General features: G+C 42.2%; 3 protein-coding genes and 2 non-coding genes across 6 annotated transcripts; 1 reads left to right on the top strand and 4 right to left on the bottom strand.

Annotated features, from left to right (window-relative positions):
* Positions 1–55,890: 55,890 nt before the first annotated feature.
* RASL11A (RAS like family 11 member A) lies at positions 55,891–58,091 on the bottom strand. Its single transcript, XM_065852249.2, has 4 exons — positions 57,901–58,091; positions 57,689–57,745; positions 57,539–57,618; positions 55,891–57,338 (listed from the first exon to the last, which is right to left on the bottom strand). Exons 1-4 carry the CDS (start codon positions 58,019–58,021, stop codon positions 56,886–56,888), a joined length of 711 nt encoding a protein of 236 aa, XP_065708321.2. The 5' UTR covers positions 58,022–58,091; the 3' UTR covers positions 55,891–56,885.
* Positions 58,092–65,226: 7,135 nt separating this feature from the next.
* Positions 65,227–70,394, bottom strand: RPL21 (ribosomal protein L21). Of its 2 annotated transcripts, none has more exons than XM_065830420.2 (6): positions 70,303–70,394; positions 69,112–69,190; positions 68,442–68,503; positions 67,256–67,368; positions 66,476–66,626; positions 65,227–65,364 (listed from the first exon to the last, which is right to left on the bottom strand). In XM_065830420.2, the coding sequence occupies exons 2-6, from the start codon at positions 69,176–69,178 to the stop codon at positions 65,275–65,277; spliced, it is 483 nt and encodes a 160-aa protein (XP_065686492.1). In that variant the 5' UTR covers positions 69,179–69,190; positions 70,303–70,394; the 3' UTR covers positions 65,227–65,274. The 2 variants fall into 2 exon arrangements, with proteins under 2 accessions (XP_065686492.1, XP_065686482.1); XM_065830410.2 differs by having other exon boundaries at positions 70,270–70,381.
* LOC136097414 (small nucleolar RNA SNORA27) lies at positions 67,066–67,198 on the bottom strand. The gene has a single exon (XR_010650803.1). It is a non-coding gene; the product is annotated as a small nucleolar RNA SNORA27 (small nucleolar RNA).
* LOC136097398 (small nucleolar RNA SNORD102) lies at positions 67,571–67,645 on the bottom strand. The gene has a single exon (XR_010650787.1). It is a non-coding gene; the product is annotated as a small nucleolar RNA SNORD102 (small nucleolar RNA).
* A 15,413-nt stretch (positions 70,395–85,807) lies between the features above and the next one.
* USP12 (ubiquitin specific peptidase 12) lies at positions 85,808–124,773 on the top strand. Its single transcript, XM_065830433.2, has 9 exons — positions 85,808–86,121; positions 98,556–98,636; positions 104,488–104,701; positions 108,005–108,231; positions 113,736–113,812; positions 114,030–114,113; positions 116,590–116,787; positions 119,888–119,966; positions 121,983–124,773. The coding sequence occupies exons 1-9, from the start codon at positions 86,074–86,076 to the stop codon at positions 122,082–122,084; spliced, it is 1,110 nt and encodes a 369-aa protein (XP_065686505.1). The 5' UTR covers positions 85,808–86,073; the 3' UTR covers positions 122,085–124,773.
* Positions 124,774–144,179: the final 19,406 nt, after the last annotated feature.

Genomic DNA, 144,179 nt, shown 5'->3' with positions numbered 1-144,179 from the left:
TTGCTGCCAGTGTCACCCTGGTTCAGAGCAAGCAGAGACAGACATCCATACCAGGCTGTGCTGGGAGGGGAAAGGACTTGAACTCCAGTTTTATGGAGAAGTTTCCTCTGCAAAGTTTGGTTTCACTCAGAATGGAAACAAACCAAACACTGCACTAGAAAACACTCCAAAACAAAACAATCTGTTTAGGGTCAGCTCTTTTGAAAATAAAGGCCAAAGTTTTCCTTTGATTGTTCCCACAGAAAGGTTCTGTTTCTATCAGATGACATAGTTCTTTGGACATTTTCTACTAATGATTTGTTCATATCGGCAGTCCTAGCCAGGAACTCAGCACTAGCATCCTGGTTGTTTTGCATATCCCTAATTAAGCCAAGGTAAAATGAGTGGATGTGATGTAACTGCCAGAGTGAAGGGCATGGAAGGAGAACAAGGACAATACAGTCATCAAAAGAACCAAATGCTTTTGTGTAGGTTTATAATTTAAAAGAAGATTTCCCTGCAACTGTTACCTGATTATGGTCGATCTCTACCACACTTAGCTGCGTTCATTTTGTTATGCATTTCGCGTTCCAGATCCTCTGACCTCCTTTTGGCCATTTGTGGGTGAAAAAATCACCCCCATTTTGTGCCTATTCATAAAACTGCATACTAAAACCTGGAGCAAGAGGCTGTGCTACATGCTTGTCCAGCGCTTGGCACAGTAGGTTTCCAGCCTTTTACTGGGCTGTTATAGATACAGTGCAAGTGCCTTAATGGCGCACGACCCTCCCTTACCCTTTCATCTGAAGGTGTTACTCTGGTCACAGTTAATCGAGTATGAATCTGGAAGCGACAAGTTACTCAAGTCGCTTTCATCCCTTAGAATCGGGCCCAAAGCCTGTAGCTGGCTCACAGTGCTGGCTGTGATACGTGGCCAGGGTTAACCCTTAGTTTAGAGGCCTAATTCTGAATGCATTTAAACAGAAAGCTCTCTGTGAAGAAATAGTCCACCAGACCCTCCAAGTGCTGGAAGCTGGACAGATATACACTGTGCTTTCTGCACAGGATTCCAAGTAAAACAGCTTTCTGTTTAATTTGAAAACTTTCCATCTCTCCAGCATAGTAAAGAGAAAAAAGTGAAGCCCTTCCTCAACTCTGCATCAAGCAGACAAAACCAAATGTTTTTCACAATTCTATCTCATATCTATTAATAAGTCCATGACTACAACCAACTTGGATGATAAATCATCAACCAGATGTAGTCATTGCACTCTCTGTCTCTCTCCTCTCTGCTCCATCTTCCCTGCCCCCTGAAAGCTGTTGCTCTGTCTCACAGGGAGCAGCTGCCACCCCTCTGATGGGTGTTATGCGAGCTTTCTTAAATACACCGTCTGCCTCAGACAATGCTGCTTTTCTCTGCTGTAACAGATTTGGGAGAGTGTAGGGCTGAGTCATTCAACTCAGACTCTTAGGAGAGGTCTTCTTTCCTCATCTAGAGAACTAACTCTCTTTATAGCTCAATTACAATTAGCACATCTGGACCACATACATCCTTTCTCTCTTGCATCTCTCCTTTTGACCATGCTGTCCCTCAATCCTGCCTACTGTCTTTGCGTGTACCATCCAAAAACACACATCTCTGTGCCACTTGGGTGCCCATCAGAATGGAACAATGCTCTCCACAGCTCCTACATCGGGTGTCAAATACCATTCAAACTGTACTCTGCCCAGGAGTGGCAGGGAGGGATGGAATCTGCACAGGGATGTGAGCGTGGGGAGCTGCAATCAGCCTGGGGATGGTTTACAGGCAGAAGGAAAGATTGCATCAATTAGCTAATAATATTCAGGGAGGTCAGTTGAATCATTAAGCATTCATTTAGAGGCACATTTACATATTTGCCGTATGCTGAAAGCACCATGTTGCTGTTCGTGTGCAGAGATGCGTTGTGACTGTTTGCAATTGTCCTTGTAAAATTGCCTGTCAGCTGAGTTCATTTATTTGTTTTCTGTATTTTGGTACGTTGGCTGGCCAGCAGCTTGCAGCTCTACCTCACACTTCAAACAGTCCCGCTGAATAGATGCCCGGTCCCAAATTAGAGACGAAAGAGCAAGGTTTGGAGCCCAGTGCAAACTCCTTTATTCAAAAAAATCTCTTAGCAGTCTCATCTGTTTTCAAGGAAGAAAATTAGGATTAATTGACACCTAGGGTCTGACTTGCTGACCGTCCCACCGTGCCCAGCAAAGCCGTACCAGTACGAGCAATTTAAGCAGAAGAGGCTCTAAAAGCTCTAACAATGGACTCTCAATGTATACCCCTTCCCCCCTGCAACTTCTGAAGCTTGTAGGTGGTTTCACTGAAGTTTTATGACAACAACTAGGGAAAACAACTTTGGGAACTAACATTGCCCAGCAAGACACAGCCTGCAGCATGTTTTTTATGGCCAAGAACTCACAGCGTTCCTGGCTTCATTTCCTCACTGCTCGCAGCAGTCCCTCTTTATGGCAGGGCTGTGCCCCCCGGCATGCAGGACAGCATCGTGGGCTCAGACGTGGTGAAACAAATGGCTTGGACAGTGGAGAGATTAAATTTGAAAACCTACATGTATTAAAACAGGATAAGCTGGGCTAGGTAACAACTGCTAGCTTGCTCTTACAGCCACCATTGTTGAGCCACATATCCATTGCCTGTGCAGGCCACCAGTGACTTTGAGTGGGTGGTGGGAAGGGCTCCACCAGTGTGGGGCTGGGACTGTGGACAAACACAAAGAAGCACCATGGTCTTATGGTGTCCAGTGCTTGAGCTAACATGCTCTGGACCGGCTTGGTTTTCTCTGCTCAGTGCATCCCTGTATGCTCCTCTCCTTGGGACCACTGCAAAAGTTACAATCTGCAGATGCGTGAGAAGCTGCTGCCACTGTTGTCACTAATGTCAGGTCTCCTGGGCTGGTAGCAAGGGGTTTTTCCATATCAGTAGGTACTTTATAATCTAACATCAAAAGGAAATAAATATATAAGTACATTCTCAAAGAAAGGGATCTGTTCTTAAAAAGTCAGTGAGATTGGTACTAGACTTAATGGCAGAATCTGACCTGCAAAGCATGCAATGAGAGTGGTTGGTAACGAAAATACAGCATTTTGGAGGGTAAGACAAGGCCCTAAGGTCCTGGAAATAATGCAAGAACCTCGGAAACCAGAAACATGCATCAGAGCTAATTTTCTCCCGTGGTGATTGAACATTAACAAAGTGTACATTAGCAACAGCGCTGAGTCGCTGGCAGGAGGGGTCTGACCCTCGCTGCAATGGGCCTTCTCCTCCTTCCAGGCTTCACCGGTGTCTCATTTCAGCTTGGCATTGTAGGTGGCCTGCAAACCTCTGCTCTCACCCACACTGCTGGGGATGGTTAGGTAGATCCTAGGCCAGCAGGGTTGCCTGCTGTCCATGTCAGAAGAAATCTGGATGAAGCACCCCTGAGCTCTCCTGAGAGAGGAGGTTGCTGTGGCTGAGCCTGACTTACCCTGAGCAGGGATTTCTGTGAGTTGTAACATTTTTTTGACTCCAGCCTTTACTAAACTTGTCTTTTCCCCTGTCATCTTAGCCCAGGTTTTTCTAGCAAGTGAGGTTTGGCTTTCTTAGGCATGCTGTCTATCCCATGAGATTTTTCCCTTGCTCATTCACAGGCAAAGAAAATACCATTTGTTGTATGAGCAGCAGCTTGTAGTTCCATTATTAATTATTTACCAGAGAAGGAAAACTTCCCCATCTGGGAACATTTTATTTTCTTTGTGGACAGGAGATGATCGGGCAATGAATGGCCACTCATAACACAAGAATGCCCAAGTGATACTGGTATCCCTGATAGCTGGACAAAGATACGACCATCGATACAAAATCATTAGAAATCTCTTGGCTGCACATGGAACCCCATCACAACCCTTTTTGTGCTGTTTCCATGCAGAATTGCACCCTGCAGGAAGATAGCCCAGCAGATACAGCCACCCTGATGGCACTGCCCAAGTGATGGCAGTTCAGATCTTCATTATAACAAACTTGGCTCAGTCTGGACATTTGAAAATTATCCATCCACCCCCAACTTGAGCCTGCCCTTCCTGGGTTTTAGGTTCATAGATCACTTGGTAAAAGAAACTCTCCTTAGCTCTGTTGTACTGCAAAACCACAGGCCAGCTGGAAGTATTTGTGTCTGAGCACAAAGGAAGGTACACAAGGTCCTTGATGACCTCGTGTTGCCCATCTTTCACATTTCTTCTGTGTGTGTCAAGACAGCAGGACTTTGTCCTCTGCCCATGTTAGTTTTGGTCCCTTGGATGACAGTGGGAGGATGATGGGTGCAGCTGGGATGAGCTGCATTTCTCTGCAGGCATCTTGGTGCATAGCCGCTTTTTGCAGAACATTTTTGGCATAAGAACTCTTGTGAAGTGGCTTTGCTTCTGTCACAGGAGCATGGAGAGACCACAGTCGGTGCCTTCAGCCGGATCTTCCAGTGCTGTAACTAGTCACAAGCTCATTTCACCACCTGAGATACGTTTCCTCCTGTATACTCACCTTAAACATCTTGTCACACTACTGGAGTTCACATCAGAGAGTGAAACTAGCCAGCCCCAGGCAGAAGCATCGTGTAGCCAAGTATCCTCTGTCTGCTGTTAGGATAACACAGCAACACGCTGTCTTCCTTCTCTTTTCTCGCCTGTAATTATGCTTTCGTCACTGGTCATCTGTTCTCTTCAGACCTATAATCCAGCAACCTTTCCGGTCCTGTCACCCACAAGTACTTATTTGTTTGCACAATTAGGAAGACACAAACGTCTTTTTCTGCTCTTTTGTGGAGATGCAAACTGCAGGCAATTTAGCTCTCAACGTAACACTGATAATGTGCTTTGCTTGGAAAAAAATCCATAGGTGCTTTAAATGTTAACCATATGGGCATGACAGTAAACATGCTCTGAAAGTCTCAGGAAATGTTAAATGAAGGCAGAGCTGCAGTGGGGCTGGCAGAGAGGCAGCCATGACTGAATGCAGGCAGAGATATCCCTTCATGCTGTACATACAGCAAAGTCCATCCCTGACGTATTTAACAAGATATAAAGTTGTAGCATCCCGTATGGTCACTAAATTGTCTTCTGTAAGCAACTATGCGTATTTGACTTCGGCACCTTTCTAGCAGTGTGGAAAGCATTTGTAAGGAACCATAAAAAGTCATTACATATGCAGAACAATTGAACCTCCTCAGCATCTGTGGTAGGAAACACATCTGTCTTCTGTCCCTTTCTTTCCTAAATGTCTCCCTGAATCAGCTTTTATGGGAGGGTCATAAATATCCCTTTCTATTTGAATCCAGGAGTTAACAATACCCCCTGTGACCATAAACACAAGATGTTTCATTGAGGAAAGAGGTGCACTCAAGTAAGCAGAGATCTTTGTGACAGTTGCTGCCAGTATGGTCCCCATGCACCGCTAATCACATTAGTGGGAGAGCACGGAGGTGGCCGGCAGACAGCAAAAGAAAGAGGGAGAGAAAAGCAAGACTAATCTTGTTAAAAGGGAAGCAAAGATAGACGCTACTTTTACACAGAAGCTTATAACGTCCCCATTTTCCCAGGGCTGGAGTCACCTGGATGCTCTCTGAGCAGCGCAGCCACTGCTGTCGTGGAAGCAAACATGCCCACATCTCACTTGTGTTTACTGAGGGCTGGTTTTTCTTATGGCTCTTTGCCATTCATGTTCTCCTGGTTTCTGGCAACCTCAACTCCTTCCTGAAGCAGAGGTTTAGTTGCCCCCAGATGACTTTAAAAGCAGGACTGTTTTCAATCCCCTGTATGTGATACATTTCCAACAGAGAAAGACTCACAAGTTTTAACAGATGAAACAAGTGCCTGTTCTAAAATACCCCCGCGTTTTATCATTCTCGCCTGGCGAGGCAATGTGAGATGTCTGAAGGAGCCTTCTCCCTCTCTTTTGCTCTCCGGCTGCACAAGGATGATGTGCAGATCCCAGCCACATGGCTGCAGCATGCAGGAGACTCAAAGCACCCCCCAGGCTGGGAGCTAAGGATTAGGCAAGCAGTCACTACATGACCTCTGACAGTCCCTGTGGTAGGGTTTCATGCTCTAGTCAGGGCCCACAACCTTCCCACACTGCAAGCCATGATGCAGAGGCATTGCCCCAGGGCTGAGGTCCCCTCTGCCCACTCCTCCCACATTTGGTGGAAATGGGGTAAGGGAAGGGAGTGCAAGAGGAGAGGTGCTCCTGACCAGACACTCGCTGAAGTGTGGCACCAACACATGCACTAACCCACTCCTGCAGTTCCGTGTGCAGGATGCTGCAACATGGTACTGAGGCTCTCCAGGCAACTGAGAGCCTGTGGCCCATGGTACCCAAACCCATGAGCTTCCAATTCAACTAGGCAAGACGTGTTTTGGGAAAAGCTTTCCCCTTTTGGGGAACCAGAGCCTGGAGAGGCAGCACCACATGCCCAGGGTGACCCCCCAAGGCCGTGCTGGAGAACTGATGGACACAGCCTTTCTGAGTACTTCTCAGCACATTGAGAGCAAGACAGTCTCTCTTCCCAACCCCCATCACTGTGAACCTCCCAGAGCTGTTTAGTGCCCCTTCCCCCGCACCCTGGGTTTAATGTTGGCAGGGAAAACAACATCTTGTTATCTGAAAGGAGCCTTAACCTGGTTTTATACGCATGACTGTTTGATCAGTGTTATACCATAGTGCTGAGGACAGAAAAACAAAGTGCTTGCATCAGTAGATGGGGTGTCTGCCTTTGCGTGTGTTGGTGCCAATTAATCAAACAGGGCAGGAGAGAGAGGACCTGATGAGTGGGCAGGTAAAATCCCTGATGGAAAATCTCATTTTTATCGTAAGAGGTGGCGGGGCCAGGCAGGGCAGAAGCTGAAGAAGCAGATGGAAATCTGGGAGCAAGGACAGTAGTGATGGCTTCAGAGGTGAGAGTCCATGTCCAACCAGATGGGGAGGGGATTGGCCACTTGTTGACTTGTTGTTTCATCAGGCTTTTAAATACGAAAGGCAAATCCCAAATCCTCTCCATTAAACCAATGATTTCAGCATGGACTGATAGTGGCTAAATGAGCTGGGAAGTGGCCATTGTCAGTGTCTCCAGGCACTTGTCCTCCCCTTCCCATCAGGGCTGGGGCTTTCCAGAAGGGGTGGCAGCGCTGGGCAGGAGGGGAGTCCCTGTGGAGCAGGGAGGCTGGCTGCAGGAAGAGCAGAAGCTGTGAAGGAAAACCTCTAGGAAAGCTTGCAGTGACATTTGGGAAAGGCCATTGAGCTGAGAACACCACCTTGGAGAGCAGACCCTGTGCAAGGCGGAGGCCCCTGTGATGAAGAGTAGACTGGGCAGACCAAACGTGTCTGAGCACGGGAGAGCAGAGCTGCTTGAGAGTAGGCTAACCAAGAGGGGAATCTGAAACTCATGTCTTGCTCTCCCACGCAATGGATGTTTTGTTTGATTGATGAGACCAGGAACTTCCAGCCCTGCTGCTCTGCTTCTCTTTCTGATCCCTTTTCTCCCTGCAGCAACAACCCTGCACCTGAAACTGGGTGGCATCAGGGGTAACTTCCCTGGCCCCTGCAGGCTCTCCCACCTCAAATGATGCTGGTGTTGACCATTTAGTCACAGTGGCTGAGCCTGGGACCCACCTGTGACAGGGATCTGGGAGCTGGGAGAGGAAGGAAAGGCATCAAAGGGCATAAAGGGAAGGGAGCTACAGACTCCAGGGAACAGGGCAAAGCAGGGTCTGGAAGGAGGAGGATGAAAATGCAGAAGCAGCTGAAAGGAGACCCTGTTTTCTCACTGATGATACCTCTTATGAGAAAAAAGCAGATGAGGGAATGAGGAATTTGTGTACTGCAGAAAGTCAGCGTCGATATCCGTGCAAGCCCATTGCAGACTGCAGGGGACATTCCAGGTGCGCATGTCCCCACACGCATGCTTCATTTCAACTTCAAAGGCAGCAGGCAGCCTGAGTGTAGCCTCGCTTACCTCTTCTGTAGGTGCACAGTCTGCATTACTATTATTATTATTAACATTATTACTAGTTGTAGTAGTAGTAGTGCTATTAATATTACTACTATTATTATTATTTCATAATTTTCCCAGGATTCTGGGCCTTTGTCTTGTACAGGCAAAAAATTCATCTGTGGTTTCTCTTAGAGACAGAAAACACTTGGCTTTTTCTCTTGAGCGTGTCTATGTGGCCCTCAGTTACAATTCGTTCATCTCCTTGGCTAAGCCAACATATTGATCCTTCCCCTGTGCTCTGACCCCTCCATGCCTTTTCTGTTTACAGAGTTATCTTTAACATTCCTACCTCCTCACCGCTGCCCAGGGGCAGCAAACAGTTCAGATAAAATTGATCCGGCGGATACAAGGAGAGACATCATGAAGAAACCTGAGGCACAAGGCCCTTTGCTGTCTCTCTGCCGTCACGTAGCCCAGCTGAAGGTTGGTTTGACATTAACTGGCTCCTGAGGTGGGTTTGCATAAGGAGTGGTGCTGAGCAGCTCTGAGCATCACTCACTAACTGCAAACTGAGGTGTTTTTACAATTATTGTCATTGCTGCTTTTGTGCAATGAATTGAACAATCCCTAATTCCACCTTTCTCCTTAGACACACTGACAGAGTTTGCAGGCCAGACAAATGATGGAGACCACCCAACCTGACCTGTGTGGTACAGCCCAAAGCCTCCCAGTTTCATCTTCAGTCTCATGGATTTGCACAAGTGCATGAGTGTCTAAGAGCAGACAAGGAGTCTTCTCAGTGTTTGTCAAGACCCCTGTCAGGGCTGCCTCAAGCTTTGCAAGGACTATTCAGAATAAATGACCTCTTCTTTGGGACATGCTTTATTCTCTCAATTTTTTAATCGTAGATAGGATACACAAATATTATATTAAAGTAACTACTTGCCAGCCCAGTCTCTGTTCCTTGTTCCCCAGTTCTCAGACCATGTTCAGAGGATTAGGGAACCACACAAATCATACTAGAAACCCTTCACTTCTCTCAGGGAAATGACTTCACCCTTGGGCTACAATGTCAGACTCATACACAGGTGCCCTGAGTGGCCTCCTGAAATGTCATTTTTTCTTATGCAGAGTGGCCTAAACTCAACCAAAAGGGTGGAATGGTGGTGCCTGGCTCCCCTCTGCAAAGGGAGGGGAACATTTAACCTTCAGACATCATTGTGCTGAACATGGTGATGCCCAATTTCTGGCACGACTCCTTAATCTACCCTTCCCCAAGGTCTGTGGGATCATAACTCCAGCTGTGCTGTGCTCAGAGGAGTCAGTGGGGAGCATGGGAGGGGGAAGGACACACAGTGCACACCACAGATCATGGACAACAGGCTCAGTCCAGTTACAAACAGCTGAACCTGCCAGAACAGTATAAACTGATTGGCAAACACTAAGTACCAGAAAACAAAAGTGAACCAACAACGAAATGTCATGTTTCAGCGACTCTAGGTGACAGTAGCTTCGAGCGTCATTAAGCGAGGGCTCTATTCCCAGCAGCTGTGAACAGCTATGATATTTACTCTCCAGGTCTGACTCGGCACAGACACTCAACACGCAGCTGCCACAGGTTGGCTGGCAGGGCTGGGGGTGAAGCTGCTGGCCATAGCAAGTCTGCTGGGGTGACTCAGGGGTGTTTGCTTGCTGGTTGCTCCATGCAAGCTCACCTGACTGACCTTCTCTTCTGAAAAGAATTAAATTCATCTAAAGAGGTTGGATGTATAGGAGTCTTTAATTCACCCTGGTGCTATGTGGTTTATATATGTCTATATATATCTCTTTTTATGTACAATAACGACTATATTTTCTGTAGTGGTCTGTATCAGCAGAAACAAGTTTTCTAAGGTGTTGCCCTGGGTGGTAAAGTCTGAGAAAGGCGGTTGTGCCTTCTCTCTAGGAAAGGCCAGATCAGCTTAAAAACTGGCTTGGTGCAGCCAAGTTGACTTGATGTACCCCACAGCAACCTCCATTTTTTGAGTATTTCTGGAGCCCTGATAATGAAATGTACAGGAGTGCTGTTACTGGGGGGAGTGTGGAGCAGTCAGGGCGATGGTTTGGCTGATATGGGGTCCCATCCAGATCAGTATGAGTGGGTATACATGTAGTTGGGTATTATTTGATCAACATACCAAACTAAAGTGCATCAGCTCCAAAGCTTTATGGTGTCTAATAAAGTGATGCCCCTGAGCGTACATCACTTTGAGGATTTTGCTTGTCTATAACTTCTCAGGTGAGCATGTCAAATGCAGCCTGAAACAGGCTGCCACTTCTGGCCCGAGCAGCTGATGCTCATGCAGTCACAAGGACAGGGAAGAATCAGGAAATTCTGCAATACAATTCTGTTGACTAATTAAAAAAAAAAAAAAAAAGAGAGAGAAAACAAATGACCAACACAGGCATTGGGTTGCCTGAGGGAACAGGACCTGTATTGGTGTTCCCTATGTCAGCCACTTTCTCCAGCTTGCAATCAACACTTTTCTCCCCAGTTCATGCTTTTCTAGCACTTCTGGGATTTCTGCTTATATGGTGTTTCTGGTTGTATCTGTACAGACACCTCCATCAAAATAGCAATTTCTTCCTTGTATTTGCAATCAGAGCAAATAAAAATCCTCTCTTTACACAGCTTGGTTCCTGAGAAACTTCTTAGTTTCTGTGTTTTCAGACTTTGCTCCTATTTTTCAGGTCTCTTACTTTTAAACAGAAGCTTAACTGCATCTACCATTTATTGTGAGGAGAAAGCAGCTGCCACATTGGCCAGCTTCAACAAGACTCCATTTTATCCTGCCTTACTAGAGAGATCAATATACTTCAAGTGTCCCATTCCTTTCTGAAACACTGCTGACCTTTTTGACTCGAATGGCTCTGCAACGTTTGGGACTAAAAGGAAAACAAATTGAGGAGGGCTGAGTGCATCTTTGAGGTAACTGTATTTACCCCTCTGCTGCTGTAACCTCTCCTGGGGTAATGATGTGTGTCTGCCTGGTCTGCTCTATGGCTAGAGAAGGTGACCTGCAGTGTACTGGATTCAGTAAGACTTCTCCTGGGCTCTGCTCCAGTCTCCAGAAGTCTGATGTTGTAGGCATCTGCTGAACTTACTGCTAAGTCATTTCAGTTGCTGAATTGCAACAAAAGAACTTTGTGTTTAGAGCTCTTATGGCCAAGACGGGTGAGAGCTCGGGCAGTTTGGCTGGGCCAAAGGGGCTGATGGGCTGAACACCCCGAGAGAGTAGTGATGCTGTGCTGTATCCCAACACAGAGAAATCAGTGGGAGAGGACAGGGTACAGCGAAGGTCTTTAACCTCCAGGCCCATGAGATCAATTGCCTTGCAATACAAAGGCTTCACTCTATTGCTGCAATCCAGGAAACTTTGGGGAACCAACTTCCAGGGCTGTGGGATGGAACCAGGATTCCTCCAGCGCCAGAACCTTAGCTTGCAGCCAGGCAATGCACGCACAGGAGGAACGGGACAAAGCACAGACCTGTTGGCTATGTTCTGTTCAGCTGGGAGCCTCAGCAAGCATGAGAGAGCAGAGCTCACATAACTCACCCCTGCAGTCTTCAAATGCAGTGGATCTGTATTATCCCTGTGAGTTCAATTCACTTGCTGCAGTACCCCAGAGTGATGCTGGTGTTATTCAGCGAAAGCAATACTGCAGTGAAATGAGCAGGCTGTGGTTATTTTCTTCTTTGCATGATGCATGAAGAGCTGCTTTTGGAGTTGCTACAAAAATGTATTTGAGAGGAAGAAAAAGGAGAGATCAATACATTTCAAGAGACTGCTCCACACTAAATCATATGGCACTTCCCTAATTGTCCGTGGCATATTAGCTGGTGAATGGTTTAGACTGTGATCTTCCTACAGTCTTACAGTATTAGAAAATTTAAAGTTTAATTGACGATGTTTGGTTCATTGCTCTCTTTGAGCTGATACTTACCAATATTTATTAGTTGTCTGAAAGCAAATTGTATAAAAGACACGTTAGCTTTCATACCCTCATGTGTCTTGGCCAAGTGACATTTCTTTTATGATCCCTCAATGGAACAAGCATCTGACACAGTGACCAGGGACAAAGTCATCACATTTCAGAGGCAAAGCTCATCATGGACCCAGCTCCTTGGGCTGCCATGTGCCTTCACTTCCCAGAGGAGCTGTTTGATGCTCTGTGAAAGACACTTAAACTGTGTCAGAAGGTCCCATTTCTGAAGTATCTAGAAGTAAGAACCTAATTTCAAACATAGGACATCCAGGCAGGGAGGGAAGTAATGACATGTGTCAGTGGCTGACCCCTGCAATGTGACCTCCTCAGCCCTGCTTGCAGCTCATGGCCTGGTTGAAGCAGCTCTGCTTGTGTCACCAGATGTGACACTCCTGTGCTATGCAGGGGATCCGGGGCTGGAGGACAGACAGATTGCCATGTGCCTGGGAACAGGTACACAGACACTGCTAAACATCTAGTGTATCATCTGAGCTGAATTTTTAGATGGTACAGGAAGGCACTGTGTTTTATTCCAAGGTGTCTAATGGATCTCCCTGGAGGTAAATCAATGACATCAATATGGGAGCACTGGTTTGTTTTCCCAGTGCCTCTCAGCACTGATTATTCACTGTCCAGATGGCAATACCCAGTGCCTACATTTCTTAAGCTCTCGTATACAAGAGAGAAAGCAGGCTCTTCCCAGCTGTAAACAGCACATCTAGATCTGCTTGATAGCAACCGTACACAAATGGCCTGGAGTTCCATCTCCTAGATCCTGCTCTTATGAAGTGTCTTCCTAGACTGTCTTCAGAGGATCGCCCAAGCACAAAATCTAGAACAAATCTAGGCACAGCAACTACAGTTCTTCACCTACTAAAGGAAAGCTTTTCCCACTTTCAGAAGGAACAAGCCACACTTGTTCACTGCTACAGATCAATGGATGAGTTTACGTGTTGCTCTTGTGATGTTTCTGAAACATCCTTTGATAGCCATTATCTTTAAATGACTTTACTCGTACAAAAGCAAGGAAACAATAAAAAAATAGTAATATTTCTGGTATTTCCTGTCTTTACACTTATGTGATAAAAGTTATCTGGCATTTCTGTAGTCATCAAAGTTCTTTACTGGGCTGAAATTTTTCTGTGTTAACATTCACAGTCCAGAACTGCTGAATTTTCCTTTATTAGAAAAGAATAAATCTTTCTTTTTCAAAATTCTTTGTTTTTAAAAAATGAGTGAGAAAGATTCCTTTATAAAGCTGGGTCCTATTCCTTTTTCAATTGAAAGCTTGTGGTACACATTTTAAATTTTTTTCAGTTATGTTGTAAGTTAACATCAATTTTGTACAGTTTCCATATATTTTGAACACTGTCTGCATCCTCGTGGAAAACAAGCTTAAAACTTGGCCAGTTGCTATTGTAAAGGATTTCTTGTGTGAAGGCTTCATCTTCCTTTGCTTTTATGCTTGTGGTTATTAATATCAAATTATCATCAATGATATTTAGGTGTCATTTAGCCAGCTGCTGTTCAGACACATAATAAGAGATGTGCCCCGCTCATGTGTGTTAGATAACCAATATTACTCAGGAACTATAATTATCCTAAAGACTATGCAAACAGTTCATGTTACACATTACACTTTCCTGGTTCTTCATTCTCCTTCTCTGGTTTCATTGGCTCATTTTAACACATTTCTAAGCTAATGCGACTGTCTACATGTTCCCCCAGCTTTCTTTGCTATTGACTATTGTTGTGAGCTGTGTTGTTGCATCAAAGCAAATCCCAGTCTGATAAGAAGCGATAACATGGTAAGCAGGTTTTGTGCCTCTTTCACAGATTGCTTGATCCAGCTGATATAGCCTTAAATTATGTTGGCTGTGTTTCCCTGGCATGGTCATATGGTTATAGTATCTCTCTGGTGCTCTGTCATCTTCACAGACCTGCATAGTCAGAAGGCAGTGATAATAAAGACAGATAGTGATCTCTCTTAATGTCAAACTCAAATTTCCTTGAAAGGCACCAACATGTGTCAAATATAAGAAAATAGTGGACAGTTGTGTCTATTACACAGAAGTATATCAACTGGAAATTCACCAAGTCAGAGCTTTCCAGCTGAGATAACCTTTCAGTGGAGCAAGAGATGCCACATGACCTTCATGCAATCTCACTGTGCTGCTTTTAAAACATCCTTTCTTGACAGATTTAGATATGTGAACCAGAGTAAGTCCTTGCTAAAATGTTCCAGCCCTGAAGGGGTCCCAGGTAAGTTTGAGCTAAAAGCTGCAAGCCTCTACATGTAATCAACCAGTGTTGAGAGCCAGCTGGGTCACCTGCAGATGTTAGCTGTGGTGGTAGGCACTTGCCCAAAGGGAACGGAATTAAAGTTACTCAGCTTTCATCAGACAGCAAAAATTATCCCTCTCTATTGAGACCAGTTACTTTGAACTGCGAGTGTCCAGTGAGAAATGGCTCTGAATTCCAGCTCCAGCTCCATCCGACCTACATAACTCAGCCACTCCATTTAATAGAGACAAAGTCAACATGGTTTCTTCCCAGCGTGGGATGATCAGTGCAGAAAAAAAGCCTTTATCATTCTGCCCTCAGCACTCATACTCTTGAGCTCAGCCAGACTCGACACAGCATCACAGACCACAGCCCTAACCTTAGAACTGCCAGCATCCAGGTTTATAATAAACAATACATCCTCATCTCTCAATGGGTCATGATCAGAGGAGGCCTCTGAGATAACCTTGGCCAGTTAAAAACAATCATCTGGATTAATGCTCTTGGACCTGGACATGACTGTGGAGTTATCTGAGGGCACGAAACACTAATGTAACAGCTTTGTGCCTGACTACTATCAAGGAGATGGCAATGTGTCCCCTGACTAGGCTAAGCCACTGGAGATGAAGTAAAATAGCATTACTACTCTGTCTTTTAGTGTGTGGTTGATGTACTACATTCATTACTCACACAAAGTCTGCTTAAGTGACTGCAGATAGTATCAAGGCAGCTCACAGGGTGGGGTTGCTGCAGGCACTTTCCAGTAAGAGAACCATGTCTTGCCTTCATTCCTTCTGAAGTTTAAAGGCAGCTACAGCCAGGCCTCTCCAGCTAAAAGGCGGTGGAGATCTCCTGTGACAGGAAACTCAGAGCAAGAAAAATAACATGTTCTGGGAAGATTCACTGGATATTGACTCTACAAGATGACAGACCTCCCACATCTGCCTGAAAGCTGGACCTGCCCTTGAAGATCTCCCCTGAGGACTCATGTGCTAGGGCATCTGCTTTTGCTCTCTGAGGAACATGGGCTCAGCTGAACTAGTTGCAACAGGCATGACACCATGGATGATGTAATAAACTGCATTCTTGTTTTAGGCAACGACCTCATTTTGATGAAGATTTAAGTTTTAAAATACATTTCAAAGAAACATTGTGAGCCAGCCTGAGCATCTGGGAGCTCTGGCTGGAATCAGAAGAGCACAGATATGTATGTTTGTAGGTTTACCCACCCCTGAGAGAAGAAGCAGCAGTAAGTGTGGACATCCTCAGGACTAGGAAGATAAGAGCCAGATCCCCAGCTGTGGCCAGCTGGGCTCAGCTGGATACAGCCAGTAGCTTCACTTGATCTCACTGCATAAGGAATGCATCTCACCTCAGTACTGTCAAACCAGGGTCCTTCATGAGCAGCAAACTGTGATAGGGCCTTCAATTAAATCATGTGTTGTACTGTTCAGTAGGCCAGTCCCAACACGCACACCTCAGCCCCTAGTGAAACTGTGCAATGGGACTGTGTTAGTCTTGTGTCAGTCAGCGTCTCACCTCCTCTCTCAGGCGGTTTCATTCACCTCACTCAGTCATCAGACACAACTATTTGTGAGGAATGACGGTCTTCAGATTAAGGCATGGAGTGGGGACTTCAGAGATGAAAGTGTGGTCACTGACTCTACACCAGATTCTCTCTGACACTTTGGGTAGGTCCTTTACATTTGCCACTTATGATTGTGTGTGAATACACGAGAATGGTGGGTGAGCCAGATCACCTACTCCAGAGCTGCAAGACTCCCTACAATTAGTGTAGGGACAAAGATGTAATGGCATCTTTAATAAGTGTGAATAAACCTTAATTTCTTGCCCTGGATGGTGATCAGTGCTCTGATTAACACCTCTGAGAGATACCTGTTTTACCAGCTTGTAAGAAAGAGGTTCCAACAGATGCTCTGAGTTTCAGTTTAACATGATGCCCACATTAGATGACATGAAGCCCTGCTTGGTATCCCATCTTTGTCTACCTCAAAACTGAAATATTCTGTGGCAGAATAGAGAGATGGATTGAGAAATGGATAAAACCAGTGGTCGGACACTTTGCTTACTGGCAAACTCCGTGTAGCTCTTCGTATAGGTGACCAGAATAGCAGCTCTTGAACTTGGGATTGAAGGGAGGAGAAGACCTTCTTTAGGGGCCCAGTGTGTATCTCAGATGGTGAAAGATGGAGGTGAGAAGCTCCTGGTAGTTGTCTTTGCCCTCTTCACTTTATCTTCTTCCACACACACATACATTCATGACATTCTTTTCTCTTCGGGAGCTGTATGAAGAAGGCAATGCTTGTCCAGAGCCAGTGACACCCTTTGGTGACTCATTCCTTCTCTTGCCATTGGATCCAAGTGATCTATAAGTTCCTCAAAGGCTGAATCTCAGGCTGAAGTCCTGGCAAATACAAGTGAGACTGGAAAGACAGTTTTGGAGCCAGGAGCATAGGGTCCTGTATACACAGCAAGAAGTGTGGGAGCAATGAGGATCCCAGCACCCACCAATGTCAGCATTTCCATACCTCCCATGGTGACACCAACAGCTCCATTTGAAGGATCCATGCTCAAGGTGCTTTCTCCTGGAGACCAGAGCTCTGACTCCCCCAGAGCCTAGGCTCTGTCTTACAGCCCTGCAACAGATGTCCACAAGCCCTGGAAGCCACCAAGTCCCCAGCATGTTGTGGAGAACCTTGACTCAGCAGAGGCCAGTAGACTAGGCTACCTCACTGCAGGCAGGACAAGCTGACAGCATCTCCCAGTCACATCTGATGAACATCTGCCCAGTCATTGAATTGAGTGTATTTTGCAGAATGTTTTGACTCCTGCAGATTGGTGTTCAAGCCTGGAAACCTCTGTCATTGCAGGGCTTGCAGCCAGCCCTTGCTCTGCCCTCAGACCTGCTTGCTGGGAATCAGAGCATCCCCATGCACGGCTGCCTCTGCCTCCACTGTCACAGCAGGCACTGCTGCTTTGGTGTTTTCCACAGACCGTGATCCCACCTGAGTCAGTGAATGCTGTCATCTACGCGCGGAGGCACGAAGGAGATGTTTTCTGTTGAATACCAACTTGGAAGCTGGCAACCTTCGTGTTTGTGCTGGTGGGGATTTGTAGTGAGTGTCAGTACCAAGTGATCAACGAGCTCTCACCGAAGGAAGAATTAATAACCTCTGCTTCTTTCTTTCACACTTCTGCAAGACTCAGTCAACCCTAGAGTCATGATTGATGACATGAGCGAAGCCTTGTTGGCGCCGTCTTGAAGGCAGTTGCCTATTAATGAAACGAAAAGACAAGGATGAAGGTGTCTTGTGGGGCTCACAACTCCCCTATTGGTGCTAGGAAGTCGAAATGAATGGCTTGTTCTGGGGGGTGTATTTGCTGACAAGGGTCTGTGCAAACAAGGACCTTGCGAGAACACACATGGAACAGCTGCTTTGTATTTGGGAAAGGTAAATGCAGTTTGCAGAGCAAACTCACTCTAATTCAGGCAAATACTGTTACAAGCAGTGTAGCTGAAAAGAAAACACGTTTACTGGGATGTTAACAACATTTGTATCAAGTGCAGAGAAATTGGGAAAATGCCCATGTCTGTGAGACTGCTGCCTGAAACAAATAATTCCTGCTAAGAAAACCCTGTCGCGGGAAGCATCTTGCCTTGACCGAACATCCTCAGTACCCAGGGTGGAAAGGTGCTTAGTACATGGCAGGATTTGGCCTCCACAGGCCTGATCCAAGCACCAGCTCAGTACTTTAATTTGCAAAAAGCAGTTTGTACTTTGGGTGCTGATCAGAGCTGCGCTGCAGCAGCAGAGGGTGCTGAGCACTTGCAGGGAGTCAGCACCTTGCAAGAGGCTGACGCTGGGCATCCCAATGCTGAACATCTGAAATCACTGGCCCGTCAAAATTGCATCATGTATTTCTGCCATCTCCTCTCCAGGACCACTGCCACCTCCCTCAGCACCCCAAAGGGAAAAGCTGGAGATGCCTTCAGAAGAGCAGAAAGAGCTGCAAATTTTGGAGACAGAGCCCCACCTCGTGGAAGTGACCTCAGGCCCGAATCACCAGAAGCCTTCGTGGGGTACCCTGTGAGCTCCAGCATGACTTTGTGTGCCACATCATACCTGTGGCAACACTAATTGGTCTAATAAAAGGTTTATCTCAGTGCCAGTCACGGCACAACGCTGTCCCCGCAGGCACACAGCGCAGGTGTGGGGTGGTGCCTGGGCCTTCCGCTCCTGTAGCACAAGATAATCTGTGCAGCACATGTGAATTGTAGTAATATTTGTGTTACCCTTGAAAAGAAAAAAGATTTTATTTATTACATCAGGTTTCTGATTTACAGACAGAGAGCTGGTTGAAGGCCAGGCCAAGCAACGTTCATTGAAGCAAAGAGCGATTAAATGGCCTTTTATGCGGTCAGACCAGGCAGCGATAGGAATGCATCAAGCAGAGCAGATCTGAGGACTGAGATTACCCACAGCTAGGTCAACATCACAGCAACACTGCCTGGGGTTGCTGCTCAGCAAGCAAGGATATGACTCAGGAGAGGCTGCAAGTCAGCAGCTCTGACTGGATATTTGCTGGGTTTCCACATATAGAAATGACCCTCTCTTCTTTTTCCCACCTGTGCTAAGGTAAGATGGTGTCTACCCACTTCATTCATACGTAAAGCAGAATGGTAACAGCAGATCATTCTCCTCCTCTTCCTGGAAAGTCCCCAGAAAAGTCCCCAGGAAAGTCCCATGACACCAAACTGAGCTGGGCAAAGCCAGAGCAGAAGGATAATCTGCTTTGAAATCATTGTCCAGTGGTGCCCAAGAAAGTCCCACCAGTCAGGATGTCCTGTGCCCATGTGAGGAGATGCAGGACTGAATTTGCTCCATCGGATTAATTTGATTGCTGTTGACCGTTTCTTGTTCCAGTCAGGAAAACAACGTGAACTTGTCCCCTTCCAAAGCTTCTGATTTGGGAAATGAGATCTAGGTCTGCTGTACAGGTTAGAAAAGTAATACTTCATTTTTTTCTGAACCCTGTTGTTCTATCTAGAAATAAAATATATTTAGCAACCTGTTGAAGCCAAAATGTAACTGTGGCTGCTACCCTCAACATGTGTGATCAGGCATCCTAATGGGGTTATTTAGCTAAAGTCAGCATTGTAGAAAATCTTCTTTCCATTTTGTTGACAGGCAAAAAACCTTAGAAACACCAGTGATGTTCTTTAATCCATTCGATATAATCAGGGATGACCACATCTCACACTGCTTAGCTGATTTTCTTGCTTAAATTCAGATTTTTCTGTCCTATATTTCAACGCCTAAATTCCTGCAAACCACAGAGATGGCTCAAAAACCCCACGATTTTGCATGCCAGAGCACAGAGCTCCACAGAGCCTGTGGAGAGCTCCAGCTCCCCAAGCACCTGTTCAGCATATGAAACCCAAAGCGACAGGCAAAGCTACTGGTATATCCAACTGATGTTGTTTCCATTTCTTTAGATTGGAAGTTCCCAATGCTTTGCTTGGAAATCACTATGAGGTGGTAAAAGGTGAGGGTTGGTTAGACAGCCAAGTTCCACCCCAGTGCCAGATGCTGATGTGAGATAGGAGGTGTTCAGCCAAAGCAGTTGCCTTCTGCCAGACCAGATCAGCAGCAAAACCGTGGGCTGAGCCCAAATGACCTCATGATAAGCAGAGCAAGGTGTAAACTTGACTATTTCTAAACCTCTTGAAGTAGAAACACAGGGGCTGAGCAGTGCATTTATATCTGGGATTGAGACTCTTAGGAGCAGGATTTGGGGGGGGCATTGCAGGGTTTTGTTTTAAAATGTTTTTTGGAAAGCCTGAACAAACACCATTAACCAGCTCAGCACTTATAAATAATTAAGCTGGATAGCTCGAAGATGCTTTCAGTTGATTTCTTTAGAGGGGAAAAAACAAGCTGGAAGTTTCACTTCCATGAGACACAAGTATAAAGAGGAGCAACAGGTGCCAGTAGACTTGAGTTGTCATGCTGAGGAGCATGAGTCCTTCAGCACAGAGGACTGCAGAGGGTGACACTCTGCTGGGGACACCCCCAGTCATGGTGAAGACCAGCCTCCCCAGGGTGCCAGCACCCTGTTTGGTGCTGATCTCCTGTGCTCAGCGCAGCTGACACAGCACCACCTCCCTCTTGGGCTCACACCTCACACAGGTGCCAGCAGTGGAGGCAGAATTTGGGTGCTCTCCCCATGTCCAACACGGGTCACAGGAGGTTTCCCCACTCAGGACACCTTCAGCTTACCCAGGCACCCAGGCAGAGGACGCACAGGGGCTACCAGGGCCACCACAACTGGCCACCCTGAACGTCCCCACAGCCTCTATGGGCTGGTTTTGCAGTGAGCCTTCCTCTCCAGCCTCCCGCCAGGCCTGGCCTTCTGTCTGCAGCCAAAGAGCGTGTTTGGGGCAGTTACGAGCCGAGGTTCTCACGCTTCGTGCCTGGTGCAGGGGTGACATCTACCGACCGTGTCTTCAGTGTCATTTTATGCATTTACGACTCTGAATAAAACCCTGCCAATAAAGTGATACTTGAGTGGTGTGCTGTTGTAACTGCTCGTTTACCTGTCCTAGGGTAAAAGCCAATATATTATTTTTATAGCTGCATGAAGTGCCCCACGTCAGGGCCCTTGTCTAGGTCTCGACAAAAGGCCGAGACCTGGTTTTCAAGTGGAGCTGCGCAAAGCTATGGGAAATTATTGAACATGAATGGAGGTTATTCCCCTGTAATTTATTCCACTACAGTTTATTCCCTTGAGATTTATTTCCCTGTAATTAAGATTGGATTTAGTATCTGTTTCTTTCACTGAAAATTCACTACCAGTTCAAAGCAAAACTAAACCCGATGAAGTTTCCTTTACAGAAAAATGCTGCCGCTGGTCCCAGGATTTATTTTAAAATGGCAAACTAATGGGCATTTTTCTAATGCTTTTTACCTTTTGTACAGCAGAAGGTAATATTAACAGAAAGCTAATGCCTAACTGCATACAAAAAACCAGAACAATACTTAATCCAACAAATATTTGCAAAAAGCAAATGCCCAGGTCTTTTTAAAAAAAGTAGTTTCAAGCTGATGGCTTTTGATGTGATGCAATATTATAGTTAGGTTTCAGGTATTAACACTTGGATCTGTCCTCAACAAATTGCTCTGGCTGGATACAACTCACCAAGTACCTGGCCATAGGCACCAGAAGGCACCAGAAGGCTGTAGCTGGAGCAATATTGCTTCGTGTCTTGGTTATTGCATCAGACTGAAGCTTGCTTTGCTTACTTGAAAGTTTTTACCTCTTGCAGCTGCAAAGAGAAAAAGTTGTAAATAAGTATTTAAAGGTTTAAATTCAAAGATGAATAGAAGGTAAAGAACAGCTGTTCTTTCAAATATTGTGATTTTTAAGCCTTTTATTATTTTAGCACCTGGCATATAATTTGTGAGTGTTTAGGCAAGGTGAGGGTGCTGTAGAGACTGCAGAAGCAGTACTTTGGCTTTCACACAGCATAGTAGCACTCACTGTCACTGCAATATCTGCAATGCCATAAATGTTAATCCAGCTCATCCTCTTTTTCTATGTTATCTCTCCACACCCACAGCCAGCTCCTAAAGCACAAGACTAGGACAGGAGGAGTCCTACTGGAGGATCAACAAGAATAATGTGGCCAGCTGTGATACGGACTAAAGAGTGATCTGAGGGTGAGAGAGCTGGTTTGGGCTGGGGGAAGGCAGCTTCAAGGTCAGCCTCAACATGGGTGTAGACAGACTCTACAATACCACCTCTTTTTGACTGTTGACCATTCCAAAAATATGAACGCTCATCAATTACTCTAAATTTCTTAGCAACCCTTCTCAAGAGTGTGACTTTGTATTCAATACAGTTGAGCCCCAGCTCGCTGCTGCTGTTCCAGTCTCCAAGGCCACCAGGTCTTCCTCTACAACACCCCAATCCTCCTATGTACTGATGGAACATCTCCAGATACCATCCTAGGGTTCTGCCCAAGACCAGACCTTGAAGAATGCTGCAGGTTATGTACTGCTGCCCCAAGGCCTGGCCTTACATATGTGCCATGCTGGATCCCATTTTCTACAAGCTGCCTAATAATTTCTCTTAGGGCATTGGGTGAGACATTTTTTGCATACCCACAGAGATCAAATATCTCTTTTCCCCTACCAAAAAAGATGGCAGGTTAATCTGGTGCAACCTGTCTTTTGTAGTCCCATGTTCTTTTTTTAATTCTTGTTTAACATTCACATCCTTGGCTTTCATTATTCACCACTTCATAATTTCTTCTGAGGTTTTGCATGCTGATGAGATCAACCAACTAGCCCCATAGTTTCTCCATACTACTACTGAGTATCCTTAGCTCAGTACTTCTCAATTATATATTCTGCAGGCTTACAGGTCTCAGCTGCCACTGCTAAGCCCAGTTAAACTGCCTTTATTACTCCTTTTACACTTTTTTTCTAATCTAAATCTCTCCAGATAGATTACTTCCATCTGATCTCCAAGAAAGCTTCCCTATGCTCCAAAATAGAGTGCTAGTTCATCTATCAATCACAGCTCCCTCATAGTTAACAGTTGGTGCTAAAAATCAGAACACTATAAGGAAGCACAGTATATTTTACATGTGATATGTTATGCTTCATCTTTGGATTCTAAAATAAACTCCTTCTGGAGATATAAGAATGGAAATCATGTGGGAAATTATTTGTTCAGATTGTCAACCATGTGGAAGAAGAGTTTTTAGTGACTTTAATGTCTATCTCAAATGCTAGACTGGATGAAATTTAATGCAGTTTATTTTGTGGTGTTCTTTTGGATAAGATCCTATAAGGAAGGCTCCTGCATTTTAAGGTCCTGTACATTTTGTTGTTTTTTTTTTTTTCTTTTTTCCTCCCAGCATGCTTTAGCTCAGATATCCTTTGGCAAAATTGTCACTTTTCCCATTATATGCTCCCCTATCCCCAGCTGGCATCTTCCAGCCCAGAGATAATTTAATGGTGCCTCATAATTATTGCTTTTAAAATCCTTTGGACTTTACAGCTGTCTAAATGTCAGTGGTATTTTGTAAAATACCAGTTATGTGAAAATCTTGGAAATCTGCCCAGCTGTGATATTGCCAGGAACATGAATGTAAGTGTAATGTGACTGTTTTGGATAAGAAAGAGATTAGAGCAAGTTGCTTTGATTGATGGTTCCTAATAATCATTCGCTGAGCTCTGGAAATAGAAATGTGTGGTTTTGATTTCTCCATTCCCTTGAAGCATTTTCCAGTACTGCAAAGGAAGAAATGGTTTGGGTGCTGGTGGGACTGGCAGCCCCTGCTCGGCCAAGCCGACTGCCAGCCCCGCTGTTTCTCAGTAAGTAATATTATTTTGGATGCCGCAAGGTGGTGCCAGCAGCCAGGGGAAAGGAGTGCGGGACGGAGCCAGGGAAATCGGCCTGATTTCAGGTTAGGAGGGTTAGTTAAACGTGGCTCCCGAGACTGACCTCTGCTTCTCGTAGAGGACTTCAGTTCCAATCTCTTCCAACTTTTCTTAAAATATTTTTCGTGTTTCTGCACCGCACTTCAATGGCCTATTTTAGGATTCAGCTCAGGGTGCTGTGGGGCACCTGTGGGGCAGCTGGCATTCCCTCCAAAATTTCGTTTTTGTTTTTGTTTTTGTTTCTTTTTAAAGACGGATACTTCTGTTGTTTTCCCTAGTTCCTACAACTGTTTAAAATCAACTGATGTGGAAAATCTAGTGATCTCTATGTCTTAATGATTCATGCCTCATTTCTTTTGGATTAATGTTTGGCTGTGACTATTTTTGTTACTTCATCATTGCAAAATCAAACTAAATTCCAGTGTTTCTGTTACGAAATCAGTTATTCTAATTTCTGCATTATTGCGATGGGCTTCTTGAGGGAAAACCACTTTGTATAAGCTGGGCAAAAGGATGAGGCACATGGACCATTCCTCAGCCTTTCCTCATACGGACCGAAATAACAGGAGCGTTGCAATGGGTCAAGGGGATACTAATACTAATACTACATCTGGTTTTGGGTTCCCCAGCACAGGAAAGACATCAACCAGCCAGTGTGAGCTCAGCAGAGGCCACCAAGATATATTAATAGAATCAGAGAATAGTTTGGGTAGGAAGGAACATTCAAAGCTCATCCAGTCCAACACCCCTGCAATAAGCAAGGACATCTTCAACTAGATCAGGTTGCTCAGAGCCCCATCCAGCCTGGCCTTGAATGTCTCCAGGGATGGGTCATCTACCACCTCTCTGGGCAACCTGTTTCAGAGCTGAATCAGGTGAATTATAACTGAAGTACCTTTCTCCCTCCATTGATTACAGAGGGAACGTAAATACCTAAAGTTTGGTGATACGAATTCCGTACAAGGTGGATTGCTAAAGGTCAGAGAGGGGTCTGGACAAGCAGGACTGAAAGCCTAAGTTTCTTGAGTGTTTAGCTACTACTCTAGCAACTTACTTGGTCTTGATTTTAAGCTTGCCCCTGTGAGTAACCAGTTGGCCAGGGCTTTTGCATTGGTTTCCACACATGCAAAAGTTAACCTATACCCAAGCTTTCATAATATGTTACTCACCCAATTCATGTCACACCTCCATACCTACCACCTTCTTTCAGGTGATCCAGTCATCATTTCAACAGTAACTAACTAGAAGAATAAGTCAGTTAATGTCCACAGTTGGGTCAGCTTTTACAGGAAACAGCCTCCATAGGCCAGTAGCATCCTATAAACATGTGTAGCATTGAAAAATAAAAAGGTGTGATCAGCAGTTCCTGCTGTGTAATTTGCAGGATGGTGTCTGGCCAACTGTGACGCCGAGGTAGACATGAAGTCAATATTTCCTCCTTCCAGTGTTCAGCCTCCTAATTCATGCTTGTTTTCAAAGCTGAAGATGCTTGGCAGTGCAGGAAATTAGACCTCTTGTGCGAGTCTATAAATACAGCTATAGATGCCAAGCTGAAGTAGAGAAGAAAACAGATACTGCTGTCTCTAACATAGCTGGTGTCTTATAGACTCCTGAAAGTACCATTACACACAGGCCTTATTGGCCACAATTAAAATGGTAACAATTGCAGAAGAAAAACCAACACCCTAGCATCTTCCACCCTGCATCTGCAAGCCATGGAAAGGGAGAATAAAGATTTAAAATATTGTTTTTGTCTCAAAGACACAAAATAGGCAGGGAGGTAAGGAAGCTTTCCTTAAATAAGCCAGTATTCTTGGAAATTCAAATGGTTAGAAAGCTATGTGCATTATGTAATCACCTCAAGATTATTTCAAAATTTTAAAATTATATAAAGAAATTATACTTTTTTCTTTTATTCTGTTTAGTTTGCTGTCCCTGCAGTAACTCTGTACCAATAGAGCATGCAGTCTTGGTGCATGTAGTCTCCTCCCAGAACAGTGACATTTAGGCACAGCTATTTAAGAACTCAGTGTAAGAGGCTCTGTTACAGGTTATATTTGCTAATAGAAGAGGTGCCTGGAAGTCTGTGACCTTTAGTGCAATAAAACAGTGGGATAACAAGGATTAGAATTTAAGTCCTGAGGATCCACAACCAACATGATTGGTGCTGGGCTTTTGGAGGAAAAGCATCACTGGAGCTGTCTGTCATAGCTTGCTTGATATGCCACATTAGCATCTTTTCCACGCTGACCCCACTGAAATGTCACAGCCTGTTTCTTTCAGTGCAAACATCCAGTGCCAATGCTAGCGGCACAAGGTTGTATTGGCTCTGAAAGATTTCCCATGCATTGGCCTGAGAGCAGAAGACAGATAGGGGTGCTCTCTGCTCCAGCACAGGCAGTCAGATTGCCCTTTCAGGGCAGCCTCACATGGATTTAGTCTAGGTTTTCAACACCATATAATAAGGGAGGGTTTGTGCTTATGTTGCAGAGAAGCAGCCATGTGCATGTGAAGCAACCCCAGCTCATCACTGCAGGAGAAGGAGCTCCTTTCCATAAGGACGATGAGAACAGGGATGCTCGTAGCTGTGGAGGGAGCTCTGGGAAATACTGTCACCTTCTTCACATAGTGTAGGACTTGATTCTTAGATCTTGCCTCTAGCATAAACACTTGTGTGTGTACTTGCATGTGCCAGTGTTTATCTGAAACAGAGCTTCCCAACACACTGCCAGAGGAGATGAGAGTAGAGACTTGCTCCAGAAGACAGATGATACATGGCTGAACACACTTCTCACTGGTGGTCAACACTACTGCATAAGCATGGACAAAGAGCCTACACAGAATATAGTAAAACTTTTCCAAGTCTTACATTAACCTAATTTTTCTGGAGGAAAAAAGAATAATAATTTTACAAAGGATGCTTTAAAGGCAGTTCAGATGTCCATAAACCAAAGGCCAGATTATCTCTGTAAACCTTGGTCTACAGTATTCAATACAGGGCAATAAAACCTCCTGGGAAACAGGAGCTTAGTGTCCTTCAGCAAAAACCAAACAAAACCTCCCCGAGTTATTTTAGAAACCTGAATAGCACTGCATAAATATATTTTCCTCCTCCAAAAGGCAGGTCACAGCAGCCTTAATTATCAGAGGCCAGAATGGAAACAACATAAAAATAAATCCTTTCAAAGTTTACCCTCATTACCACATTTGGCATATTTAAACATAAACACCATCTGTGTTTATCATGAAACACAGTGATAACTGCCGTCCGATCTCGCAGGGACACCAGTGTTTATGGAGTGTTACGGTGAGGGGCACATGCAATGCTTCCTCAGAAACTGAGCTCCCCTGAAATTATTTGTACAGCCACCAGCTGCTTATATAGACGGGAGGCACTTCTGCCAGGAGAAGGATTACCATGGAAGAAAAACAAAGCCTCAAACCTGCCTCTCATGGCAGCTTCTACCAAACCCAAGGAGGCAAATAGCAGAGAAAGTTACTCGCAGCAATGAATCAAGCTGTAAAACACACTTTGTGTTTTTAACTTTTCAAGTCCCATTGAGGCAGGAGGAGCCTCTGCAGAGTTCTGGGGTAACCTGGCTGCTCTGCACCCACTGCCCCTCTGCCCTTGTGGCAGGCTGGGGGTGCTGGGAGGGACCACACACAGGAACTGCGCTGGGCTATCTCCTCACCCTCGCACAGCAGCTCACCGGTGGGGACAGCATGGTCTGTGCCTTGAATGGGCACTGTGTCTTTGCGGCAGCCCCTCTCACCCATCTGTGGTGCAACATCTCCAGGAGGTCCATGGAGGGTTTGTGGGCAAACAGGAGCTGATGGTGCCAGTGGGACCATTCCTCTGCAGCCACTACAGAACTTGCTCTACCGACCCTGTGTGCCCATGGGTCTGAGCCCTGGATGGTGTTTATGTGGGGTCACAGGCTTCTTCTGTGCAGAAGCAAAAGCAGAATTAAAAGACAAGGATGGGAGCAGAAGCAGAATATGCTCTGCCTAAAGCTGGGATGCAACAATACAAAGGGTTGCTGACTTCATCACACCCGTCTAGACGCTGTCGTCTAGCTCAACACAAGCATTTGGAGTCCTCCCACTAGAACCAAATTGTCCCATGGACCTGGATCCAGAGGCTGATCAAACCAGCAACATGTCCTCTGTGAAAGAAAAGCCCTTAGCTACCTGAAACACAAAGCCACAGGTAATGGCAGGCCCACCTTCACTGCAGACTCTGGCATCAGGACCAGCCTTTACTTTTCCTTTGATGATACACAAGATTTAGGCAGACTGCTCATATTAAAATTTCAGTGTATAGTTTGCTTCACCATGCAAAAGAGCTATGTGAATAATTTTGTAAATGTCAACTATTTTTAGATGACAGGAATAATCATGTGAAGGTATTACAAGCTCTTTGACACTGGAAGATTAAAAAGAAAAAAGGAAAAAAAAAAAATAGTAGACATCCAAAATGTGTTACATCACCTAAGCCTGAACAGCCTGGAACAGTATCTGGTCTCCATTGCTCCAACACCACTTGCCCAAAATCAGTGAAAGTGAAGAAGATTGATACTGGTATAATCCAGAGCATAATTTGGCTCATTATCTCCCTTCTTGTAGAAGTGGGATTGAGTGGTCTGATGTGTAACAGGAGTACATTGAACCATGCAAGGACATTTCAATTAAAACTAAAACCTAATGAAAAATCTGCAGCATTAAAATTAATTTGTTCATTGCCAACCTGATGACTTTATGAGAAGCAGAGCTGCAGAAATTAGCAAAACTTTAGACAGCAGTTTCACAGTATAAACTCTCATCAATATTATGTTCCTAGTGTTTAATTTGGATTTTCCTTTTCTTAATTTCCTCTCATTTGCCCTAATTATGCTGCTACTGTGTTTGCCTAAGCAAATTTTCTCTATCAACAGGGTTTACTCTCTTCAGATATTTACAGGCTATTTTCATGCCTACCCACACACTGTTATATTTTAGACAAACCCTATTTAGCTTTATGATTTCCCCTTATAAATTGATTGCTCTGGTCTTCTGACATTGTGGCTTTACTCTGGACTCTGTCATCCCACCAAGACAGTGGTCTGTGGGCCCAGTGTACACTCCCAGAAGCTGTGAAGGCAGCAAGGATGACCTGCATGGTGAGCACCCTGGCCCACAGCCAGAGACACGATTTTCAACATGTGCTTAACTTTAAGCACATGAGTAATCCTACTTGCTTTACTGGGATTACACATGCCCTTAAAATAAAATCTTGCTCAGCTGCTGTGCTGGAGTGGGACCAGGGGTCTCTGTCTACCCTGCATCAAGCCCATTTGAAAAAAAAAAAAAAGGACTTTTCACCCATTTTTCTGTGACATAATGCACGTGTGTGAATGGAGATCAGAGTGTGTTTTCTTGAAAATATTAGTGTGATTTGCTGCACCCCCATCACTTCAGTGTCTTCAGACGTCCTCTTGTGTCTGTGCTTCTCCTCCCTACAAACATTTGGGCCTCAGGTAACTTTCCAGAATGAGCTTGTGTTCCTCCAAGCCAAGTCATATTCTTATTATCTGCTATCCATCTTAAAAAGAGCACTTGGGGATGAAGATAACTCTGGTGATGAGTTTACTTTCAGAAAATCTGACCTATGGTGGGAACATAGGTGAAGTGGCCAGCAAGCAGTGTAGGACTGGTTTCCTGGGGGGGGCTTCTGCTGGGTCACTGGGTTATTTTGTGTCAACTCCAAGACTTTTTCCAGTGGCTGAGGTAGCCCTAACATACCTCTCCCATAGAGCTTTCCTGGTATCTGCCAAGACATGGGTCTTTCACTCCTGCTTTACCCATATTCACAGTCTCTTTTTCTCCTATACTTAGCCATTTATTTTTGTGAACCTCATAAAAACTGAGATCTGAGACACATTGGCTCATGTCAGTTGCAGTTTCATAGTGTAATAATAAATAGGAACTCCTGCACACATGCTCTTCTGCCTAAATTATGGTGTCACAAGAGCTTCATTTCTGTAGCAAGCTAGGCTAAAAGGAGACTTGCTTAAGGAAACAAGGAGTTACCCCAGATAACTGATGAGTTATGAAGAGTTGTACTGCAGTAGTCACGTTCTCATTCCTTGTAAGTGAACAACTCACAAAATCAGGGAGATCTGCGTCGCTGAGTGCCTTTAAAGACTGATCTGCTTCATTTAGATGTCCAAGTATGGACTGAGGACTGTACTGTTAGTTCTACAGATCTGTAGCTTGGGTGATGTTTTCTGATGAAACATGGCCTACAACAAAGATCTTGAGGCTTTTCACATCTGGTTGTGCAGCACTGGTAAGGCAGACAGATGTAGGCAAGTGCTTCAAATAGCTCAAGCTTGCTGATGTGACAACTGTGGTGTGATGGAAAAACAATATCAGTATGTTTGAACTCCAGGAGACCACGCAAGCAGTTGCAACAGTCACCACAGGCATCATCTGCACTAGTCAGATAGTGAAGTGACCACAAGCACGGATCAGAGAACAGGAAGATGTGTGGGGAAAGAGTAAAGGACACCCAGCAGTCCTATGGCAAAAAATGGTGTGTGCCAGTGGAGCTGCCATCCCATCCTGGCTGCTGGTGGCACATGGACTCACCAAACCAGAGCACCCATAGCTCTACTCATAGTGAGGAGAGCCAGGCTTGCACTGGCAGCACTAGTGTAGGAATTTACTGGGAATCCTTGAAACATCCATACGCAGCACAAGGGCAGCCTCACTTCCAATGTGATGGTAGATCTGGGCTCTTCCGTCTGTCAGTCTAATTTTATTGTGAGTTGAGATCTCACAAGTCTTGCGTTATTGAGCCCAAGAGGCCAAAGTTTTCTTCTGGGATACCTGATGGCTCCTTTTGACTCTTCTGTACCAGAACAGACCATCTCTGTCTTAAGAGCAACCAAGTCTGAGGGCAGCGCAGAAGCATGGACTCCATCAACTGCAACTGTACCTGTGAAGTGAACATGTCTATGACATCTTCTCTAGCCTTTGAGGGAAAGTGGCACAGCACAGCTTGCATACTGGTAAAGGCTAACCTGCCTTTACCTACAGCTGAGGTGAGGATCCATACAGTCTATTGGGTCTATATGTAGATTTGGTCTATTGGGAGCTGAACTATGCCCAGGCATTTGCTGCACAGAAGGATAGCTGCGAGGGCCTGAAACCATGCCAGGCAGTGTACTGCCAAGTATCTCACCAGGACATCTGCAAGCCAGTGGTCAAAGCCTTTGTCTCATCTCTTTCTACTTACTTGCGTAGGTGTAGCCAAAGACCAAAAGGAGGCCCAGGAGGAGAGAGGCTGTACTGGAAATTGGCTGATGAAGAACAGGGCAAGGACAGTCGCTGGTAGAGGTGACAGCATTAGATCTAAGCCACAGCTGGAGTGACAAACCAAGCCACTATGCCATGCATTTCAATTGAGTTGCTGAGAGAGGTGAGCCCTGATCCTTGCAGAGTGAGTAGGAGGTGTCAGGCTGGGAGAAGCAGACAGGGAAGAGGGGGTACAACCATGCACACCAGGCTGGATGGACCCACCATGCACACGGGGTTGGATGGACCATTTCTTTAAGAAAAATCATCTTCGGGCTAGGAGCCCAGACTCTCAAATCTCCTGTGAAGCAAGACACCCTGTTTTAGCACTGCACATAGCTTTCATATTTCTTTCTCCCAAAGAAGTGTTTTGTGATGATTAATGGATTATGAAGGTCACCTTTTGGGTCTTCAGCTCTTGCTGAACTCCAAAGAAAACAAAATCCGGAAGAGTTCCAGATAAAAGTGTCACTGCAAATGCATCCAGTTTACTTTATTTATGATTATGCTCACAATGGACTTATTAAGTACATTTTTAAAATAAACAGAACTTGAACTGTTTGTGAAATGCTGGAGTTTTCTGTCTTAAAACATCTGCTGCCTATTTATTGAGGACCATTTAGTTAACACTAGAGCATGTCCAGATATGCATCTATTTCCTGGAAATTGCTTAAACATTCTTCAGTAGTGTAGAAATCTGTGCCTTTACCACCCGAGGAAAACTGAAGACTAAAACAAATGAGGCTGGGTAGCTGCTAGCTGAGAGAAATTAAATAAATCTACCCTGTACATGAACTATGTTGGTATGTGAGACTGGAAAGCTTGCTGATGGGAGGCAGAGAAGTTGACTGTAAGTCTGTGTAACTCAAACTAAGAGTGGATGATGCCTCATGAATCAATGCAGATATTTCCGCAGTGTGCTTTTTCTAATAATGTGCCTATTGAATAAAAAAACTGGACTCACATCTTCTTCCACAACTGAAGATACTCTGGATGAGAAATTGCTTTTGAGTGTCTCTCTCATTAGATGGTTAATATTTGATATATTTGTGGAAGCTGCTTCTATATGCTAAGTATGAAGAGGCACTAGGAACTTCAGTGGGATAACTTTTCCATGAGATGTGGTCTATGTCAAATGTCTCCATGATGCTTGGTATCTCATCCCCTCTCCGGCAATAAGAGCCCAACTGCACTCTGACATCCAGTGGTCCTGTGGACACTGTTAGACCTCTTCCAGTCTGGCTTCTTTTTGGCTTTCATTTTCGTAGCCGTCTTCTCCCCACTTGAGAGGAAATCAGGGAATAAAGTCAGATTCAGTCTTCAAGGTTCAGCTACTGAAGAGGGTTCCTGAAGAATGTTCCATAGCATTTATTGCTGCCTCCTTCCTTCCGTGTTCCTCAGACCATCACAGCGTTGATGTCCCTCTGAATAATGGCATACCTCTCCCATTTTGCTGGAGTCACACTGAACTGAATAGAAGGATGCAGTTGATGTCATAAGAAGCCCCTTTGAACCTTTGCTAAGCTGCTGTCTTGTGGAATGTAGATAGCCCATTCCATTCATTTATAGTTCCTATTACTGTTCTTTTCTAGAAGGATAGATCGGATAGATTTCACAAACCTTTAGATTGCATGATAAAACTCAATGCCTGTGTCTGTTTCGCTGATTATTGGTCTTTCCAATACATGAACAGAGCCCATAGAAACTTGTGAGTTTGGGATTAAAGCTGCCCAAGGCTATTTCCCTCTCACAGAACTACTGTACCTTGTTGGAGACTAATCTCATTCTAGACCTGGGCAAAAGAGAAGAAACTAGCACCAAAGCTATAATGTAATGCAGTGCATCAAGCCTGGCTTGCAAGGGCGGCTTGAGAAACACGCATAAGGACTTCGATAAGACCATGATGGACAAAGCCTTCCCAACCACCCTTTCTGGTCTTAAATGATAACCAGGTGATCGCAGCAACAAAAAATGAGCTAGACAGTGACTCTTTAGGACTTTAAAGTATCTTCAGAACCCACAGATCATTTTCATAGCAGAAAGGTGAGTTGGTGTCCAGCTGCTCACAGCTGTGCCTACCACTCAGCTCATGAGTTGTCCCAGAGGAGTTACTCACTTTCTGGCCTTTGTGTAGGACCCTTCCAGATGTGTTCTTGAAAGTTTTGCAGAGCATGATGTGTGTGCAAAGGCTAAGCTGAGAATCAGATTGTTTTGTATTTAACAGGTGAAAAAAAAATTATATATATATATGACCTCTGGGCATCACTCCAAACACTTCACATCCTGGGAACAGCTGCAGTAACTTGCACACTCGTCTTGGAAGAGCATCAGTCTGGATGCTGTGTTGTCTGGGTTTGTTATCAATAAAAATGTGCCGATCCTACTGAAGTTTCTTTTCCCTAGCTCTTACATGGCAATACTAAATCTGGACGTGGCAATGTGCTTGATCGTTAGTATTAAATATGATGCCTTCAGGCCCTAGAGCTTCTTGTGCTATTGTTGTGGTTTAACCCAGCAGGCAGCTAAACACCACACAGCCATTTGCTCACTCTCCACCCCACTGAAATGGGGGAGAGAATCAAGCAAAATGGTAAAACTCATAGATTGAGATAGGAAGGGATAGAAAAGGATGGGATAATAATAATAATAATAGTAATAACAATAGTAACAATAATAATAATAATGATAAAAGAATATACAAAGCAACTGATGCACAATGCAATTTCTCACCACTCATCAACTGATGCTGAACCTGCCCCCCAGAAGCAGCCTCCCAGTCAGTTTTCCCTCTAGCTTATATACTGAGCGTGACATCATATGGTGTGGAATATCCCTTTGGTCAGTCAGGATCAGCTGTCCCAGCTGTGTCCCCTCCCAACTTGTTGTGCACCCCCAGTCTACTTGCTGGTCATGTGGTGTGAGGAGCACAAAAGGCCTTGACACTGTGTAAGCACCACTCAGCAGTAACTGAAACATGAGTGTGTTATCAGCATTATTCTCATCCTAAATTCAAAACACAGCACTATACCAGCTACTAAGACAAAAATTAACTCTATCCCAGCCAAAACCAAGAGAGCTATTGAGGAAGGTTGTTAAATTCTCCACCAAAACATCTGAGGAGTATTATTACCTATTGGAAAATAAGAAGGTGTGCCTTGTGCAGGCACAAATTAGCCATTCTTATTCCCTCACTACAGAGGGCATGGCAGAAGGAAGGGGTAAATCTGTCAGGAGCATTGCCTTCCTTGGCTTGCTGAGAGCAAAAAGATGGTGTGATCCAGAATATGTCACATGGAGAAAGTGCTCCTGGTCAGAGCCTCAGAAAGGGAAGCAAGGGTCCTTCCACAGATTAATCCCATTTTAGCACACATTATAGGGGCCCCTAAAGAAATTTTCATGTGAAGCACAGGCTAGCAGGTAAGAGGGGTTGCTGTGTCCTCGAGGGCTCATTAGAAGAAAGAAAACTTCCCTGTTTGAGGGACATAGCAGCCTCCCAGCTAGAAGACTTGTGTTTTCCTGGCAGCAAAAACTGCCTGCTGATATGACTTCTGTCTCATCTGTGAACAGAAAACATTAGCCCTCTCTTGGGCATGTGTTTGTGGTGGAAGCTGAAGTTAAGAACAGAACCAAAGCTGGGATGCCAGAATCTTGGCATCTCTCAGATGCAGAATAATGGGTGTTCTGCTGTTACATGGACCAGCATGGGCTAGGCAATGTTCCCCTTCTCAGGCAGGGTTTAGCCCGTGGCCTCACTCTCTGGGCTGACATTGCCAAATTGGCACCTCTGTGGCACATACCCATGACAAAGTACACATGGTGTTGGGCGTAGCTAGGCAGGTGAGAAAGCAGGTTCAACATAACAGCTGAATGCCAAAAGGACCCTCAAACAAATCCTCAAATGAAGAGTAAATATCTCTTGATAGCAGTGGATGTTGTCTATCTTGACTTCAGCAAGGTTTTTGACACTGACTCTCACAAAATCCTCATAGGCAAGCTCAGGAAGTGTGGGCTGGATGAATTCAAAGTGAGATGGATTGAGAACCGTCTGGATGGCAGAGCTCAGAGGGTTGTGATCAGCGATGCAGAGTCTGGTTGGAGGCCTGTGGTTAGTGGCATTCCCCAGGGGTCAGTACTGGGTCCAGTCCTGTTCAACTTGTTCATCAATGACCTGGATGAAGGAACAGTGTGCCCTCAGCAAGTTTGCTGATGATACAAAAATGGGCATAGTTGCTAATACACCAGAAGGCTGTGCTGCCATCCAGCAAGACCTGGATAGGCTGGAGAGTTGGGTGGAGAGGAATCTAATGAAGTTCAACAAAGGCGAGTGTAGGGTCTTGCACCTGGGGAGGAATAACCTCAGGCACCAGTACAAGTTGTGGGTTGACCTGATGGAAAGCAGCATTGCAGAGAAGGACTTGGGAACCCTGGTAGACAACAGTTTGGTTGTGAGCCAGCAATTTGCCCTTGTGGCCAATAAGGCCAACGGTATCTTGGGGTGCATTAGGAAGAGTGTGGCCAGCAGGTCAAGGGAGTTTCTCCTCCCAATCTACTCTGCCCTGGTGAGGCTGCATCTGGAGTACTGCATCCAGTTCTGGGCTCCCCGTTCAAGAAAGACAAGGAACTACTGGAGGGAGTCCGGTGGAGAGCTACAAAGATGATCAGGGGTCTGGAACATCTTTCTTATGAGGAGAGACTGAGGGAACCGGGTCTGTTCAGCCTGGTGAAAAGAAGCCTGAGAGGGGATCTTATCAATGCTTATAAATATCTGAAGGGTGGGTGTCGAGAGGATAGGGACAAACTCTTTTCAGTGGTGCCCATCAACAGGATGAGGGGCAATGGATACAAACTGAAACACAGGAAGTTCCATCTGAATATGATGAGAAACTGATTTACTTCGAGTGTGACAGAGCACTGGACCAGGCTGCCCAGAGAGGTTGTGGAGTCTCCTTCTCTGAAGATATTCAAAATCTGACTGGATGCATTCCTGTGTGATCTGCTCTAGGTGAACCTGTTTTAGCAGGTGGGTTGGACTAGGTGATCTGCAGACGTCCCTTCCAACCCCAGCCATTCTATGATTCTGCAATTCTGTGTTACTAAAATCTCCCAGGAATTAATCAGGTTTATCTGGATTTATGGGGTAGGAAGTATTTGCTCTGCTCTGATTCAGTTAAATAATGATCTGTACCAGCTGCCGTAAACTGAGTGAGTTCACATCTTTGATTCAGTTATGCCTACGCAGTTTGGAGTCAGCATCCTTCTCCTGCACAGAGCTATCTTCAGGAAGTTTTTCACTCGCATGAGGCTGGAGGAGATCACCACTGGCAGCCGTGTGGCTGCACTGCCTCACAGCCCACCATTCACATGTGGTCTGCCTTTCACCATGTCCAGCATGCATGGATAAAACACAAATACTCAGAGGCAACAGACATAGCCTGCAATGAAGTTCCCCTTAAAATCTTGTCTTTGCTCTGATGGCTTCAAGACCCTGGCTGATATTTCAGGTGCAGATGTGTTGCAACACCACCTTGCGTGTATTCGAGGTTGTCCCAGTGTCTCCCTTAGTTCCACACCTTACCGAGAGATCTGCCATCTCCCACTGTGTCCTGGGGCACTGATCAACTTGCAGGAAGGGACTGTGTCTCTGCACCACCAGTGAAATGAGGGTCATGGTGAAAGATCACAGCTGATAACTTGTATAGGGTGAGCTCATTCTTATATCACCACTGCGTTAACCCATTGGTTAGTAATCAATCACTGTCTGAACTGTCAGGCTGGGAGAGGGTTTGGTTGTTGTAGGGTCTATCACAAAAGGATCCCTTTTCAAGATTTCATCCTGTTCTGCTTTTTCTAGTAACTTAGCTGTAGTCTCAGTCCTCCTCCAGTCTGTGGGGCTGATGGATAGTCATTTCTTTCAAGGGTGACATGTACTTTCCTAAGGCATCTTTCACCCATGAAGATGTTCCCTTTACACGCAGACAACTCTCCTTCCTGCTACTAGAGCAGGAACACCTTGGAGGAAAGTCTGTATTAATAAATATTGCACACCCCGGACGCAGACAGAGGTCGTTTCAATTTGCCAAGTAGGTTCAACCATCCAGGCAGGACAATGAAGTTATTGCTGTCTAGACCTGTCTATTTTGGGTCTTTATGCCTAGGTCCCTGTGACATGTACCACAAGTAGATGTTGCACTTCACAGACATTTCTGCCAAATTTACTGACATCGCAGCAGTTGGAATGGGGCATTGATGATTTTTGTTGTGCTTTCCATTCAGGAGGTAGGACACCTTTCATAAACCTTCAAGGAGGAGAAATGTAGCAGTAAATATCTTCAGGTTCTGGCCTTCTTTTGTTCTTGATTTTAACAGCTCCTGTCCTAATTATAATCATTTGCCATGTGATATTAAAGCAATTATGAGTTGACTGTAATGCATGCAGATTACTTATTTCTTTGTCATGCACAAAATTTATTCACTGTGCTAGCAAATTCAGACACTGAACTTCAGCTTGTGACTCACAGCTTTGCGTAAATGATTCTACAGTAAAATCTGTGAAATAGTAAACCTTTGATAAACATTTTTGTTTAACAGATTCTTCATTGTTATTACTCCTTATAAGGACTCCTTACTAGCGGAAAAGAAAACACTCCCACACAAACATGGGCAATTTAGCTGGAGACATTTTATGAGGTAGGTGATTGTTTTATACTTGAGCAGATATTTATTGTGAATTACACTTAGTTACAGCAAAAATATCACGTGGGCAGAAATGCACTAGGGAAACTGAGAGCTAAACCTTGCCAGATTCCTTGTCCAAGAGTCACTGGGTCATTTCCTTAGATGCTGTGTGCAAATTGCTGCAGATCTAGTAACAGTGTCTGGAGGACGCAGCCCAGGATAAGAAGCTATCAAACACAGACCATTCATTAAAAATTAGAAGCCTCTCCAAAACCACATACTGGTCATGAACCAGATGAAATCGGTTAAACCATAGACAGGCTTGCTTTGCAATCTGTAAAGTAAATTTATGTCTGATGAAGTAATTGAAAACTTCATAGAAATCTTCTCCAAACTTGGTCAGCTTTACTAGATTATTCAAACCAATTTCAAACAAGATGCCAGAGTCTCCTGTCAGACTACTTAATATACCAACACTGGCACAATTGCTCTCCAGTGTCAGGAAAGCAGCAGATCCAGTATATATCCACAAAGGCATCTATGGACATTCAGGAGCCTGGGAAGTGAGCCTGGAAACTCAGAACATCACTGCCCAAAGCAGTGGCCAGCCATCCAAAACAACAGGGATTTATAGCTTGGCATAGAAACATTACAGCTGGTGACACTTATAAAGGGAAGGAAACGAACCTCAAAACCGTTGGTTACAGTTATGCCATGCATTTAGGGTTGCAAAATTAGACCAGGCAATTCCTTTAGCTTTATAATTGCCTGCCCAATATTCCTTCCAGCTGAATTACAAAAACAAAGTAACTACAGTTTCGTAAAACAGGTACAATTGCTTGCTCGTGAATCACATTGTGGCTCTTCTACAGCAAAGACTGGTTTCCAGCAGGCAAAACATGCTAATTAACAGCATCATGTCTGGGAGGGCAGCCCATGGCTGTGGACATCAAGATCAGCCCCACTGACCAGAGTGCCCAATACTCAGCTCTGAAGCAACTGTGCTTCTCTCTGTCCTATACAGCACTTCTGAAAGCTGGGCTTGTTCTTTTTGTACTTATTGATATCAGCTTCAGCATCTGAGGTTTAATTCATATCAAAACAAAGTCCTACTGGCTCCAGAGAGGGCCAAGTCAGGCCCATAATGATGGGAATTCTGTATTTTATTTAAGTGTGCAGCTGCCTCGCAAATGGTGGAGTTGTTAGTAAACATTGAATTAGTTCTATTTTAGCTCCCCATAATAAAGATCTTGCAGTAGTGCAATAAGGGAGAGGAAGCATAAGAGCCACTTGGAAAGGAACAACAGCTCTACAGAGTGAATGAAGCCTTTATTGCACAGCGGTCCAACAAAAACAGGATTCCATGACTGTAGCAGAGGAGCAGCAGCTCAGCAGTGTGCAGCCCTACAGCTATATCTTCAGGCAATTACATAAACTAAAATGTCACGGGATCCAATGGGGTTAATTGAAGGGGACTGCTATGGAGACAGAGCGTAGGACAACTCTTTGTTGCATGGATTCGCAAATACTTCACCTCAGCAAACAGGTCAAAAGATCCTGGCCTCTTCTTGTTTTTGTGTCCTGAGTGGGCACATTCACTGCCATGGAGCAGCAAGAGCAAGGGCTCAGCAGGGAACACAGCCAGACACAGGTGTGCCTGCAGCAGAGCTCAGGCAGGGACCATGGGCAAGGGCCTGAACTTGAATACTGTCCTTGGGCAATGGTGAGGTGACATGCAGGGTCCTGACACTCACCCTGCAAACGTCCCTAGAATGAAGCAAATACCATTTTAGCAAAGGTGCTGTTCTTCCACCTTGCTTATGGAGAGAGGGTGTCTGGAGAAGACTGGGAAGCAACTGTGCAATGCAAGGGTATTACAGGGAAATACCCATGGAAGTACTGGTAGTAAAACAGTGGATGTATGAGATACTGCCGTGGACAGCAATTATTGATTTTATTGAATCAAATAGAACTTGGTGGGACTTGCCTAGAAGACAGAAAGTCCTGGAGATTAAATCCAGGCATTATTGTATTCATACGATGTATTTGATAGTATCTCTTTCAACCTCAAAGAAAATTGTGATCCATGTGTCCATGATTTGGCATTGTCATATGCCTCCCCGTTTTCTGACACGTTGCTGGCAGCTCTATCTCATTTCTGCTGCTCCCTTCTAAAGACTTGCTAGTAAGGACACAAGGCAAGACAGGAAACAGTAGAGGTCAGGCAACTAACACATCAAACAGATTGTCTGTCTGTCTGTCTGTCTGTCTGTCTGTCTGTTCAGCCAGCCCTTCCTTCTCAGAGTCTACAGAGAGGAGGTCAGTCAGGAGATAGGACAAGTGGTCACCTGGGACTTTCACCCCTTTCCTTTGCATGCCAGGCAGAAGCTGAGCCCCACCGGTACTTTCACTCAAACACAAGTCACTCTACAAGGCTACACTTGGCACAGGCTGTTCACATCCATTCTTTTCCTATCAGGAATGAAAAATGACATGTGAATCTGTTGGTGGCAACTCTTCCTCTAAAATCACTGGATGGATCTTAAGTAGTCCTCATGTAACATTTCCCTCTTTCAGAATACATTTTCAGCAGCTGGCTGGTTTGGTCATGCTCCACTGCCCAAAATGTGAGGCTGGAAATGACAAATCCCAATTTGAACCTTGACTTCTTCTTTGGTGCTTTAGGCAGTACCTTGAGTGTGTTCCCCAGGAATTGCAAGTTGGAGGATTTTGGAAAGTTCAGCTGCCAGCAGCCAGTAAGACCCCAAGGAGCAACTCTTCTGCATGGAAAAGCCTTCATCCTTCTTCTTTATATGTGATTAGGGTTTTTTTTTTCTCTCCATCCTTTTCGTATCTCCCCTATGAAAAGGAACATAATGATACTTTGCCCACCTCTCTGGCATCCTTTGGATGACTAAGAAATGCTGTGTGTAATTTTATGACTTAAAGAAGGAAGGGCGGAGCTCTACCACTTGCTACTGTACTTAAAGCTGTAATTGTGTGCAAGTACTTGTAAATATCAAGGCCACCTTTGGAAACAACTGTGTGTAATGGCTCTTCTTGCTATATGCCATTTGTCCATAATGGCTAAATCAATGTAAAGTGACATGCATTTCTTTTTTCTGCTGTCCCTTAGGTTATTCTTTCCAGTTATGTATGTTCAGCTTTGACCTCCAGAAAAATCAATGAAGATTTAGTTGTTCTCAGAAAAAGCCAAGCTAAACATTTAAAGCATTTTCTGTCATCTTGGTGTGGCAGATGTAATCCCTCTCCCCCTCAGGTTGCCACAAAGGCCACCCAACTCAGAAAGCATTTTCTTGGATCTCATTCTTAACCATAATCAGTGAAATTGTTTTCACTTGTGTTCTCCTAAAAGAACCACTACCACTTCGCTGTTCCTGAAAAGTAAAGGCAGTTTTCACAAAGAAAAAAAAAAATAGCCAACCTATGTATCCATCGTCTGACACTCTGACATTCTCTTTGTGTCAAACCTTGACTTTTCAGTTCACTTTTACACACGGCTGTGATCACAACACCAGTGCTCGTGATGCAATCTGCCAGCGACCACAAGAAGACACGGCATAGCTATTGAACTGTATGTGGGAGTAACTGAAAATAATAAAAAATGAGAAAGAACATTAATTCCAAACTGAAATTTGTCTGTGTCTATGCAAAGGTAAATCTTTACAGAAGATTTAGGAATACATTTGTAATAAAACCTTCACTTTGGCACTTAGGTCTTCACTGTGGTTATTGCCTCCAGTACGACCTTCTGTGCTTTTCTAAAGGTCAGAAATCACAGCCAGTAAAATAATGCCTTACTTCTCAAGCAGCCTTGAGAAATGGTAAGATTTCATGTTTGAAGATACAGTTGTGCTCTTATTACAGAGAACAATTTTCAGGAATGATGCAACATCATCAGAACAGCTCTCTGCAAAGCGTAGCAGGGGATTAAAGGCATTGCACCCAGGTAGGTTTGGCACCACAGCTCATGCAATGGCTGTTCAGCAAAGCAGGTGGGGAACCTGAGCAATCTGGGGTGACCAAAGCAATTCGCTAGCATTCTGGAAAGTGCTTGGCTCTGATTTTAGCAGCTCAAATACTGAAGTTACCTGGATGTTGAGTAAGCAAATCATTGACTTAAGAGCATCGAAGTTCCAACAAGTAGAAGGTAAAAGCTATGAAAAGTACCTTCCTGGGGCCCTTTGACCCATTCCTCTCACCTAATTATCCTTCCTGTGGGTCGTGTGGAGCTTTGGAAGGCTGTACTTTGCAAACAGAAGCAGACTAAAGCAGGTTTGCCTGTCCAGTTTGACCAGTTGTTTGCACTTCTTACAAGGAGGAAGGAAAGAAGCCAATGTCTCCTGCAGCCCGTGGGTGTATCGGCATACATACCAGCTGTGCTGTTACCAACATTGCCAACCAGGCAGGATGCACGGCAGAACCATTTCAGCACTGATCACACCCTCTGTGCCTCAAGCACTCTTGGCTTTCCTGGCCCTGAGCATGGTGTAGGCGTGGGGTACGCTTGGATCTGGTAGGAGGAAAACAATGTGTAGCGTCAGTTTTGAAAACAAAACAAAACCAACACTCTGTTTATCTACAGCTGCTTGGTAAATGATGTCATCAAGACTCCGTTTCATTGCTTTGAGTGGAAAATGTTTCTGTCAAGCATCTTCCCCAGTGGTTGTGTAAGGACATAGTGTGCGGGGTGGAGAGTGCCGGGAACTGACACACACAGTCTCTGCTACATCTGCGGTCGCTGGTGCTATCATCACCACTTGCTCCTGGCAGCAGCTTAGTCAGCGGACGACAGCAAAGGGGAGCTCAGGAACTAGAAAGGTTTCTCCCAATGCCACTCATTGAACGTGATGTCCTTGCAGGGCATTTGTGGTGTGCAGATGAGCTTGGAAACTAGGTTGGAGGATATGTGGTGTTTGCAGGGAAGCGATGGTGAAATAGCCCACAGCTGCATTTCCCAGTGTATCTCACTCTCCCAGCTTTTCTGGCTCAGCCAAGCATCAGCAGCCATGATGCAGAAATCTTCTAGAACTTTTCTTAAAAGCCACAAGCCAGCTGCAACTTGACTGGTGTCTTCAAAGTAATCTGTGGGGGATTTCTGGAGGACAAACTGAAGCAGCCAGGGCATGTGGGTCACCATGTCTTACTGACAGAAAGAGGCAAGTCTGGGCCCCACAGCCCAGCTCTGGCAAAAACAGGCAGGAGCTGCATATCAGAGGTGGCTCTGGAGGACAGGTCAGGCACACAGGATTTGGAAACGTGGTATTTGAGATTGCCTAGTGTAACTGGGGCTTCTGAAGAAAAAGCCCAGGAGATGTGTCAGCAGGGTATGACCTGCCTCCTCCTTCCTGCCTGGCTAGACCATCCGTCACCCATTTAGACCACTGCAACAGATACAAACCTGATTACCTGCTGAACCATCAGCTGCTTCATTCACCGCCTTCTCCAGGAAAAAAAAAACCACACCAACCTACACAGAAAACACCGCCGCCCCAATAGCTCACACTGAGGAATGACAAAAGGACAGGGCACCTAGCCATGCCCAGACTGAAGGGGTGCCGCTTGATCTCGTGGCACAAACAGGACAGGGAAGGGAGCCAGCACTGCAGTGAAGGGAGTAGGGAGGGAGACAAGGAGAACAGTGAATGCACCATCCTGCACCACACCACAGAGGACCAGGAGGGTGTCCTCAGCAGGCTTGGAGCCAGGCTCTCAGCTTGATGAGGAGTTCAGCAGAAAATGTTGTGCACATGTAGAACTCAACAGATATTTAACACAACGATATTACGCACACAAAAACACTATAGCTATGCATTACTGAGATAATGCTAGCAAGATGAGAATATTTATTTAATATATGCTGTGAAACAGGAAAAAAAAAAACATCCTTTACTTTTCAAAAGACCCTGTAACTCTCTCCTGTGCTCCCTCTTTTGTGCTCAGCCTCAGCTGCCACATGCTGGTCTCTGTGAGGATGGGGACAGCCAGCAGAATCTTCACATTGGGCCACCACGCAGCCAGGGATACTCCATCCTGCCGTGATATATCCGGCTCAGGTGCCTTGTGATTCCTGGGCTCAGTGTTTGCCTATGCACAGAGGCAAAAAACACTCAGAAATACTTCTCTGAGCATTATAGATTTGTGGTGGGGATGGACCCTACTAGCCCTGGGGTAAGAGCCTCCTATGGTTGTTCCCATGTCATTGATCCCTGTGATGCTTAGTGGGTGCATTTTAGGAGACAGGACTAATGCCCACATCCCACCCTCTTATTTCTCTGATCCAGTGCTAAGGTGGTGTCAGTAGCTCCTGTCCTTGTCTATGCAGCCTCACCCAGACAGTAATCCCCTGCTCAGGCTGGTGCCCACAAGGTTTCTGTTCCCCACAGGTTTCCTTCCTCAGCCGGCTGCTCTGGCTCTCACAGCTGAGAGTGACACTCTTCCCAGAGTTGATCAATAGCAACAAGGACCTGGCTCAAATTAGAGCTGTTGCTGGTAACAACTTGCTCAAGACTCCGAGCACGGCCCCAGGAAGATCAAACAAAGCTGTCCGAGTCCCCCACGAGCAACATTTTCTCCAAGCATAAGGAATGAATCAAGGAGCTCAGTAATCCTGGAAGAAGAAAAGGGCAACATGAAAATGAGCAGATGATGTACAGTAACCAGCAATTCCTTTCCCAAAGCACAGCCAGCTCTTGTTTGGAGGTGCCAGGAGAATCCTCTCAAGAGCCTCAGCTCCCAGGTTTCTATGAGCTGATGACTTCTGCTGGCACCCCTTTCCCCAGCTCACTCCCATGGATTGCATGGTCATTTCCTTAAAGTACAGAAAAGCCGGAGAAGGGAGAAAATCACCAGAAGCCATCCTTTCTCCTTCCTTCTTCTGTCTCCACTTAAAAATGATACAATTCGAAAAATAATCTTTGGAGCTCAGGATATCTTCCAATTTTCTGACCCTTTGGGTCACGTTAGATCATAGCCTATCACTTTTCACATGCAGAGGCTAGAAATTTGCCTTGAATGGCAGCAGAGATTCAGCTCCAGAAGCTAAGGATTTTTAAGTAAAAGAAGTCCAAGAAGAATAGAATAGAGTAGAATAGAATAGAATAGAATAGAATAGAATAGAATAGAATAGAATAGAATAGAATAGAATAGAATAGAATAGAATAGAATAGAATGAATAGAATATTTCAGTTGGAAGGGACCTACAAGTATCATCTAGTCAAAGTCACACCACAGGACTTGTACTCTGAATGCAAAAATACATAACACTAGAAATAATTTAGAAAAATGAACGAGAAAATAAGTTTCCCTTGCCTTTGTGAAGGTTTTCTGCTGAGGAAAGCTGCATTTTCTTGAGAAAAGCAGCAGCAATGACTACACAAATCTATCTTTATTATTCAGAAAGAAACTTTGACGCTGTTTGTCAGTAATAAAATCTTCTGTCAGTTCATCTGCTTGTAGATAGATTATACAGAGATTATGGTCAGGAACAGAAAATAAATATAAGAAATAAAAGAAGCATAAGAAATAAAAGAAATTTAAACCTTCCAAGTTTGCATTCCCTTTGAGAAATCTTTCATTAAGGAGTTTGCTGATCTGAAATGTCCTTAGGACAAAAAATGGTGTTGACAAACTGCAGGAAACCTGCTGAGGTTTCCCATTTTAAATGGGAATGGTTAAATGGTTAAATGCTGTAAACTATTACAGCAGCTGTGTTGTAGGGTCCATAATTTCCTTGCTTGAGTGGATGCTGTTATATGTGCGATACCCCACAAAAGAAACATCATCTTCTTTTCCCTCACCTTTTGCAGCGTGCAAAATACCATCCCAAAACTAGATCAAATGGTTTTGCAGCAAACCCTAGTGTTCACTGGGAACTGAGACAAAACAGTGAACATCTATGGGTTAATATTTTTATAAACCACTTTGAAACTGCAGATTGCACAAGCTCACCAAGGAACAGGCTGATTTCGTTTAGGAAATGTGAAGGTCTGGCTTTGGTTTTGCTCTTGTCACATCTGGCTTTATATAACTGGGGCAAACACTGAGTTGTGACTTGGGATGGCAGCGAGCATCTACATGGCTCCTGTGGAGTAAATCTGACCTGCAGGAGGGCTTAAGAAGAGTGAATGGGATTAGAATCCACTGTTTTTCCAGGAGATGCATGGGTTGAAGTGAAGCACTTCAGCCCAGCCTCTGCTGAAGCTTTTGGGGAAGAGGGGGGTGGGGGCAGCTCCTGCCCTCGCAGGGGTGGCAGCCCTAGGACCCTCCCCTGGGGAGTGGAGCTGCAACCTAAGCCCCAGAGCTTTTCCCTCCAGTGAGTACAGAGCCCCACATCCCACATTTGATAGTGATTGGTGAGGTGGTTCAACGTTTCCATTATACACTGCTGAGCTGGAGATGGAGAAAGTGCCCTGACCACAGGACTACAGACCACAGTTCTGTGGCGTTTTAACATGGAGATACCAAAAAGGAGTTGCTGTGGAGAGTGGAAATTATGACAATTATACCAGATTTCTGCTGCTATTTGCTAAGTGATTCTCTAAGTCAAATAATCTAAAAATGCCTCTTAGCAGTGTCCAAGCCACAGCTGGTGGTCATGCCTGAGGGCATGGGTTCCCCCCTAGATGGGAGCTGCTCCAGCAGCCAGAGAGAGGGTCCCAGATACATCCCCTCCTGCAGTAATCCCAGAACTGCTAAGGGGCAGCCGTGCTGGCAAGAGACTTGTTCTGTCCTATTTTTCCAGATCCCTTTCACACCCAGCAGCATGAGATTCACTGGGGGATTTGGAATGGCTGAGGGGTCAGTGGGCAGCCTTCAAGCCGCAGGGAAGGATAACAGGCTATTTTTCCAAGGAGCTCGTGTTCTTACAGACACCTACTCATGCGGCTCCATCGTATTTCAAGTCATGAAGAGATGGACCTCCTGATACTAAAGGAATGAAATCAATTTCCCTAGCCTGGAAAATATGAGGATCAGGGTAGACCCTTGAGGACCTGGTTGTGTGGAGAAAGGAGCTGAAATAGGCAGAGACTCACAGCTAAACAAAGCAGGTGGTACACTGAAGAGATTACAGAAGGCTGGGGCTGAGCAGGACTCAGGAATTTTTCCACATTTTCTAGCCCCAAAGTAGGAACACCTAACCCTACTGCCCCTTCATTCTTCTTTTTTACACACATCTCTAGACTGTTCTTAAACATTCATAAGCGTGAGGTTTTCTGGGATTGCTGTGCTCCTTTTCCAGAGATAACTGTCCAGATTCTTAGAAATTATTTCCGAATTTCTGGCCTAAATCCCCATGCTGCAGCTTAAATCCATTACTTCTAGTCTTCTCCACAGCTGATGTGGAGGAGAGAAGGGAAGCCCTGCTGAGAGAGAGCTGAGCTGTGGAAATGCCTGAGGGCAGGATGTCACCTCAGCACTAAGTTTGTGGTTCTCAGAAATAAGGTGAGATCTGAGCTGGTGCCGTGGACCCCAAGTGCTAATAGATGGGAAATTGCAGCTGGAGGTGGGATCCCAAGGAGGATTTGATTGTGACCTGCTCTCCAAAGCCCAGCTGAAGACATAGGAGGTCAGAGAAGAGTAGCTGTGGCCCAGGGGTATGAAAACAACAGCTCAGGAGCAACCCATCCCCTTGTGCAGAAAGACCAGAAGTTTGTCTAAGCAAGTATCTTCTCAATTAACTGACATGCAAAATAAGAGATAACAACAATTGGAAACATGGGCAAGCAACACAAAGAAGCACGCAAGCATTGTTCATTTGCTCTGGGATGAAATCAGAAAGAAGAAAGCCCAGCTGGATCTTAGACTGGCAAGGGACAAAGACAAACATGCAAGAATGTTACATATACATTAACAGCAAAAGGAAATTTGGAGAAATTGTGAGTCCACTAATAAATGGTGGAGACAACCTACTGACAGATGACAGGCAAAAGACAAAAGTGTTCAATGCTTTTTTTGCATAGGTTTTCATTGGCAGAGCCTATTCTCTCACCTTACAGGTCCAACGTGGTTTGGAAGGAGGGAACAATCAATGGCAGGAGCAATAAACGAAGCCCTACCAAGAGAAGTTGTAAGTATTCAGATCCATGTGAGCAAATGGGATTCACCTGAGGGTACTGATGTGACTTCATGGCTGCTGTCTGTCATCAGAAATTCATGATGATCAGGGATAGCTCTGATAACTGGAAAGTCTCCTTCCGCATTCTCCTGCAAAACCTGAGCAAACATGAGTTGGATGAACAAACTAGTAGATGGACTGAAAATTAGCTGGACCATTAGGTCAAAGAATAGTAATCAATGTCCTGATGGTCCATCTGGCAGCCAGTAATGAACAGAGGACCCCAGGGAATGACACGAAAGCTGATGTAATTCAATATTTTCATCAGTCACCAGGCTGATGACACAGAGGGCACTTTCAGCACATTTATAGATGGTAATACACTAGAAGCAATGACATTCATTTCCATTTGGCAGAGCTGGTAGAGCTCCAGTCCAGAGGGAGCTTGAGAAACTTGGGACCTGGGTCAATATAAACCCCTCTGGGTTCAACAGAAGCAGTGCAAACCCATCCTATCATCTACATAACAACCATGCAAGAAAGGACCTGGGCTTTACTATGAGACTACAGTGAGAATTTAATGTGAATCTGGCAAATCATATACTAGAGATGCGTTAGGAGCGATGTGACTGGCAATCAGAGGGTTGTTATTGTTCCCTTTCTATAAAGTGTTGATGAGGGTGCCCCAGAAATGTTGTCCCATGTTGGGACATCCTTCTCAAGAGGTCATTGAGAAACTAGATGAAGTCCACTGGAGTGCTGCCAAGACAGTCAGTGGCTTAGAGTGCATGATCTACAGGAGGTGCTGAGGGACATGGTTTGGGTAGTCTGACAAAGACGTGGCTTAGAAGAAGTCTCAAACCAGCCTGCACCTACGTGAAGGGGAGTGACAAAGGCAGTGGAGCCAAACTCTGCACATTAGTAATGAGTTATACATAAATATTCTGTTCACTGGAGTAAACAGGTTTGTCTCTTCAGGAGCCTGAAGGAGGATCATGGAGTGGACCTCTATGGCAGAGCTCTGACCACAGACTCCAGCCTTGCTCCTCTTCGGGTGGCCCCAGCCATCTCCCTGTGAGCTGGTGCCCAGGCACTGTTCTGGGAACAGCTCATGCCCACAATCTGTCCCCAAAAGACAGCAGGGACAGGGTGGTGCTATGTTCCTCCCACACAGTTTTTAACAGGGCTCTGTCAGGCATTGCACCCTAGAACACCTCCACAAGCCTGGTGCCACACCTCACGGCACGCAATGCAAAACCGGTTTTGCCTTTTAAAAATGCCACTCTCATGGGCTCAAACACAGCTGTCATGTCACTTTGGATATTTAGAACTGCAAGAGAGAAAAAAAAATAGGAAAAATTGTCATATAGGGACCTGAGGATCACAGAGGGCCCAGACAAGACCCAGGACTGAATGCTATTTCATGTAGACCTGGCTAATCTAGCAGCAATTGCTTTTAAGCAGAGTAGGTACAGACCAGTCCACAGGGCCTTGGGACTGGGAATTAGTCACCAGCCCTTTTCCAGCCAGCAGCAGAGGCACAACTGGGGAAACTGAAGGTCGATTTCCAGGAGAAACCTCCCTCACAGTCACAAGTCATCCACCAGTTCGGCTCCCTACTAGCAGGACACTGAAGACCAGGGAGGGCAGAAGCAGTGAAAGGTGGAGGCTACCATGTCACCTCCATGTAACTAACTTTTGTAATTACCAGTTTCATTTGTACAACTTGGAGGCATGTGTCTGTGCAGCACGGTGGGGAGCACAGGTGACCTCTCCTTGCCTGTCCTTACCTCTCCTTCTCTACTGTGTCCACATGGAGAGATATGGACCCGTGAAAGTGCCGGTTTCCTCCTGTGGTTTCCCCTTACTGTGCAAGAGGACAGTGCAGGCAGCAAGGCAGCTCATTCCCCAGGTTAAAAGAACTCAGTTCTGCTTCAGATCTTGGTTATACTTTATCAGATTCATATCTGAACATCTCATTAACAAAGGCAAATGAACTATAATGTCTTCTAAGCAAGGTTGCTCAGAAATCCCCGGATCAATCGAAAGCCCAGGAAAACAATTCGTTGCATGTGATCCACGTGTTCTTGGAACTTTAGCTATATTTGGCAATACATCTTTGTTCACTCAATTAGCCTAATTACATGCATATTTATTGTCCGCTGCTCTTTAGTATCTAGGCAAAATCAAAATAGGCTGTTTCACTACTGAGGTGGCAATTTTGCATAAGAAATATGGACAGTTTTACATCAGACTAATAATGTTAATCCATTATTCAAAACCAGCGCTAAAATTAGCAGACACCTTAACAATCAGATGCATATTTTATCTTCAAGGTATGACACAGACCTCTGCCTCCTATCAATAGCCCTTGATACGCTTCTTGATACACTCTTCTATGCCAAGATCACTGGCATGAGATAGGCACGTGAGACTCAGATTACCTCTTATGTTTGTATCTTCCTGTTTAAATACTAAAAGGACTTCAGAAGTCATGCTCCATTTGCATTCATTTGCTACGTGCCAGAAACCTCATAAACATCCAGATCTGGCATTTTGTATACCTTTTTAATACCAAATCACTTCTGCACTTGCTGATACATGTTTGTAGGAAAATGGAGTGAAACTCACTTTCAGAAATGCACCTGCTTGTGCCCACTCCAGATGCACTAGTGCATCCTTGAGGTCCTCCTTAAAATGACACAGCATCTTTCCCCGCTTGGGTGCTCAAGGGATGGGGAGCCCCTAACACAGAGCAGGTGCTGTAGCTCATCCACATGTTTTAAATAACAGCAGAAGTCTTGTTGTGCAACAGCCACAAAATGGTCCATTAGGATGTCTTTTAACAGGACATATGTGAGCAGCACTTGGACAGATGGAAAAATCCACTCTTTACCAACCCTTAATCTGCAGGGACATCACCACTTGAATGGGATCCTGGGCACCTTGAAGAATGCAATAAACCCAAACAGAGCTCTCTTTTTTGTTTTTTAGCCTCCATATGTTGTCTGAGACATGAAGAGGTGAGAGAAAGGGTAAAAAAAAATCTTAGTTCTGGCATCAAATCCTCAGTTGTCGCTCCTGCCTGTGCTGATGGAGTGGTTACTTCATGCCTAAAGCCCCAACTTAGTTCAGAGAGAGGTGGAGGAAATATGACTGCTCCAAAGATCATGGAATCATAGAATTATTTTGGTTGGAAGAGACCCTCAGGATCACTGAATCTAACCATTGACCTAACTCTGGCAGTAAATCATGTCCCTAAAAACTTCATCTATATGTCTTTCAAACAACTCCAGGGGTGGTGACTCAATCACTTCCCTGAGCAGCCTGCTCCAGTGCTTGACAACCCTTTCCCTGAAGAAATTTTTCCCAATATCAATGGCGAAGAATGTCGAAATACTGTAAATCTGGACTGTGGACTTGTGTCCGCATTGCTGGGTTGCACAGACCAGAGGGTGGCTGCCCAAAATGTGGGTTTCACCCGGGGTGGCTGCTCCCTGTGGAGGAGCAAAATATTCTCATGTACCTCCTTCTCTTCATGGGCTGTAGAAGATGCTTTGCTCAGAAGCTGCTAAGATGTCTCATTTCAGGTGAGGGGAGTCCTCCCGAGCTACTGGACAGGACTCAGGGCTGACTTGTGCGGGCCAGAGAGGTATCTGCCCCCATTGCTGGTGCTGGGCATGGTGGGTTGACAACCAAACCTTTCCCTTCCCAGCAGCTGAGTACAACCCACCTATTTTCACCCAAATCAGCCTAGTTGCATCCACATTTATTGCCTGCTGTTGTGTTTCAGGTAGGTGACACCTCCTTAGCTGCTTCAGATCCTAAGGGGCTGCCAATGCCATGCTGCTGTCACTGTGGTTTCTCTATGACCTCTGCATCCCCCCAGGCTTCTGACAGTTCTGTCTCCTGGGGTTAAAGAGACTTTAAGACTTCTTATTATCCAAAGAACAGTGGAGAGTCTGCTTGCTGAGCGTGGTTCAGATCAAACAATGTTCTTACAGGCTCCTGGCTGAGAGCCCCAGATGACAGGCGCATCGTTTTGCCTGAACTGGGGTTTATTTGCAGGAGGGGAAAGAACCATCAGCTGCAGGGCCGAAGTCTGTAATTCACCCAGCTGACTCAGTCAGGGGAGAGTTTAGTCCCCTCTTCTCAGAGCTGTGCCCAAAACCAACATTTGCTGATATTGGCTTCCTATCCCAATGGGGAGAAATTACTGTGAAATGTTTACAAGGACCGTTTGAAACCTGAGGAGAGGATGTTTTAAGTAATGAGGAAAGAGCATAATACCTTAGAAGAGACATTTTCCAGCTTTAAGAATTAATTACCACTTCCCAGTAATGCAGGTTGACTATTAAATAACATTGCACAATTTCCTGGACAGATACACTTTAATGGCAATATTGTGCACAGACCAAGAGTAAAATACAGTTCCCTGAACCGTGGCCCTGCCAGCCCAAGGAACATGGGCAGATGCCTTTGCCCAAGCATTTATCCAGCAAAACCCAGAGGACCAGGCATGGGGCTAAAGCAGTCACCTGTACACAGCAGCTCACACCATGAGGGCCTCTGGCTGAGGATTCCTCCTATATTCAATCAAGAAAGGAAAACATGGATACCAAGTAACCAAGAGCATTTTTTTTAATGGCAGCTGTAACATCTATGAAGCTCTATAATCATTACGTAAACTTTGCTACATAGTTTTTCAGTTGTAAATCAAGTATCATAAGCCAGCTCTCAACTTCTATATCCTAATTTTAATTTTGGTACTGTGGGAAGATAGTTTATAACCGGATATACTCTGCAGTATACACTGATGTAACAAGTCACAATATGTACTTATACTTCTTTCAGTCAAGAGCATCGAACAACAAATGTAATAACAAAACTTCATAAGCCAGTTATCTCAAAATCATTTTCAATAAAAAGGCATTGCTTTCTCCTTCTTTTTAGATATGTGGAAACAGGAGAGCAGTGGAAGAACAACTCTGAGAATGAATGGGGTTTTCTGCAAGTCTGAATTGTCACTAATTACCCAAAATCCAAGCTGAATTGCTGTTTTGTGAGCCATAATAAGGTTTTCAGGGAAGTCACTCCGAAGATACCTTGGGATGGCAGCTCTTTGGAGTATTGCATGGTACCTCGATGCAGTGGTGCTACAACAGCATCACCCCTGGAGGTATTGCTCTCAGGAAGGACAAATGGTTTCAGATCCCAGGTTTAGGAGCAACTGAAGAGATTGTGCTGTCTTAATGGTGTGAACTGCCAACAGTCATGTGCCAAGTGCAACAATTGCTGCACAATGTCAGCTTTCCCCAAAGGACTTCATTCTGAACCTATTCAGTCCTTCCTACATAAACAGCAGCTTCACAAAAAGCCATTGAAGTCCCCCAGGACTAAAATTGTTTTATAGGAGACCCAGGCATGAGATGCAGATTTTGTTCTAGTCATTCATCCATCTGTCGAAGCCTTGACAATGTCTGAAAAAGATGGATCCCAGTTCTGGCCCATAGTGTGAGTGCAGTCCTCCTTATCCACAGTCCACCTTGTCCACTGACCTTCATATAAACAAACCACAGAAATAAAGCATGGGTCTGCAGAATCAACCATTGCTTGTGTCCCTGCCAAGAGGCAGAGAGTAAACAACCAGGTCCAGGCTGCTGGAGCAGTGTAGAAAGTGAGGGGAACATCCGTAAAGCCATTTGAAGAAAACAGCTGTGTCTCTGTCTAGGGATCCGTGGCTCCTCAACTGAAGCACACGAAACAGGTCGATGGCAGTAGCTATTTTAAAATTCATGAAGTCTTAAAGCACTATGGGATGATTTTGGTGCTTGGAGATAAGCAGACAAAATAGCCCAGCTGGGGGGAAATACGGATGTAGTAGGAGCTACAATAGTGCGTGATGCCGCACATGTCCCTTCTGGAAACCTACTCATTCGTCTTGTCAGGGGAAATTGCTGTGATTCTGTTTCATAGTGAAGGTGGTGGGAGGAAGGAGACAGATGCATATTTTCCTCTGATCAAGGAGAAAGGCCAGGCCATGCCCCACTTAACCGCCTGAAACTGCCCTAGCCTCCAGGTGAAGGCCTTAGAGACTGGTGATGACAAATAAATATACAGCAGGGAGAGTGCAAGTGGCTGTAGCCCAAGAGAAACAAGGCTTCAGAGCTCCTCTGCTACCACTTGAGAAATGCTTTTCCCTCCCTACCCCTGTGTGCTCCTCTTTGTCCGCTCACCTGGGACTGAAGAAAATGCCAGGACAAAACGAGCTGGGAGCCAGTGAGCTCCTCCTCTGCTTTGCCTTTCAGCTTCAGTGTCACAGGGGCTGAAAAGTTCTGGGTGAAGGTAAATCTGTGCCAGCCAGGATAAACTCTGACAAATGGCTTAAATGCCTAATTTATGTACCTGTACCCGAAAGCGTTATCCAGAACACCTCAGCTCAGCTGCTGCCTTAGACTGGAGGCAGGTTGGAGCAACCCTCTTGCCGGCATGCTTTAGCCAGTGAGATTCCCCATTACATCCCTGAGGGGCCTCATCCAGCTCCTGGCACACAGCTGAGCCAGCCCCATGGCATGGGAAGTGCAGAGAGGGGATGGGAGGGTTCACACCTCCACCTGAATGTGGGTGCCTATGTAATGCGGGGCATCTCTTTAGGTTCTCCCCATAGGAGAAAGATGGGACAAATGACTGTATTTATCCTCCTGCCCATCCATCCCTGTCGTGTGCCCATTGCTCCTGCCCAAACTCTTTCCCTGCACCACAGTGGGGCCTCAAGTTTCTGCTTTGCTAGGGGCACCACCAGAGGTCCATGCCTAATGTTCTTCTTCACCTGACCTTTGAGGACTATGATGAGATGCAGACAGGTCCAGTACCTGTTACTTGCCCTTTTGGTATATTTTGTGCCCGTATACGAGCTGGATACCTCTAGCAACATGCTCAGTGAAACTCTACTGGATGTGTGAGTAGGTAATAAAGCTTTGTCATTTCCAAAGACAAAAGCTGCAGCTTAAATAACAACCCAAACTGCGTCATAGTGGTAATTTCTCTTGGAAACAATTTGTTATCTCTGATTTCAGGATGGCAAAATACTGCATAAATATTACGTGTGATTTTTAAAACTCCCCTTCAAATTTCCCCATGAATGCCTGTGTGGTGAGTTTGAGTCTGCCAGGGATACGCTTGTTTTCATTAACCCCATCCCCCTGCTCCCCTCAAGCCCCAGCCCGGAGTCCTGGGCCTGGCAGAGCAACTGTGGCCATGATGAAATATTTTTTAAAAGTTTTAAACAGTACTTTGGGTTGTCCAGGCTGTCACTGTGCTTTTGCACTTCCCTTAATTAACTCCAGAGTTCTGGACCCAGTTTGCAGGTCCAGTTTCAGTCTGGTCCTGCAGCTCTGCAGCTGCCTCCCTTCAGCTCTCACACTCCTTTTGGTAAGGCAGCAAAGAGCCTTTAAAGAGAAGAGATACAGGGAATGTGGCTGGGCTTGGGTTGTACACATGGCCCTACATGAGGAATAGAGCTGCTGACATCCCTCACCCCTGCCCAGTGCTACTGTGGGCCTCTGGTGCTTCCTCACAGAGCATCATCCTTAACTTGCTCAGTCACCCCTCAATTACTACCATCACAAAAGTCTTTCATCTGCAGATCAAGAGTGGAGGTGTCCCAGAAAGCTTCAAGTCCCAGGGGCCAGAAGCAACAGATACTGCCCACTAACTGCAAGGGACCTATGCAGCAGTTACCTGCCTTTCCTAACAAAGGCAAGAAGGGTCTTTGGACTTAACCTTTGAAAATAAAATAATAATTAAAAAACAAACACACACCACCAAAAAAAAAAAAAAAACACACAAAAAAACCCAACACAGACCAAATAAAAAAACAAACAAACAAAAACCCAAGAAACACCCCCCTGAAACAAACAAACAACCAGCCAAACAAACAAAAAAACCCCAACAAACAAACCAAAATTCACTGGAATAGTGTGTGAGCAGGGACAGCAAGTTTCTCCTTGTACAGATTACTCCACTTCCACACTTTCTACTCAGAAAGGAACAGAGTTTATTTTTTAACAATACCACGCACATACTTCAGAGGCGTATTTGAAATGCAAAACCCACATTCCATGCTCAGACATCCAGCAAACAGTTAATCAAAACCCTTCTAGTATGGCATAGAGCTTATGTGAAATAAGAGTAAAAAGTCTGACCTATTTCAAACAGCTAGGAAATTGCCCTGGGAAAGGTAAAGTTGTGATTCATTTTAAATGTAACTACTTTCTGTTATGGGAACCTATGCATCTGTCTTTCCTATCACACATCTCCAGGGAAAGCAACAGCCATCCCACACACTCCTCTGCGGCTGACTGCTCAGCACTTTGTCCCACAGTAAGCTGTAGGAGAAACTCAACCATCCTGTTAAATGGTTTGGGCTCAAAAGATTAGTTCTGCAGGATAGATAGATCTCTAAAGCACATCAGAAATCGAACTCATTTCTAACAGCTTATCATCATCCAAGCAATTACAGGTGCAAATAAAACAGCGGGAGAGAGGGAGAAGAGAGTGCTTATCAGAATGCTTGCAGACAATTATATTTTTATGTTTAATAAAACTTTTTTTTTTCCTCTCCATATAAAGCTTTCCATCAAAGGCTTTCTAAGCATTTTATAAGAGCAGGTGAGTGTTACATCATCATCATTCCCGTTTTACAAAAAGGAAACTGAGGCCCAAAAAAAGTCATCTAGGTGGAGCAAAACACGAAATCCCAGCCCAAAACAGAAACAGAATCAAAACCGCCTGGCAAAAATCCCCTTCTCCAAGTACTTCTATTTAGTTGCTATGCAGCATTTTTTTGTGTGTGTAAAAATAACCCAACCAGTCAAACAAGAGAGAATGGCAAGGAAATTGTAAGCTTTAACATACTTACTTCCATACTGCTGGCATTAGTACAAAAATAAAGATTTTTATTAACTAGTTTACAAAAATAAAGTCTATTGAGTCACACAGGATCTCGTGGGGGGGGGGGGGTGTGTGTTATTTGACTTTGGAAGACAAAGCCTGTTTGAAACGTCTCTTTAGATCTTGCATGTTGGGAGATTTGGGCCGAGGGATGATGGACGACCACCTCCTGTCTGTGCTGCTGGCGTGCTGTAGTTTGCTGACCTCCTTGCAAAGATACTGGAAAACATCACAGACGCCTTGGGAGTCATCACTTGTGGATATTTCCAAGAACAGGCTGCCCAGTTCATTTGCTAACTGTAGTCCCTCTTTTGCCTGGACTTGCCTGGCATGGAGGAGGTCTGCTTTGTTCCCCACGATAATGATGGGAGTCCTGGCATCTGGGTGGACCTTGCGTATGTGCTGGTAGAGAGGTCGGACTGACTGGTAGCTGCTGTAGTCTGTGATGGAGTAGACCAGGAGGAAGCCCTCTGCCCACTTCACACACCTGGACAGGGAGTCCAGCACCTGCACACAGTCTTCCTGCACCTGTGGTAGAACAGAGAGCACAATTTGGCATTGAGTTGTAAAACTAGAAAACCTGTCTCAGAGATAGCACGTAGCAGGTCCAAAGGGAAGCTTCAGCTCAGTCTTAGGAGCCTTAAATCTGGCCTTGTAGGAAACTTGGGCTCAAAAGCTGAGCCTTTTTGTGACAGAGAAGAACCGATTGATTTGAAGCATCTCCTTACCTGGATACACCCTGGCGTGTCTTGGATCTGTACAGCAACGTGGTCCCCCTCCAGATGCACCAGCCTGGAGTAGAGGTTGCCTAGGGAGCAGAGAGCTGTCAGGCACCGGCCGCGGGGGTCCCTGCCGCGCCCCACCGCCCCTTGCCTCACCTGTGTTGGGCTCATAATCCCCAATGAACCGCTTCGTCAGGAACCGCACGATCATCGCTGAAACACAGAACGGCCGCGTTAGGCGCTACGGACGGACGGACAGGGGAAGAGGGGGCAGACAGGGGAAGAGGGAAACGGACAAACGGACAGCAGAAGGGGGGGACAGACGGGGGAAGGGGAGACGGACAGCCCCGCGCCCCCGCCACACTCACCGCTCTTGCCGACGCCGCGGGCGCCCAGCACGGCCAGGCGGACCTGGGTACCGGGGGGACCCAGGGTGCACTCGGCGATAGGCGCCAGCAGGAAGGGCTGGGACATGCTCGGCAGGCGCATGGGAGGGGCGGCCCGGCGGCTGGAGGGCTCTGTTCGGGCTGGGCTGGGCTCGGCTCAGTTCGGGCTCAGCTCAGCCGGCAGCGCTCAGCGCGGGCGGCCGCCGGCGGCTTTTAACGGCTCTGCCGGCAGCACCGCCCCGTTGGCTGCACCGCCCTCGCTGTACCGCCCCCAGCCCGGGCGCCCACCCGGTTGTACCGCCCAGCGGTCCCCCGCGCAGCTCTTGCTCCAATTGCCCCGTCTGCCCCATTTGCCCCCCAGTTGTGTCCCCCCGCTGCCCACCCTGCCCCTTCCTCCCCGCCACCTTCCCCGTTCCCAAGGCGTGGGGTGACCGCCGTGAGTGCAGGCACCAGAGGGTGGGGGACAGCCCGGGCCGGCCGTGCAACCTCCCTGGTTTGGGGCGGGCACCGCAGCACCCTGCCGTGTGTCACCCTGGCCCGAGGCAGGCAGACGGCAGCACAAGTCTCACCGTGTTTAGGAGGGTGCGCCTCCACACCGCATATGAGCCCCAACTGCTGCAACAGGCGCTTGTTTTATGCACCCTCCCTGCAGCGAGGGACTCAAGTCATGAATGAACAGAAATTATTTATTCTTTTCCCTCAGACTATTTTGTTTCCAACATCTGGACACATCCCTCTACAGTCAATGTTGAAATTCCAGTTTGTGGATCCAGCAACAGCCAGCCCTGAAATGAAAGTGGTCCATGGGGCCTTGAGGTCTGAATTGGGCCCTTTGGGTTTTCAAATCAGAAGAAAGGTTCAGAGGAAAAAGGTGCTTCACCACATGCTGCTGCTAAATAAGCCTCAAACCTGCAAACAGCCATGTGAATGCTTCAGTCTCTGCAAACCCTTGCCCTGGCTCCTGCAAAACGACTTCTGCAGTGCACTGCTTCGCAGGCATGTGTTTACAAGATATATAATCCATTCAGCAGCTGCTTCATTTTTATCATGGAAATAACACAAGACACCATGAAATGGCATGGAGGAGACCAGCACATATGTGTTTGAAAGTAGCAGGATGGGTCTGTGGCCACACAGCCTGGTACCACGGAGGGACAAAGACACTGTGGGAGCTGCTGGGACTTGGCTGTGGGGTTGATGCCCAAGGACAGCCCAGGTGGTCCTGGACACCTGCACATGGACAACTGAGCTGAACCTTTGCAGTGGTGGGGCTGTGCATTGCCGCTGCTGTCGGTTACCTTCCCTCTCCCCTTCAATACAGCTCTCAGAAGATGCACGCAATGACAACAGGCCGTTTCCTTTCCTCTTGTCCTTCCCTCTTACATTTTTTCCTTACATCCATGCATGAGTCCAGCAGCCCAGCATGCTACGCACTTCTTCGGACATCATCAGCCTCAGTTGCTCAAGTGACATGAAAACTTAAAACAAGAGTACTGGAATCACCTTGCCAGGTCTGGTCTACCAAAGTCAAAGTGTTCCTGAAGAAAGTCAACCCTTGACATTGTGGGGGCAAGGATGGAGAGGAACTTCACTCCTCATGGATAGAGAGTTCAAGCTCTGCACCCTGCAGTGGCCAGAGGACCAGCTGGCCCCCCTCCCTAAGCAATGTTTTGCCCCATTTAAAGATTCTCCCCTGACACCCCAGAAGTTTTCTACCTGATTATGATTCCACACTGCTCTTTGCTGAAGGATTACATACACTTCACAGTAGTTAACACCACACTAATTAACATCAGTTAAAGTTGTGCCTGAAGAAAAGCATGATGGAAGGAGTGCTGTTGATTATTTGTGTTATTTGAGTGCCTAAGAACCCCTACAGTAGTATCAAGGGCACTTTTAAGCTGAAAAACTGATTGCCTCTAAAATTTCTACTTCACTTCCCATCATGCCAGTGAGCCCTTTTCTTTTAGTAAACAAGATTTCTCTTGTATAACTAAAAGCTTTTGGTTTCCAGAGGTTCATGCTATTGTCATCTGCTTCTATTGTCATGCACCACCACTTGTCTTTGGCCTTGCTCACAGTGCCAACACAGGCTATTTTTATACGTTTCTTTACAAAAGAGCTATCAGAGTACATTCATCATGCCCTTGGAGGAACGCTACCGAAATGAGTCCATTCCAGACAGATGATTGGCAGGTGCTGAGCTGTGAAAGCAGTAGTATTAAATAACCACTGTTCCCAAAACTTGAGGAGCTCATGCTGCCTCACTTACTGTTGAGACCACTCCCAAAGGGCAAATTGTGATGGTCAAGCATGGAGATGACTGTGCAAAACCAGGCAGGAAACCCTGTGAAGGAATTAATTTTTTGGAATGATAGGCTGTCTCCCCATCAACACCCACTCTGGTGCAACAGGAGCAGTTCAGTAGGTTGAAACAGTTGGGGCTCAGGTTCCTCACTTTTTTGGGCTCAGATAAGCTGTCCCTAGGTTGTATGGGCCTTACAGCTGCTTCAAGGAGCCTTTCCTTTCACAGCTGGAGGTCCTATTTGGAAAGGACAAGGCTGTACTTTCACCCATCCCATGCAGATGGCCCATGCCATCATCCCTACAATCTACCCTTTCACACAGTATCACTCAGTCCCACTCACTTGGAGTCCCAAGGACACCATGGTGCTGCCTGACCCATCTCCCTATTCCAAGCTCTGGTACCATACAACAGCAAGTTGGCAACTTTTGCGGGAGGGAGTAAGCATCTTACTTCTGTGGCTGTGGCAGGCATCCTGAGTGCTTCTAGAGCTCCTTTCTCCTCTAAGAAACAAAATGTAAAGTGTTTTCCTGGGAGTCTTGATGTTGAAGAATCAGATGGAGGTTCTGGGCTTGAGACTGGCAGGACTATGTGAGATAATGAGCAGTAGGCATAAAGCTTTTCCACGTGGAGAAGCGCTCATGAGAACCTTTGCTGTGAGTTGGCATGGCTTCACCACTCTTGTATCAACTTTCAGGAGCACAAGTCCATGTTCAAGACTGCAGCTATTCCTTTCAGTTCGCAGTTCCTGCTGATCAATGGCTGAACAGTTTGGAGTGGGCATGAACAAGAAAGGTAATTGAGGGCCCGGGGGCCATCACCCAAAGCCTCTTCCTCCAAATAGTGGAAAATTAAATCAGCAACCTCAAACAGAGCTTTTTATCTTTGTGGGCCCCTGAGCTGTATAAGTGCTGCTGATGGGAGCAATGTCCCTACCCAATGCTTGAGCAAGGGTGGTTATGACTATGTAAATCTCAGCAGCTACAACCTGATTCTTACATAGACCTTGGTAGTATACCCACTGAGGTAGATGCACGGACATGAAAAGCTCATCATCTATGTCTTCCATGCCACCATCCTCAGCATTGCAGGGACACCTGGTACCTTGTTTCCATACAAGGAGAAGACCATCTGCAGTCACAGGGTGCCCCTTGTGCTGTGGGAGACACTACCCACACCCCTGAGTCATGAGGTGCAACCCAATCATAAGCTCAGTCTAACCATGCCTTTTCACTACATACCCTGAACTTTAGGAACCCAGTGCACTTTGTGGACTCTGCAAGGACAGGGGGAGCCTGTCCAGGGATAGGCAGGATCACTTTCTCTGGCAGGTGTACACACAGCTCTTGGTATTCTCTGAGCCAGTCAAGACACTGCAGCACAGCATTTGTGCCTGGGATGCCACCTGTCCATTTGACCATGAAGGTTGTGAACATGCTGAATCCAGGATTGCACTGAGAATGACAAGGGAGTGAACTCTTTCCTCCATCTGATACATACAATGGGAAAATTACAAAAGCATGAATTGTTGGTACGTCCTCGTGGCAGCTGCTTGTTCATCTCTCCCCTAGGAGTGGAGCTGGAAGTGTCTTGCACATCCCTTGCCCCACTCAGACACGCAGTTCACCTGCTCCCTCCTGCAGTCCTCAGCCTGCAGTCCCTTTCCACAGGCATGGTACCTCCCCCCAACCCCTCCACTGACCCTTTCTGGCCACACAGGGTATTAGCACCAGCACTGCCTACACAGCCCCCAGGAAATCTCAGACCTCAGTGTCACCGAGATGCTAGAAAAGACGAAGCTGACAGCTCAGAAGGCTTCCTTACTTCTCTAACAAATGACAGGAGATTTTGGCAGGGCCTTTGGCAGGAAACCAGCTACAAAGGTTGAAGGCCATAAAACCTGGTAAGGAGTCAGCTCAGTCCCCACCTCCTAATTAGGCTCTGGAACAGAGACAAAGCACCACATTGAAGTGTAAGGGCTTGTGCGAAACCATAAGCACTTCAGTCTTCTCATGGTGTAGAGGGACAGCCTGTCCACCAGCTCTGGCATATGAAGTCTCTGTACTAGAAAGGGACTGGAAGACAGGTAACATGTAACACTGAACATCTGTGGAACTGGCTTTTAAACTAGGGACTCCCAAATTCTGCTAGCTCAAGGTGTGTCTAATATGGGAAACCTATAGCTTTGCAGATTTCACAACAGTTCTCCACAATTCAAAGCATCATGGAATGAACAAAATTCAACCCTGTCATGAAGAGCATGGAAACACCAAGCCTGTAGCTGGCAAACTCGCTGCAAGGTTTTGCTTGCTAGGCACAAGCTCAGAACAGGACTGCAGAGAACTGGTTACAGCTTATGGGTTTAGTGTGTAAAATCCCTTCCAGATGGAGTCACAGGGGAGAGGAACTTGAAACAGATGCTAGGAGGAAGCACACATCTCCACCCGGGGGCAGAGAGGCTTAACTGCTGAAAGCACTCCCCTGCCCTCCCAAATCTTCTGCAAACACCTAAAGCTATTTTCTTCTTTCAAGGACGCATTTCAATTTAGACACTACTTTCATGACTGAAGATGTCTTGCCAGGTATTCCTTCAACAACTTTTCTCAGTTCACAGATCTCCCTCTTTTGTCAGCACCCTGCAAAAACAGCGGCTGAACACATGGGAAGCAAACTTCAACAGCAGGTACAGAGATCTGTAAATATCTGAGCTGTGCTTCTGAAAACCTGAGATTATCAGCAAAACCACCACTGCACTGAGAGCAACTAACACATAGTGTCTACATGCTGAAGACAGGTTAAGCATCAGTTGATCTGTTCCATTTTCAAACATTAAAACCCCCCCCAAAAAGGCTATTATCTTCCCATACAAACCCAGTTTCATTTTCAGTCATTTCTGGGAATCCTGACCAAGGAAAGCATTCCCTCCTTCTCCTCGCAGCCCACACAGAGCTTCCAAATATGCATTTATGAGCATCTACTGTTGGCATAGTGACCTTAAAAACACTGAGACTACATAAATTGAAAACTGTTGCAATGCACAGCACCTCCAGAAGCACAGCTCTTAAGTGAGACCACTGCATGCTATCTAGCTTTATTATTCAAAAATGCTGAAAATAAATTCAAAAGTTTGTAACTACCCAACACTTACATTAACCATTTCATCATGATGCTACAGTCAATTCACTTCAATCTTGGCATACCAAGTACAAAAACACAGAACCAAAATAACTTGCACAAGCATGCGTGAGAAGAAAATTTAAAATATCTTCACTAAACATAATACCAAATAAAGTCTGTTCAACTCCTTCAGATGCAAAGCCTAATGGAAAACTAGGCCTATCTTGTGAGTCAAATACCAATTTTAAATTGCTGTGGAAATCCACAAGCCAAAGCAGCTAATAAAGGTCTAAGGCTTAGTATACAGATCTAGCCACTCCAAGAAAGCTCCACTTACTCATAAAAGCTATACACATAAGCTACAACAGCTAAAGCCAAGAAAGACTATTCATGAACCTTGCTTTAAGAGATAGTGGTACACTCAAAGTCCAATAGATACAGTCTCAAAATACAGTACTGGTGTCACATATCAGTCTGTTGATGGGTAAGCTTTGCTTCAACTCCCTCAAAGCAATTCCAGTCATTCCAACTATATCGCCTACTCCATCTTTCAGTATGGGAGCTTGTAGAAACATCAAATCCAGTGCCTGCTCACAAGGACTTTGAACCTCCAGTGCCTAATGCCTGTCAGCCTTAAATACCAGGCCAAGCCTGGTATTTAACATCTAATAACTGCATTCCATGAGAACGGGAACACCCACAATTAAATGTTAGGTAAACTGAAACAGGCCTAATCCATTAATTTATAAGCAATCTGTTCACGGTTTGACACTTGTTTGACACTTAGGAATTAAGGGAAAAAGTAAACCTTGTTCTCTCTCCATTTCTTACTCCCAAGCCCACTAGCTGTCCTACAATTGACTATTCAATTATTCTCACCAGTCAATACCTACAAAATGCTTGTAGGTCACTACATTCTCTAATATTTTACTCCCTCTACATGTACACATTAGTTTGCCATCACTTAATTGAGGTAGTTACATCACACTTCAAAAGATAGGTTATTTATCCATATCTCTAACAGTTAAGCTTACATTTATGCATGTTCCAAGCTAACCAAGCAGGTCACCTTCAGTAGTTTCTTTAGCAAACTTTACAGTCTCAAACAAAGGTCATAAAAATAGCATTGGTTAATAAGTAGTTGATAAACATGTTCTTCCATTTAAGAAATACTGGGCAGCGAGGACTGGGTTTTTGGAAATAATCAATAAAGTCACTGAGATGAGAGGAATGCATTACAACATCCAGGTAGATGTTTAGATTCAACAGACATGCAATACACATAAATACAAGTGTTCAGCTATGCCAGACAATTCAAATGATAAAAATCAAATAATGAAGGCTGGCAGTTTTGGAATCAGACTTGTTTCTAAACTGTGATTTCCTGAGAAGGCTTATTGGCCTACAGACATTCTAAAAATCCTGCTTTTGTAGATTACAATGGTGAAACACCAAATTCTGCCTGTAACCATTTCTCAAGAGGCTGCTTCTAAAAACTGCTTCCACAATTTTTTCTTCGGTATTAATCTGAGGCCCCTTACCCAAAAGCTTATATCAATGAAATATGAAACCCATTATGTCTTTTCCTACAAACAATTACATATTTAAGTGACACTGTACAATTCCTGCTATATGCTCTTAGTTTGTTGGCAAAATATTTCATGTCCTCTGATATTACCTCACTAGGTAATAAAAGGATGACCACCACTAAGCATGAGCAAACTTCAGTGTCGCAGGATTTATGGTGTATGACTAAACTGATCAGCAAAAGCTGCAAATTATTTAAGTGACCAAGCACCATGTAAGTCAAGTTAAATGAACAAACTTCAATATGTTTTCTGAAGTATCTGTTCCAAAAAAACCTGAAGGACTCAGTCACGATCACATACACTTGTCCAAAACCAGACCTTTAATTTATTTTTTTTAAATGTGCATTATGCCATGAATTCGTAGGGAATTGGCTCCAGCAGCTCTGGATCCTTTCCATTAGTTCTCACAAAGTGCGCTTCTCTTGGTGGAGCAGGCTGTAAACAGGAAAAGAAAAACCTCATAACACCAAAACTCAATAGAAACCTTATGTAGAATTCATTTTGACAACCATTTAACACAATATTTATGAACATTACAGCAATTTTAGCATTCCTAGTGTCTTCAAAATTTGATTCAAACAGCAGAAAGAGAAAGATCTGCTGGAAAGTGTGCTTGACTCTCACCTCCTGACTGAGAAAACCTATGCCTTACCCTCTGCAATTTACTAATCCAAATTAACATGAAGTAATGTATCCTGGGGGTTCCAGAAACAGCCGCCATAACGTCCTCTCTGAAGTCTAGTTATTCATTCTTTTCTTAAATGGTTACAACAGAAACTGTTGCACCTGAATTCAACTAAACCAAAGACAATACTGATCCTAAAAGTCAGCCACAGCTTCTGCTGCAGACCAGCAAAAGCAGCAGCAGCATCTGCCCCCTCTTCACAGTCAAGGATACAATTTTCATCCAGGAACAGTGCATTTCTGTTCAGGCAGCAAACACATCATAGTTCAAAAGCAGACACACTGCACGCTGTCAGTCTACTTTTTTAGCAGGTCCTGTTGTGGCAGGACAAGTGGTAATGCCTTTAAGCTGAAGTGGGGAGGGTTCAGGCCAGACATCAGGAAGAATTTTTTTTACAATGAGGGTAATGAAACACTGGCCCACGTTGCCCAGAGAGGTGGCAGATGCCCCATCCCTGGAGACATTCAAGGCCAGGCTAGACAGGGCTCCAAGCAACCTGATCTAGTTGAAGATGTCCCTGCTCATTGCAGGGGGTTGGACTAGATGAATGTCCCTTCCAACCCAAACAATTCTACGATTCTATACTTAAAAAAAAGTAACCTCCCGGAAAAGGATTGTGAACACAAGTGTACATGGTGGCATCAGACACCTCAAACACAAACTCCCAGATACCCGGACTTCACATAACGCTGCAAGAAGTTTAAGTGTGGGGTTTTTTTTTCGTTTTTCAAAGACAGTGGAAGGAGATCTGTTTACAGCATAAACACTTGTTTTGGAAGAAAATATTTTGCTAAACTCTCGTTCTAGGCTGGTTTGTTTTGGTGAAATGAACCAACATGTCAACTACAATAAAAATAATACCTGACGTTTCAGTTGAACCCAAATGCCTTTTTCTTTTGCTTCCTTTTTCTTCCTTTCATTCTCCTTCACACGCTGCAGAAAGCTGTCTCTGCTCTTGGAATGTTTAATATGCTCAATACGCACATTAATTCTCTTGGCAAGAATCTTGCCCCTAAGAAAGGAAATCAGTTTTTAATCTACTGCACTTGAAAAAAGGTTAGTTCAAAGCAAGCTTTGTGGCCTTTACAGGAGTAACTCCATAAGCTTAGTTGCAGATAATATGCCTTTATAGGGCAATAATTCAAAATACACCGCTGCAGATGCAGATCAGATAAAACTTATATAACTTAAATTAATATATAAAAATATAATGACAATTTAGGATTAAGACTCTGCAGAACATATAATTTTAACCTTGTAGCATACAAAGATTACCACTGCACTCCATTCTAGTTCCTGGGAAAAAACCCAAATCATCCTTTTCCAACTAAACTGTATAAAACCCAGCTGCACACGGTTACAAATTATTATTTTAAAAGGGCTTCAGTATCAACATGAAAGTCAGCTGAAAATCCCCATTAGCTAATGTAAGTGCTGCTCATAAAAATAAAAACTGTTTCCTCTGACAGGATCCAAGTCAAATGAGAATCATTTGCTTGGGTTATAAAAAGGATATTCACTTTACCCACCTTGAATGACCAATCAAGACAATAACTGTCTAACTGGCAAAGTGAAAGGAGGGTGCAATTACAGATCAACTTTCACAAAGATGAAGTTTTAATACAGAGTTTCATTACTTACTTAACCTGCTTGTTAACAATAATGCCCACGGCGTGCTGAGTAACATTATAGACCCTTCCAGTCTTGCCATGGTAACACTTGTGGGGCATACCTTTTTGAACAGTACCCATACCCTGTTAAGAGGTAAAACAAGAATAAAGTGTAAAGTTTACCTCAGAGGAAATAAAAAAGCGCAACATCAAGGACTTTTCAGAAGTTCTTTAAAGTACACATTTCAAATTTCTTAAGACTGATTTAAAAATATCCATTCATTAGAACTTATAACCACACATTTTATATCTGAAGACTACCAAATTTTACTATGACCATTCTGGTTGCTTTCAGTGTCGGTGAAATGACTGATCACTTTGCTTTCAGCAAGCAATCACAGGAGACAATCATCATCAAGCTTCAGTGTGTCAAGAAGTGTCAATTCTGAACAGTGCAGTTCTCAAAGAGTCAAATGACAAACAAGCAAATTACAAGCCATCTTCTGTGTGACTGTTACGAAAACTCTGCATTTCAACTGCAACTAAAGGATTAAATGGAGCTTCCAGATTCACTACAACTTAATTTTGAAAATACAGCTGATTTTAAAGGATAAGTTCTAGAATAAACCAAGTGATGGGAAATGCTGCTTCACTTTTTCTCCTGTATTAATATATATGACGTACCCTTACTTTTATTTCTTGGTTTCTAATTCTAACATGGCTTTGCCATCACCACCTCTGTACATACTTAAGTGTAAACCTACAGTGATTCAGGGACACAGACATAAACTATCAGCTACACAAACATAAACTATGGCTCTTTTGAACAGAGGGTGCAAATCAGGCAAAACAAAACATCTACTAAAATGACAGCTGGAGTTGCTATGAAAGTAGTGCTGGTAGGCATTATACAGCAACTTAAGTATTTAGATACAGAATCTTTCACTCTTTTCATCTCAATACAGAGTAACAGAGCACAGCTGATTATTTAGATGTGTACATACATATATTAAAAAACCCATATGAAACAGCAGTGACACTGAAGTGTTACTATTGGTTCAGTAGCATTGTCATACCCCTATTGCTTCAAAAGCGAGCAGCAGGTACTTGTGTTGACACACATGAGCCAGGTAACAAAAAAGACTACCTCAAGAAACTGGATGCTGAAAAGCATTACGCTGCTTCAGCTTTTAATTATGTAACACTTTAGAAAGTACCTTGATATCAACTATATCGCCCTTCTTGTAGATGCGCATGTAGGTGGCCAGAGGGACAACTCCTGTTGAGAGATACAAATTTGGATACTTATGAAGCTGACAATTTCACACAGATATAAAATCTACATAGATCCTGCATTTCATAAAGTTTTCTTAAGAATACCTCAAATTTAAATACCATTTCAAAAACATTAAACTCATAAATCAAGTTACCTTTTTTTTCCCCTAACTGTAATTACCTCCTCACATGCTCACAATTTTTGAAAAAATCCAACTAAGGAAAAATTACAGCTTTAATCTCATTCCTAATGCAAAAGTTGAGAATGCATTACAACTATTTACTACTTCATTTTTAACACAGCTGTTCTCACTGCTCATGGTTAAGCGGTAAACTGTACACTTTAAGTAAGAGTAACTTGACCTTATTTTCTTCAAGTTAATTTTCAAGCACTGATAAAAACTGGCATTGCTACAACTGTGAAGCAATCAGAATACCAATACATAAGCTGTAAGAGTTGTGAGTTTACTTGCATGTTGTTCCACAATTTCTAGCCAAAGCTGCCAGATATCCTTTGATACAAGCCATTGTTTTACAAATGCTACTTAGGGGCTGCTGACATCCAATAGGTCTGTAACTAAATGCAGTGTCCTTGCTATAAGGTATACTTACCATGCTTTCGAAATGGCCTTGAGAACATATAACGTGTCCCCCTCCTCTTTCCCTTTGTGTTCGTCATGTTGGCTGATTACTGTAAAAATTAATGCAAATATTTTAGAACTACTAGTTCATTCACCAAAAAATTGACTGATGGCATTTTCAGACATTTCAGAAAACATAAAATCTTTAACCCTATTCAAAATGACACTACTTTCAAATTCCTGGGTCAATTCTAGGAATGTTATTAGTTTAGGCATTCATAGAAAATAGTATTCAGAGGACCACAGGGTAGGTAACTCAGGTTAGAATGGATGCTAGCAAGTCACCTAGCTTCATCTCCTGATTCAATCAAGGTCTACTATGAGACCAGACCAGGTTGCTCAGAAGTTTGTCCAATCAGTTCTTGAAACTCTCCAAGGAAGGAGAGACACTACTGCACAGCCCTCCTGGGCACCCTGCTTGGAGGCCTGGCTGTTCTCATTATGAACATATTTTTCTTTATATCCAGCCTGAGCATCTCAATTTGACTTAAGCGAGTTTCCTCACACTCCGCCATGTGCCCTCATGAAGCACCAGGATCCACGTTCTCGATAATGGCTGCTGTTAGGTGCCCCCCCCCAAAGACTCCTCTGCTCCAGGCTAAGCAAGCTCCGTTCTCTCAGTCTCCCCTCACAAGGCACCCAAAAGGCAAGATCCCCACTACCAGATTTATGGCCCGCTATTACACCTGCTACAAGACACGCCTCAGGGGGACAGTGAGTGCAGCCATCAGGCACGTTAGCAAACCTGGAGTGCCACCGCAGCCGGCGGCCCGCTCGGGAGCAGCTCCCGCCCCCGGCCCGCGCAGGGCCGCTCTCCAGCCCCGACATTCCGGCGGCGGCCGCGAGGCCGACCAGGCCCGCCGCCACGTGCCACCGCCTCGGCGGAGCCCCACTCCTCCGCATCTGCACTCGCTGCTGCCCCGGCGGCTGTGTCCCTCCTTCCCTCAACTGCCTCCCGGCCCGGCCCGGCCAGCCGCCCCGCACCGCGCCCTGGAGGCCGCGGCCTCCTCGCTCTCTCAGCCACGGCTCCAGCAAGGCCGTGCCACCCCCAGCCGGAGAAGGCGGCCACCCGCCCCACCGCCGGCGCGGCCGCCCGCCTTCCCGCCGCCACCCTGAGCCGCAGAGGCACCTGAGGCCGGCGAGCGGGCCCGACGAACCTCACCGTGCGTGCCTGCAAAATGGCGGCCGGGGACGAAAGGAAGGAGGCGGCGCTGCGGCCGCCCTTAACAGCGGGGCCTCGGAGGGGCTGCCCGCGCCGCGCCTGACAGAAAGTGCTGGGAAGGCGCCTACCTAGCTGCCTGAGTGAGGTAACAACTACTGTGGGGGAAGGGCTTATGCGCTGATCGTGATAAACAACCATGGGGCTCCCCGGCGGGAGTCTGCCCCTTTGACTAAAGCAGGGACAAATGCTGAGGTTTGTTTTCATGGCTGTGCCGTGAGACGGGGCTAGGAGAGGTCTGACAGCGGGCGTGACGAGGAAGCGGGACGAGCCGGCTGTTTGTCAGGGATCCCGAGGAACCCGGTCTGTGGGCAGTGATTGGCTCGCTGTCCACAAGGAGTTGCGTTTGGTAAATAAAAATATAATCAGCGAAGAAGTTGTTTCACGACATTAAATAAGTGCAGGGAAACTGAAATCGGTGGTAATGTGAGTGTTCCGCTGCTGTGTGTCAGTCGCAGCTGGAGATGCTGGTAGTCCCCGGCAGGAGAGCACGACTGGGGAAGCAAACCTACAGAGAGGCAAAGAGGCTGCTCAGGTTTGGGGAATTTTTAATTATTCGTAGGACTGTGTGCTGAGGCCTATGTTTTTATATAATGTCCTGAGTTGGAAGAGACCCACAGGGATCATAGAGTCCAACTCCTGTCCCTGCACATGACAACCCCACAGTTCACACCATGTGTCTGAGGGTGTTGTCCAGCCTATTGTTGAACACTGTCAGGCTTGGGGCTGTGACACCTCCCTGGGGAGCCTGTTCCAGTGCTCCACCACCCTCTGGGGGAAGAACCTTTTCCTAATGTCCAACCTAAACCTCCCCTGGCACATCTTCCTGCCATTCCCTCGGGTTCTGTCATTGGTCACTAAAGAAAAGAGTTTGGTGCCTACCCTTTCTCATCCTCTTGTGAGGAAGCTGTAGCCACTATGAGGTCTCCTCTCAGTCTCCTCTTCTCAAGACTGAACAAACCAAGTGACTTTAGCCGCTCCTCATACGGCTTCCCCTCCAAACCCTTCACCACCTTCATAGCCCTCTTCTGGACACTCTCTAGTAGCTTAATATCTTTTTTATCCTGTATTGCCCAGACCTGCACACAGCGCTCCAGGTGAGGCCGCACCAGTGCAGAGCAGAGCCAGACAACCACCTCCCTGCCTGGCTGGCAATGCTGTGCTGGATGCACACAGGACACAGTTGGCTCTCTTGGCTGCCAGGGCACACTGTTGTCTCATGTTCAACTCGCCATCGACCCCCAGATCCCTCTCTGCAGAGCTGGTTTCCAGCCTCTTGTCCCCCAGTCTCTATGTGCAGCCAGGGTTGCCATGTCCCAGATGCAAAATCCTGGACTTGCTCAGATATTAAATGCTATAATCTCCAATTTGCATGACAGATGTTTCCACAAAGATAAATAAAGTACAGATTCTGACCGAAGAGCCTTTATACAGCCACAGGTTGCATCAGCTGTGTAGTGCCTGAAAATGAAATGGACTGGTGAGCAGCTCCCAGAGCTGGTGGCCTGACTCAGTGTGTTTGTGCATCGTCAATGTTGGAGCAGCCAGGAATTGTCATGGGAAGCTGATGGCAGGCGGGAGTAAGGCAAACAAGGGCCTCCCTCCCTCCCCCGAGCTAAACGTGCAGGGACAATTCAAAACTTGTCTCAGCGGGAAGCTGCCCTACTGCAGGAATTTTTGTTTTGAATGAAAGAAGCACATATTTAATTTAGGGGAGGGATGATTACTTAAAGTGGCATATAAAAACATGTTTGATCCTCTGAATAACTTCATAGTTCTTGTAATGTTGTTTTGCAAAACTTAAGCATTTCTATCAGCATTTTAAAGCTAGTTTAATATTTATAGATTGCAAGAATGGATATGTAGGATTAAATACACTATCAGGTTCTGCTTGCAAAGCTAGCTGGCGGGGCGTGTTATGACAGAGGCCGTGTCTCCACACTAAATCCCTTGGAGTAAAGTGTGCCTGTATTTGAGGTCTGCACCATGAAAAATCTAGGATTTACAGCACCTGATATGTCTGCAGAGAAAATCTGTATCATTTGATATGCATTCAGCATTGGTTTCCAAGCATGAAGATAGCTACGAGCCTGAACAGCTCTTAGGTGAGGAAGCACGTTTGCAACAGGTACAGAGATTTCAGGGAGGATATAAAGCAAATGCAGGAAGCCAGATCCTAAAAGGCACTAATGAATAAAGGAAGGTAGGGATTTTCAGTGAGCTGAACTCCTAAGTCTTGCTAGTGATTTACATAAGAGGGCAGATTGTCTCCACATCAAGCAAGAAAGAATGGGGAAGAAACTCCACATGTTGAAACTCATGTCCACGTATAGAGCATGTAAGTGTAATTCATAAGGGAGCAGTAACCGTGAACTTAATTGAACTCTGCTTTATTGGGGCCAAGTAAGACATTCAGGAGTTGCTACATTTTTTTTCCTGAATAAATTGCATGACACGTTTATTCAAAATTTCAATAATGTTTTTGTTCATAAAAGTTACCTTGATTAGCACACTCCCAGGATCCTTCATTAGCTTAACATTTCAAAGAAACAACCATGTTTCACAGTTTATCTTCATTGAATCATTTGCTGGCCATGCTCTCTGGGTCTGATCCAGAAGTACATCCTGTCTACCAGCATTTGATACATGGTTTCCCAAATCTGTGGCCTGCTGAGCACTTAAAAGGCTGCAGAGCCTTTGTACATTGCTCACAAAAGGATTTCTTAATAGTGTCTGTCTCCAGTAGATAAAGGTGCACAAATTGTGGGGTGAGATCTGATCTGGAAATGAGCTAGCAGCCCAGCAGATGTTGGGGAGACCTGCAGCTCTTCATTCCAGCCTGCAGGTGCTTCCCTTACTGCCCTGCGTCCTCCCCTCAGAAGCCCAGCCTAAACTGCTCTTCCTTGATCAAACTGCAATTGTACAATCCAGATTCCAGTTTCTCCTGGGCTGTACAGCAAACACCACATCTGGTCCTGCTTCAGAAACACCACATCCTCAAGACTGGGCTGGATGCAAGTGGCAACACCCAGTTTAACATGAAGATCTAAAACCTCATTAAGGTCCAAGGCTAGTGCTCCACCCATTAATGTACTCTGAAAATCTTACTACACTGCAGCAGACTGAATTTCTTTCCTCCTCTTCCTGGCTTGGAGGTAGAGCAAGAGAGAGAAAGCAGCTTCAATGGAAGCCAATTCAAATGTTGCTGGGGAAAGGAGCTTGAAAGGGAGGGCTTATTAGAAGTCTGAGGAGTGGGGACTAGATCAACATCACTTTGTTTTTGGAATGGAAAGTACCATGCAAAAAACCAACATTTCCACTCCCCAAGCTCCTATAGTTACAATTCTGGCATCTTCTCTGGTAGAGCCCCATTTTGTTTCTGATGCTGCGCTGCAGTATCTGTCTGGACAACAGCTCTCTCTAAAGAATAAATGTGCTGTGATGGCTCTGTACATGGAGCTGTCAGGAGTTCTCCACTGAAATTTTAATGCACAGTGGGATCTGGCTCGCTCCTATGCTCAGAGGACCAAGTGATACACACAGAGATCTCAAGTGTGACATTCCATTTGTGTTAGGTTATTCGGCAGAGCTGTGGAAGGAATTTAAATTAACAAGAGTTTGTAAAGGGCTTTGAGGTGAAAAATGAAATATATTCTCCTTCAGTAGGGTGCAAGTCTCCTGTATCTCACATAATGAATTCATTAAGCAAAAAAAAAAAAAAAAAAGAAAAAGAGATAGCTGATCATGGCTGGAGCAAAATTTTAAGAGAAATCACTGAGAATAGGTGTTGAATAAAAAGGATTTAAATCTGCAGTTCCTCTTTTGATAATGCTGCAAAACCAAAAGTGCATATTGAAAATCAAGATTGTGAAGCTAATTGGTTACCCCATGGCAGGCTCCTGTCCATAGAAGTGCAGCATCTACCTGTGCTTTTGATCAAAAAGTTACTGACCAAAGTAATCTGTCACCTCATAAGTTGACACTGTTGTTCCCATTGTTCACTCTTTCCAAAAGGATCATGTTATGTGGCATCTCAGAGTCCTGCATCTGTCCTCTTTCATAGTCTCTTTAGCTTCCTGATGATTCTATCTCAAACGACCTTTTTATTTCTGGTAGTCAGTTCAGCTCCTCATCCACAAAACCCATTTTGTAACTATAAGCCTGAGCCTAGTTTAATGGGAGTTAAAATCAGCAAGACTTGTGTCTGAGCAACCAGCTACCTCCCAAAAATGACAGTACAGACAAACTCCCTGAACAGGCTCTGCAGAATCACACAAGTGCCAGGACAGGTGGCTGAACCAAGCTGCATGGGCAGTGAAGTGTTTCATGGAGAGAGGAGCAGAAAATAATGACAGTGCGCCTTTGAGAGAAAAAATAGGGCAAAAACTATAGGCCAGAATTGTGATGGGGCCCAGTACATCACACATGGGTGAAAGTTTTCATTACACTAATGTTGCTTATACATTAATTGCTAATTTGAAATGTTAGTAGATGCACATAGATTGATACCGAGGCAAAAAAATGGCCTTTTTTCCATCATTATCTCGACTGCCACACAACATCTGAAATACTGAACAAGTTCTGTCATTCAACTGCTTATTTGAATAGCATGGCATTCTACTTGTGTATGTACTTAAGGGAACACTGCACTACTGACCGTACAGTAATCATTGGGGACTTGCATGGAACCTGTTGTGTAACTGTGATCAGCTTCTCACGGGTGCCAAATAACATAATCCATTTGACAAACTTCATTTCAAAAAGAATTAATGTCCTTTCACCCCCTTACTAATGGAGTGGCTTCTCAGGAAACTGGTTTCATTAATGCAGTGTTTTCTCAAACTTCTTGTGTTACTGAGGCCACCCAGCTCTGTGTAACCTCCCTCGAGTCCAACCCATCGAGCCAGGAACAAGCAGCTCCTCACATTATCAGCATCAGCTTCGCTGTGTATTTACTTGTTTTGACTAAAGGTGATGAGCCACTCGTTGGCTGGCACAGCTGGTAATTACAGATACATTTTGCTCCTCTGTCACAGAGGAACTGAGCTGCTGCCAGTAGTATATCTACATAATGTGGGTATTTTTGTGGGAATTTTCTCCTGATAATGTATTGAATATAAGTGTAGAATGAATATTATAATATATTTTAAACCCCTTGATCTTTCACAGTCCCCCTTAAGCCCTTCACTAGCCCTCTTGGGAACTATTAACTACACTTTAAGAAATAACTGGCTTAATGATTAGGAACATACTGCTATTTTCTGTTCATTTGTTGATGTCTGATCTTACGTGTACTTCTAGCTGGAAGAACAACAATGCTTGCCCTTTTTTTTTTTCTGTAATTATTTACACAGAAGAATGATACTCTCTTTACACATCCATTTTATGAAGCTAAATAACGTGGGCTCTTGGAGCCTCCAGACACACATCAGGCTCTGTGCATTTGCTCCCATTTCCACACCTCTCTTGAGTATCAGGGATCAGATGTGTACACAGCAGTTCCAGCTTACTCACCGTGCACCCATTATTTCTGAGACACTTCCTGTTATTACAGTCCACAAAACATGAAGCTCCTGGGGTTGATTTTTTTTTCTTCTGTGTCTGTAAATGTTTCAGTGCTTGTTCTTAACCTGATAGCCAGGAACTAGGAGACTTTTTTTTATAATCTAACACTCATGCAATGGCAAGCGTCTCAGTGATTTCAGTGGCACAATTTCAGTTCTTATGTGTTACTGGTTTTGTTCAGGCAAAACTTGCAGTATCTTCAAAGAATTTTTGTCTATAAGGAATAAATGGGATAGAATTGACCTTTAATCACTTTAAAATAGATTGGCTAAAACAAGTACACCCTAGGAAAAACTGCAGACTGGCAAGGGCCAGGCTTACTTGACCTTTTCCTTATCTGATTTCTAGCATGTGACTATTTTATTCACTATAAGGTATAGTTTTAACAGAAGCTCAACCTATGCCAATTGGTTTCTCAAGACAGGCCTAACTTTGTATGGCAAAGAGATTTAGTTTTAAGTAGATCTGAATACGAGCTTTGCTGCTGAAACGTAATACCTGGTGTAAAGTATCACAAATATAGGAACAAATTATTGTAATGGTACACTGAGTTTGAACTGATGTAAGGAAAGGGGCTTTGCTGAAAAGGACCTGAGGGTCCTGGTGGACGACAGCAATGTGCCCTTGCTGCAAAGTCAGCTACATCCAGGACTGAATTAGCAAGAGATCAGCCAGCAGGGCAAGGGATTCTTCCTCTCCATTTGGCATTTGTGAGATCACATCTGGAGTATGCATCCTGTTCTGGGCTCTCCAGGACACAAAAGACATGGATGTAATGGAGCAAGTCCAGTGGAAGGCCACCAAGATGGTCACAGGGCTGAAGCACAGAGACAGAAGCACAGAAGAAGCTGAAAGAGCTGTGTTTGTTCAGCGGTCAGAGAAGGAGGAAATCTGATATCTCTCTTCTGCTGTCTCACGGGAGGGTGCAGAGAAGACGGAGGCATCTCTCAGGGGTGCACAGTAGAAGAACAAGAGGCAATGGACAGACCTTAGAACATGGGAGATTTATGCCTCATGATAGTGAAATGTTTTTGAATGTAAAGGTGGTCAAAAACTCAACTAGGTTGCTCAGAGAGATGGTAGAATTTACATCTTTGGAGCTCTCTAAAACTCAGTGTGGCCCTGAGCAACCTGATTGGACCTGCTTTGAGCAGGGGATTGGACTAAAGACCTCCATAGGTGCCAGAGGTTGTTTTAAGTCTGTGAGTGCAACTTCTCAACATCAGGTGCTGTAGTTTAAAAAGGTAACATGCCTGATGGATGCAACAGCATAAAGTAAAAATGTGGGTGGAATCATTCTCTACTCTATAAATACTCCATGGCATTGTATTAGTATATTGGTATCTGAGGTAGCCATTTGTATTTCTCATTTATTGTTCTAATCAGAGCCATTAACATCATCGTTTTTAATTGCTTACAAAATGGCAAAGAACCATGCTGGAAGGAAGGGGCTATATAAAATACTACTAGTTTTATTTCAAGTAAAGAAATGTTTTCTACATAATGTTAGCTGAATTCCAGTAGGCACAAATTTAAATGCATATTTTAACTATGCCAAATTAAATTTGTTTTTCTGTATGAATGAAGAAAAAGTAGAATGTTTATCATTTTAATAGTGCTACAAAATGCTCTTTTTAATAACGCATTAAGTAACCGGAGTTATTGCAAACTCAAGTACTGAGTAGATCGTAATATCTTTCAGTAAACATTATTGTCTTGCTCTAGTTGTGTCTTCCTGATGCTGAAATAAAATCCTATCCTGCCTTCATAACCTCTTCTTGAAAGAAAATGTAATAAGAATCAAATACGGAAACTACAGGAATAAGAAGCACACTGTTCTCTGCGTTAAAGCACTTCACATATGATTGTAATTCCAATGACATATTCTTTGCTAGGTGCTTTAGCAGAGTTTGAATTTGTGGTCAGAAAGCATCAACCTTCACTGAGTGATCTGTTTTTCACAGGCCAGCCTCTTTCCAAAATGGGAAATGGTCTGTAGCTTCTCCAGTCTTACCCATACCAGTATCTTAAACGATGAACCTGAGACAGACCCCATGTCATCACAAGGTATAGGTGCTTTAAAATAATTGTGGTTTTTTTAAGTATATGTGCTTTTATTTTCACCCTGTTTTGAACATATTCAGTCCTGCCATCTCAGTTTTCAGTTTTCTAGCTTATTGAACCAGAAACTTGTTGTAATAAGCAAAAGGTGAATTTCTCAAGTAATCTTCATCACCTGAACCAAGGAACTGTGGTTGCAAGGGAACTATCAAATATCACAAGGCTTGCGATAAAATAATGAGAGCTGGTTACGCTCTGACAACCCCTGTCAATGAGACAAAAACAGCTGCTCTGAACAAATACTACAGCCAGAAAAGAACAAATTGATGGTCAGTCGAGGAGAAGTGAAACGGAGAATTAACGAAGGATAAACTTGACCAAGCTATGACCAACCGAGGATAAACTAGACCAGCTTTCCTGTATGTATAGTAGGAATAATAGTGCTTATTTAGGAAGCAGGGTTATTGTTAAGGATCGATTCATTAATATTCGTGAAATGCTGTGGAGTCCTTCATGGAATATGCAAAGTAGTAATGTCAATTAATTAGCATACGTGCTGCTCCAAGGCAGCCGCAGCTTATCCACGGGAGTGAGGCAGTGCAGGTGAAGGGGCAAAACAGTGAAAAACAGATAGAGGGCAAACGGCAAGAGGAGATCCTGCATGGGGGGAAGAGGAAATGAAACTGCAGGGCAAATGGAAGGAGGAAATGAGGCCATATGGGACAGAGACGTGATGCCTGGGTTACTGCTGTATAAAGACAGAGGGAACAAATCCACACGAAACTGAGCTTTATTAGTTCTGCTGCTCATGTAATAACTTGTGGTTGTTGTTTGTTTAGAGTTGGGGGTTTTGTTTGTTTGTTTTTTTTTTGTTTGTGTGTGGTTTTTTTTGTTGTTGTTGTTTTTAGAAAAAAATCAGTATAACCACAGAAAAACAAGTATAACCAGATGGGAGTATTTAACCGACCATCTGTGAGTACAGAGGGGAACTGTGGGTTTTCCAGGGTCTAATCTTCCAAGAGAAGAAATCAAGATCATTCTACTTCTGTATTGCTGACAAAGAGAGCATTGTTTGAGAACTGATTGCAACATGCACTTCAACAATAGCTTTAGATCAGCGGAAGCCCAACATATTGCTAACTGTGACATATGTTTCGATTAGAACAAAAATAATTAACCACCCTTTAGTGTCATGAAAAACACAGGCTATTAACAGTAAATGCTCTTTAGCAATTTTATTATCTCCACAAAGTTGTTTCCAGTATTTTTTCTACCTCTTACTGATATTTTTTTTCTGCTGCATAGCTATGTGCATGCTGTATTACATATTCCTCCTCAGCTTCCTTTTTATCTCGGCGCTGTAGAGAACTGATTAGTGGGGGAGACTGTAACGATACAAAGACTCTTCACCTGGAGGCTGCCTGTTGTCATATTGTGCGTCACTGTTGTTATTACATGACAGCTAATCTTGCTCTTGGAGAACTGCTGCGAAGATCACAAAAATACTATCTTGCTGACTGCAGTGGGAAGCTTTGCTTGGTATTTGAGTAGAGAACACAGAGACTGAAGGACCGTCCTGTACTTCTCACCTCTAGTAATCACTCTTCCAAGTGAGTTTTGTGACTCTTGAGGTTTTCATATTGAGGATAAACTGGAGTTACTGAGACAACGGTTTCTCTGGTGCCTGTGTTAAGGATCAAATCTATTATTTTTTTAATACAAGTTTCTATTATTGAATGTATTTAATTACAATATTAAACAACCTTATTTCTAAACATCCTTGCAGTCCCATTTCTCCAAAAGATTCTGTTCAGAACAATGTCAAAAAGCACAGTTATTGTTTTCATGCTTAGCTCACGTCCTTTCAAATTGAGATCATTTTTCTTGTGGAATACAATGACATCTTTCAAAAGAGTTACCATTTTATAAATAGACTCTTTTTCTAAGAACTAGAACTTTATTTTCAGTTAGAATTCCACCTGCATTTAAGAGCAGATTCAAACAGCAGTAACAGCTTAGAAATCTATTGTTCTTTTCAACATGACTAAATTCTTATATTTTACAGACTCACTGGACATCTCACTTAGCTGATGTATATTTTAAGTGTGGCTGGCAGAAATTTGTATTCAGTTTAGTAGTGTAATTTTTTAAATTTTCTCTTTTAACTTTTCAGATGCTCATAATCCTTTGTGTAATAACAGGTTCATTGTTTGCCAGCTATGTATTTATGGCAAGATGCCCAGTATCAGCTGAGCTGTGAAGATGCAAGTATCAAAATATCCCCATTTGTCAACTCTGCAAGAAACAAACTTTACCCTCTGCTTAAAACAAAACAAAACACAGCAAAACAACCCCACCAATCACAAATGAACAAAAAACATCCTTACTGAGGAAAGGTTTGGTCTTCTGAAATTAGTATATAAGAAATAAGCATAAGGAGCAAATTTTATTCAGCCAGAGACCTCTTACCTAATTTATTCTGTTTAGAAATTTGGTCTAATAATCATTATTTCTCACAACTCTTTGTAAAATGCTGTGAGATTTACTGATAAAAAGTGCTAAGGAATAAAATATTTATCTATTGCACAATTATAGTTTGTATAGTTTTCTGTGACAATAATTTATTAATATTAATGTCTTGTATATTATTTTAACTAAGACTGAATTTATTCTTTTGAAACTATGAATAAAATGTATCACTTGTTTAACCACTTGCTCAGATCTTCCCATATCCAGCTAGTCTACCATCACTCTCTTGTCATGGCTCCCTGACAGCATGTACAACTCTTATGAAAATAGTTGTATTTTCTGAAAATGTATAATCAACATAATTTGCAAAGATTAATTTACTAATATAGATACTAAACTGTCTGTCAGTCCATATAAGATGGTTTGATATAACTTTCCAAATATTTCCTGTTCGTCTCTTCTGTTCCCAATAAGGATCCAATTTCACTCACATAATGTGTTAAGATTCCAGTTTGCATAATTTGATTCACCTCCAGGTTTTCTTGGAATTATCAAATAACAAGTTAGGAAAAATTTATTTTATGTCTTGCCCTCCATTACCTCATAGCACAAATCCTGCAACACCTGTTGCCCATAAGGTGAGGTGTATTTCCATAGCAGGGCTGGTTAATCTATCGTGAGCATACTGGGTGACCTTCACTGCGCTACACATCAATAACTATCCAGGTGGCGAATTCAGATGGTTTTGTTGCAAGGAATAAGCCCCCCTGCTATTATGTCTGGATCCAAATTTAAGGTTTCCAAAAGAAGTGAAGTGGTGTATACATACACAAAAAGTAACATGTTCTGACCTCAGATCTGACTCTGCTATAAGCCAAAGGTTGGACTAGAGACCTTCAGAGGCCCTGTCCAACCTGAATTTCCCTATGGTCCTGTTATGCTGTGATTTCACAATCATACTGTATATGAGTCTAACAACAGATGTGGTATGTCTGCATTCAGATACTGCAGCAACAGTCCGACCAGTTGGTGGTTTGACTGGTTAGCAGAGTGGTAAATAGATTCATGGGACAAACTCTGTTGTCGAGCAACATTAACAAAAAACTGACATGCCCCAGACTCAGCAAAACCATCTGTAGCCACACATAGATGATACAGGCACAAACATACCTGTACCATGCCTACTCTTCAATTTCTAAAGCCAACCTACCCACACACCCTAGAGTAAGCTGGGCTCCTGCCAAACCACAAGATTATGAAACAAAGAGAGGTACAGAATGAAAAGCAACAGTTCACACTCATTATATTTTCTTTTTGGTCCGCTGTGTCTGTTGGTGCCCCTGTACATTTGGCGTATAAGTTCTTCAAAAGATAAAACAGGGTTTTCTTAGATAGTGACTAAAGAAGGAAAGGGCTATGGCCTCTGACTTGCATTTCTAGGTGTTAGGTAATTCAAATACTATGTAATAACAACAACTACATGCTCTGAGAGACTTTCAGAGCAGGGAATTAAATCTATCTGTTCAACTAATGTACTTCTATGAGAAACGCATCTCTTCTTTAACTGAAGCCCTTAGGAGATACTGAATGTGCCATTTATCTTGGCAGCATATTCCAACCATTAATATCTTCCACTGTTAAAAAGTATGTGTAATTTCTAATTCAAATTTGTTTGATTTCAGTTTATGGGTATTTTTTCTTGTTGCACCTCTCACTGTGCAAGATTACAGATCACTGTAGCTATTTTCCTGTTTTGTTTTTGATAAGCCAAACAGATTGTGCTCTTTAAGTGCAAAGAATTTCCTTCAGCCTCAAATAATTTCTCAGCATTCTTTTGACACCAAGAACACCAGAGGTTAGCATAGTATGACCACAAAAATCTCCCAATGCCATAGAAGAAAATAATGTCTCTTCCTACTTGCATATCCCTGGTTATATAGTCAAAGATTCCATTATTAAGTTAAACCACAGCATTAGAATGGAAATTAATGTTTGCTGTCCTGGGCACTGTGAACTCTTAATTTCTTTTCAGCCACTGTTCTCTACAACACAGCCCCTCATCTCTGCAGACATGACCTGCTCACTATGTTTTTAAGTAACTCTACTTATGCCTGTATTAAAACACACTGTATCTGAATGGGATGAATTTACCAAACAATACAGCTCTTATGATAACCTCAGCCTAAATTTAATTTCCCATTTAGTCACTCTTTTTCTCTCACAGCACATCAGTTTTGCTTTCTCATTGCTGAAAATACTCATACATTTATTTGTTTTTCTCAGTATTAGAATCCTAGTGCTTTCCTGCCAACTTTCCTGAGCAACTTCACCCTTCAGAGCTGCCATTCAGTGGATTCCACCTACCAGTTTCCTGGAAAAAATTTATTTGTTCCCCTAAAGTCAGGCAGGGTCTGTAGTCTGCTGCTCTCCTTCCTCAGTCCCCACAGGATCATGAACTCCACTTCTCCATCACTACAGCCCAGGCTTGGGTAACCAAGCCAGTGACTACCACATCCCCCAGTTCTTCCTTATTAGTGAAGAGCAGATCCAGCTGCCAGTCACCCCTGGTTGACCCAGCCAGTATTAAGAAGTTCTCCTTGATGCCTTTCAGAAATGTCCTGGACTGCTGGCATTCTGATGTGTGCTTATAGTGGATGTCAGGCACGCTGAAATTCCCCCAACACTCAGGATGTCTGTTCAGGAGACTTGTTCCTAGTTGAAGTTCTCCTCAGCAGGTTGCCTGGCCAGTTGGCAAAGATGCTCGTCACATTTTGTCAGGTGGATCTTGCCTCTCCTCAGCGATACAAGAGATGACTGACATTTTCTCAGACAGCATTAGTTACCATTCTGATCTACATGTGTTAGGGTGACTCTGGAACTGCTTTCAATGATCTGTCTCCTCAAGAGTACACAAACACATGCACTATCCTGGAACATTTTATTTGTTAATAGTTCCAATATCCTCAAGGAGCTAAATGATGACAAATAAGTGATAATTTCCTATTGTCTTACTTGTTTCCTCATATTTTATCTCATTTTAATGGTCAATGGTATAGAAAGTGTTTCTGTATGTCCCCTCACTCTATGCAACAAGAGTTCAGTTTGCTCATAACATAGCACCTCACACAGCATTTAAAAAAACATCAGTCTCTCTGTGTGCTACTAATTTAGCATCTTCTCAGCTCCTCTGCTTAGTCTCCAGCCACGATTAGCTCACACCTGTCAGATGCCGGCCAGTATAGCCTTACATTCCCCTCTCTTTTAAAAATGTGGCCCAACACTGCACAATATCTAAATTTTCCCTTGGAATCACAGACAGAAGAACACTTCACACTAAGTATATTTTGCCTTCTTTCTCTAGTTTGTGGGCAGGAAGAAACTTCAAGGCAATCTCTGACTTTCTGTTTGAGTGCTTTTCAAGATTCCTGCAGTTTTCTACGGCCTGTATGGTTTCACTTGGTGCCACATAATTGTTTCCAAACCTAATTATCTCCTAGATAATCTTATAAGCCTCTGCAACAGTGCAATTGCTTTTTGTGTTTTTGCTTTAGGGAGGCAGCATGCTGTCATAGTTTCCTCATGTGATTTTTTGAAGACTTTGTCCACTCTGGATTGTACAGGGGTATCTCTTGTAGCATGTCTGATTAACACTGTCATGAATCATACTACAGATACATCTTGCTGCTTTGTATTTCAGTAGATGAACTGTTGGATATCTGAAGGTTTGACACTTCTAGCCAGCCAAATACTTGTTCTTGCTTTTTTGTTCATAAATGGCCAATCCACTTCTTTTGTTTCTATTCTTTCTCATTCTCCTGATGCTGTCCTCCCCCATGGTTTCTGTAGCAACAGTTTCTGAATGTAGTCATCCAAGAGGCATTCATTTTCTCAAATACTATACTTTTGAAATAAACACTCCTTGACCACAGATATTATATAAAAGAACTGCTTGAGGATATTTCGGGTTACACTACAACTCAGTTAGAAGACTTTCTGAATTCATATTCTTTATGTTTCAGCTGAAGGAGAATTTACTATTTCCATTATTTTAGTTGCTAAAGAATGTTTATTTCTGAAGATCATAGAAAGCATCATGATGTATAGATATTAAAATATCTTTTTTTACAGTGAAAGGATGCATTTATGATCTAGGCCTTATATGCAGAGACATTATTCTTTATGATAAAGCATCTTGATCTCCTAGATATTTCCTATATGTGAAAAAAAGACCAGGTGGGACATTCCACGCCAGGTGCTGGAATAAGCAGTCCAGGGAACTGGCTGAGTCACCACCCCTGGAGGTGTTCAAAAAGCTTGTGTATGTGGTGCTTAGGGACATGGTTTAATGGTGGACTTGGCAGCGTTAGGTTTATGGTTGGAATCTATGCTCTTAAAGGTCTTTTCCAACTTAAATTACGCTATGATTCTATATCTTAGCTATCTCTACACTTCTCTTATGCAGACATCAACATCTTGAATGAGTCATCCAGATTTCTATTACAGACTGTGGACAAACAGGCACATCTAGATGATTCATTTCATTCCCAACTAGACACCTCAAGTAGTTGATATAAATGACTGCTCTACAAATCAGATTAATTTTCCAAGATGTCCGAGACCGGGGCATACAAATCTCACTCACAGAAACCAAAGAGCTGGTAATCTAGAAATGAAGCAGGAAAGAGAAGAAAGAAATTAATAGGTACGTGCCTCTCCCTGTCGCCCTGTTCTTGGGAGGGAACCCACAGGAACAGCTTCGACAAAACAACCGCTGTTCTGACGTCACGTCACTTCCAAGTTAGCCTGGCATCAGAGCGACTAAGTTAACAGAAGGCATAAGTCTTCTTAGTTATATTTTTTAATACGCTTTTATCGTTTGTTCATGAAATACACCTGTTCACCCCCCTCACCTCTCCAGGCTGCAGTGGAACTCTTTCCGTGGAAGGAGCTCAACACTTGCAGTAAGGAAACATCCACCAACCCCACCAGCTCTTCCACCGTCACCACTCACCCAGAGGCGGCCCGTTACATTTCAACTGCAGGGCCCCAGAAGGAATAAAAAGAACAATAAAGCCGAAGCGCCGGGTGCAGCACAACCCGCCCTCACACCGGGCCCCACACCCACCGCCCCCTTTTTTCAAACGACCCTGCGCGCGCCACCGCCCCGCCCCCTCCGCGCCGCGCATGTCTGTTTGGCGGAGCCCGCCGGCCGGGGGGGCGGGGCTGGGTCCGGATCGGAGCTGGCCGGTGGGCGGGGCGCGGGGCGCGAGGCGGCGCCGAGGCCGAGGGGCGGGCGGGGAGCCGGCCGGTGACCCGGCGGCGCTAGGGCCCGGCGGGAGGCGGGGCCGGGCTGGGCCGGGCCGGGAGGGGCGGTGCAGTACGGGCTCGTGCGGTGCTGGCCGCGCGCGGGGCGAGGGGGAGTGAGGCTCTGTAGTGGCGGCTGTGAGCCGCGCGCCCGGCCGTTGGCGCTGCCGGGGCCGCGTGCGCTCCGCGGCGGGCGCTGGCGGAGCGGGGAGCGCTGCGCCCCTCGGCTGCATTCGCTTCCCCGTACTCCCGCCCGGCCCAGCCCGGCTCCGCTCGGCTCGGCGCTGTGATTGGGCGGAAGATGGCGCTGGGCGGATGGAAATCCTAATGACAGTCTCCAAAATCGCCTCCATCTGTACCATGGTGAGTGAGGGGCCGGGGCGGCCCTCCTCTGCCCTGCTGGCTCCCCGGGGGTAGAGACGCCGGGCGGTGGAAGGGGCTGTTGGGCGGCGTGCGAAGGACGGACTGCGCGGGAGGCCAGGTTTGCGCAGCGGCCGGCGGTGGGTGGTGCGGCGGCGTCCCGGGCTCGGGAGCGCTGCCGTGGGTGGGGATCGGGAGCCGAGCGGGGTTAATCGGCTTTGGGAGACTCAGCCGTGATGCAGCCGCTGGTGGTGTTGGGTTGGGCTCAGGGCGAGCTGTATCCTGGCTATGAGCGGGGTGGATGTGCGTGGGGTTTGAGCACAGCTTTTCCCCAAAGCGTGCTGAAAGCTGGGAAGGAGAGCTGCGGGACATCGCGTCCTGTCCCGGGTTGCTTATTGCAAGTGTGGTTTTAGGGCAGGGTTTCTAGAAACGCTCTCCTTCTACCGAAACTCTTCGTAATCGTCCCCAGCTTTCCGAACACTTTACTCGCGTCATGGGGCTGTAACTGCCTTGCCTGTCAGCAGAGGGGTGCTCCTCTGGTTACCCGCAAAAGGGTTGGTTGGTTAGTTAGTTAGTTAATTAGCATCCCGCGGGTCGGCTCGGCCCAGCGTGCTCCACGCACTGGCGTGTGATTCCACTTGTTTGCATCGATCTGGGTCCTGATAGCAGGCTGCTTCCAGTGATTGCTTTTTCATTACTCTCTGTCTTCATAAATTAGAGCCATGAGCAGATACACAGATGTGATAAGGCTCTCTTGGTGTTTTTTAAAGAGCAGTGAGGAGCTCAGTAGATTCACTGTTGGAGGAATACTGGATTTAAGGAAGGAAATATCCCTTAGTCAGTAGAAGTTATTACTTGTCATGGAAGAGATGTGTTGATGGCCCGTAGCTGAAGATATTGCATTTGTGCTCTTTGCTATATACTCTATGGCCAAATGAAAGTTCTTGTTCCCAAACCTGTTTCCACAGGGGAAGGGAAGAGATGATTAAGGGACAAAATACACTCTCTCATCTAGTTTGTTAACTTGCTGAATTGGGATTATAATGCCTCATTACGTCAAACAGTGGGAAATGTTTACATTTTATATTATTGGAAACTGATTTATGTTTTTCATAAGTCTTGCTGCCAAGAGGCTTTGACATATCAAACAGACATTTCAGAGGTGGCTCATGAGAATTTTGAATGAATAACTGTAAGCCCATGGGGTGAGATTGCTCGTAAGCCCATGGGGTGAGATTGCTCAGATAGTTTTTGATCAGCTGGAGTAATATTTTTGGTGAAATGAGAGATCACATCTTGGTGTTTGGACTTTGAGAGTCTGGCTTCTTGAATTCATGAGCTGTATACCAAGATCTTCATACAGCCAGATGTTGTAGGTCAGACAGCATTTACCACAGGAGTTATTCTTCTCTGAAGTAGTTAGATTTTAGGTTAGACTGTTGAGGAGTCAGTGTGGTTGAGCTAGGGCAACCTCATTTTATTGCAATTCTAGCTAATGTCTTTTCACCCACAGCTGACCACTGGCTTTTCTGCCATAATAAATTAAGTGCTGACCTTTTGGTTTAGGTCCAGTATAGGCCCTCACTTTTCTGCTTCTGAACAACATAGAAGTTGTAGTTCTGGACAGGTAAATCAGCTAGTTTGAGAGTATTCCGTAAGTATGATTATTAGAAATGACGTTATGTCACTGACATTGAGGCCAACCCCAAAACATTTTTTTCGACTAAAAATCTTCTTACGATTAGCTAAAGTGTCATTCTGATGGCAATTAGGTATTATCTTTCCAATCATAATCCTGTGAACTGAGATGGATAAACTGCAGGCATAAGATTTTTCCTGTGCTTTTCTGATTCATGAGCTTTAAATGTGCTGTAGGGTAGGACAGCTAGCACAGGACACCTGATGTAAAAGTTTTTTCAGTACTTAATAGATAGATGCAATAGATGATGCTTTAAAATATTTCAGTAAAGATAGTATGAAGAAGCGCTTGGTATTTACTGTGGAGTTGTTTAGAACTATTTGGTTGTGGTTGGGCAGATCTTTTTAATTTTAACAAGAATCATATATTCATGTTTAAGCATATATTTTGCAAAACCAAAAAGGAATATAGTGCTGAATAATATTTTTTTTATTTTTCCTGGCAGTTCTTCTTTGTGTCAACCCACGTTTGATGAATTGACAGACACCTTCCTAAAAATTCTTAGAGATTTTTCTTGCCTTTTCCCATGCTTTTTACTAAAGCTCTCAGGCTGTTACTTCTCTTCTTGTGTTTGCTTAGTACAAAACCAGTAACAGGCAATTTTTTTCAAGAGACTTCTTGTCCCCACACAAACCTGACATGCATGTACACTTATAATCTGTAACAGAACAGTCTGGAGCTATGTTGAAGAACCTCTTCCATCACAGTCCTGCGTTACATTACTTCCTTTTATATGTCCAGATTCAAGTTTCACTTCTACTGACTCAATTCTGTTTTATGTGTTTTATCCTTCTTGTTCAAACTCCGAATATTAGAAAGGAATATGTTATGTTTTACAGTACTGGTAGGTTGTGTGTGTACAGTGAAGGCCGATATCCAGTATTTTTAGTTTTTTAACTATGGTGCATTTGCAGATGATCTTACACGAGCACATTCAGTCTACAAAGGGTTGGTTCTTTTCTGTGCTTCATTAGTTCATTGATCTGTACTCTGGTGTTCATACCAGTGGTGGCAGAGCTCATCCTGTAGTATTGTCTCGTAGTGTCGTGTCCCTTTTGAGCTTCCTTGGACTTATTTGCTCTAAATCACCACTCCTGTGGTTCCTTGTGCTGTAGTAAGTCTTAATTACATAGATGGAGATTGTGGAAAAGCACTAGAAAATACCATTGCCCTAGAGTGGTTTACCTACTGTTCTTGTTGCAAAATGGATGAGGTTAAAAGTGTGTGTGTGTTTTGTTTTGCTTTGTTTGTTTGTTTGTTTTTTCTTTTTTTAATGTCTTCACACTAAAAGTAGAACTTGGTGTTTTACCCTCATCCATGCTTTAAACTGCAGTTAAAGTCTCACCTGACTGAATTATATGGAGTTTTTATGCATGGCTGAGAAGTGTTAAAGTAATCCATGCTAACTGCAATGAAGATGTGCCCCAAGCTATGCTCACCATAAAACAGAGATTGAATCTAGTACTTTCAGTTCTGTTGTTTAGAATCCAGTGAACACTTGCCAGCAGTTGAAGGGTATCAAGTCTTACAGTAGCTGAAGAAAAGAGAGTTTTTCTTTGTAGCTTAAAAGCTACAAAAAGGTACAAAGACGTCAGTCTTAGAGATACAGAAGGAAGTTGTAGTGGTAGTAGTACTTGTTTTTCAGTGTTTCTTCTAGAAAGCCGTTATGTTAGCACAACCTGAAAAAGTTTAATGCAATTTAAAAACTGTGCTAAACTAGAAGCTGTAGTACTATACATGAAAATCTTTTCATGTTTCAGGTATTTGTCTACATGTTACCTTCTCTATCTGGCAATTTAACATTTTATATACAGAGCCAGTGTCACTCATGTCTTCAGTGATCAATTCAGCCCCCAACACTGACATCAAATACATAGTTCATAGCTGGATGTGGATTGTATGATGTGTTCTGTGAGATGAGAAATTTGTGCGTATTTTAACAATCCAGATTTTTGTCTTGTTTTTGAAAAGGGTAAAACTTGTGGGATCATACTGAATGGCTTGCTATTGTCCTTTTCCTGCCAGTCTCCTGTCTAAGCATACTGTCACCAGTATCCTTTTGCCCATTTCAGTTACATTTGTCAAAGGTGAAGAGGTGTTGGTGGTACTTAAATTCATATAAGCATGTCAGGGAAAAAAAGGCTGGTTAGAGGAAACAGACCCTGGGAGCACCCAGCTGAAGGAAGGCTGCGGTGCTCCTGCCTCAGGTGTCATAGAAGAGAGGCTTTACAAAAGCACTTAATTGCAGGAAAATTTTATCATTAACTGTGAGATAGAGATACATATATAGACTTTATTAGTCCATAAGGAATTATTTGTTTACAATAGGGTTTTCAAACCTGATTGTGAAATCTGCACTTAATGTAAATTGATGTTTGCCAGAGTTTGTAGTCAGCCAGAGATGGCTATGATGTACTCACTCCTCTTCCTTCCAAGTACAGTCTCCTCTGAAGTGCAAATTATAATACTTAAATGGTAACTGATGATCAGGTTACCACATTACACAGGAAAGGATACAGAAGACTCATGCTGTAAGAAGTGAGAACTGAGAGTTACAGCAGGGAAAGAAAAGTTGTGGAAAAACATAGCTTCAAAGTGGGGAGGTGATAGAGAAGAAAGCAGGGGACAGGACTAAAGTAACACAGAGGAAATATCGGTGTTATGATATTGCTTGATGCAGCTGTCTGACTGGCTTATGTAGCAGGGCTGGCAAGAAGGAACATGTGCTGTGTCTCAGCCACCGCATTTCACTCTGGCATCATGACCTGAATCCACCTTGATCAGTGGTCTGGAGTGTTCAGGCACATGTTCTCTTGTGGTGATTCTGTTGCAAGCACATTGAATTTTGGAATATTTGCTAGGCAGTTGGGGTAAGAACTTAAACCACAGTAAGGAGGTTCACTCACCTGTTAGCATTTTTATCAGGATAATATTTCATTATAAATATGTCACTAAGACTCTAGCCATGTTATTTGTCATAATCTTTTTTGTAGGTGTAGGTACCTAGGTGTAATGTGCAAATTTGTTTTAAAATTTGCGTCAAAATGTGAATTTTACTCTAAATTAATATTTTAAAAATCAAATATGAGACATGAAGAAAAAAATCCTGAAGTTGTGTAGCTGTAAAGCAATATTTCTGCCAGCACAGAGAATTATTTAGTTGACGTATGACTTAGTTGGATGATTTCAATTATATAAATCAGGGGTGTCAAACTTCTTTTTGCTGGGGGCCACATCACTGTCGCGGTTGCCCTCAAAAGGCCAAATGTAATTGTAGGACTGTATAAATGTAACTACTCCTACATTTATATATAAATGTTCCTTTTTCTGTTTACCTGTATGTATGCATATATTCATCTTGCAAGTTCTAAGCACAAAAAAACAATGAAATACAAACTTGGACTCTAGTCTTGCTGACAGAATTTTTAGCTGTGTCAGTGAGAAAAACTGATTCTATTACTAGACAAAGCTTGAATATTTAGGTTGGTCATTTGTATAGTCTGTATTTCCTTTTCAAACTACTGAAGCAACTAATTTGCATTAAAACTTCTAGGAATTATTCTGTAAAAATGTGATGAAATTATGTCTGTCCATTTGTTTTGTCTGCTTTCCTCTTTCAAATTTCTTGAAGGAAAGAGGGGTATAAAAACCCTATATGGGATAACTTTTATTTTCCTACCTTAGGGAGTTTGCTAAACTGAAATGCTTTTAAGAAATTATTTATTTCAATAAAGTCTATCTGATCTTTCAGTTGAAAAAAAAATCTAGATCTTTTTGTATTGTAAAACCAGAATGCTGTATTAACACAAGTAGGCCAAACTGAAAAACATTTTTACTAGTTTTTCTAAACTCAAATTCTTTTTATAATTCCATGAAAATGTGAAATTACAAAAGCAACATATTTGTTTTTATGAAACAGGAATTATGTGGGTTAAAAAAGCACGTGAAGCATACCACAGTGTGCAGTTTATCAACAGAAATAGTTGAGCAAATATGTTCTCTTTTTTCTTTTTGTTTTCTCTCCTTCTGCATTTTGGGTGATTAGATAAGTCTAATTGTTCTAGAAGATGAATGTAAGTCTTATAACTGTCTGTACTTTTTAGGTAGTGAAAGATTTCTAAGGTCACCATCAGGTCCCCTGTTAAATACATCTTGCAAACTTCCTATCTTGTCTGCTAGAGTAATTCCAACTTTAACTAAAAGTCTTTGAAGGTAATAGTTTTGATCTTTTGGGACTCCACTTAATAGGTGTCATTATAAGATATGTTGCATGGATGCTATTGAAAATCCAATCTGATCGGAAGGAACTGAAGCAAAGGTGCCTGATACCATAAACATTGTTACCCCAGGAATTTTCTGGAATTATACAGTACAAATAGGACTTATCTTGTCAGTATTTTAATTTTTATCACTATGATTTCATTCTGAATTGGGGGTGGCAGATTAGATTAAGTCTGGCAGCAATTGGGAAAGAATTGTAGAAGCTTTAACATCTTTTCATGTTTTGAAGATCCATTCCACAAAAGAGCCAAGCCCAGAGCCCTAATTCTCCAAGTCTTAGCTTTATGTGTGAGAGTAACTTATCTTTGACTTCAGTATTCAAAACAGAAGGAAGTATGACTATATCTGGTTACTGTGAAGGAAAATACGTTGTGTGTGCTCAGTGGGGCTCAAAAAGATGGGTATGGTAGACATTCCATATGCGATGAGGAGGTAATTTTGTGCTCTCCTATCATTTTCCTTGCCCAGGCAGAGGTGGTTTTACTTTGTACTCAAACCCTTTTGTCTTTCCACGTGACTAGAATATACAGGACTATGTCTTTAACTAATTAGAAAATATCACTATTTGTAAGGATATTAAAATATTAACTGAAACTATCAAAATATTTCATAGTTTGATTATCAAGTTGTGCATTACTACATCATGGTTTTTTGCAAATAAATGAAACACTGAGTGGGATTCAGTAATCCTTGTGCATTTCACTTCTGCTTCCTGGGCTAGACACAGTATCAAAAAAGAAATGTGTTCCATTTTGGCTGGCAGTTCTAATAGTAGATACAAACTAATTTAATGTAGCTATTCTATTTGCTCTTAATCCTGTTTCATATAAATACATGGAAATGTAAGAATTCACATATTTTGATAAAACATAACTGGAAGAGTAGCAGTATGTATTTCTTCTTTAACAGAAAATTCGTTCAGTCACAGTGCATTGGTTAGTGTAGACTATGAAATGCTGTATACCTTCACTAGTGGCACTGACAAGGAGGAGTCTTCTATTACATGGCAAAAAAAAGTGAAAGCACTAGTAAATGAGTGCTTCTATACTGAGAGTTATTTTTACCATTTATAAGTAGTTAATTTTACGCTTGTAATGATTTTTTCTTGTTCAGGAAAACATTGCTATTCCTGGTTACTGAGTTTCCTTTTTACTTGTAATGCCCTTCTGTCTCTAGGAAGAATAAAAGTTCTGTTTCATGGGGGTTTTTTATTGTTGTTAACTTACCCATAGCCAAGCTAATTTTTTTAAAAAATGGCTTACATATTCCTACGCAACATAGTTTGGTTATGTGAGTCACCTTTATCTTTGTTGTTCCTTGCTTCTTGAGGGAGGTGGATCACATTGTAGGGGAGGATGTAGCATAGTGCGTGTGTGAAGGATGAAATGGATCTTCAGAATTTTGACAACAAATGTGAGTTTTGAGATAAGAAATTTATTTTAAAGGTGAAATTTTTTGTTTTACTTGGGAAATTTGTAACTCAGTAAAACTAGAGGATAAACCTGTTATAGCAAACTACTGAAAATATGGCCCACCAAGTTATCAACTGGTATTTATTCTAGAAAAGGATAGATCAAACCCTCTTACCCCACCCCGATAATACCAGTGTAATCTTCAAAGCACAGTAGGCTGGTTATGAATCAAGTCTTTGTAAGGAAAATGCCTCCTATTAGGCTGGATGATAACAAGGTAGGACACTTTAAAACTTCAATTGTTTTCCTGCTTGCTGACATGTTTTTAGACAGTATTTTTAATAGAGGGTGGCTCTTCCTTTTTTCTTTAGGCAAGTGCTGAATGCATTTATCTTAGTGTTTTACTTCAGGTAAGGCGTGTGCAATTCTGAAGTGATTCTCCCAGGCATCCCAATTGACCATATTTTGGGTTGCATCTTGGAGTGGTCTTGGAGTGCACAAATTAGATTCCTTTTGGAGGAAACTAAATCAAGTAACGTAACTGCACCTTGGTGTTCAGTCTCAGAGCCAGCCTAGAACTAAGCTGCCAAAACACCTCTGAAACCCAAAGTGTCTATATCAGATCATAAGCACCAACTGATTTGCTTCACATATTGGCTCTAATTAGTTTATCCATATGTTAGCTGTTAGTGTGTCTCAGGAGTACTAGTTCGACATGTAGCACCACAATAGTGTGATCTCAGAGGCAGTGAGAAAAGGCAGTAATAAAAGCAGAAATAGCGAATGATATTATTGCTTTAGCAAATGGAAAACTAAACAAACAAACAAAAGCCCCTTTCATATGTCTACATTTTATATTTTTTCCCTTTTCCGTTGAAAGGTACAATGTCAGAGTTTTTTTGTAAAACTTTAAAATCAGGAAAATTCAACTGTGCTTAATTAAAAGCTACTACACTTCCCTCTCGCACTGTGTTTTCTGGGCTTTGATTCCACTAAACTGAAATAGAACACTAATTTGGTTAATATTAAATGTGTTAATTTATAGAAACCTTGAGCTCTTTTGAAAATAAAGGTTGAAAAACTTATTTAAAGGCCTTCCATGGCAAACAAATATTCTTATTCCTTCATTAAGCATCTAAGGGGATCCTTGATTAATCAAATAATACAGCCTTTTTTTTTAACTTGATGGAGGAGATAAATAATAAACTTAACTGATTTGAACATGGTGAAACTAAGATTACTCATGATTTATCTCATATCAGTTTGAAGTTAAACACAGAATGAAGTGTATAGTAGTAGTTCAGCTTTACACCTAACTTTCATTATGTGTGAGAACACTCTTTTATAAGAATTGATATCTTAACATTGTTTCTAGGATCATTTTCAATAACAAGTAAATGTTATGCAAATCTTGATTTCATATTGTGTTGTTGTATACACACCTTAGTTGCTGAACTTTCCAGTTTACAAAGCTGCATTGCCTTAACTATGACAAGTATGTCTTCTATGTGCCTGCCAAATTATCTCTGTGCTGGAAGGCATGTAATATAAGGCAGTGTTTGTTGATGCATAAGTTTTATACTGATATGATGCAAAAAGTATTAACTGCTGGTACTATTGCAATATTAGCTTTTTTTGGTATTTCTGTTGTACCTCTGTTCCTTCCCACTGCTGGATGATGACATTGTGTACTACTGCTCAGAAGGGTGGGGAAACTGAAGGTGGGTGTGCTGACTGAAGGTGATGATGTTCCTTTCTGTCCTCTGCACAATGTCAAAGGCAAGTTCCTGTGTGCGGACTGGGCACCTATTGTATGGTTCGTGCAGAATGCCCCAAAAAAGTGAGGTTCATTTTGGAATCTTCCCACATCCCAGTTAAGTGGCAAGGGAAAAAATTCTATACTCTGCAGCATAGATCGCAGACTGAAATCTCTGAAGTCTAGTTCCCAAGCCCAGTAAGTCCATCTCTTCTGATGAAAAGAGATAGACTCTACTTCTGCCTTAAAGCTCTGCTGGCTCCTGGTCCTGAAAGATCAGAAGATACCATAATAGTTGGTGGTGTCGCAGTGCTTCCCCTTTGCGTCTGTATTTACATAATTGTAGAGTCAACTGGGACTGATAATGTGTTCTGTAGTAGTACATTTTGTAGTGAGGGATAGCTAGCTTTTAAAAGAGCTTTTATGGGTCGGATATGAACACACATTTTAGCATACTCTTTCAGGCCACTGCTGCATACTGTGTTTTTGCTCCATGCAACCAACACACTGTGCACTGTATAAATTGTATTTTGGGAGGAGGAATAACATCCTTTATGACAGACAAAAAGAGAACTGTAGAGGGAAGCCTAAGTAGCTTGATGGGTTTTGTATTGGTGTAAAACATTTATGCTGGTTTGTAGTAAGAAAACAGTCATCAACAACAGCATTCAAACATAGGCAATGCTATACTTTGAAATCATGTGAAACTCTATGCCTCGAGTGAAACACCCTTGAATAATCAGACAACTATAACAATGTTGGGGTATCTTAGCACGTCTTTTTTATTGCCAAGTCAGGATATTTATTGTGCTAGAAAACTAAATAGAGTATTCAGGTCTGTACAAAAGAGAAACATCAAAGTTTATAGCATAATATTCTTCCTTCCAAAGATAGAACAAAGCAGCTACTCCACCCTAGCTGTGGAAAGAGAAGGAATTTCCTAAAAGCTTGCTCTTAAATTTATTTATTATTTAAAGAAGTAGAGATTTTAACAAGGCCTCCATGGTTCCTTTTTTTTTTCCTAGTTTATTTGTAAATAATGTCCACTTTGCCAGAATTTGTGGACGTATTTCAATAATGCTGCAAAACTAAACATTCAGAATTTGTGGATTGCTTTTATCTTAAATGAGGCTTTATATCCTTTTTCCATACCACCATCATCACTATCTGAGAACAGCTTCTAAAGTAGTAAGCCCTGCAGCCAAATCCCCAGTAAAGGAGAAGCTTTATCATACTGGATAATTGCAGGGGATATGACTGATGAAAAAACGGCTGGGGCTATGTTGTGAATGGAGCAGATCTGTACTCAACTGTGGAGTTGTCCTATCTTTTGCTCTATTCTAATTAAAGTTGTTACCTCCTAATGGGCCTTTGACCATGTGTTTCCAGTTTCAGAACTACTAAACTAGATTGTGTAACTGCGCTAAGTTCTGCAGTGCCACAATCATGGCATGGCAGATATCACATAATAGTTTCATTTTAATTTTATACATTTTGATACAGTCCTAATTTTATTTCTGTCCCACTTCCTTATGTCTGTAATTAATCTGTGAAATCCTGTGTGCTGTTTTTAGTGCAGTTTGTGATTTTGATTTAATTTTATTTTTGTAATGTCCAGAGCTATTTGCTATGTCTTTTGCATAAGGAAAAAAGTTGTTGGGAAGGAGTCACATCTGTTTTTAAGATTCTTTGCTGTATACTATGTGCTAGTTTAGATTCGGTTAGGCCTGACTTTAGACTGGAATATTAATGTTTGTGTTATTAATTTAATAGTGGATGTATACATATATGTATCTATATATATATATATCAGTGGTGTTGTATACAGCAAAAGGGATTTAGGGACAGGTGCGTTTGCTTTTCTCTAAAAGCAGTCAGCGTAAGAGCTACTAGAAAGCAAGTTGGGGTTTTTTTGTTCTCTGAATTTTCCGTAGTAGCGATTTTTCTGTCAACAGTCATTGGCTGGAACCACAGGGTAACCAAAGTTGTCTTCTCTCACTTCTTTTTGAGGATCAGACTCAATAGATTTGTTGGACAAAGGCTGCAGCATTTATAATGCACACCAACACTAGCTGTACTGTGCTGTCTTTTAATATTACAAAATTGAAGGTATTTAACAAAGCACTTTGAACATTTCATATTATCAGTGTGAGAAAGACTGACCAGTTTTTTCTGAAATGTGCTACACAATATGAGAATTACACTTGTTAAGCGGAGCTCATAATTTGGTCTGGTATCGCCTGCTTTGCAATCACTCAAAATAATAAATACAGTACATCAAAACAGTATAATTGCATGATAATACATGAAAATGATAGAACTTTGAGATGTTTTTGAAAATGATGTACTGGGAAATGTGTATCTCTAAGGTATTATGGCTTATCTTGAAATTTTCTGGTGGTGGAAGAGTGTTAGGTTCCTTATAATAAGTATGTAAATGTTAAGTTATGGCACAGAAGACTTGCTGTCTGCTTTAAGACCTGTGTGAAATGATTTAACGGACAATCTAAACAACCTGAGAGTGTGAATTGATCTCAAAGGACTGATTTTTCCACATTCATGGCCTATATTATCCTGCCTACAGGCTTGTCTTTGCATTAAGCAATAGACTACCTAAACAAGTTTGGTTCATTTGCCATGTATGATTGTTGAGCTGGGTCACAAACTCCACTTTCTCCCCCCTTTCAGGGTACAGATAGGAAGGTGTTTAATCTGTTTTCAATATTTAGTCTCTCATTTATTTTTGTTTTCCTCTCTCATGACTAGAAACAGCTTCAGTGTGGGTAAGTTTAGTAAACCTTAAGTCTCACGAACTGAGATCTGAAGATACTGGTTTGGTGTTAGCAAGGTCTGTAGTTGTGACCAAGGTGCGGTTTGGTTTTGTTTTTCCTGTAGGTAAATCAAAATAAATCAAACAAGTGTTGGGAGATAAAACTATTTGACTGAGTTACTGGACAGTATGTAAATGTAAGAATCAGGATTGACATATAAATGTTAAAATCATTACTGCATTTCAGTGCAAATGATATAAAATATAGCTTATTTGTGAAAAACAGCTCATTGCTCCAGGTATTTGCTGTGACCAGACTTCATAGTTGCAACTGTGTTTTAGATGCTTGTGACATGTATGAGCTGCCACCCATGGCTGTAGTTACTCATTTTAGAGTTTTTAGAGACAAGTCAGTTATCCTTGCCAAATTTTTTTCTTTTTTTTTCTTCTTTCTCAACGAGTTAAATTCACTGTGTATGTAGTTGCAACAGTAATATTTTATTGCTTTTGATTTTCTAGGGCGCCAATGCCTCAGCTTTGGAGAAAGAGATTGGTCCGGAACAATTTCCAGTCAATGAGCACTATTTTGGTTTGGTTAATGTAAGTTTCTATCCACAACTTCATTGCTTTGAAATTCGATGAGTGGTTTTGTTCAATTACAAAGCTGTGACTGAGTGCATGATTAAAACACTGAAAGATAATAGTAATTGAATATACACACCTGTTGAAATGTGTTTCAGTATTCAGTGTACTTGTTGAAATATGCTACTGAAATAATTGCTGAAAGTAGGCTGTGTATTTAGTCCTTTTATTAATTGTAGGGTATTTTTAAAATAACTTTCTTACTATTAAAATGTATAAGTCTTTAAAAAAAACCTGTTTATGTAGCTTCTAGTTCATAATATATCGATCTAAGTGAATTAATACAGTGAAAGAAAAAAAAATCTGTGAAAGATTGATGATATTAAGTGTTCACATCTGCTATTTGTATGAAGATTTAAAAAAACCCTGAGCCTGAAGATGAAAGCAATAGTGGAAAAAACATACTGAATTTGTTGATTCATTTGTGAGTTTTAAGGAATAATTTAAATTTTAATTTCTGGAATTACCCTTGAAAAATATATCTTTCTAGAAATTGCATTATTCTGAAATGAAACATTAAATTCTTTTCTTTATTGAGGCTTCAGAGTACATATTGAAACCAACCTGATTTAACAAGAGCTATCTTCTTGCTTTTCTTGGTGAAACTAATTACTTCTAAAGCTGTCCTCCTACTCTAACATATGTTTCTACCTTTAGGTTCTTAGCACTAACATGGTTCAAGAGTCTGCAATCCCAATAGACACTGTGCAGTCAGTAAACACTCTTAGTGATAAGCTGATTTACATGCATCTCAAATGCCATGACTTAAATCAGTATTTTTTTTTCCTTTCTCATGGAAGTTGAAATACCTTCAAAATGACGCATTGTTTCTTTGAAAAGAGGACATGCAGTAGTTCAGCTGTTAATGCTTGTTGTTAGTTCTGAAGCAGAGCTTAGGCTTTCCATCAAAGCTGTTTTTGTGTTTTCTCAAATCTGTTATTCTGTTGACAGATAACCTGTTTTCCTAATTTCTTGTCCAAGTCCAGAGAGGATTTAAAACTTAACAATAAGATTGTATTGTGGACCTAATCTTACTTATATATACTAAATATAAAATTCTGGCTTTCTGTAGTTTGAAGGAAGTAGGAAATTTGAGGGGACATCTGTCTTTACGTCATTGCCCTCAACCATGTACATAAGAGGCATGCAGCTAAGTTATCTCAGAGTGCTCTTTACTTTGTGTGTAGGACAGGAATGTTGCTTATTTTAGCTTCAAACAATAAAGTTTCATTGACCATAATTATTTGAATTGTAACAAATAGTAAAATGGGATTCCATTACATCTATGGCACAACGGTGCCATGTTTTCCAGGTACAGTGGTAGGCTAAAGAAATTCAGTCATATTGTTGTTTGGATGGTTTCCAGATCTGTTATACAGATTGTGTCTACCAACACAGCATATATATTCCATAAATGTATAATAAGCTTGCAGAATTAAAATATATCAGGAAAAAGAAAAGTAGTGACCTTTTCATTAGCAAACTATGGCCAATGACCATTCAGAAAGAATGGCAGAGCTAATGATAATGAAAGAAATATTAGATAGTAAATCAAAAGTACTATTGAGAAATGATAGAAATCACAGTTTTTGCCTTCATTGATTTCTCCAATTGTTTTATAGCAGTTACAAGAAGTGAAGATCTTAGAGGTTCATCAACATTTACTACTGAAGTTTTCTAATTTCTTTATCGATTTTGTTTATCCTAACTTTGTCCAGAGTAATGGAAAAACTGAGATAATGAGAAAATCAATAGTTCTCTTCTAGCTGTGTGATAGTGAGCCATTTGAGATGTCTTGAAGGCAGGGCAGGATTTTAGATAAAGATGATAATTCCAAAATAGAGATCTGTCAATAGTAAATGTAGCATTTTTCCAGAGGTGGTGTAAAAGAAGAGAAGGCAGAGCACTATCTTACCTCCTCTTCAGTTTTGTGGTGGAATCTAGGGATTATTCAGAGGATGTCTGAATGAACAATTTGAGAGGTAAAAGAAGAATTAAGAAAGGACAATTCAGGGAAGCATATGGAAGACCAGATGGTTGATGGGATGCTTGATTCTGTCAATGAAAACTCTAAATCGAAAATTCAGCTTATGCTTGAAAGGACAATATCATTTACTAAATTAGCAGGAAATAGTTAAAATACATAGTAAGATGAAAATGTTATTAGTGTGACATCTCATGTATGTGGAGAATCAGGAACATCAAACCTGCCTGTCATTCTTCTTTCCCTCTACAGTGCAGTAAGGCAAACTATTCAAATCTATGTGCTTCACAAATTAAATAGATTATTTTATCCAATGAGTATGAAATAGTAAACATTTTTAGTCTCATAAGAGCTACTCTTATAGCTCTTCATCAGTTTAGCAGACTTCTAGAGCAGAAAGTTTGATTCTTCAGTCTGTTGCAATGGATCTGTGTGTTTTGGATAAATCCTATTTATTGGCATGGCTCATTGCAACAACTAAAAATTGTCACAGCCACCAGTGCATCAGAGCTGGGAGGAACCCTAGTGCTGCACAAAGACAGTGTTCTAAGCAGATCTAAGTTCTTGTAGATCTCTTGTTTGTTTCTGTAAATCTTTGGTGTTCAACAACTAAGTTTCTTTGCAGTTTTTTGTTGCATCTCAAGAGTAAACTACAAGGCGATAGGCCTTAGTGAGTGTGTGGTGGTTTTACTGCAACTTTTCTGAAGTTTTATTTTATTTCCACATAGGTTTGAGTGTTGTAACTTTGATTTTGGAAGGAAAAAAAGAAGGATGAAAAAAAACCAAACAAGAGATGTGTGTGGGAAACTATACAGAGTGCAGTATTTTTGTGAAAGGAAATAATGATTTCTCAGAATTTAGAAGAGAAGAACAATATGAACTGTAAAAAAAAAAAAGATAAATTTTTGTTTTTTACTTTTTCTAGATACATACATCTTAAGGTGGTCCTCACAGAAAAAATGAGGCAAACAATAAACCAGTTGAAAACATAGATTAAAATAACTCAATATAGTCTCATTACCTTTCCATGAATGAGAGAGAGGAGTTTCAGCAGTACAGCCTGGCAGTTTAAGATATAAATTACAATGATGATCTGTCTTAGAATTTTCTATTGTTATTCTGAGGCAGACTTCACAAGTGTTTAATATTCCTACAATTATACTTTGAATAAAGCCTGCTAATTTCTATAGCTAGCTAAACATCCTTATTGTTTTGAATAGCCTGGTGGGCTTCCAGTGCTGTGCCTTTTCATATTTCAGAGTGGTGTTGGAATGTTTACACTGTCACTACAAAACATTCAGATTATGGTTGCAAACTTCTTATTATACAGTGCAGCACTTGCACATTTTCTTACAAGTCTTGTGCTTCTGAGGCAGCACCAGCTGCAAGGTGGGGGGAGAAGGAAGGTGGCATTGGCACGTTAACAGCAGAGCTGAGTGCTGAAAAAGCAGAATTAGGAGGCGAAAAATAGATGTCTGATATGAGGTGGGAGGATGCAGAGACTGGATCAAGGTCTTGGGTGTTTTCTAAATGATAGGTGCACTTTTGTGTAGGGGTCAAAGATGGGAAGTACAATAACAGTAGTGGTAAGACCAGCATTTATTTGTGTAACAAATATTTGCTTAGTCTAGAAACCTCCCCACCTTTTCCCCCTTACTGTTTAGTACAGGTGCCATTATCATTTCTTAATGATGAGAAGCTTTTGTTTTAAAAAGATTTTAGGATTTGAAGCGATGAAGACTAATGCTTTAGATGTAAAACAAATGTGAACTAATTCAATTTTCTTCCAGAGGTTGTTTTCAAATGATCTTCTGTTGCCTACTGTCTTTCTGAATTTGGTTGAAGAAAACCTTTCATGAATTAATCTGCTTGTTTTTATTTCCTAGCCACAGGCATGTAGGTTAACATACATTTATATTAAATTAATCTGAATTTTGTTCAGTGTTCTGAGTTCCCTGTTTCATGTTTTGGTCATCCCTCACTGTGTGTTTGCCATTCTAATTAACTTATCATCAGACTGTTCTTTTTTTAAATTGGAATGTTATGAAATTTCTAATTTGCTACCTTTTCATCTTTTGACACTTGCTGTAGAAATTTTAGCACTTTTCCCATTTAATAGAATTTCAAGATCTTTTTTAACCTTTTAATGTAGGGGTTTTTTTTAATGAGTATTTTTGATTGTAAACTCATAAATAGTTAGCTTATAATACTAAATGTTTTGTCATGAACTACTGTGTGGTTTCATCTGTTTCCTTTAAGGAAAAAAGCCCCAGTTAAGTTCATTGACTTACGTGAGTGCAAATTTGGACCACAAAGAAACTAGTATAAAGATTTTTCCCTATCTTAAAGAAATAAGAATAATGGGTATTAATTTCCTCACTTTTTAATGTGGAGATCTGAAGACTTACTAATACATTGTTTTAAAAATACACTTCTTACTCATTCTTTGAGTGTATCTTTGTCTTGGGTATTTAGAAAGTAATTCTTCATATTTCATTAATTTTAAATAAGGGAAAACAATTTACTTTCCAGTTTTCTGTTTAAATTGGATGGTGTTCTTGTTTGTCATTTTCTTTATTGGGAGAGAGCAAAAAGCAGTTACTTCCCTGTTACTTCCCTGTTATTCCTAAGATGTTAGTTATTTTTCTCTGTTGAAAGAACCTGCTTTTAAAATATAAATGCACTCTGCTATATAACACTGTCCCTATCACAACATACTCTTAGAATTTGCTACCTGTATATGCTACCTTCTTTATATAAACATAAATATGAACATTGTTTTCACATTTTACAGAATGTGTGTAGCAGGTGTGGACTTCAATTTGCAGGTTGAGTGACTGCAGCAGAAAGGTTGGATTACTTGCTGAGGGCCTTATAAAGATTTTTCTCACACTTTCAGTGTTAGATAATAGGTTTCACTGGGGGTGGGCAGCGTAAAATGAGAGTGGTTCTATTCACTGACAGCCCTTGGTGCCTTCTCAGAGCTGATGGGGAGGTTTGCAGTGTTGGAGTGAGCTGGAGACAGCATCAGTGATCACAGGACTCAAGTGCCCAATGGCTAGAAGGGTCTGGGGAAAAGGGATGTCTGGAGCTTCCTGGTGCAAGGGGTTATAGATGCTTTCCTGCTACCCTATTTCAAATCAGTGGCCCACCTCCTTCAAAATGCGCACGTGCAAATTGTGCATTCTTTTCCTTTCAGTCTCTGTTCTAAACGACCACCTGTGCCATAACTTTGAATCCTAAACAAGCCGTGTTGTAATCTTTTAAGAAAACTGCTAAATGCCAATCATGTCACCCTAAAATGAGACCTGAAAATGTAGGAACAGGTTAAAGCTGTTATTTCAGACTTTGATCACAACTAGTAAGATTTAGAGTGTCCAATTTCTGAAGTGTCTGAGAAGCTGTCAATTTACAGCTTAATTTCTTCACAGTACAAGGTCATGCTGTGCCTGTTCTTTACTGTCATGGCTGACTTGCGTTAGATGGATAAATATTTTCACCTGGGCATATTTTGGGAGCTGTGAAATTGGTGGTATTTGAACATTTTGACCTAAGTAAATGCAAAATATTACTAAAAAATTAAATTTCAAAGTGAGACAAAATCACTTAGTGTTGTTCCAATTTACCTAGGTTTTGCTTGCATTTACTTACAGGGTACTTGGTGATCCTTTGTGAAACAGAAGTATGCTTTACTATCTGAAAGTCAAGAAGAAGTGACTTGCAGAAAATTTACCCCTGTTTATGCATTCTCTTATACTTTGGATTTAATTTTGCCTCTCTACAGTAATACAATGCAAGCTGATAAATCTCTCTCTTATTTTGTAGTTCGGGAATACATGCTACTGCAATTCAGTTCTTCAGGCACTTTATTTTTGTCGACCATTTCGAGACAAAGTCTTAGCATACAAGAGTCAACCACGAAAAAAAGAGAATCTCCTGACATGCTTAGCCGATCTCTTCCACAGTATAGCCACCCAAAAGAAAAAAGTTGGAGTAATACCTCCCAAGAAATTTATAACAAGATTACGAAAAGAAAATGGTAAGTTTTTTTCTTGTGTAATAATCATAGCAGTTATGATTTAATTCTGAAGTTGACTTGATTGAATACCTCCATATTTGTTATGCATGGAAGGTGTTCTTGGTCCTGCAGTATAATGAAGAAGTGACCCTAGAATAAAGGTGTAACCCCAAAGCTGTTTTGAAAGAGAATCCTTGTCTCTCTTTCTTCCTGTACAGCTGAGTGTGTTGCCAGTGGCTGCTTTTGAAATTGCATACTAGTTTTGCCTCTCTCTGAATTGTACTTTTATAATTCAAATTCACTGTAAAGCTTTTGTTCTGTGTTTAAAAAAACATTGCTCTTTGAATGCAGGAATCAGTCTACCAAACTGAGTGTGTGGACATTAAGACTTCCCTGCAAGAATCTAGCTTAAAAACCCAGAAATTTTTAAATTAATATAAAATTTATGCAAAATTTAGTTTGACCTACTTTTTAAAAGGTTAATGAAGTTTAAAATCACTAAATAATTTTGGCTAACTTTTTAGTGCAATTGGTATCGTAAATTTCAAGAGATTCTTAACATTTTGCGTTTCTTATCTGCAAGCTAACTGGTCAAAATGTTTTAGAAAACCATTCAATGTTCAAACATAAATGGAACCTTGTAAACTACTACTTAATCTGGATACACTTTTATAAAAATATCTTTTTTTTCTAAAAAATAACCACTAGATTTAAATAAATTGTCTGAGCTACCATATTTAACACTGCTGCAATAGACATGTTCATACTGTTGTAATCTCTCAAAGACTGTATATGCAACTACAAAGTGTTTAAATGTTATTATGACCATCTCTGTAGTAAAAACAAGAAAGAAAATGTTATAAAATATTATAATGATATTCCTAATGTGAAGTGACCCCTCTAGCAAATACACACCATGAGTTGTAATAATATTGTTAAAAAAAACCTCTCAGGTGTTGTACAATCTCCTACGTATGCAGAATAGAAAACTGTCATTCAGTTCTTCAGTAAGTATACTTGAGTAAGTGTGCTTGTGTGTTGGATGCATTTACAGAAGTAGTTCATTACGTCGATGAATGTTGACTAACTCAGACAAACGTGGTTCAGAAATGGTTCAGATGGAAAGCAGAAAGTAAACTACAGGAGCCATTAAGTTCTTTTTAGAAAGTGCTCTTTTTAATCCTTAATTATGTTGTGACACTGAAATTCTAAACAGGAGAAGGCAATTGGAAAGTCTTCATTAGAGAAATCAGATGTGATAGTTCAGTTCTTGTTGGCTTTTGAGGTCTCTTTTAATGATGATACTCTCACATTTTTTACAAATAAAAGGCTAAATTGTCAGGCAGCAATTACATGGACATCATATATGCTATTAAGTGCTTACTGTAAAGGTATGTAATTTTGAGCTTTAAAAAGGAGTCAGCTGAAGGTATACTGTTATGTTTGCTTAAATTTCTTCTAATAATAAAATGAACAGTATGTAACTCACATTCTCTTATACTTAATGCTAGTTTACTGACTGGGCCCATGGCCCTGAAAGGTCCATGATGGAGCACTGTGAATAATCTTTGAAGTGTTTTACCTCAAGAGTCTTGTAGCTCTTGTTTTACCTCGACTTGCTTGATTAAAAAGCCATCCTAGAATTGGCTAGATTCAGCATTGAACTTATTCTTCAAAAATAGTGTAGTAGTTTCTTAAATAAACTTGTGTCATACTCTTGCCGGACCTATTGTGTTACTTAACCTCTCTAACTGATCTATGTTAGCATCAAATTCTCCCTGCTTTGCTAAGAACTGAGAATTTTTTCTTCTGTTTGAAGTTTATTCCTGGATGCCATCAAGTGAATGACAGTAAAGCTTCCATGTGGTCCCTGTATGCACTTCAAAACTTAAGCTTCACTAAGTATATTTTTCATTAATCTTTCCAGTCCTGGGAACTATCCCTCCACTGAAGGCCACTCTTTTAGCATGTTCTTGGACTACAAGCAAATTGCAAATTAGAATTAATTAAAGTAATTGCACATTAAAGGACTTTTATTGTATTAGCCAATGATACAGAATGCTTTTTAAATTGGCGGGTAAACTTCCTTGTAATAATTCCTGGTCAGTAAGTGAAGTAGTAGTTATTACTAAATGTGATTCAATGCCTTTATTGTTTTCTTAGTCCTGTTTGTAATGTAAGGATTTGTAGCAGCAGAGGACTTTTCAGGTTGATATCCCAGGAGACTCCAATAAACAATGTTTTCAGCTAGTGCCAGTTTGAACATAAACAAGAGAGCAGACTTGCAAGAAAGAGAGTTCAACTTTATGCTTTAATCCGTATCATTGCTGTACATCCCAAGTATGTGCCAGTGAAACTATTCCCCTTCCACTGAATTAATCTTAAAACTATTATGCTTAGAAATGTTGACAATCTGAGGATGTGAAGTGGAAAGCACAGTGAATCCATTATTATCTATCCAAAAGATATCACATACACCCATCTCCATAAGCAATATTTCAGATCTTGAAAGACAGATCTACTTGAAGTCCCAATTTGAAACCTGTTTACTCTTGCTGTGGCTAGAACTTCAGTCTAATTTGATGTGGCTTCTACAAATACTGCCTTACTTAAAGAGCTTTCAGAAATAAAATAGTTGTTTAAAATATCAGTATCTGATAAAGTTTTTAGTCTTAATCTTATTCATTGCTGATATTGATAACACTGTGCTTATGACAGAGCAGCAGTGGACTTAAAACCCTAAAGATGAAAGTAAATAAACCAATGCTTTGACCATTTATTGTTCATGTTCTTCCTGTGACAGAACATAGAGACAATGAGACATTTCCTTTCATAGATTCTAAGTTCATTTCTGGAAAATATCAACATCTGATGCCATTTGAGATGCCCTGTGTTATCCAAGACATTGGCCTAAGCTTGGCAGAGTTAGCATAGCCCCTGGCAGAGATCCAGATCATTGTGGACTGTCATCTGGAGGCTGGAGAGGATAAGCTGTAACATTTTGGGTGGTACTATATGTACGCCTATGTGTAGATAGTTGAATCATGCCTTAGTTTTCCTGCAGAATGGTTCACACTTCTGTTAGTTTTGATCAGCTGAGGGATTTCTTTGAAGGTAAGCTGACTTGTCGTCCCCTCTTCCCAGCCCCTATGTTTTTTGGTTTAATTGATGAAGTACACATTTTGGGTTGATGTTGCATTGTCACGAGTGATTCATGATGTGAAATAAAGACTGGTCTTGAAATTCGACTTCTTTTAAAAACTTTTTTTTTTGTATAGCACTAACTGATTAATTAAAAAAATCTTCTGTTGTTTTATCTTGTAGAACTTTTTGATAACTACATGCAGCAGGATGCACATGAGTTCTTAAACTATCTATTAAATACAATTGCGGATATCTTGCAAGAGGAAAGAAAACAAGAGAAACAAAATGGTCGCCTACCTAATGGCAACATTGACAATGAAAATAAAAGCCCACCAGATCCAACCTGGGTTCATGAAATCTTTCAGGGAACATTAACTAATGAAACTAGATGTCTTACGTGTGAAACTGTAAGTCTGTATATACTTTGTAAAATGAATTCTTCCATGTTTCAGAAATTCATGTTTCATGATTAATTTTTCTCAACAGACTAACATACTAGATTACTTTCTTTCTTTAGAAATCTTACATTGATATAGTGATTTGCATTTTTAATTTGTTACTGAGAAAATTTCAGCAACTGATGCATGAATTGTAGGAAAAGGCTTTTGATTACTATTAGGAAAATGCCCAGCTGAAATTTTGTCAGTGTGATCATAATCAGCTTCAAAATTTATCTTAGGAAATTCTAAATGTATGTATTCCTTAGAGAAACAAAGCCTGCTACTTGGGGATGTGGAGTTCTTGTCAAATTCAGTGTCTTAGTAACTTCATGTCATGCATTCCATAAATAAGTATTCTGAATCAGTTTCTGCTGGTTTCTAGTTTTTAAATTTAAAGCCATTGAAATCTAGATACTGTGGTTGGCTTTTGGCACTAAGACAGTAAACTGGGATTCTCAAAGAACATAACAATGTGCAGGAACAATAATCCTTTCCTAAATGTCTGTCCACAGGAATTCTTCTAGTATTAGACCCTGAGAAATAAACTCCCTCTTTGAGTAAGCTATGCTAAAATTTTCTTTGAGAACAGGTCTACAATAAGAGAAAGCATATACTTCAGAAAAACTTGTAATTGAATTTTACCTGCTTGAGAAGGAGAAATAGCAGCATATTTTGAAAATTACAGTAATTCTGTCATGGTCTATGCCTTAGATATTGTAAAAAGCTGAATGACTGTATTTTTATGTATGACTCCTCATACCTATTTTCCTTAATTAGGTTATGCACATATTTCAGCATGACATTGAAAGGAGGAATTAATCACGTTACATCTGTATATTTCACGTGTATTTTTCTCTGTCTTCTAGAAAAACCCACCTTTCTTTTATTTCAAATAAAATAGCTTCCTAATGCAATATGTAATGTAACTGCAGACTTTGGTAGATCGTGGTGCTGAGTAATTTAGGTCCTCATTTACAGCTACCATATTTTCTTTTCTGGTAGATTTCCGTTCCCTAATAACTATTTCATGGCAACTGTCAATTACTTCTCTGTTAGTTCTGGAACTGATTTTTTTTTTTTTCTTCTTGAAACATGAGCTTAGCGTAGTCTCTTAACATGACTGACATCATTACCTTTCCTCCCTATGGCATAGTGATTCACCACTGTCAGGATTTTGATCTAGGTACAGTCCTTAAACAAATTTTAAAATGCCGATGTGCTCTTTGCCAGCATATTTTATTAGCTACCAGACCTCTCACAATTTTGAGTTTTACTAATATTGTTCAGTTCTATTTTTATGTTGGCCATCACTGAACAGGATATGCCATGTCTGCCACTGTGTGTCCTTGGCCAGTCAAATTTTAAATTCTGTTCTATTACATTTTTTTTTCATACATTAGGACCTTTGTTTACCAGGCCCTAATAATCTGGAAGCTACTTTATCAGCTTCTGTCGATTCAATATATAAGCTTGTGTCTAGTTAAAATACAGTCAGCTGAAAGTAGGCACTTAGAAACACATTAGGCCCATTAAATAGGTAGAATTACTGTTTATAGTCTCTTATTTTCAAATTTAGTGAGCCTACATGATTGTTTTAATGGTTTTTGGAAGCTGTTCGCATTTATAGAGTCTCTGTTTTTAGAAATATAACTCAAAATGTCAGGAGTGCTTGGATGTAACTCATAGAGAAGATGACACAGCAATAGAGGATGAATTAGTGCTTACTAATGATAACAAAATAATCTTAGTATATTTTTTATTTAAATTTGGAATTTAATATATACTTGAATATAAAGCCTAATATACCTGCTTTAAGTGAAAATTATTATCCTCTAACTGGCCAAACCTACTCAAAGTTCCTAAAGTCAGCATGGCAAGATTTTATTCTAATTTCAATTGCCCTGACTTGAAAAGAGCTTCTTCCCAGGATACGCTGTCTCATTAGCCCATCTTCAGATAAAAAATGAACTGACTAAAGATTTATCCTCATTTGAAGTATGGACAGTGGAACATAAGAAACATAGATATGATTGTTTAACAAAGATTTCTGTCATGGGTCAAGCCACACTATAAAATAACTAAGTTACAAACCGAACTTCACGTACTTTTAGTGTGATTTCTTGTTTCCCCATTCCTTGATAGAAACAGTATGATGAACTAAATATTATACTTTTTTGTGGCTAATTAATAAAAATGATATAGACATTAAGTGTTTTTACAGATTTCTCTCACAATTTAAGAAAAGAATAACAGTTCTATGATTCTATGGACAGTAAACCAGAAGATAATGTAATTGACTTCATTAAGGTTAAATTTGAAACAGCTAAAAGTGGGCAGTACTTTTACATAGAAAAAAAACTCAGGAAAAGCTCAGCGATCTTTTTTACAGGGGTACTATAGAAGCCTTAACTATGCCCTGATTTTCCTTCTTCTTCTTTTATTTTTTTTTAACCAAGAAAAATCATACCATTTGTTTCAGCTTCATTTAAAAATATTTTGTCTTAGCACACACAGTTGCAAAAGCTCTTTTGTCAGTGAGCTGATTCATATTGCTAGTAAAATACCAAACTGAAAGAGAGATTCCATGAGTGTTAGCCTTCCAAGTTTTCTGTTCTGTGTAGCATTGGTCGTCAGTACAGCTAAGCTGGTTTGCGTGCAGATTGTGTCCTTGATGTGAGAACAACATACCCTCCCCTTTTAGCCAGAATACTGGAATTACAGAATCACGGGATCACAGAATGTTAGGGATTCGAAGGGACCTCGAAAGATCATCCAGTCCAATCTTCCCGCTGGAGCAGGAACACCCAGATGATTGTTACACAGGAAGGCATCCAGGCAGGTTTTGAATGTCTCCAGAGAAGGAGACTCCACAACCCCCCTGGGCAGCCTGTTCCAGTGCTCTGTCACCCTTACTGAGAAGAAGTTTCTTCTCAAATTTAAGTGGAACCTCTTGTGTTCCAGTTTGAACCCATTACCCCTTGTCCTATCATTGGTTGTCACCAAGAAGAGCCTGGCTCCATTCTCGTGACACTCACCCTTTATATATTTGTAAACATTAATAAGGTCACCCCTCAGTCTCCTCCAAGCTGAAGAGACCCAGCTCCCTCAGCCTTTCCTCATAAGGGAGATGCTCCACTCCCTTAATCATCTTTGTTGCCCTGTGCTGGACCCTCTCCAGCAGTTCCCTGTCCTTGAACTGAGGGACATGCCAGTTCTTCACTATTACTCAGGTGCTCCTATTAGGAGCACTCAGATGGTTTCTTGAACACGTCAGAGCTTGATTCTGCGTGTGACGGAGTTTTCTGACCATGTTAATCTTTTTTTCGTTCTATAGGTGGTTGAAATATGTTGATTTGGTGACTTCAGTCTAAGGAACTTAGACATTCTGTTTCAAATAAACATCACTGTGGAAGAGGAGGGTCCTGGTTAGAGGGGAGGGTGACTTTTAAACTCTTTTTTTTTTTTAATTAAAAATGTATGAGTTAATGTTGGGAAAAGGTACTGTTCAAATACTAATGATCAAAAAAATTTTGAAAATTAAGAATAGCAATTTCTAAATTATCAACATAGATGTAAAAAATCCATTTAGCTATTCTTTCAGTAAAGCCTTTAATGATTCCTCATGGTCTTAAGTGCTAACCTGAGAGAGGCTCTTTAAAGCAGTACTGTCAGCGTTATCACTTAAGAATAAAAGAATTCCTTTTGTGAACTTCTGGTTTCAATGTCAATCTCTTTTAATCAAGTACACCACATCCCTTTCCTCTTCTCCATCTCCTCCCTGCCCTTACAGCTTTTGCATGGGATAAAGCTGGCTATTAAATCTTTATTGTTTCATGGAATTTTCTTTGATTAGACCAAGAGAGGAAGAATTATCTAATTGCGTGTCCGAATAACGCTGATCATATGACCCAATTCCAGCTGTCCTAGCTAAAGAGTGCAGCAGAGTATTTTCTAGAACTGTTGTTTGTTTTTTTTTTTTTTTTCCTGAACGATTCTTAATCCTCAGGCTAAAGAGTTCATCGTGTTACAAACTCAAGTTTGATAATTCCAAGAGTTTTGCAATGGCATATTTTGGACAATTGTGCACACATCTAAATTGTAGTACATCCCTGAAGAAAAGAAGTGTGCAGCACACTGAAGATGCAGGTGGCCTTTTTTTTTTTTTTTTCCCATTCTAAAAACAGCTTGGAAGTGTTCTGTATATGTTCTGTGATCCCTTTGAAAGTATAAACATTACACTTCAGTATCTGAATGGTGTAGTAGATGTGATGTGTACTGGCACAGTGACATATTTTTTGTACATGTGCACTTACTCTTGGCAAGATTAGCTACAGAAGAATGGAAGGAATCTTTCCACATCCTCTCACAGATATTATCAGAAGCTTTTAACTCAATTTCCTAAGTTTTTGGATTTGCCAAATAGTATTCTCAAAAATAGTTGTCTTGACCACCTGTATTTTTCTTTTTATTGCCCATGTATGCTGCTCCTAAGAACTGTGTCTTTCTCATCTCTTGATAATCAGAGAACAGCTTTCCAAATTTATTTTCATTCTGGGTTGAAAATGGAACATAAATCTCATGTTTTAAAGGTCAACTTACATTAGTTTTCCTGTAGCTTTTCAACTTTTCCTGCTTTTATCAACAAACTGCAGCTAGTCATCTTTTCTAAAAGCATTTATTTTTGTACCTAGGAGTCATAAAAGGCAGAGGACATTCTCACCAGTGGCGTTGATTATGTCTAAATACAGAGAGGAAACACTAGCAGACAAAAGTTAAGGTTGCATATTGCCATTTCCTAAACCTTTTAATGACATAGTTGGTTTTCAAGGCAGCTATGGATTTCATCCACCATTTTTCAGGATTTGTGATGGAATTTATTCTCTGCTTCTAGGATTTTCTTTTTTACTTCAATTGCTGTTCTTGCATTTTTGTAAGAAATGCCTATGCACTATTTTGCCTCTGTCACACGAAGTCCCAAGCTCTCATTTACTGACAAATTTACTATCTGCTGTTCATTTAAGAGTGTTAATCTAGCTAGGAAGAGGATTCAAAATAGTTGTGCTCTTTTTTAGGGACACTATGATATGCAAATACATAACTTTCAGTTGAAGGGAATCTTAGGGGAAGAACAGGGGTGGGAGGACTAAATAGAAGAATCCCAGTGACTATTCTTTTGAAAAGAGTGAGGTGTTGAAGGAACTTGGCATGAATATTGTTGAGCTGTAATCAGCATAATGACAACTGGTATTATATACCCCCACAGACACAAATGCACTTCCCTCTTCCTTCTTCTGAACAAAATCAGAAACAGAGATCTAGCAAATCTCTGAAATAAAAAGGCCATTTGTAACAATTTTTAAAAGGCTGTTATAAGGTAAAAGATGCATTTTGTCAATAGAAAATGATACTGAAAACAGGTGAATTAGTATAACTAGTTTTAACTGAAATCTAGTGGTTCTTTTCTCCTGCAGATAAGCAGCAAAGATGAAGACTTCTTAGACCTTTCAGTTGACGTGGAGCAAAATACTTCAATCACTCATTGTTTAAGGTAGATGCAAATATCTGAATTTTCATAATTTTTCTTGTATCTGTACCTAGAAAGCGGGAAGTAAAACTGAAAGCCCACAAGCTTAGTAAATTTTATCTTGGGTAGACTTAATAATATAAAGTTATGTTTATATTGTACATGTTTATATGTGTATCTCAGGTAAGAAACTAGTATTCCATGATCTATAGTTTTTCTTTCTTTTTTTTTTTTTATTCAGGGGTTTCAGCAATACAGAAACTCTGTGCAGTGAATACAAATATTACTGTGAAGAGTGTCGCAGTAAACAAGAAGCACATAAAAGGTACATCGGGGACAGGGGGGAAAAACATAGCCCATGCATTTCATGAAAATACTCCCATATTTCCTTGTGTGTCTGTGTGTATGAGACAGGGGGAGAAGGTTCCTTATCCTTAGTTTTTCTCACTCGTCTTCCACTTAAGAGTAACTTGGTTGCATTCCTCTTGCTTAAATTCAGTGAGCCTACTTACCATGAGGGATGAGAGTCCATGTAAAGCATTTTGGGAGTCCTTTGATCGTTATTTATTTTATGAACAAGAAAAAGAATGGTCTTAGGACCAAAAAGAAGTTAAAAAGACATGTTAAAACAAACTGCCAGTGACTAATCAACAATTATGGGTAATGATGAAAGGTCATTGATTTCACGTGACTTGGTTTTTTGTCTCTCTAATAAAACAGTTTTTTCAATTTCTGCAAGAATCACTTTGATATCACTTTTTTTTTTTTCTGATTCAGACAAAGTGAGGCTTGTAACTTTTGTTGTTAACTAAGTTTCTGGTTTCTTAAAAGTGCATTAGTTAAGCTAAACTTCCACTTCACAGTGCTCCTGAAAAGCATCAAAAGCTCTGTGGAAGCCTGAAATTCATTATATTTAAAAATAATTCTTGTCTGCCTCATAATTCTTCTAGTCTTGTTTACACCTTTGCAAATGCTATGATTTTGTGTACTGTGTGGTATTTGTTATCTGAGAAAGTATTTTGCTGCTTGCAGATGTGTTGAAGGGATGGAACACTGACATGCTCTACAGGTTATACCACTGATTCTGGTTATTTGGTTTACCATAGATTTAGCACATGGCTTTTGGCATATCTCATCTGCAAAGTCTGCCTCCAAACGTTGCCTAGCTTACTAATTGGTGTGTATTAGAGGGTTGTGAAGCCACCACGTCTGTCCTGTTGTTTTCTGTTGCCTTAGCTCATTTTCTTTGGTGGAGGTAATGTGATCCCTGACCAACATAAGCTGTGTTGACATAAACCTGTACTGTAGGCACGACCATATTGGCAAAACACAGCTTTTATTGTCTATAGTTTGCTTTTCATGCAGGGCTTAAGTTCAGTTTCATTACAGTAATAATTTTCCTCCATCTCTAACATGAAGCTTATCTATGATAGTGTCTACTCAACTAGCAAAGGTGGTGTACTGAATTTCTTCACCAGTGAAAGAGTTTCTATTATCAAACAGAATTGCATTTTAAGAAGAGGGACTTTCACTTGGAAAAAAAAAATAGAGCAGAAATTATATCTGTGTCTCAGTAATAGAATAAAAATGTATCTCTCCCTAGAAATAGTTGCTTCTGTTGTCTTTCTGCCATTCTCCATCTTCTCGCATTTCCTAGTTCCCTTGCGGGCCGTGGGGAAAATCTGAGTCTAGAAGGGTTTCCTACAAGTTACTATCAGCCTAAGTTTAATGAGAAAAAGGGAGGGAAGGTGAGTCTTCAAGGATTCTGTCCCCATCTCCCTCTCTTTTGAAAATAAGGTTGTCTTGTACAAATGTATTTCCTGACATTCTGAAAATATGGTCTTAGTAGACATGTTTGAAACCTGGGCGGTATTGTTGAAGCTGTTAAGCTACTGTTTGGGCTGAAGGCAGTTTGAAAAATTCAGCATGGTGCTGATCTAAGGCAATTAGCTGTGCCAAGCAGCAGAGCTCTCTATGTGGTTGTTTTCTTAGTATGGGCAAGTTTATTGCCTGGAGAGGGGAGGTCTGTGTTTGTGGCCAGCCCAGCTGTGGACGGCTCACAAGGATTTCTAGGCACTGATGCGAGATCTCAGTATCTCAAACTAGGGAGAGGGACCCTCAGTAAAACTAGATTATCACTTACTGGTGTTGATTGCCATAAAATACTGCTGCGGCATTTGTGCAAAATTATTGTTCTAGAGCACAGCGTCATCTTGTTTGGGTAGCATGAAGTAAGGTGAATAACAGTGAGCTATTTGTGTCTTTGGGCCACGTTGAATGAATGGCTTGATGGGAAAACTTGGAGTAATACATATGTATATATGTGTTGTAACAAAACTTGTTTTCAAAAGCTTGTTTGACTTTGCTAGTTTACTGAAAAATTCATCTAGAACAGGATCTGTGGAACAATTTTGTTGCAATACCTCCACTGTATACCAAACGGGCTCTAGGTTTTGCTTTTGGGAACTCAGGAAAGCTATGGGGAGGTATGTTTAAAAATTCAATTCAGTTCTATGCATTCATTGTGTCTAAATTATTCTGTGGGTTCAGCATGGCCATTATCATTATGTATTATAGCTAAGTATTTTAAATACACCTTTATTTATTTTAAATCTACCTTTAGTTTAGCAATACAGAACATGTTCAATATTTGTTAAGTGGCTGATTATTTTAGCTTTGAATACTTGCAAAAATTTTTAGAGACTTGACAAGTTTCCTGTTTGTTGATATCAACTGAATGTTTTGGCTGGCTATTGGATACACTGTTGGTTTGGTTTTGTTTTGTTTATTTGTTTTTTCAGGATGAAAGTAAAAAAGCTGCCTATGATTCTAGCTCTCCATTTGAAGAGATTTAAGTATATGGATCAGCTGCATCGATACACAAAACTCTCTTATAGAGTAGTTTTTCCTTTAGAGCTTCGTTTATTTAACACCTCAGGAGATGCCACCAATCCTGATAGAATGTATGACCTTGTTGCTGTGGTAGTTCATTGTGGAAGGTAATAACTCTATTTTACACAAGGGATTTTTGTATAAGCTTAATTATGTTTAAAAAACAGAACACCCAATATCATATAACTCTAATGGCATTTAAAGACCTTTTAAAAGAAAAGTTTTTTAGGAAAGAAAACATTGCAGGGATGTGCTACCAATCCTGACAAAATAAAAGACTTTCATGCCATGATGGTTCTTTGTGGAAAGTGATAGCACTGTATTTCACATGACAGATCTTTGTATGGACTTAACTATGTTTAAAAAACCAAACACGATAAACACAGTATCATATAACTACAATAATATTTAAAGATCTTTTTTTTTTAAAGTTTCTAAGAAAGGAAAGCATTATAGAACAGATTCCTTTAAAAAGTATTTCCTTTAGGATGTTGTTTTTTTTTTTTTGTAGGCTTGAGCAACATTTTCTGAAATATATCCATAAATGATGAGTTTTGTTGATTACTTTTTTCCTTGCTTTCAAAAATGACTGTTAGATTTGGATTTGATTTTGCTATACTAGGCAAATGTTCTTATGGTTTCATGTCTTAAAATCAGGGCTGCTCTACAAACTGCTGATTGAGTATATAAAAGCCCTAAAGTGAAAATTTATTTTTAAAGATCTGGAATCACAGAATAATGTACATTGCAAGGTCAACTATTTAAAGCGCAAAGCAGGGCTAACATTGATGTTAGATTAGGTTGTGCTGGGCTGAGTTTCATGCCTAGGAATGCTGATTTCATTGCCTTTTTGGACAATTTGTTCCAGTCCATCAGTGTTCTCACAGTGATTTTTTTTCTTTTCCTTATATCCAGTCAGAATTTTCCTTGCTTCAGTTTGCAACTGCTGCCTCTTGTCATAGAATCATAGAATCATTTTGTTTGGAAGAGACCCTTAACACCATCGAGTGCAGCCATAACATAAATCTAGCACTAAACCATGTCCCTAAGAACCTCATCTGTGTATCTTCTGAACACCTCCAGGGATAGTGATTCAACCACTTCCCTGGGCAGCCTGTTCCAATGCCCAACAACCCTTTCTGTGAAGAAATTTTTCTTCATATCCAGTCTGAACCTTCCCTGGTGCAACTTGAGGCCATTTCCTCTTGTGCTATCACTTGCCACTTAGGAGAAGAGACCAACACCCTCCATGCTACAACCTCCTTTCAGGCAGTTGTAGACAGTGATAAGGTCTCCCCTCAGCCTCCTTTTCTTCAGGCTAAACAGCCCCAGTTCCCTCAGCTGCTTCTCATCAGACTTGTGCTCCAGACCCCTCACCAGCTTTGTTGCCCTTCTCTGAACTCTCTCCAGCACCTCAATGTCTTTCCTGTAGTGAAGGGCCCAAAACTGAACATAGGATTCGAAGTGCGGCCCCACCAACACTGAGTACAGTGGGATGATCACTGCCCTGGTCCTGCTGGCCACACTATTCTTCACTGTGCCTTTCTGAGAAGAGCTTGCCTCTGATTCCCGTATTACTCTTCTGTTTTGGGTAGTGGAAGGCAGCAGTTGGATTCCTCATTTGTTGTTCTCCAGGCTGAATAAAGCCAGCTCCCTCAGCCTTTCTTCATCCAACTGGTGCTGTAGCCCTCTGCCACTGGACTTCCTCCAGTTTATCAGTGTCTCCCTTATACTGGAAAGGTTGTGTCTGGAGTTCCATGTCCAGTTCTGGGTCCCAAAATGCAGAGTGATGGGGGTCAGCATTTCACCGCTGGCCCTGCTCTTACAGTGCAGCCCCACGTGTGCTCATCCCTGCCACCAAAATGATGTGCTGCTGGCTAACAGCTCATCTTGTTGACCCCCCGGGCCACCTGGTGCTGTTGGATAGAGTTAGTCTGGCACAAGACTTCGCATTTATGCTTATTAAACTTCATGAAGTTCTTATCAGCCCCTTCTTCCAACTTTTTAAAGTCCCTCAAAATGGCAGACCTGCCCTCTGGTTGCCAGCTGCTGCTCTTTGTTACACCTCCACCCTCATTCCCCTCTAAATAGACCTAGGATTAGAGTACAGATAAGATCCCTCAAGTTGCCAGGACAGTTTTGGAAAATAAGTCTTTGTGCAATAGTCTTCTGGGACACTTAATTCTGGATTTTAGGGAAAACAGAAACTGTCCATTTCTAACCATTTTGTCCAGTTCTGACCTTTTCTTTCTCTGTCATTCAAGCTACATTCTTTGAAACTTACCCATTCTCAGAGCCATGGAAGGAGATGAAACCTGTTTTCATTGGGTTACATGATTTGGTACACAGACATGTCCCTCACCGATGGCAACCTTCCCTCTCTGATCTAGACATAAAAATTGTATGAGTGCTGTTAGCTGGTTCAGGCAGTTCCAGAACTGCTTTAACTACTTGTCCACTTTCAGTTTTAAGGTTCAGCTGCTTCAGAAAGTGTTTTATTTCTTTACTTGAAATCTGATTAGAAATAGGACACTTTTAAAGATGTGTTGGGTTTTTTTTTTTCTGTTGTAGTTGTGAAGAAATTTCTTGTCTGCCATAAACTGAAGAGCTGTGCATTATAACAGTTTTAATATGTTTGGAAGCCCTTCTCGTTGCTGTGAGGATTCATGAGTCTTCTAAACTGTCATTTTAATTAAGTTTTTGTTTACAGTGGACGAGATAAAGAGGTTCCTCATTGAGATTGTAAATGAACATCAGCTCTACAGCTTCTTCTTTCTGAAGATCGATCAGAAATAGTTTGGGATCTGTTCTGTTCCTCCAGAACATCAGAATGTTTTCTTGATTACACTTCTCTGTCTCCCTCTTTTTTTTTTTTTTTTTTTTTTTTTAGTTTCACTTATATTTTTGATACATGTGCCGGTTATTCCTCATTTGAAACTATATATATATATATATATATTTATATTTATATTTAGCACAATATTAAATGTATAGATAAGTAAGACCTCATTATGAAGATAAGTGGAGGGTAAAAAAGAAATGTCCAAACAGAAATTGTACTGGTAGCTATATTAATCACTGTTAAGTATTGCTTTTCTGCAAGGAAAAACAAAACCGAACAAAACCAACAAAACACAACAATTTAATGAAATACATTTGTACATACATGTGTTATTGTCTGTGTTCTTTTCTAATTTTATTTTACAGTGGCCCTAACAGAGGACATTATATTGCAATAGTGAAGAGTCATGATTTTTGGTTGCTTTTTGATGATGACATTGTTGAGGTAAGCTCTGTGTAACCCTGGACTTTTTTCTCATACCAACCAGAGCGCATGCACCCCCCTTGCATATACGATTACTTAAAGTAAAAGGACTGGTGTGCTAATGAAAAGAGGGTTCAGCCCCAGTCTAAATGAGCAAATAACTGTGAGTGCAGAGCTGCACCTTACTAATATGACTGTACAATACTTTGAATTGTGTTTTGGTTTTTATACTTTAAAAGATGCTGCTTTGTTTATGGCCACTGCCTTTCACCTTTGTTTAATAAGCTTTTCCTGTTGCCAGAAGACATGGCAAATAACGATATAGATATATTGGTTTCACTGCAATTCTTTTCTGAGGGCAATCTGTTGGAGCGAGCCATTTGTTCATATTTTCTAGAAACTTATGATTTAATGGAATGGGTAAGTGTGGTAGTCTGTTTTGTTGAGTATCCTGGATTGTTTCAGACAAAGGTGTGACAAATATCAAAATAGGAAGAAACTTCAGATTTTTGAGATTTCACCTGAAAGTTAATCCCTGAAACAGGAGCCTTTTGCTCCTGGTGGTATTCTTGCTAGTATTAGTCATGCTTCCAGGAATTCTTATTATTGAAGAAAAAAAAAAAAAAAGGGTCTGTAATTCCCTTTACCAGTTTTGACTTTGTCATCTGTCTCATTCTCATCAGTTACCTTTTGTTCTTTATTGAGAGAAAGAGCAGAAACTGCTGGTGTCCACATATTGTATCATCTCAGGTTTTTTGCTTGTTCTGTCATCTTCCTTTTTTTTTTCCTTTGTGCTTATGCATCAACACAAGATGATTGTGCTGTCCAAGTCCTTTTCCTGACTTTATTTGAATTAATTACATCTATAAAATTGATAGTTTATATTTTTCTTGCAATACACAAGAACTGCGTAATTAAAAAGAAGAAAAATGAATGAGATAGGTATTGGACTTACGTTTTTAATTGGCAGGACGGGTCAAGGTTATTGAAGAGTTCTTCTCTCCAAGCCACATTATGGACAGTTTTTCACAAAGGAAATGACAAACATGGAAATACAGAGCTGATGGGAAAGTGAAAGGTTTTCTTCTGTGTCTTATCAAAATACACAGTAAATTGAAATGTCTTGGTAGAGTCAAAAGCTCACTTACCTCCAGGGAGAACAGTGAGAGCTGTAGCAGATCTCACATCATTTCACAAACATCAGGGACAATCTCTCCAGTTCCAAAGCAGTAACACCTGGCAGTAATGTATTTTTTTTCCTCTTAACCCTTCTAAAGAAGAAATAAGGAACTTTTTGTTCTTAAATCTAAAACATCTAATTGAGATTTAGGTCCATGGCTCACTCCTTCCTGAGAAAGTTTTTATTCCAAGTAATGGGAGTAAGATTAAATAAAATCTACCCAAGTGAAGGAAGAATTATCTTTCCACCTTTGTTGTTTGCAGCCTAATTGCCTTTATTTTAAAATGTGGTGAGAGAGCTTACTTTCAGTTTCAGTTTCTTTTGTAGCCAAAAATAATGACAATGAAAACGGAACAATAATCTTCACCTTCCTAACACAAGTTTTGCATCTTTTCCCAAAAATCTTGGTTATAGGAGGCTTTCTAAGCTAACAGGATCACGAGCAAAGGTTCTGTATGAAAAGCATATAAAAAGTTAGCCTTCTTTCTCTGCCTTCTCCTTATTCTCCTCTGCATTTGGTTGACTTACACTGCTTAGAGAGTTTGTACTTACATTCTTCAGATTGATGTAAAGTATATCCTTGTCTTTAAAGCTTTTCTGTGTGAAAGTTGTACGTAAGATTGCACTCATATAACACTTAAAAGTGTATATATAAAACATATATAGCCGCTACCCTCTGTGCAGGTGATGGCAGAGGGGAAAACAGAACATAACAAGTTTAAGATTTAGATTTTATTACTTTATATAATTATGTGAAAGTTATTTTTCTTTGACAGTAGTTTTTAGAGTGGAACTTAATGTCATATGTGTGTCATGCAAGGTATTCTTACTTTAAATTTTTGGGTTTTTACATACAGAAAATTGATGCACAAGCTATTGAAGAATTCTACGGGTTGACATCAGACATCTCAAAGAACTCTGAGTCTGGTTACATCCTCTTCTATCAGTCTCGGGATTGAGGGGGAACTGCAGTGAAGAGAGATTTTTATGTCTCGCATCTTCTCTATCTTGGAATGGAGCAAGCACTGGAAAAAAAGGAAAGCAGGGAGCTCCAGGGGCAGTAGCACAGTTTGCACACACAACTAAACAAAGAGTTTGGGATTCTTAAAACCTTTGTGTCGTTTTCATTTTATTTGCTCAGGTATTGTGCTGAGTACGCATCTCCACTGCATCTCATAAGCAAAAGAGAGATACCAGCCACTCTTGCAGGAGCTTTCCTTTAGGTAATACTATTTCTGTGGTCCTAATTTAAAGCCCATTAAGGTCACTGGAGAACCTTTCGTGGACTTCAGTAAAATTCGAATCAGGTTCTAACTGCACTGCTAGATTAGTGCAATAGGAGCATTAGAAATCTGTATTTTATACAGACTTTATATATAAAAGGTTAAGAACTCTTTGTGAACTTAGTTTCCTGTGCTTAAGTTTAAAAGAGTGAGGTTGGGAGGGTTAACATGTAAGCAAGAAGATACATCTGGGCCCAACACAATTGCCTTCTTGATGGTAGTAGTTTAACTGAAGATATAAACTGATGTCAGGGAGGCAAATATGTTTTGCTTCTCTGAAGAAGCTTATGTTATTTATAATGTATGACCGGGAACAATCAGTCAAGATTATGGCTTTTAATCTCCGTATGGGGAAAGATTTGGTTTGTAATAGTTTATTTTTATTTATAAATTATTGTAACTTAGGATCTTGTGTATTGTCCTATATTCTAACAAATATTGGAAATTTTATATATTAATTTGAATTAAAGCTGATTATGTTTAAATGTTAAAGAAGAGCCAATATAAATTCTAAAATCAATGCCTACAGTATCTGTAAAAAATGAATAACACAAAAGAGAGATTTGCTTCTGGAGGAACTGGTATCTAAGTGAGGTACTTTAATTAAATTAGAATATCCTCTTTCCATTAATGGATGAAAAAAGCAGTGATCAAGCTATTACATAGAAGACTGTAAGAATGCATATCATAAGAAGATGATGGTGCAGTGGTGGTATACTGGTCCTTGTAAGTCTTTAATAATTTGTTAATGGTTCACGCACTAAGCAAATTAGAATTATTTGGGTTGAAGTAAACCATTTTAAGAATAGTATTCCCTCTTCTAAACATAGATCCACTTCTGTTCCCGAAAGCACGGGTGACTATCTCAGAAACCACTTGAGGTCTCAAGTATAAATTATGTCTGAGTAATAAGAAGAAAGAGGCTTGAAACTTCATGAGACTAAAGATACTACATTGTTTAAAATGAATAATACTTAAGTCCTGTAGAGTGAAAATTTCTAAAACCAGGCCGTTTAACCTTGTTTTAGGTTAATGAAACAGCTTTAAGAATTGAATCTTGACAAAACACCTGATCTGTAATAAATGTGAACTATTGATTTGACATTCTTCAATTTACCAGTATGTTATCTGACAGTAGCTGAATGTAATTTCTGGAAAGTCATGGGATGTGCATTCCAGATTATGGTGATCAGGTCTTGGATGTCCTTGTCACTCCCTCTTCAGCTAGCGATTTTTACATTCTTGTAGTTTTCTGAGGTTATTTTATTGATACAGTTACAACTTTTAAAAAGAATGTCTCCTGTCTGCTGCTATAAGTGACTATTTACTTACCTGTATCTTTTAGCTCAGGAAATGACTTCACCTATTCGCTCAGTTGAACAAATCTTTAACAGGGTCATTAAATAAATCGGGCTATTTAGCAACTGCCATGCTCTAACAAATTGCTTTTGTAAAATGCAAAATTTCTAAAGACTTGGTTTGGCTAGGATTATTTTATATAAAATAATGTGTTCTGTTTAAACTACCAGCATTGTAAAGCAAAGCTTAAATATTGTGGGAGATGCACAAAATATTATTGGATTCTTCTTAAAGAATTCAGATCATTTAAAACCTTTTTCATCTTTCAGTGGGAAAAGGATTGATGGGTGAGTAAGTTGTATAATGGTGCATGTTAGAAGGATGAAGTCCTTTGCATACTAAAGGTACAGTATTGTAAAAGAACTGTCATGTTACTTTTTGCTAATTTAAAATGTTTGGTCATTTTTGTTTTCTTTTTGGTGTAGTTAAAAGCTGAGACTAGTTGCTAAATCTTTTATACCCTAACAAAATTTAAAACATTTTTGTTGTTTCACTGGTTTTACTCCTGCAATGTATTTTTATAAGATACTTTTATTTTGTATAGGGTTTTTGAGGTAGTATTCCAAATTGTATATTTCATTTTTCTTTTAGTGCAGCTGCAATAACTTTAAGTTCTTAATTAAACTGATATCAGAAACTGCAACTTAAAAAGAAAGAAAAAAAAAAAAGAAAAGAGGCAGGGAAGTACAAAATATAATTGATTGCTATGTAAAACATTGTAGGATTTTTTTCTTGGCTGTAATACAGTGGGGAGTGTGGGAGAGTTGTCAGTTGTTGTAAATGGTGGAAATTATTTGCTGTGTAACTATGTAAATGTTAATTGGGACCACAGTCCCCTATTTTGTATATTGGAGCAAAAAACTTCTATTAAATAAAGTATGTTCTCTAAAGGTAAGTACTGTATCCTTTGTGGAGCCCAAATGGTCAGTCAGCTGCCTTTTGTGCTTTTCTGTGTTTTCAAACCTAAAAGTATCTGGAATTTCCTGTATTAAACTAACTGCTCTGAGCTGTGGAGGGACAAGTTTGTTTAATTACACTGCACTGTGTATCTTTCTAGGTGCGTTGTTATGAAAATCGTTCGATGGTAGCCGTGGTTTTAGTGGTGTACTTCTGTGGAATTAGTTTTAAGTAAGTTTTTGGTTTCTGGGGTAAAGGAGAAGGAAGTGTTTTGAAAAACTGTTCTTCTTGGACTTCCATTTCCTCAAAAAAAGTCTGTAGCTTGCTATAAAATATGCGTCCAAGTTATCTAAAGGATTTCTTGGATTGCCGCCTTGTGGGAGGGGAAACAAAAAAAGAAAAATACGAGTGTTTACAGTACTAATATATGAGAAACTGACCAAAGAACAGGAATCCAGCATCAGAAGAAAATGATGCAGCTGGTTACAGTGTCCAGGTATGATCTGGCATCAAGTCATTCTTCACTTGGAGTGTTTGCTACCATTTGTAATAAATATATGTGCTCATGGTTTTACAAGCAGCTCATACCCTGCCATGTTTATAGTTATGACGCCCATATCCACAGCCTTTCACTGCATGGAAATAGTGACTTTTAAGTGTTCAGGTACTTATATGAGTGGTAAAATCAAATTGTGTTTTCAGAAGTTAGTCATAGATGAGGGGCACATCTTTAGGTGGCATTTGGATGTTAGCACGTGGGGATTTGATTTCAGATCTTCTGCCATACCCTTCAACCTTTACATAGGATGGGCATGTACAACACAAGATCCACAGATGTGCATCCTTCTGGACGTCCTGGCTTGTTCCCGTGTCTCTGTCGTGGTGTTTCCACAAGCACTGTTGCCTATGCTTTATTTGGAGCACATGCAGATGAACATCTGTATTACTTGGTTACTTTTTTGTGGTGATGTTTGTAAAGTTTAAAACCTGAAGTATCTGAGGCCTCTAGTTACTTTCATAATTCACTTATTAAAATTTAAGAACTTTATCTTGTGCTATTTGGTCCAGTCTCTCAGCTGTAGGTGTGAGATGATCATGTATAGACTTGGCAGTCCCGTCCTTGTAACTAAAAGAAACATCAATATGTGAAATCTTCACTCTTCATTTACCAGAACTTATGTAGCTTTGTTTCTTACCTTTTTCTACAAACATTTCCAGTTGCCCTTACCAAAAAAATCGTAACTCTTTACAGTTAATGTCATGAACAGATCCTCATAACTTTCTTCGTAACTGTTCATTCAAAATCAGTAGTTGTCTCGCAGCGTGGTATACCTCCACAACATGGATTTTAAAGGAACAGGGATTAATTCAGTTATACACAAAGCCTCGTCTAGTTATACACATGGAGAGGTGGCATCTTTTTTTCTGTTTAGCTGATTTATTCAATGGCAGAACTCAACTTGGGCTGAAAGGTGGCATTGGGAACTTTTTTGAAATGTGTTGCAAATGCACCAACAACTGAGGATGCAAAAAAAAATGTGGTTTGTGTTTTGTGTGTGTGTGTGCGTGTGTTTGGTTTTGATTCTTTTTTTTGTTTGCTCTTCATTTTTTAGTTTTTCTTTGTTTTGTTTTTTAAGTTGCTTGAGAGCGTTTCTTTGAAACTAGTATGTTATCCCTTTAGATGTATTAGTAGTACCTGTATCTTTTAGTTACCTTTAAGTGTAAGAGGAGAAAACTTGATTCCAGTAGGTGTTAATAATCTACGGGTTGCAGTATTACATTGCAGATACTTTTGTGACTTTTAGAAAAAAAAGTTTAAATACTGCGGATAACAGTTTATTTGCTCTCAAAGAGTGACTTCATGCTCTAAGCTGTCCACTTCTCCGCCCACATTTGTCTGGGTTGTTCTTAAGTTTGTGTGTCTTAGAAATTCAGTTTTTGTTTTCCCTCTTGGTAATGCAATATCCACATTTAATGGTTTTTGTCTTGAAAGGCTTCAGAGTTCTTTAACCTCTCAGAGCATGACGTGAGATGTATAATACATTAGTCTCTTTACATGCAAGCCTCCAAGTGCTCAATTATTATTGAAATTAATATTCCACATACTCTCTACTCAAGGGCTGTTCATTTTGCAGCAGCTTTGCTGCTGATTGTTATAAATGAACCATGCAGGTCAACTATCACACAAACAAACACATGCTTCATCTTCTAAATTCAGAGATCTCTGAAATCTATTGTTTCCAGTTTTAATGGTAGCGTAGCAAGGCAGTTGTAAACTTTCTTTGGTCTTTATTCAAAAATGTCTGCAATATTGTCTACCTCTTACCATTTTTCTTAAGTGAGTTAAATTTTAGGCTAAACGTAAGAATTGATGAATCCTTTTGTGGAAACTTGTGTAAGAATGTGTTGGAAATAAAGGGGAATTGTTTGCAGACATCACCAGTTTTAAAATTAGCTGAGTAATATCTTCCAGTTTCTTTCCAAAAGTACAAATGAATTATATTCTTTCTTTCCGTCTAATGGCTTGTGGTTGCTGCCTGCATAAGAGATGGCAAGGGCTCAGAAAAGGGCAAGGTACTTTGTACCGAGCTCTTCGTATAGAACTCGGGTTGGCAGCATTAGGGAGTTGTAATTACAGAAGGATCATCAGTCGTGTCCTTGACCTGCATTCTGCAGGTTATCTAATCCAGGAGAGCAAACGCACGACAGGATCTGTCAAAGAACATGGAAAGTGGCTTTACAATTTTTAGCTAACATACTAGATATAAAAGCAGCATTTCCTAAAAGATAAAATATTACATTTAATGCAGATGTCTGGTGCTCAGACAATTCAGGGAATGCTCAAAGTATCCTGCCTTTCTAGGCTTTTGTTGCTTGTTAAAGAGTCATGCCTTTGTGTGTGCGTTGAATTTGCTATTTAAGCCCATACTTGAAATTTCCATCTACATGAATTTGCTAGATTGATAGGATTGTATTAACGAGCACTCCTCCAGAAACAATTTATGCATGTATGTCAGTCAAATGGAAGATAATCTTTTAATGGTCTGCTCTACAAAGCATTTTCAGCTGTTCACTAGGATTCATCTCTGTGTTTTCTGTTACTAATTTTAAGTTAGAAAAAAATTGAAGGTCTCCCAATATTTTATTAGCATACTATGTCTGATATTAAGTGATTTAATATCCATGGATGCCTAAAAGTCTGACTTCTGTCAAGTATTGGCTGTTGAGAGTTTGAATGTCATCACATCGTAACGCAAGTACATCAGCTGCTTTGAGCTGCTTTTATGTTATTTCAACTCTGTTTCGCTAAATGTTGCGTTATTGTAATGGCTGCTTTAATCGGCTCTCATGAGATGTGCTAACGACATTCAGCTCGAGTTACATACTTTCATGCGTGCACATTTATTTGTGTTTCTAGAAACTGATTATCCTAATGTTATGTCACGTCAGTCTTCTCTCTGCATCTCCCGTGTCAAGGAAGACTGCTGATACGCAGCTACAGGCAATGTTTGCTAAAATACTGAGATGTATTTCAGAGACGAGATCAATGTTTAAGATTTGTCCTCTGAAAATATGTGTCTTTCTGCCTTCTAATCCTCATGCCTCTCTGGTAAAAGTACTCTTCAATATCAAAAACCTTTTATGGAGTCATGGGGCTGAAAAAATACAATGTGGGTATACCTCTTTCTTCCTCTTTAAGGAGACTCTGAATGGCATTCAGTGTTTCTCTTAAGATTGTTACAGAATCAGAAACATATTTGGAAAAGGAAACATTTGTTTTATGAAAGATACTCTTCAGATTATTTTTGAGTTTGCCCAGAGCTGACTCTGGAGCCATGGTGATATCACACCAAAGAGATCGATCAGAATGAGGGACAAGTTATGTTAGGACCAGTAGGAGCTAGATACCAAGGAGATATTGCTGCGTTTGCTAATCCAAATGTATTCCAGCAGAACCTGAATTTTGCTAGTATCTCTATCCATGATATTTGCAGACCAGCCACCAAGAACTTTCAGTGAATATCTGGGGAAAAACTGCATTCAGCAGGACTCTATGCATGTGCAAGGCTCCGAGATTGGCCACTGCTCCTTCTCATTCCATTTTTTTTTAATAAAAAAACATATTGAAGATACAATTTTGATATGCATAATCTGTGTCTTCACTCACCTTTCTTTGCAGTAAAATTCTGGTAACTTTTTCCGAATTGCAGAGTCTTAGAGGGGAGGCCTACAGGTTGAGATCAAGAAGTATGTTCCACACATAGATCGCAACACCAGTTAACCTCTTTTTTTCTATATATTGCATGTAGGAAAATTCCTAATTCACCAGAGGAGGAACAAGACAAAAGTGACTATAGTTCCTAAACTGTTCTTTGTCTGTCTTTGTTAAGAAGATAATATATATATGGGGTGGAAAAAGGTTAAAAAATAACTTAGGCATTTACAAAAATTATAGTGCATGATAATTTTGTGCTTCAGTGAGTAATAGTAATTGTTAAAGAATATAAAGCAGTGAAACACTGATTTTGGCCGTGTTTGGTAACTTATAAAACTAACTAGTATACTGAAAGCTTATTAATAAGGATTAGAGTGAGATGAAAAAAGCCCTTAAATTTTGGAAATTGAGAAGAAATAATGTGAAAATACAGCTGCTATGTGTGTCCACCCAAAAAAAAAAAGAGAACTCGTGGGTGTATGGGGATGCTGAGTGTCATTCTCTGGAGTCTGGAACAGCCCAATCCCAATTCGGTGTTTCCCTTCAAGAAAATGCATGTGTCTCCCTCTACTCTGCCCTGGTGAGGCCACATCTGGAGTACTGTGTCCAGTTCTGGGCTCCCCAGTTTAAGAAGGACAAGTAGTTACTGGAGGGAGTCCGGTGGAGAGCTACAAAGATGATCAGGGGCCTGGAGCATCTTTCTTATGAGGGGAGACTGAGGAAGCCGGGTCTGTTCAGCCTGGAGAAGAGAAACCTGAGATGGGATCTCATCAATGTTTATAAATATCTCAAGGATGGATGTCAAGAGGATGGGACCAGACTCCTTTCAGTGGTGCCCAGTGATAGGATAAGGGGCAAGGGGCACAGACTGAAGCACAGGAGGTTTCATATGAATATGAGAAAAAACTTCTTTACCTTGAGGTTGCCAGAACTCTGGAACAGGCTGTCCAGAGAGGTTGTGGAGTCTCCTCTGGAGACATTCAAAACCTGCCTGGACACATTCCTGTGCAATCGACTCTGGGTGAACTTGCTTTGGCAGGTGGATTGGATTAGATGATTTTCAAGGTCCCTTCCAACCCCAACCACTCTGTGATTCTGTGAAATCTTCACCCGAGGAGCCCTCCCTGCCACTTACTCTGCTGTGGTCCAGCATTGCAGCCACTGTTGGATTTGTTACTGTGCCCTCTACATGAAGTGCACATAAAAATTCTATAGATCATGCCTTGCAAAATTAGAGGTAAGACTGGGGAGAAGGCTACATAAACTGGTTGCTTGCTCTTCCTCTTGTGTGCAACAGGTTCAGCAGCTTCTGGGACTTACGTGTATCCTTGGTGGTTTTCTATGTTAAAGTCATTCTTGTTCTAACTTGTTTGGTGGTTTCTAGCTGAGGGGCATCTAGCATCTGCACATGAAGATTATCTCATTAGAGCATGATCGGACTCCAATTTCCATCGCTGGCAGGGCATGGATAGAAAACTTCCTGATGTTTCATAGCTGTTTACCCAAGTACTGAGAGCAGCACTGCATTTTCTGTTTAGTTCCCTCAGGGGCTGGATCAGATAGTAGGGGTCAGCATGCAGAGAAATAACTAAAATCCAATTAATTATTAGACTTAATAGGAGTTATGTATTTAAAATACCTTTGTCAGTAAGGACCAAAGACAGCATAGTGTAAGATCCATAGTAACTTCTGCAGAAGCACAGAGTGCTGAAAGTTTGGGGTCTTGAATATCTGAGAGAACAAACCTTCCAGGTGCTCCATAAAAGCATATGGACCCTCAAGAGGCAACAGCTCTCCCTGAGCATCGTCTTTGAGGTGCTGATTCAATGCAAACAACTTACATTATCTGCTGAAATTAAAAGTAGTGAAGTATTTCTCCCATTCTGTAAGCAAGATCTACATAAATTTTGAGGCTGGAGATGTTTTTTGTTGAAAATTAGTTTGATGTTTTGTGATTAATAATTTACTGAAATACTTCTCGTAGATTATTGAGTTAAGTTCCAAGTCTCTTTGTATCAATGCTGGTTTCCCATTATTGCTGTTATTTTCTTAATTATAGTAAGGAAGATGTGGAGATTAGAAGTCAGCTGTCACATTAGCATTCCATTTATTGGGCAGATTGGTCTTTTGTGGATGTCTAGATAATTATATGTAAATCACTGACTCTTGCTAATGGCCAACTTCAGGGTTTTTTCCACAGATCTGTCAGTTCTTGAATGTTTCTCCTAAAGCGTGAGGAGGAACTGAAAAACATTTTGACATACTCGTGCAAATGTAAGCTGAATGTAGACATGCAAATACTTACACTCTGCAGTATCTAAATATGGATGCTTTCAAACCGCTACTTAAATACTGGAAAACAGGGTATTTATTTAAAAACAAAAACTTTTGAAATGCAAGTGCCTGAAGCTAATCTCAATAGTTTTAAAATTCCACTTGTCATCTGAATATTTTTTCAGTGTCATTAGTAAAATTCCCCTAAAATGACAAGGAGCTACTCAGTATCTTTGTGAGGGTTATTATAATGTAGATGCCTAATATAGAGTTGGAGGCCTAACTTTTTACATAGACTCGACAGTTTTGCCCTGATTTATTAATAGAAGCTTTCAGTAGCTTCACATAAGGTAAAGAATCCATATCGTGGATGGTAGTGAAAATCTATGGTTCCATATAATTGCAAAGAAATTTTTACATTATTAAATCCTAGGGTTTTTTTTAAATTACTGAAGCCAGTAATAGCAATGGTCAAAGCCTTAGGAATGTTCAAAGTGTGGTGTAACAGCATAGCGTAGTCAAACCTGTGTAAGGCCAGATTTGTGTTTATGGATGATTAATGCTATTCATACAAAAATACTAACACCAACAGCAGAGCTTTCACGTACAAAGTGTGGGAGAGAAGCTCCATCTTCTTTAAATAGTCTTTTGAAAACAGGCTTTGCTTATAACTTTACTGCACTTAGTTAATTGCACAAATCTTTCACCAAAATTTCATCTGGCCTCCTTCAGATACCATTTGGGACTTGCAGAAAACATTCACGGTAAATTTATTTTCCTTTATAAACTCAAATGAATGAGTTTTGAACTAAAACTGAGTTGATTAATTCAGTCAAGCTTAGTTATGATTAGTTTGCTCACAGTTCACTAATAGCTCTCATTACATGTAGACTTTTAAATATTTGAAACAGAACTCTGCTTATTTTGTTTTCTTATACTGTTGACCGTAGGGTTTTTTTTTTGTTTTGAAAAGCATACATACTATTTGAGAAGAAAAGCTCTCTTCTATGAAACGTAATCAACTAAATTACAAATTTATGTAAATATATACATGTAATTCCATGAAACTGTGTATGTCTCTCATAAAATACTGAAATAAACATTTATGGTGATCCTGATTTAATAAAGTGCAATTCTGAGCTGCAGAATGGCCGGCTAGCTGAAAGGTTTGGGATTCTTGTTTTGTAAATCCTGCTTTGGTTGCTGAATGTAAATATTGGTCTTTCCCTAATGTCTGTCTTGTGCTCAAAGAGCTCTGAGAATAAAAACTGAACCTGGTGTTCCTGTTGCTGGGTTAGAACTGGTAAGCAAAGAGGAATACTGGCTGCTGTATGTAACGTGTGTTCATACTAACTGTGACTAGTGTTGCCTCATATTGGATATTAGGAAAAAATTCTTCATAGAAAGGGTTGTGGAACAAGGTGCCCTGGGAAGTGGTGGAGTCACCATCCCTGGAGGTGTTTAAGAGCGCGTAGATGAGGTTCCTGGGGACATGGTTTAGTGCTAGAATTAGGTTAGGTTATGGTTGGACCCAATGATCCTGAGGGTCTCTTCCAACCAGAATGATTCTGTGATTCTATATTACTCAAGAACAAGACAAACTGAAACACTATGGTTATGGAACAGATTTGTCCAAATTCATGCTTTTGTGAAAATGCAATTGAAGGTTCCCCCTGGGACTAACCTGCAGTGATTCCCGGGTGATGCCGACCGGAGAGGGCAGGGATTCTACTGAGATGCCCCTTTGCCTGGGCTCCATCTGCACTTCTGGCTGCCGTGTTGGAGGGGGAACATTGCACTGCTGCAGAATTCACACGCTCTCATTAAACCAGTCCTCCAGAGGCAACGCCACACATTATATGTGCTAAGTATCTGATCATCATCAGGAGTTTCACTGATGACTAATGGTGTATTAGGGATTTTTTGGTTTAGAGTGTTGGTGTGAGAAAAAGTAGTTATGCTCATGTCAGTGATACATGCTTTTAAAAGCAGGGCTGCCTGAGCAGCTTTGTGGGGAAAGAGAATCTAATTCTGTCGAAACACGTTCCTATGTCAGAAATGAAATCCAGCAATTTTCTTGGGCAAACACTGGGATTACAGGAGGGAGCTTTGGAGAAGTTCCAGCATGCTGTGGGCCACCAAGCTACACTCATCACAATAAACGTAACACCCTGGTGCTCTGAGCCCTCTGTGAGCTTCCAGTAGATCCATTGCTCTACTCCTGATCTTCAGAGCGCCAATGGACTGTACCTCAACTTTCTCAAATCCTGTCCTTCTCTCTCTGATTAGAGTCAAAGAATGTCAGGGATTGGAAGGCACCTCAAAAGATCATCCAGTCCAATCCCCCTGCCGGAGCAGGAACACCCAGATGAGGTTACACAGGAACATGTCCAGGCTGGTTTTGAATGTCTTCAGAGAACGAGACTCCACAACCCCCCAACAGAATGGAGTCAACAGAATGGAGATCACCAAACTGCCAAGGGCCACGGCAAAATGCACTAGTGGGGTACAGTGCTTTCTGAAGAGGGTCAGCTCCTGTTGTATTTGTGCACTTGTGTCTCCAGAGCTACAACTGAGTAGAGATTTTTCCATCAGAGATAATTTTGTGAGAAATCAGTGAGTTGTGAAAACTGAAATGCTTTGTGGGAATGTCATTCACCAATTTGTGTTGAAACAGCTGCAGAGCAATTGGTTTCCTTGCCCCCCAGGTCATTGGACAGGTTTATGGGTAGCTCAGATTTCAGGACTCAGGCATAACTTCGCTACATGAACTCTTGGCAGCAGGAGATCCCAACTGGAGGAGCCCTTAGCACACCAGGCCACTAGGTAGTCATGAGGCTTTAAGACAATGTAAATATCTGAGGCTGCTGTGCTTGTTCAAAGTCTTCACCATGGCTTCAGTCTAAGCATTTGGGTATTATATTGTATGGACCAGGAGTCTGGATTAAGACTGCATTCCTCCCATTTCTACCCTCTGTGTACTTGACTTTATAAATTTAATAATATTCACTGGGGTTTGTAGCTTCCTGGATTTTAATGAAAGGCAACAGGAAGAAGCCGGAGTGTTTTCTTGTGCTGATAATTTATCAGTATCTAGAAGGTCTGGAAACTTTGGATCTTAAAAAACTGTCATTTGAGCTAACAGAGCAAGAGATAGGATGGTTGTCTTCTGAACAGTTTGGTATGAAAAGAAATTAGTGAGATAGCAAGCGTCACAGAGACTTTTTGAAGGAAATAAGTGACCTTGGAGTGAGCTTCTGACTCCACAGGCTGGAGGAGATTGTTTCCCATGTAATCCTCCGTTTTCTCACACCTGCCCATGGTAAGTTTTTTTAATTGCTTTCCCATGCCATCCTCTTGTTTGCTTTTAATGCTGGGGAATTAGATGATTGGTTAGTGAAAGACCAGGATCTATTCCCTTCTGAAAGCTGTGGTCAGAACAGATTGCTCAGGGCTTTCTCCATTTGGGTCCTGTAAACACCAAAGGAAGAGACTTCACAGCCTCACAACCTGCACCACTGCTTGACTGTCCTTGCTGTGGAAGTTTCTCCTTGTGAGTCTGAACTTCTCTCTTTAGTTTATGATGATTATTTCTCATCCACCCACATGTACCACAGAGAATAGCCTGGCTTCCATTTTCCGTGTTTTAAAACCAAAGTAAATGTAACCTCTTGTGTATCACAGAGCTATAAATTTCATCCAGCTGCCCCTGTGGCACACCTCTGAGTGGTACATGATGCTCCGTTACGGTGCTTCTTGCTGGCATTTCTAACTAGGCTACTTAATTGAACTCAGTACCCTTCTCTCCTGCTGCCGCCTCACATATGGTCAGTCTGAACCAGCAATTTCCTACCATCCCATCTGATTAGTCTCTCCTTCCCCATGTTTGCCTTCACCCTTGACTCTGGTCCCAGTTTCTGTGTGTGTGTGTGTCTCATTTTCCACATGACCTGCTCCCTACCACCGCATTCTACCTGCATCTCAGGGCAGATGTCTGCACCCACGTTGTTCTGCTCTCCATTCTTCCCTCTGCTTTCCCCAGCCTCGACTCCCAGCCCAACTTGTCCCACCAGCTTCAGTCCTGCTCTCTTCTTGTTCTGTCTCTCCTCCTCTGGGATCAATTTGAGACTTATTCCCTCTGTATTCAGACTGGAAGTGCATGGCCCTGCCCAGGCTCAGCAGCAGGATGCTTCTGCTGCAGATTCAAGTCTAACCCACAAGCCCAGTATTTGGCTTGTGACTCATAAGTCTCACCTTTAGACCTGCAGATTCACAGACTCAAGGCAGTCCATGTAACATGGGGTCACCCTTCACCAGGGCCTGAGTAGCACTGCATCCCAGAGGGGACACTGCCAATTACTCTGTTTTTAACCTGGAAACCCTCTCTCCGTGCAGTATTTTTGTAGTGCTACACAAAAGCTACATGCTTTAGTTGCAAGTCTTCCTACCTGTCAGTGGTCTGCTGCACATCTATAGCTGCACTCTGGCTTGGACAACTTCTAACAAAGTCACAACACGTTTTCCTTCACCTCCATTTATGCGCAATATGAGTACTCTGCTTAAAATTTAGTCATTTGTAAACTAAAAGCATTGGCAAGATGACTTCACTTCATTATCTCCTTCCTAAGCAAAATTATCCTTGAAACTCACCTGTGAAATCATCTGATGTACTGTGTCTGCTGCTAATAATATCATAATTTTTCCCATTTTCTAATTTTAAATTTGCACTGCTCATATCCATTTATATTTTCTGGTGAGTTACTGCATTATCCTGAGATTGTAGGGGGAACCAGGTTATTACCACCTGTTTACAATGCATGAGTCCACTGGGGCTGGGGCCATGTGTGCTGTGGAAGTTCAGTCATAGCAATCATTAGCTATGGAGGATATTAAACACTCAAATAGGAGGCATTTGAGGTGGCGAGACGTGAGGAAGAAATTTTTTACAAATGGGGTGGTGAAGCACTGGCACAGGTTCCCCAGCAAGGTGGCAGATGCCCCATCCCTGGAGACATTCAAGGCCAGGCTGGATGGGGCTCTGATGGTGCTGTAATTAAGCCACAGTGATGGAGGCTGGGGGCACCGGGGGGTGGTTCTGGGGAGGCAGCCAGGGGTGCGGTGCTTCGGCTGTTCTGCTGTGATCCCCAGCCTCAGGCCAGGGCAGCTTGTCCAAACAGCATCACCCGTGGCACCCAGCAGGTGCCGGATAAGGCAAGGAGGACAAACTGTGCTAAAACAAGCTGTGTTACAACAGCTTTACTGTGTACGGCCATCATACCGCTGCTGGGTTTAACTGCAGGCCTGTCTCCCCTGCAAAAACAAACTGAGCTTGCTGGAGGACTGCTTTCTGTGTAAGGAAGAAAGCTCAACCAACACTTAGAATTTCTGGTTTTCTGTCAACAAGTAATGAGCAGATGCAGGATGAGCCCCTGAAAAGTTGTTATTTTTGTGTTTCTGATGAGGAGTGAGTTGTTGCCATCCATCCAAACAATGTTCCTGTTCGGCACACTGTTTTTTGATTAAGAGAGATGGAGTTTTCCCAGTTGCTGCCAAGCGGAGGTTGCTCCGGGCACGCTGGTGCTCCTGCCCAAGGCAGCAGCCGCCCCTGCAGCTGCTATCTGATGCCTTGGGGGGCACATCTCCCCAGCACCCCCACCTCCCTTTTCCTCATCAAAATATCAGCCCTTGTTCCCAACCAAGGGAGGTGAACAGATTGGCAGCAACACAAAAACCCTCAGAAACAAACTCTTGAGGAAGGGCTTTATAAACATTGTGCTAATTCTTTACAAAACGGCATGAGGCTCTAATCAGGAGTAATGAGAGGAGGTGCGATTCCAGCATGCTGCTAATTAGGTACTAAAAACCTGAGCACAGTTGTCAGCACCTCTCTCTCCAGTGATAATTCAAAATGTGGTATTCTTCCCCTGACAAATCTCTATTGATGAATAAATAAAGTGACATTCGGTTATAATCACTCTAAGTTATGGCAAAACCCATTCACTTTAAGCTGTTAAACATCTAGGAACAGTCTCTGGCAAAGTCAAGAGGACTCATTCCAGTTACGTTGAAAGATTAAAATATCTTGTTGGGTTTTTTTATAAAGAGTTACTGAAAATTTTGCTTGTTATTTCCCCACAGCCAATGGCAGTAGCGTCGCTTCCTTGCTTGGCCAGGCTCCAGCTCCAGCCCCAGCCCATGCTGGTGCTGCCATGGCTTCTTTGGGAAATCAGCTCCCCAGCTGTAATTTATCCCTCCAGCTGGTGCCTGTGCAGCATTACTGTGGGGATGTGCTAATTACCTGGTATTAATTCAAGCAGAGATGAGCACACGACATTTTCTAATTTGTAGGTAGGATGAAGATGTCGGACGTTGTTCCTACCTTTAACAGCCTTCGGTGGTTGTTGTCCTGACCAAAAGGGATGTTGCCAGCTTGCAGAACTTTTTGATATTCGAGTTTTATTTCATTTCTATTCCAGCTGAGAACAAACATGCGAATGTTGGAAACTTCCTCCAAGTCAGAAAGCCTCAACACACCAGTGTTTAGATTTTAAAATTACATGTTAAGTGGGTGTCATTTGGGGATTCATAGCTGTACTTTATAGTGGTTTGACAAGACACGATGCAAAGGGTGCAGACAGTACATATAGTACATATTTATTGCTTGAAATCCTGTGGGGAGGGAAAGTGGCTGCTTCTGTTTAGAAAATTGTCTCTTTCCTAGATCACGCTCTCATCTTCTGTGTTTCCAAAGGGAAAATACATGCACCAAAGGCCAGGCTGTGCAGAGAGAGATACTGGGGAGCACTGATGCTGTCTGGTAAGCGACATCTGTCCTCAAGGCTCAGGGGATGCTTGGGAGGCTTCTGGTCCTTGGCCTCTGCTGTACCAGACCCTTCCTGCCAGCCAGCAGCTCCCTGGGGGCCCGGGGTGACAGCCTGCCCCGGCTATTGAGTCTCGCAGCCTGGCGGGGACCTGACCAAGGATGACAGGAAAAACTTTCATCCTTGATTGCCAATGGATTGAAAATCCCTAAATGATGGATAACCTGATGGTTGGCGTTACTGTTCTTGCTAACAGGTTGGATAAACCAGGAGGACTAAAGGGGCTGTGGCTATTCGACATCCCTGCCCATGGATCCCTGGTTCACTGATGGGGCTCCGGATCCACTTCCCTTCATTCCTGCTGCTGCCAGCCACGTCAAAATATCAGCTCCTGTCCCCCGCTAAGGGAGGTGAACAGCTTGGCAACAGCACAAAAGACCTCAGAAACAAACTCTCAAGGAAGAGTTTTATAAACATTGCAGAAGTACATTTCCTGGAGCTTAGAAGGCTGGGAAACTAGAGGTGGAGCTGTTTGCCTCTGACATTTACCATAGAAGCAAGAGCAAAATCCAGATCAACAATGACAGACAGGTTGGCAGGAGGTGCTTAACCCAGGAGTTTGACAAGCCAAGCAGACAGGTTGCATTTGCTTTGGAGAGGAGCAGGATTTGGGCTCTCAGCAGCCGGTGATGTGCTGGGGTGCCAGCTGTTACTCCGCTGGGCTCCATGGGATCCTCTCCTCATCCTCTGCACCCAGCAGCTCCTCCTCACTGCAGGGCGGCTTTCCTCTCCTGAGACACTGTAGTGTGGAAAAGCTTCCCCTGAAATCTGTGCCTTACCTGCAGCCTTCCCTCTATGCTGTTTCTACAGCAACTTTTGAACAAAACCTGAGCACAGCGCCGGAGTATCAAAGGTCATCACGTTTCTCCACGCTTCATACATGCTGGTCAATGGGTAAAGGAGAAAACCACGAATTATTTTTTTCCACTAGTTGTTTATTTAAAAGTGTTCGTAATTTTTTTTTTGAGGTATTAGGGAGTGAAAACCATCTCTGAGAGCTGAAGATGGTAAAACCAGCTCCCTGTCAAGTGCCAGTGACCTTATCCCAAATCCCAGGTATGTCTCTTTAACATCACTGCCCTCCTAAGCTCTTCAAATAATTCATTATTACAGCACTTCCCCTATACAGAGGGAACTACACTTTCGTTTTTAGGCTGAATCTCATTTTATTTCCATCCTAGTTTGCATTTTCCATTAAAAAAGAAAATTCTTCCTCCAATAGCTTTATCAAAACACACGTCAGTGCTTATTTTTACTGATTATTTATAGTCCTTCATTATGTTTACACTGAGTCTTTTCTGAGAAGCTTCCATTAGGGGCTCTCAAACCTCGGCACAGGGAGGTTGGTCAGAGGTAGGGCAGGGTTAAATAATGGTAGGATGGTTTGATCCCAGGTATGATATGAAAATATTAACCCTGGCACCAGTCCTAGGGCCTTAGTTCTGGTCAATCTGCCTTGCAAGTGAAAGTTCATAGGATTACAGAATGGTTTGGGTTGGAAGAGACCTTTGAAGATGTCTAGATCATGATAGGCCATGGGCAGGGTCATCTTCCACCAGATCAGGTTGTTGGCGTGTAGCTCTCTTATTATAGAAACATCCTAAACTAGGGCATACTCTAGATGTAAGCAAATATTCCGGGAGTGTGCAGCTGACTCCACCTCTGAGCCCTCTGCTGTGGACAAGACCCTTGAAGTTAAGCTCAGCAGCCGCAGCCAGGTGCAGTGCCCAGGCTGAGCCCAGCCTGCCTGCTGTGCGGCAGCCCCGGGGATGTGCTGCCCTGCTGCGGCTCTGCACAGAGCCCAGAGGCGGCTCCTCTTCCCACCCAGTGCACTGGGCAGCCATCCGAAATGGCAGAGTCAGTCCAGCGTTGGCGTTTCTTCAGGTGCTCCTCTAACCCCTTAAATCGTGCTTACTGCTTTGAGGTTATATGTATGCATTAAAGTCCCACAAATATTTCAGCTGTCAACAAAGGCAGAAAGAACTTGAGTAGGCAGCGACTTATTTTTAGAGCTGATGACAAAACCATGTAAAGGGTTTTGCAGTTGCGTCCATGAATATATTTCCACTTAATATGAATTATTCATCCCCTCTGCCACAGTTTACTTGTCTGGAGTAGGCAGTGACTTGGGCTTCCAGTCATGAATCCTCACTCGCCATGTCTGATGCCTCCCAGCATGGTTTACACCAGCCGGCTTGGTGACGGGCTTGCGTCAGCCCCTCAAGTATGTCTGACTAAGGCAAGGGAAAGACAAGCAGTCAGTCAGCGTGTTGCCATCAGTGAGGAGGAGGGGGACTCGGTGCCGCAGAGACTGGGGACCGGGGCTCTTCATCTCTCCCCAGCCAACGGAGGATTTTGTGCTGCTGTTAGCAAAATGGACCTTCCCTCTCTTTTTTAACTCTGAAAAATATAACCTGCTCTTCTGGAAAATAATTCTAGAAAATCAATGACTGCAAGGAAGTACCAGGGAGAAGTTCTCCAGGCAGCAATACAGCAGTCTCTTGAGCAGACACACTAGCACCACGATGTCTCAGGTCTTTGTGGTTAACCAATCTCATAGTTAATTGATTTATGCTTTACAAATTGCTAGAATACAAAGATAGTTAATTCTGTTATTCAATGTAGAAATACTAGAAAGAATGCAAGAAAAGGTCTCTTGGCTGCAATGAACAGTGTGGGCAGCATGGGCAGTGTTGAATACATAGCAGCTGCCAGTTGTGTTTTCCCCTGGTAGTTAGGGCCTCCGTGAGAATCAGGTTGCACTGAAAATGCTAAAAACTGGTTGTATGCAGTTCTGACAGGGATACCGAAACTTGAGCAGAGACATGCTTGGTCTGAAATGGAATGAAAAGTCCTTGCGGGTGGGCGTGAAGAGGGTCTCCACCTCAAAGTGCTCCTACTCCATTTCCCACAGCCTTTCCAGGGCTTTTGGCAGGGAGCAGTGTTAAAGACAGCAATTGCCTCCCTTTCAGATTTGTTTCTACCCAGGCCTATCATGTACAAACTACATAAAGAGACCAGGAACAGGATCCCTGTCCCTCTGGCTGAGAGGACAACACGGCTTGGGCATGAGAAGGTTCTCACTTTCTCAGTTGCCACCTGTGTGCTGCGTTATTTGTTACACTGTGCCCCAGTTCAGCCCCTGGCTGGTGCCTTGGTGTGCACTAAGCCATTCCTGGATGTGGGCATCACCTTGAATGCTGGAGACAGGAGCCTTGAAAAAAGTCGGCAGCTTTGGGTCAGTTGCTCTCTGCAACATTTTCTGCTGACTTACTTGATCCAACCTTATGTCAGGTATATCATAGAATCACAGAATGTTAGGTATTGGAAGGGACCTCGAAAGATCACCCAGTCCAATGCCCCTGCCGGAGCAGGAACACCCAGATCAGGTTACACAGAAAGGTGTCCAGGCAGGTCTTGAATGCCTCCAGAGTAGGAGACTCCACAACTTCCCTGGGCAGCCTGTTCCAGTGCTCTGTCACCCTCACTGAGAAGTAGTTTCTTCTCAAATTTAAGTGGAACCTCTTGTGTTCCAGTTTGTACCCATCACCCCTTGTCCTACCATTGGTTGTCACCAAGAAGAACCTGGCTCCATCCTCATGACACTCACCCTTTATTTATTTTTACACATTAATGAGGTCACCCCTCAGTCTCCTCTTCTCCAAGCTAAAGAGATCCAGCTCCCTCAGCCTTTCCTCATAAGGGAGATGCTTCACTCCCTTAATCACTTTTGTTGCCCTACGCTGGACTCTTTCCAGCAGTTCCCTGTCCTTCTTGAACTGAGTGGCCCAGAACTGGACACAATATTCCAGGTGTGGTCTCACCAGGGCAGAGTAGAGGGGGAGGAGAACCTCTCTTGACCTACTAACCATCCCTCTTCTGGTACACCCCAGGATGCCATTGGCCTTCCTGGCCACAAGGGCACAGTGCTGGCTCATGGTCATACAGGTATATAATGTATATCATGTGAGAGATGTAATTAAAGAATGAGTGACAGCCAGCCGTGACACCCAGACGTGGCAGTGGGGTGATAAGAGCCTGCGAGGGAGCAGGAGCTGCTGCCTGCAGCTGCGGGAGCCCTGAGGAGCCCAACACCGGGCAGACAGGGCCAGCTGCAACTGGGCACCTATTCAGCATCTCCCTACGGCTCCACAGAGCCGCAGCTGCTGCCCTGGGCCCATGACTTGGTAGCCAAGCTCTCAACTGGACAAGCGTGTTCATGTTCCCCAGCAGAGAGGGCAGAAGTAACATGTCCTTCCAGAGGGTCAGCTAGAATCTCCCCAAAGAGACAGACAGACCCAGCTTGGGTTAGCTAAAACAACACATTTATTTTAAGGCACAGACAAGTAAAAGATTCAGCAAGATGTACAGGAAGGTTTTCAAAACCATTTTTTTTAAAATCCAAGTCTGTAGGAGGCAAAGATATTACATTGCAACCCTTGCTTTAGGCTGTCTGTTTTAGTAGGTCAGACTGAGCACAAGTGTAATTTCATTCCTCCCTTTTCTGCCTGCTGTCTTTAGATATAGGCCAGCTTCCCTTTAGGTACAGTTGAATGGTAAAAGATCTGATTTCCAAAGGTCCAACCTACCTGTACCACCTGCTGCCTTCAGCAAAGGTCAGGAGCTCCTGGTGTGTGTGAAGAATCAACACCACAGTACATTGCACTCACACACTTTTCTCTGTAGGTCTGCAAGAACCTGAAATCAGTTGTCATTCAAGATCCCTATGGAGCAAAGGGTTCATCTGATCCAGTGGCTGGTTTGGGACTGTCCTTTGTTCTCCTGCACTTCAGCTGGTTGTGCGGAGCTGAAGCACGTGAAGGGTGGAGTAGCGCTCACCCCTCTGCGGTGTGTGGAAGGGGAGCATGGGGACAAGGAGAAGCTCTGCTGGTGTAAGTGCCATAAGACCTGATGGCTGCAGGGCAACCACGAGCCACTGGGTTTTTTTGAGGGTGATCACAGAATAGCTTGGAGAAACAACAGGCAAACCCTAAAGTCTATCAGTTCAGTCCAGGTACTCTCTGGGGAACCCCTGAGTCACCCCACTAATGTCTCCTCCAAGAGACTCTTGCTGTTGGGAGACTGGAGAGGCTCTGGAACTCCTTTGCTTGGGAAAAACAGCAGCTGGAAAGAAGGAAGAGGAAGACCACTTTAAAATGAGACAACTTGAGTGGAATATTCCACTACAACTCAATTGTAGGAGCAGCGCGGCAGTGGGAAAACAGAAAGTCTTCACTCTGCCTCTCTACAGCCCACTTCATCATCCCCCACCTCCCTGGGGGAATGATTCTGGTGGAACCACATCAAAGAAGTGGGCATTTGCTTCAAAATGTGCAGTTAAGCATGAATGTTTTTATGAAAACCTCTGGGATTACCATCTCCACACGGGAATAGAAGACAGCATAGCAAGAGTGGGCCAGTAACTCTTGATACACCAATTTGCTGGAGGACCCAGGGGGAGACTTTGAAGTGTGCCAGAGGAGTACGAAAACATTTATACACCATCCTTCTGGGAGGGCGGGGGCACTGGCAAGCCAGAGCTTTTGCCAGCTCCCTGCCGGCATGAAGCCTCTTGCTGGAAAGCTCTTGCCATGAAGGAATCTCTGCTACTCTCCACCAGAAGAGTAGTGGGCTCCTGTCTGCCCACATGAGATCCTGACCTGCCTGCTGGGGTAGCATTAGTGCAGCTATAAAAACTGAAGCAATATTATTTATTCCAATTAACCTGTTTTCAGATTAAAGTGATCAAGCCAGAAGTCACATGCTGCATAGAAAGGGCCTTCAACATATTTTCTCCGTATCACTAATGCTGTCAGCTGAGTCACAGGAACCTGGGATCCAAGCACTGAAGTGCCCTGGGCTTGCCACCTCCTTCATCCTGCGTCCATCATTATTGCTTTGGGACACCCAGCTGAGGCAGTGTGTCAGTGCCATCAGCGCTGGAACATCTGTGAGGAAAAACTCACTTGAGTAATATCAATATTTTCTTGTGCAATGTGTGGTGTCCAGGATTGCACTCACTCAGCTCCTGGGCTGAAAATGCAAGTGAAAGTTCATAGGACTGCAGGATGGTCTGGGTTGGAAGACACCTTTGAAGATCATCTAGACCATTATAGGCCATGGGCAGGGTCATCTTCCATTGGA

Source organism: Patagioenas fasciata, chromosome 1, assembly GCF_037038585.1.
Source record: "Patagioenas fasciata isolate bPatFas1 chromosome 1, bPatFas1.hap1, whole genome shotgun sequence".
Lineage (NCBI taxonomy): Eukaryota > Metazoa > Chordata > Aves > Columbiformes > Columbidae > Patagioenas > Patagioenas fasciata.
This window is presented reverse-complemented; position numbering and strand designations above follow the sequence as displayed.

What these genes read in the sequence shown, in the direction of transcription:
- USP12 (XM_065830433.2), top strand. Translation starts at nt 86,074, where the DNA reads ATGGAAATCCTAATGACAGTCTCCAAAATCGCCTCCATCTGTACCATG. An exon ending in GATGTCTTACGTGTGAAACT is followed by an intron (nt 108,232 to 113,735) that starts GTAAGTCTGTAT and finishes TTTCTCCTGCAG; the next exon opens with ATAAGCAGCAAAGATGAAGA. An exon ending in TCAATCACTCATTGTTTAAG is followed by an intron (nt 113,813 to 114,029) that starts GTAGATGCAAAT and finishes TTTTTTATTCAG; the next exon opens with GGGTTTCAGCAATACAGAAA.
- RASL11A (XM_065852249.2), bottom strand. Translation starts at nt 58,021, where the DNA reads ATGCGCCTGCCGAGCATGTCCCAGCCCTTCCTGCTGGCGCCTATCGCC. An exon ending in CCGCGGCGTCGGCAAGAGCG is followed by an intron (nt 57,746 to 57,900) that starts GTGAGTGTGGCG and finishes TCTGTGTTTCAG; the next exon opens with CGATGATCGTGCGGTTCCTG. An exon ending in ACACGCCAGGGTGTATCCAG is followed by an intron (nt 57,339 to 57,538) that starts GTAAGGAGATGC and finishes GTTCTACCACAG; the next exon opens with GTGCAGGAAGACTGTGTGCA.
- RPL21 (XM_065830420.2), bottom strand. Translation starts at nt 69,178, where the DNA reads ATGACGAACACAAAGGGAAAGAGGAGGGGGACACGTTATATGTTCTCA. An exon ending in GCGATATAGTTGATATCAAG is followed by an intron (nt 67,369 to 68,441) that starts GTACTTTCTAAA and finishes ACCTCTTAACAG; the next exon opens with GGTATGGGTACTGTTCAAAA. An exon ending in ATTGTTAACAAGCAGGTTAA is followed by an intron (nt 66,627 to 67,255) that starts GTAAGTAATGAA and finishes TTCCTTTCTTAG; the next exon opens with GGGCAAGATTCTTGCCAAGA.